General features: G+C 43.2%; 1 protein-coding gene across 2 annotated transcripts; it reads left to right on the top strand.

Moving 5' to 3' along the window:
- The first annotated feature begins 33,602 nt into the window (after positions 1 to 33,602).
- Positions 33,603 to 109,564, top strand: DEG8 (Trypsin family protein with PDZ domain-containing protein). Of its 2 annotated transcripts, XM_086823228.1 has the most exons (14): positions 33,603 to 33,850; positions 49,451 to 49,572; positions 49,797 to 49,879; positions 50,161 to 50,259; positions 58,310 to 58,376; positions 77,011 to 77,086; positions 91,042 to 91,108; positions 91,250 to 91,467; positions 91,744 to 91,811; positions 104,572 to 104,651; positions 108,280 to 108,366; positions 108,574 to 108,681; positions 108,916 to 109,063; positions 109,323 to 109,564. In XM_086823228.1, exons 1-13 carry the CDS (start codon positions 33,708 to 33,710, stop codon positions 109,045 to 109,047), a joined length of 1,350 nt encoding a protein of 449 aa, XP_086679354.1. In that variant the 5' UTR covers positions 33,603 to 33,707; the 3' UTR covers positions 109,048 to 109,063; positions 109,323 to 109,564. The 2 variants fall into 2 exon arrangements, with proteins under 2 accessions (XP_086679354.1, XP_086679352.1); XM_086823226.1 differs by having other exon boundaries at positions 108,916 to 109,564.
- Positions 109,565 to 111,168: the final 1,604 nt, after the last annotated feature.

Here is a 111,168-nt window from a genome sequence, read left to right as displayed (position 1 = left end):
GGTTGCAGTTGAAGGCGGTGAAGGCAGTCTCCATCGTAAATGTTTAGATTATTCATGGTTTCTTGAATTAAGCGCGTCCCTGAAAAGCTAACCGTGCCACTCTAAAGTATGTATGCATTTCCAAGTGAATCCCATTTCACCACTCTTTTCCTATTTCTCATGGGCACACGGTGGAGGAGCTGACCACAATTTGTGCCCACTTCAAAAAGATTCACCAGTTAAAAAAAACACAAAATAATATAATACTATTCAGATTTATCAGCTAGACATGACATACCCTTATGACCCTAAATTCAAGGTTTGTCAATGGCTCACAAAGCAAACTCATCGGCAAGCCCTAAACTACCAAAATATGGCTCATGGAGAAATCCCATGTACTTAAATAATGCATGTGCCTTATGACAAAAGTCAAACGGTAGTGTCTGTACCTCCCTAGCAAGAGGTATTGGGTTGAAATCTAGCTTAGTGGCTTCTTAAATTCAAGACAAGAGGCTAGCAATGTTAAAAAAAAGGCACGACACCTTCATGGGAAGAAACATACCTATAGAGGCAACATCAAATTCAATAGCCATAGTTGTGTTTGGAGGCATGTTGGTAATAGAAGTTGCATGCTTTGAGACTTTTCATAGACTACCTTGCTCTCGTGTTCTACTCCATTTTGCTCTTCACTATTCAGACCAAGAGCCGTGGAGATGATTCTCCACCTTGGTGAGTTACTGAATTTCTTTACTTCTCTAGCTTCTTTGTGTTTCATTTTTAATCGATACAGGCCATTGTTTCAATTTTCTAGAAGCCTTGGCTTTATTCTTCAGAAATTAAGCTTAATTTTTCTTGTTGTAGTTGTTTATTAATGATATAAACTTTGTGGAAGCCACCTTGCAATGCGGTTTTTATCTTTCTTAAGAGATCAATGTGCTTGGAAATCAATGTTGATGGCCCTCATCCCTCACGGAAGCTTTAAAAACATGTAAGCATCAATAAAAAATTGGTGGGTATTCTACAATCCTACTTTTTTTTTTTTTTTGGTTTCACACAACAAAAAAGATCAAGTGATAAAATCTTTCATACCTCAGCTTGCTTGTGTCCAAATCGGCCTGAACAGTAAAAGATGAGACTTTCACTCCATGCCTCTTCTAATGGCATTGTCCCTGGCATCCAAGATGACTGCATCATCCACTAAGTAATCAGCTTCTAACAAGACCTTGTGGATAAAGAAGCATCAATTTTGTAGGAAATGTATCCTGATATTTGTCACCAATTGGCTGCACTAAGCTGATCTTTAGGCGCCAATTCTGCATTTGACAGCTCCATGAATATTATTAAGGTAACTAGCAAGTAAGCAAAGGTCCATGTGGTATTATTAGAAAATTAAAGAAGCTGCATTACTGTCAATGCCTCCTTAAATGTAAGTCCTTCCCATTTATAACAGCAAGTGCATCTCTGTGCTTTTGAAACATACACTGTCCATCTGTAACAACAAATTATTCTTTGTGCTTCACTTGTACACATATCATTTGATTATTTGTTTTCAATTCTTTATGATTTCCTTCAACCTGAACACAGGAGGATCCTTGCCTTTTCCTACATATTCATACATGTACACCTCTCCTTAAAGATAACCATTCAAGAGACATCATATTATAAACATTCCAATCATTGGTTTCATTGTTTTGTTGCTAAGGATAAGATAAACTTGATTATATCCATCTTTACCATTGATGCATCATTATTTGTTTTATTTCAGTTTGTAAATCAATTTACGTGTGTTTTAGCTTGTAAATTAATCTACATGTGTGATGGCCTTCTTGCCTTTCAGTAGCTCCCACAAGCTTTCTGGAGTGGGTTTTTTTTTTTTGGCAAGGCATGGAGCTGCTCTTCATTTATTGCTTTTTTTCACTTCACATCTTGTGTTGCAGTTATATAGGAAAAAGATTCTTCTACCTACAATAATGCTAAAAGTAAAGCATAATTAGTTGATTTAATAGATGGACTACCTTATTGATGTATGCAAGGCTTTGGGGGTACTCTCTTGTTCTTGGAGATTATCTTGAAGTGGCCTTCATTTTTTGAATTGAATGTTGTCATGAATCAATATGTCTTCTTTATGATCAATTGCACCTTCTTCTCTTTCTTCCCATGTTGTGGGCATCTATTGAGTGTGCTAATTTAACTCTCTTTTTTTTCTTCTTCTTGAAAATCCCCTTTCGGGGATGCAATGCAAGCATTGCACCACTCACACACACCACGGATGTCAGGGTTTGAACCCGGGTCCAAACCTGGGTCCATTCATTTGGGTAGGCTAGAATGGCCCGAGCTAGACCACTCGGGCTGGAGCCAAGTGGTCTAACTCCCGCTACTTGAACCCTATTTTCATTCTACATTCTCATAAACATCATCTTTAAAACACCTGATTCTTTTGTAGCCGGATTATACATCCTATAAAATTTCCTTTGTCCACAGTAGCTAATAAACAAACATTTTCTTGCTTTAAATCAAGCTTTTGGCAACATGAATAAAGATTTGTGAACGCTTCACAAAGAGTGAGTCCTCTTTGTGAATGCTGTGGAAGGGTAAGGATATGAAAACTACTTTTGATTCCATTTACATCACAAAAAGCATGAAATTAAGGTGTAAAATACTCACCAGTGTCTAATTCTCATGTTTGTTTAGTTCTCAATCATTGTTTTAAACTTATGAAAAGTGCCAAGTACAAAATATTTTTGCTTCAAAAAATAAATCCATGTATGCCTTGTGTAGTGTATTTGTATTCTTGAAGAGTTGGGCCTTGAGTTGGTCCCTATACATACATCTATGTGAATAAGATTCAATGTATTTTTAGATCTTGTTATTGCATGATCAAAACTTTTTCCTTGACTATTTTTTTCTCATACAACTTTGTTACAACAAACAAAGGAGGCAAATTACAAGCCATATGCATCTTTCTTAATGATATTAGTAGATTGAAGTAAGCACCTCATTGATTTGCATTTACAGAGTGAATTTTGCATGACCATATTTTTTTTATGTATTTTTTTAATATAAAAAGCACCTCTTTGTGATGTGCATTTATAATGAGTGTAAGTTTAGAAGTGACATAGTCAATCCAAATGGCTTACCTTCCATGATTCTCTCATTGATGATCATATACCCTTATCTTTTCTTGAATTAAACATTTCCCTAATGTAACTTAGAGGTTTTTTGAGTGGCCTATCAATTATTGGGAGATCAATGGTAAGTAAGGACAACACTCTGGGCTAAAAAATTGAAAGATAAGGGTGTGGTGTATAGATTGTGTTGGTCTCTTAAGAGAAAATCTCATGATGCTAGTCTTTCTTGTGAGCATCATTTATGCTAGCTTTTAATTGCTTATTCTTCTCTCCTTCTTTCTTAATTTGTAAGAACCATTTCTCCTTGTGCTTAGTTGTACTCCAAGAAACACAAGAAGAGATGCAATAGAAGATTTCTCTACCATTAACATTCACAAGAATTTTCACAATCCCACTCTCTTACCTACTAGCACTTTCTCACTAGCACATCTTCTCATCTTGTCTCAAGCTCAATTCTCTCTTATCTTCCTAGTTCCTCTCCCTTTTCATGAGCGAAAGTTCCACTCAACTCTAGTTGTATATTTCAACTAAGGGCTCCCTTGAAGCGAAACCTATAAAGCAAGAGCTCACATGAGAGCTAAAGGACTTAAAAGTACCATAAAAACCAAAAAATAAAAGAGAGCAAAAGATCCTAGCTAGACCAAACCCATCAAATGGTCCCATCAAACAACATAATGCTTCCCTACTATGAAGGCTAGAGTCCTTTAGATCTAGCTCAAGCAAGGAGCTTTGGGAAGAAATGAGCTAATTTAAAGAAGACGTGAGTGGAGGAACAATGGAACCCCTAGAAACAAGAGCGGCCACGATCCTTTGAGCCGCTAATTTAAAGAAGACGTGAGTGGAGGAACAATGGAACCCCTAGAAACAAGAGCGGCCACGATCCTTTGAGCCGCTAATTTTCCAGCAGGCTCAGTGATTATAGCACCACAAACTTTATGAAATGGGTATAAAACGACCCTATCTTTAGGTGAAGCTCCAAGAGAAGGAGTGCGAGTAGGACCAAGAACCTCAAGGTTTACTCTAATCGTAAGTGTTGAGAACACTACACTATTCCTCATCATGGCGTCCTCAACCCCGAGTTAGGTTTTGTCCCAAACTGGCCATGGCCAAGTAGCCTAATAACCACAATTTATAGTAATCAAGATATGTATCTTTTGTAGTACTATTAGGGATAAGTAATCCACAAACTAGGGATATGTCTCTTTTGTAGTACTAGTAGGGATGAGCAATCCACAAACTAGGAATCACAAGCGCATAATGAAAGCAAGAGTCCCACCTTTAAGGAGCCCATTATTGAAGATTCTTCACCATGGAGCCTAGTTCCAATTTCTCTTTGTTTAGACAAGAAACATGGAAATGTAAAGAACCAATTTACAGGGACTACGGCTAAGTGTTTTCAATCTCACAAGGGCAATCACCTAATGTGTCTTCAACCACTGCAAAAGAATACAACCTCAAAGCTAGGCAAGCATAGGACTAGTATCACTAGAAACCACACAACCAACCTATAGGCTTAGGATTTGGCAAAATAAGGCCAATCCACATCTTAAAGATGATGACCAAATTTGATGGATCTCAAGATCCCATTTAGTACCCAGAGAAGTTCAATGACATTTAGTTCAATGCCGTTTGAAATAGGAAGGGGTAGCCATAAATGGAGCACTTAGAGGCTAAAAATTAGGATGTGAAAGACATTTAGTTCAATGGCATTTAAAATGGGAAGGGGTTTGCCACAAATATAGCACCTAAATGCTCAAAATTAGGCATATACAATACATACTTATTAGGATGGTGTTGGGGGATTACCACAAATATAGCACCCAGAGGCTCAAAACTAGGCAAAACAAGGCTGTTCCTCCACATCTCAAGGATGATGACCAAGTTTGATGGAGCTAGAGATCCATTTCGTACACCTGAGAAAGTTGATCATGTTTATGAATCCATGGGAAGGATTGATGATCCCACCAAGACATACTTATTAGGATGGTGTTGGGGGATTACCACAAATATAGCACCCAGAGGCTCAAAACTAGGCAAAACAAGGCTATTCCTCCACATCTCAAGGATGATGACCAAGTTTGATGGAGCTAGAGATCCCATTTCGTACACCTGAGAAGTTTGATCACGTTTATGAATCCATGGGAAGGATTGATGATCCCACCAAGATTTATTAGTGGTTTACACACTAAACCCACTTGAAAGGGTAAACTATGAGGTCTTGAGACATACCTTTATTATGACATTCTCATCGGTGGAGCTAGATGGATCCCCATAGCTTAAATCTGTAACCTCAAGTAAGAGGAAGGAGAGACCACACGTGTCTACATTGCCCAAACTAAGTATCTCCATATGAGATGCAATAAACTCAGAAATAATAAAAAACTCTTGAAAATTTTAACAAAAATCCTACCCTAACACATAATAAACCCTTACCTACTTCTTAAAATGGCAAATTTGCAGTGCAGAGGTGAGGGAGGAATGAGAAAGAGGTGAGAGAGGTAAGAGAGAGAAATAGTAAGGCGCGAAAGAAAACCCTGTTAAAACAAAAAATCAAGAGGAAAGCATCTTGAGGTTTTTATTTTCGTACCATTGGTATCAACATAAAAAAAAGCATCATTATAGACATCGATAATATTTTTTAAATTGTCGGTATAATCGGTCGGTACCCAATAGTTATATGTTAGCAAAACTATATAAACATTGAGTGTCCATTAATAAGGTCTAGACAATAGTAATATTATGCTTCATTCCCAACACTAAAACCATGATACAATCCATTGTTGTACCAAGGAAACCCAGTAGGGTGGACTCCGACACCATTGCTAGTGCATGCAAACTATGATATGCCTGATTTTCTACAGCAAAAAAATAATGTTGTGGTCATTACTAGTGCCATACAAACCATGATACAACCCATTATTGTACTAAGAAAACTTGGTAGGTTAGACTCTTACACCATAACCCATGCTCTTGACACTAAGCTAGTCACTAGTCCTACTAACTATAACAAATGCTCCTCGACCCGCTCATAGTCTAGTGCCTGTTCATCATTAGAACCCCTTAATGAGAGGATTGTATAGGCCAAGAAGCCATACCCACTACCAGTCTTACCACCCCAACTGGTTCTTCTGGCAAACCATAACAACATAACTTGGTGACTTTGCAAGCAGTAATATGATTCATATGGACATCCAGAATAGCCTCTAGCCATTGAGACTATGCCTCTTTGTTTGAAGCTATGGAGTAACAAATAGAAAGAGAATTTTATATCATGTCATGCAGGCTACCTCTTGAATGTTTCCATTACAAGGGCTATAAGATTCCTCCCCCAGCCCCTCAAGATGTCCAGTTTCTCTCCCTGTAATAATCAATCCCCTTTTTAGAATAATAACAGATCTTGTTTCTATCTGTTTTGGCCCCTAGAGAGAGAAAATATTCTAGAGAGAGATAATTCAGTTTCTAGATATCTTTGGATGGAAAGATATCCCTTATTATTAAAATTGTTACCCCTGAAATAGAAATTCAAAAAGAACTTTCCAGTGTGCAATTGGAATAAATTGAAAATAGGTAAAAAGGACCTTAATCTGAGGGTCCAGATTTTTTGAAAATTTTAGATTAAGGTTCCTATGGACCAATAAGATTAATCCTAATCTAGGGAGGAGATAAATTGAAGAATAAAAAAAAGATCCCTCAAAAATGAGTAAATACTCACATAAGATGAAGAGTTGACCAAGAACAAGGTTTATTAGTTAAAAAAGAAGAGATATTTAGAGGAAATGATGCATTTTTGACACCTCAGTAGTGTGGGGAATCTCCCTCATGAAGGAGGCGTCTATTTCACATGTGTGGATTAGTTTTAAACTCACAAATAATGAGATATTTTCATCTCTCCTCTCTCCTGTTTCAACTAGATCCAAAAAGTAAGCTAAACTGACCTAAAAATGGTCAAAAAGTGACCAAACTGATCTGGAAAATTCTAGAATCAGTTAGCTTGGTTAGAGGCTCACTTTTTCCTATAAATAGAAGCCTCCCTCCTTGTAAAAGCTTAATAGTGTTTATGCAGTGTTACTCTACTCCTCCCCAGAGTCAAATACATTGAGTTCACTTGATAGTTCAATTGTTTTTGACTAAATCCTCTCCAAAAGAATTGGTGGCCACTCTTGCTGCAAACAAGAGTAGAACCCTCAATCCCTCAAGCCAAAGGAAAGCTTACAAACTCCATGTAAGCTTAATTCTTACGTATTATGAATTTTAAATCTATGGTTTTCTTGAATTTTATGCTTTGAAAATGTTTGAATTAAAATCTGATGCTATGCCTTGATGGAAAGGCCACCCCCTTCTCTTCTTTACAATCCAGTTCTTCTTATTCCTAGAAAGTTTAATTAAATGATTGATTAAACTCTTTTCATTTTTTACTCTCTTAGTTTTTGAAAAATAGAGTAGATTAGAGATATTAGAATTCAAATTGGATTAATTCAAGTCATAAATTGAATGTTAAAATTGAGAAATGGTCAACCATACAAAAAAGGAGGTTATGGTAAAATTTTCTTATATTTTGTGGAACTAAAGTTTATCATTAGGTTATTCTAAAAGAGTAATTCCTTCCGTTGTGCATTCATAAAGGAATTTATTTTTATTTCAAAAGAGTTATTCTCATTAATTTTGATTTTATGCATAGAAAGACGCATAAAGGAATTTATTTTTTATTTCAAAAGAGTTATTCTCATTAATTTTGATTTTATGCATAGAAAGATGCATAAAGGAATTTATTTTTATTTCAAAAGTTATTCTCATTAAGTTTGATTTTATGCATAGAAAGATGCATAAAGGAATTTATTTTTTATATCAAAAGTTTTATTCTCATTAAAATTGAATTTATGCATAGAAAGATGCATAAAGGATTTATTTTTCTTCCAAAAGTGTTATTTTCATTAAAGCTGATTTTATGCATAGAAAGACGCATAAAGGATTTATTTTTATTCCAAAAGCGTTAATTTAATTAAAATTGATTTTATGCATAGAAAGATGCATAAAGGATTTATTTTTATTTTAAAAGTGTTATTTTTCTTAAAATTAAATTTATGTATAAATAGATGCATAAAAGTATTTTGTTAAAAGTGTTATTCCCACTGAAGTTGATTTTATGGATAAATAGATGTGTAAAGAATCTTTATATCAAAAATTAGAATTCTCTTAAATTCTATGTTTACACGAATGTGATGAGAAGATGTGATGGGAATCAGATAGATGTGAATAAATGAATGGATGGATGTGATATGAATATAAGTGATGAGAATGTGATGTGGATAGATGTGATGAGATGTGATGAGAATCAAATAGATGCGAATGAATGGGTGGATGGATGTGATATGAATAGAAGTGATGAGAATGTGATGTGGATAGATGTGATGAGATGCGATGTGAATTAGATAAATGTGAATGAATGGATGAGATGTGATGTCATGTGAATCAGAATGTAAATAAATGATATGGATGTGAGTGAATGTATGTAATGATAATGAATGTGAATGTGTATTTGAGAGGAATGGATGTGAATGAGTATGTGAAAGAATGGATAAGGACGTGTATGAGAAGAATGGATGTGAATGTGTATGTGAAGAATGGATGTGAATGAGTATGTGAAAGAATGGATGTGGATGTATGTGAAAGAATGGATATAGATGTGTATGTGAAAGAATGTGATGTGATGTGACATGAATATATGTGGATGTGAAGTGAGATATGAATGTATGGATAGATATGAGTAGTCGTACATGTGACCGATTGGATGGATGTGGATGAATGAGATGAGATGTGTATGAATGAGATATGATGTGGATAGAAGTGATGTGATATAATGGTGATGAGAATGAATGTGATGGATGAGAATGAATGTGATGAATATGAATGAATGTGATGTGATGGGATGTGAATCGGAATAGATGTGAATGAATGAGTTGTGAGGTAAAATGAATGGATGAGTTGTGAGTGAATGTAATGGATGAGATTTGAATGAATGTGATGTGATGAGATATGGGTAGATGCGAGTGGATGAGATTTGATGAGAGGATAAATTGAGGAAAGATGTGATGAGATGAAAATGATGTGATTGGATGAGAATAGGAATACTTGTGAAATGGTTGTGGAATTAAATAATGTGGTTGATGTGGAACATTGTGGAAAGACGAGAGTTCGTTATAGAAACTGTATTTATGACTTGTTTTTTAATGAATGTTTTATGTCAAGAATGCTGGGGAAGCATTTTGACCGTCTTGTGAATGAGGTTGTGGAGACCTAATCTAATAAGTTGTAACAGCTGATGACGGAGAGTCAATGGAGGACGTCTCGCGTAGCAAGGTCGGCCGAGGTCTTGACTAACCTCGGTTCGATTAAAATAGTGAGCTTTCGGTACGGTGGATGAGGGACCAAGGAAGCGGCCTATGAGTGAAGCGCTAGGTCACCTGCGAAGGATCCTAGAGGGTGCTGACATACGGTGCTTGGGCTCTGGGTCACCGCGATGACGATACCCACACGTGCGTCGTGGAAGATATTGGAACAAGGAGTAAGAGTTGTTTTCTGAATTCGGGCATGAATCTGGTTGATTGACCTTGCTGGTCCTCAAAGGATGAGTGCATGGCCCTTTTATATGGATCCGTTGTTTGATCTTGCTGATCTTCAACGGAGTTTCCATTTTGATATGTGAATATATTGCCGGTTACTATGAGCTAGGAACTATCGAAAAGGCCCCTGAGTGGACAGGTGGCGAGCGTTCTGGTTGCCAATGATGCCATAGGTACACCGATGAAGGAATGATTGGAAATAAGGATTTAACCGGAGATTTTGAGGATTAGAATCAGTGACTCAATGGTTTCATAAAATGATTATTTTTAAAGATAGCTGATTCTGTGAAAAAGGCAATTTCATATTGGGTGTATAAGTGGTGTGACTATTTTTAAGTTTGCATGAATATCCGGTTAGGGGGCCTGGGAACTCTTTTCCTCCCTGGTACCCGGGACAAAACCTAACCAAATTCCTAATTCGATCCCATGATTGAAGTGGTTGGGCAGTTGCCTAACCCATGGGACTGGATGGGGTTAGGCTGGACTGATGGATCCCTAAATTGAGACTCAATTATGTTATGGTACGATAGATGAAGTAAATCCCGGACAAAAATTGTTCTATGGAAAAGAATCAATGCATGTGCCTCTCAATGAGGAAAAAAGCATTGGTCTCTATGATCCAAGTGTAATCTTTTCCCTGATCTGACTATGGGACTTATGGGTTTGGTCAGATCAGTTTTGTTAAATAAGGCTTTTGATTACGTTAGAGAAAAGTTATCGTGGAGGAATCGCCCGTGCTTTTCGAGCAAGGGAAGTTTTTTTCGGGTTCGATTTTGGAAGAACCGATGGATTAGTCTTTTGTCCAGATATCCGTGGACGAGGCCCCGAGTGTGGGACCCTGCCCCGCACAAGAAGTGCTACTTCCACTGCTAGCACCCCTGAATTCGTTGCGCGGTGGGGAGAGGGATCTTACAACTAGTATCAGAGCAAATTTGGCTAATGTGGATCAACCAAGAAGCCAAAAATGTCAAAAATTTATGAAGAAGCAGTAAAAGGTTGTAATTGTGATAAAATTCATACAAATTGTTATTCAGACTGAAATTCATAAATTGATAATTGGGTCTTCAGATGGAAGTACTGCAATTATATGGAATCCTTGACTTGCTTGAGGCCTAGATATGATGGTATTTACCTTATAGTTCCAAAAGGACCGTATATACCGAGGGTATAACTGTAGCTCTTTACTGGTAGTATATATACGAGTAAATCTAAGATCTTGAAATTATAAGCTAAAATGCTATCCAGATGATGAATTCGAATGTGGTTGATATGATTTAAAAATTCTGATTGAGAACTGATGAGTTGAATTGGATGCTAATTGAAAAATGATGATTCGTGAATTTTTGGTTGAAAAGCGATAAACTGAGCAAAACCACAATGAGGATGAATGGGACGAGTCCCTCTGTTGATGTTCGTTACTAGAATAACGATAATGACTTTAGCAAATCACTATGAGATTAGTGGATTATGCTGACAGATTGCTACTGTTAACTATCTTTATCCCATGATTCTGTGGGGAGCCGACCTATCTAAAGAACCCCAGAATCAGATGAATCAAAAATTTGGATTTTAATCATAAATAAAGAGACTTAACAAGATTTTTTGTATTGATAAGAACATGGATCGAGGTCGTCGTGGTAGAAATGATAACCCCCAACTCGATGAGGAAGAGATCGACTTGGATGTTCGTAAAACTCTTCATAGTTCACAGCCTGGGCCTTTCAAGGGTGAAGGGAAAAACTTGGGTGAAGCTGTGGAGAAGTGGATCGAAGCAATGGAAGAGTACTTTGATGTCAGTGGCGGGTACAATGAGAAGAGCAAAATGGCTCTTGCAAGGCTGAAGATAGTAGAAACAGCCAGAGTGGCATGGAGAAACCACTACGAGACAAACCGTCTGGATTGGAATACCTAGACATGGAATGATCTCAAAATTTACCTAAGGACGAGGTTCTATCCTCCCGGCTTTTTGGAAACAAACATTGACATCTCAGTGTGGGGAATTCCCCTCATGAAGGAGGCGCCTATTTCACATGTGTGGATGAGTTTTAAACTCACAAATAATGAGATATTTTCATCTCTCCTCTCTCCTGTTTCAACTAGATCCAAAAAGTAAGCTAAATTGACCTAAAAATGGTCAAAAAGTGACCAAACTGATTTGGAAAATTCTAGAATCAGTTTGCTTGGTTAGAGGCTCATTTTTCCTATAAATAGAAGCCTCCCTTCTTGTAAAAGGTTAATAGTGTTTATGCACTGTTACTCTACTCCTCCCCAGAGTCATTGAGTTCACTTGATAATTCAATTGTTTTTGACTAAATCCTCTCCAAAAGAACTGGTGACCACTCTTGCTGCAAACAAGAGTAGAACCCTCAATTCCTCAAGCCAAAGCAAAGCTTACAAGCTCCATGTAAGCTTAATTCTTACTTATTGTGAATTATAAATCTATGGTTTTCTTAAATTTTATGCTTTGAAAATATTTGAATTAAAATCTGATGCTATACCTTGATGGAAAGGCCACCCCCTTCTTTTCTTTACAATCGAGCCTTTCTTAATCCTAGAAAGGCCACCAACCCTTCTTAATCCTAGAAAGTTTATTTAAATGATTGATTAAACTCTTTTCATTGTTTACTCTCTTAATTTTTAGAAAATAGAGTAGATTAGAGATATTAGAATTCAAATTAGATTAATTCAAGTCATAAATTGAATGTTAAAATTGAGAAATGGTCACCCATACAAAGGAGGTTATGGCAAATTTTCTTAAATTTTGTGGAACTAAAGTTTATCATTAGGTTATTCTAAAAGAGTAATTCCTTCCGTTTGTGCATTCATAAAGGAATTTATTATTATTTCAAAAGAGTTATTCTCATTAATTTTGATTTTATGCATAGAAAGATGCATAAAGGAATTTATTTTTATTTCAAAAGAGTTATTCCATTAATTTTGATTTTATGCATAGAAAGATGCATAAAGGAATTTATTTTTATTTCAAAAGAGTTATTCTCACTAATTTTGATTTTATGCATAGAAAGATCCATAAAGGAATTTATTTTTATTTCAAAAGAGATATTCTCATTAATTTTGATTTTATGCATAGAAAGATGCATAAAGGAATTTATTTTTATATCAAAAGTTTTATTCTCATTAAAATTGATTTTATGCATAGAAAGATGCATAAAGGATTTATTTTTATTCCAAAAGTGTTAATTTCATCAAAATTGATTTTATGCATAGAAAGATGCATAAAGGATTTATTTTTATTTTAAAAGTGTTATTTTTCTTAAAATTGAATTTATGTATAAATAGATGCATAAAAGGATTTTGTTAAAAGTGTTATTCCCACTGAAGTTGATTTTATAAGATAAATAGATGCGTAAAGAATCTTTATATCAAAAATTAGAATTCTCTTAAATTCTATGTTTAAACGAATGTGATGAGAGTAGATGTGATGGAAATCAGATAGATGTGAATGAATGGATGGATGGATGTGATATGAATATAAGTGATGAGAATGTGATGTGGATAGATGTGATGAGATGTGATGAGAATGTGATGTGGATAGATGTGATGAGATGTGATGAGAATGTGATGTGGATAGATGTGATGAGAATCAGATAGATGCGAATGAATGGGTGGATGGATGTGATATGAATAGAAGTGATGAGAATGTGATGTGGATAGATGTGATGAGATGCGATGTGAATCAGATAAATGTGAATGAATGGATGAGATGTGATGTCATGTGAATCAGAATGTAAATGAATGATATGGATGTGAGTGAATGTATATAATGATAATGAATGTGAATGTGTATGTGAGAGGAATGGATGTGAATGAGTATGTGAAAGAATGGATAAGGATGTGTATGAGAAGAATGGATGTGAATGTGTATGTGAAGAATGGATGTGAATGTGTATGTGAAGAATGGATGTGAATGAGTATGTGAAAGAATGGATGTGGATGTATGTGAAAGAACAGATATAGATGTGTATGTGAAAGAATGTGATGTGATGTGACATGAATATATGTGGATGTGAAGTGATAGATATGATTGTATGGATAGATATGAGTAGTACATGTGAACGATTGGATGGATGTGGATGAGATGTGGATGAATGAGATGAGATGTGTATGAATGAGATATGATGTGGATAGAAGTGATGTGATATAATGGTGATGAGAATGAATGTGATGGATATGAATGAATGTGATGTGATGGGATGTGAATCGAGATAGATGTGAATGAATGAGTTGTGAGGTAAAATGAATGGATGAGTTGTGAGTGAATGTGATGTGGTCTGAATGGATGAGATGTGAATGAATGTGATGTGATGAGATGTGGATATGGGTAGATGCGAGTGGATGAGATCTGATGATGAGGATAAATTGAGGAAATATGTGATGTGAGTGGATGAGATCTGATGATGAGGATAAATTGAGGAAATATGTGATGAGATGAAAATGATGTGATTAGATGAGAATGATGTGATTGGATGAAAATGATGTGATTGGATGAGAATAGGAATACTTGTGAAACAATTGTGGAATTAAATAATGTGGTTGATGTGGAACAATGTGGAAAGACGAGAGTTCGTTATAGAAACTGTATTTATGACCTGTTTTTTAATGAATGTTTTATGTCAAGAATGCTGGGGAAGCATTTTGACTGTCTTGTGAATGAGGTCGTGGAGACCTAATCTAATAAGTTGCAACAGCTGAGGACGGAGAGTCAATGGAGGACGTCTCGCGTAGCAAGGTCGGCCGAGGTCTTGACCAACCTCTGTTCGATTAAAATGGTGAGCTTTCGGTACGGTGGATGAGGGACCAAGGAAGCGACCTATGAGTAAATCGCTAGAGGGTGCTGAGACCAGACGGTGCTCGGGCTCTGGGTCATCGACGATACCCACACGTGCATCGTGGAAGATATTGGAACAAGGAGTAAGAGTTGTTTTCTGAATTCGAGCATGGATTTGGTTGATTGACCTTGCTGGTCCTCAACGGATGAGTCCATGGGGCCCTTTTATATGGATTCGTTGGTTGATCTTGCTGATCTTCAACGGAGTTTCCATTTTGATATGTGAATATATTGCCAGTTACTATAAGCTAGGAACTATCGAAAAGGACCCTGAGTGGCCAGGTAGTGAGCAATCTGGTTGCCAATGATGCCATAGGTACATCGATGAAGGAATGATTGGAAATAAGGATTTAACCGGAGATTTTGAGGATTAGGATCAGTGACTCAATGGTTTCATTAAATGATTGTTTTTAAAGATAGCTGATTCTATGTGAAAAAGGCAATTTCATATTGGGTGTGTAAGTGGTGTGACTATTTTTAAGTTTGCATGAATATCCGGTTAGGGGACCTGGGAACTCTTTTCCTCCCTGTACCCGGGACAAAACCTAACCAAATTCCTAATTGGATCCCATCACTACAGTGGTTGGGTTGTTAGCTAACCCATGGGGCTAGATGGGGTTAGGCTGGACTGATGGATCCCATCACCACAGTGGTTGGGCGGTTAGCTAACCCATAGGACTGGATGGGGTTAGGCTGGACTGATGGATCCCTAAATTGAGACTCAATTTTGTTATGGTACGATAGATGAAGTAAATCCCCGACAAAAATTGTTAGAAAAGAATCAACGTTTGTGCCTCTCAATGAGGAAAAAAGCATTGGTCTCTATGATCCAAGTGCAATCTTTTCCCTGATGATCTGACTATGGGACTTACGGGTTCGATCAGATCAGTTCTGTTAGATAAGGCTTTTGACTACGTTAGAGAAAAGTTATCCTCCTGGAGGAATCGCTCGTGCGGGTCCCACACTCGAGACCTCACCCACGGATATCCGGACAAAAGACTAATCCATCAGTTCTTCCAAAACCGAACCCTGCCCCATGCAAGAAGTGCTACTTTCGCTGCTAGCACCCCTGAATTCGTTGCGTGGTGGGGAGAGGGATCTTACAACTAGTATCAGAGCAAATTTGGCTAATGTGGATCAACCGAGAAGCCAAAAATGTCAAAATTTTATGAAGAAGCAATAAAAGGTTGTAATTGTGTGATAAAATTCATACAAATTGTTATTCACACTGAAATTCATAAATTGATAATTGGGTCTTCAGATGGAAGTACTGCAATTATATGGAATCCTTGACTTGCTTGAGGCCTAGATATGCTGGTATTTACCCAAAAGGACCGTGACTACTCGTATATACCGAGGGTATAACTGTAGCTCTTTACTGGCAGTGTATATACGAGTAAATCTAAGATCTTGAAATTATAAGCTAAAATGCTATCCAGATGATTAATTCAAATGTGGTTGATATGATTTAAAAATTCTGATTAAGAAGAACTGATGAGTTGAATTGGATTCTGATTGAAAAATGATGATTCCTGAATTTTTGGTTGAAAAGCGATAAACTAAGCAAAACCACAATGAGGATGAATGGGATGAGTCCCTGTGTTGATGTTCGTAACTAGAATAACGATAATGACTTCAGCAAATCACTATGAGATTAGTGGTTTATGCTGACAGATTGCTACTATTAACTCAGTGAATCAAGTTAAGGGATGACAAATTAAAAATCTATAAAATTGAAATCCCCCATGGAGTACTGTTCAGTTGGAAATTTCGGTCTAATAGACCATTATTGTGTTAAAGATATGAATGATATGTTCTGAATGAATTGTTATCTGATAATGCGAGTATCTTCATCCCATGATTCTGTGGGGAGCTGACCTATCTAAAGAACCCCAGAATCAGATGAATCAAAAATCGGATTTGAATCATAAATAAAGGGACTTAGCAAGATTTTTTGTATTGATAGGAACATGAATCGAGGTCGTCGTGGTAGAAATGATAACCCCCAACTCGATGAGGAAGAGCTCGACTTGGATGTTCATAAAACTCTTCATAGTTTGCAGCTTGGGCCTTTCAAGGGTGAAGGGGAAAACTTGGGTGAAGCTGTGGAGAAGTGGATCAAAGCAATGGAAGAGTACTTTGATGTCACACCGGGTACAATGAGAAGAGCAAAATGGCTCTTGCAAGGCTGAAGATAGTAGAAACAGCCAGAGTGGCATGGAGAAACCACTGCAAACCGTCTGGATCGGAATACCCAGACATGGAATGATCTCAAAATTTACCTAAGGACGAGGTTCAGTCCTCCCACGGCTTTTTGGAAACAAAGATGAATGAATTCTTAGAGCTAACCCAGGGGAGCAGAACTATTGAAGTATATCACCAAGCGTTCACTCTCCTCCTCAAATACTCACCACCACCACTGAATGAAGAATAGCTGATGGCCAGGTTCATTCGGGGACTGAACGAACCTTTGAATATTTTGGTGAAGAACACCAAGCTAGTTTCCATGGCCGAAGCAGTGCGGATGGCGAAGGATTTCTCCAAGGCCTTTGATGTCAAGGTCCCACCAAAGCCAACACCATCACCTTTCAAAAGGTTTTTAGTTCCATAAGGTGATTCCAACCTTCCACCGCCTAAGAGATATCAGGGTCAAGCCTAGGATATGGAAAGTTTTAGAATGGAAGAAATGTCCTTTTCTCGAAATTCAATCCCCTGGAATTCAACTTCAGAAGTTCCACCCTTGAACAAGGGAGTGAAATGCTATAACTATCAAGGATTTGGACATCGTAGTATGGATTGTCCAACTTCTTTTGGATCAAGGTTTTTAGGGTAGGGAAATCAGGGATTTGTTGGTAACGTTGATGTTTATTTTATTCTTTATTTAAAGCCTGGAAAATGGCCACCATCACCCTTTCCCCTAGCTTTCAGCATTCTCGATCAGCTGCACCTCGGCTTACCAAAACACGACCATTGCAGTCGGTGCCATGCTCTGCCGATCATCATCACATGCTTGCTAAAAATGGAGTGCCATCTTTGTATCCAGAATCAGCCCAGATTGACCAACCATCATCACATTCGGGGTTCTCGGCATACTTTCACGTGAAAGAGCTCGTAAAAGAACATAAAACGACCCACTCTGTACAACTGCCAGGGCATTCAGGGCAAAGCTTTTTCACACGCCATGCATTCCATATGTACACAAGTTCAAAACACCTCTCAAATTTTTGCCTGACAACGCTATGGGAGGTGACCATGCATGAAAATACACATACAAGAGGCTATATACAAAAGCCAAAAAACAAACATATAGCCCGGATCCAAGTGTGGAAATGAAGATCGTGGTGGTAACATAGAAGGTGTAGAGGCTTCCCAGATCGAATGGAAAGCCAAAAAGTTGTACGATCAAGGACATAGATCTCATGCCACCCAGGTTGAAAAGGTAGGTCATATCTCCCCACACCACGAGTGTGCGGCCACCTAGATCAAAACGGGAAGAGGAATGGAGAAGACCACTATCACACAAGAAACGCATACTTTTGCCACACCAGACATGTAGAAGGGAAAGTGAGAGCAAACAGTCTACATGAAGTATTCCAATGGTTCTACAGAAATTATGAATAAAAAGAGAATTGGAGCACATGAGGCCTTATAGAGCACATCGAGCAGCACAAAAAGCAAAAAGGAAAAAAGCATACAAAGGGTCAAATGCTACACAAAAACACTCAGAGTGGCGATCACAGAAAGTGTGCATCAATCAACGTTGGGTAGACCGCACAGAATGAAGTTGCTCTTTTGAAATTTTTTTAGATGTTGAAATAGCAAGAGGAAGTATGTACAAGCCTTTTTGTATCCGGATGGAGATAATACTAAGGAAGCTCATCATCATCTTTTTCCTTGTCTATAACACAATTCTATTAACAAGACATGTTTATTATAAAAGACCGTAACAACGCGACGAGGGTAGTCTTGTGTTGAAAGAGAACCCATATCACGTTGTTGTGGTTGCTCACAAAAATCATGTTTATCACATAATGATACGAAAAATTCATGTTTAGTACCTCATGTTTGCATTCACTTTTACAACTAAGGAATTTGATCATCATTTGTCTATGTCTATAAGATGGTGTTATTAAAAATACATGTTTATTACAAAAGAGCACAACAACGTAACAAGGGGTAATCTTGTCTTAAAAGATAAACCATATCGCGTTGTTATGGTCGTTCACAAAAATCTTGTTTAGTGCATGATGATACGAAAAAAACATGTTTAGTACCTCATGTTTGCATTCACTTCATTTTGTCCTTGTCTATAACACGGTGCTATTAACAAGACATGTTTATTACAAAAGACCACAACAGTGCGACAGGGGGTAATCCTGTGTTGAAATATGACCCGTATCTTGTTGTTATGGTCATTTACAAAAATCGTGTTTAGTACATGATGATACGCAAAAATCATGTTTAGTACCTCATGTTCTAAGGTGTAGCATCGGTATATCTCACTTTTTTCCATCGAGAGGGTTATTTACTTAGTTGAAGAAATGACCATAACAACGCAATGAGAGCTATTTCTTCACATATGACAAGCTCCCTTTGCGTTGTTATGTTCGTTTCTATTATGTCATTTTTACCAATAAATTCTTCACATTGTTCAACTTTGGTGCTCATTGATGGCTTCTTTGCTGATGCTATTAGTTTTTGGACAAATATATGTGGCCCTAGCAATTTCGCAATTATGGAGGAGGAAGATGAAACTGTTGCTGAGATACCTGAAGTCAGGCTGTTTGACTTTATCTACAAAGTCAAACATCACCATCACCAACCAGAGACTTTAAAAATGTTCAACGTCAAGTTTGTTCTTGTAAATGTGCTGAGGTCCCTTGATTCCCAGCTTGCTCCTCAGCACCTTGATTTCATAAATGTTACTTGTGCTGGTCAAGTGGAATTTGAAGATGTTCCGTTCGTTCATTCCCTTGACCTGAGTGGACCAAGGAAGTCACACGAAAGGTTAGATGCTTTCTTAGCAGGTTTCCGTCCAGTGCTCTTTGCAACAACAAGCGAAAATGCCCACTCCACAAAAGAAAATGCAGCTTTGTTTACTTTTATGAGGGATTCATTGTCTACCTCCATCTGCAAACTGGATGAGAACTTTGAGGATTTGCCTGGACCTCAAGGTGAGGGTGGTATTCTCCAAGATGGAGCTCGGGAAGCTCCAAAAATAGAGGATGATATTGATTGGGAGAGGAGGAGAGGAGGGAGGCCTAGAATGTGGACATAGAGGCTCTTCACTATGTGACACCATCATTCCTGTCAAGTAGGACACACACCATCATGAGAGGACGAGGATGTTGGGGATGTGCCCTTGTCAATTTTACCCTCGTTTTCGATTGAAGGTAGGCATTATGTCCTCTTGACAAACATACAGGATCTATTCAATTTGCAGCAAGAGTACTGCCTTGCCATCATTGCCAAGCATCTCGACAAATATGAAGGGTGCATTTGTCAAGCATGGAGATGACAAATACCTCCAAATAGATAGAAAACCCAAGGAAAGGGAGTTCTTGTCTGTGGGGCAGATACCCTTTGTCAAATTTTTCAAGATGCGGCTGCTTATTACGAGTCCACTATGCCCTCCGAAGATGAGTTTAGGGCTATCCAGGAGAGGTTGAACATTTCTCATATGAGAATGGATGCTACAACATTGAGTTGCACAGTTGACAACACAAGTGTCAATCTATGGAAACTAGACATTGTTGTTGGTGATGAAAATCAAAAGGTACGCATTGCTAGTAGCTCTATTGATTTATAGCGATTCAATTTGGCAAGTTCTAATCATTTCTAAAATTTTATCTTCCAATTGTATGTGGAGTTGGATCCGTTTATCCTTTGTGCCTCTAGAGCCCGTCATGATGTAGGATTGGGAAAGGACTCCTCGCTGGCTGAAGTCTCTCCAGATATCCCTAGGTGCTAGTCTACCATTCAAGGTTCTCAAAGGAGAACGTTACTTCTATGCTTAATGTATTGAAGGTTCTTTCAAGATATCTAGGGGGATACCCAATGAGGTGGAACACAGACAAAGCTTTTCTTTTGGATAAGGAATTTGCTCTGAGGACCTTTGGACAAGGCCCCAAATACCTTTTTTTAAGAAGTAATTATTATTTAGCCTATGCATTGGCTTGTGGGGTGAAGGATCCCATGATGCTTCCCCCCTATGGAAAAAAAGAGCTTCTCCGTTTTCGGCAACTCATTTCAGGAGCCCTCCCTCAACCAACTACAAAAGAGCCCCTCTTCCCACTGTAGAAGAGCTTGCTCCCCCCACTGTTGAAGAGTTGCCTTCCTCCTCAAAAAATAGACCTTTGGACAAGGCCCCAAATACCTTTTTTTAAGAAGTAATTATTATTTAGCCTATGCATTGGCTTGTGGGGTGAAGGATCCCATGATGCTTTCCCCCTATGGAAAAAAAGAGCTTCTCCGTTTTCGGCAACTCGTTTTAGGAGCGCTCCCTCAACCAACTATACAAAAGAGCCCCTCCCCCCACTGTAGAAGAGCTTGCTCCCCCACTGTTGAAGAGTTGCCTTCCTCCTCAGAAAACAGAAGGCTTGATGTATAAATGTGATCATAATAAATCCTATATTTTTTCAATGTGTTGTACTCAAGGTCTCACTTTAGTTTTTCTTTTTCTTACATTGAGATATTTATGCAATCAAATTTAGCGTATCTCTTCCAATTTACGACAATTCATAATTCACATATCACTATATACACATAAAAATTTTGTTACAAACTTTCCATCAAGGAGGAGTGATGAGCACATTGTGTAAGACAACTATGACCTTGAATTATAAACAGCTACGTTGCCTAGATAACCATTCGAGAAGGGCAGCACAATAGCCACAACGCTTCGCTTTTTGTGATAGATAGCTCGAACTTGGCACCGTAGTCCATGTCTCTTCCTGTATTAAAAAAAGTATGGTTAATTTTTGACAAAATCTCCATTGAATATACTTCAAATGACAAAACAATTATGGACACAAAACAGCCACAACAACACGATGTGGGTCAAAAGTCCATGTAGAATGTCCCATATCGGGTTGTTGTGGTTGTTTACCAAAACATAAGATTTTGCATTCAAACGTAAGACAAGACAAACATAGTTTTAATGGTGTGATAAGGCGCTACAAAGTGCATTTTTCCTTGACCCCCAAAATGACCACAACAACATGATACGAGGTATACTTGCTGGTAGAATGACCTAGTATCGCGTTGTGGTGGTGGTTTTGGGGGATGGAAAGGAATTCCCTTCTTGCATTTTTCTTTAACACCAAGACAACCACCACAACAACGCGATACGAGACATACTTACCGGTAGAATGCCCTCCCCTCGCGTTGTTGTGGTCATTTAGGCAAGTTCCAATTTGTTTCATCAGATGACCATAACAACGCGATATGGGATAAAACCCAACTCCTAACGACCAATATCATGTTGTTGTGGTCATTTAGCTCTTGAAGTGTATGTTCCAATTTGTTTAAACGTCATTCAACAAACGACCCACAACACGATATGACATAGAACCCAACTCCCAGCAGACCAATATCGCGTTATTGTTGTCTTCTTTGTTTAAAGTGTGTCTTGCAATTTTGTCTCGTTGCCCTCAAAGTTTGTCTTGCAATTTCTAGTAATTGTTTTTAAATGCACTCAAAGTCAAAACACCATAAAATAATAATAATCAAGGTCACTTACATGTTAGTGTCACCTGTTTGTCGTGTAGGTCTTTACAATATATGTGTTACTCACATCTCGATGACACCTCTATAGTAAAATTTTTTTTTTTAGGAATTTTCACATTATGCATTTTGAGAGTATTGGATTATTTACCTACTTGTTGCCTACTCGGTTTTTTTTTCAAAATGCCGTTTAAAATCCCCGTATGTAAGTAGATTTTTGTAAATTTTTCTCAAAATCTTGGTTTTTTAAAAAACCCTCCTAATGATTGCACATAGTAGGCTTACATATTTTAAGTGACCCCAGGAGGTCCAATTGAGGTAGCTTTGCTTCATCATCTCTATGTTTCTGGGAAGACGACGAGCCCTACAATTGAATCTATGGTCTTAATAGCATCCCTAGTTGATGACATGTTAATAGTGAATACTAAATCCCCTTATGTAAGTAGATTTTTGTAAATTTTTCTCAAAATCTTGGTTTTTAAAAAAACCCTCCTAATGATTGCACATAGTAGGCTTACATATTTTAAGTGAGCCCAGGAGGTCCAATTGAGGTAGCTTTGCTTCATCATCTCTATGTTTTTGGGAAGACGACGAGCCCTACAATTGAATCTGTGGTCTTAATAGCATCCCTAGTTGATGACATGTTAATAGTGGCCAAGAGATTGCTTAGCCTTGTGATTAAGAATGACATCCACCCTAAAACATTTGGTAGAATCTCCAATCTTTAAATTCTAGAAATCAGTTGGTCTTGGTTAGAGCCTCCCTCTCCTATAAATAGAACCTGAGCCCTTTGTTAAAAAATAGGAGAATTATACTATGCCAGAATTATGCTAAAATAATGATAATTTTTACTATTCTCTAAAATTCTCTCCAAATTGAAGAAATTGAAGCTTCCCTCCTTCTTCAATCTCCAGTGGTGGCTCCATCAGCATACCAAACCAATTGATTGGTTGGGGGCCTCTACCGTGATCAAAGAATCAAGCAATTTGTAAGATAAAATGTGAATTTTGATCTTTTTCCATAATTTCTCAATGTTTCTCTCTTCTCAACCCCTCTCAAGCTTGAGAAGCTTAATTGGAATGGCTTTTTAATGCTATTGAAGTTAATTGATGAATGGAAGTAAGAAAATACATAAATTCCCATGTATGCTTAATTTTTATGGTTTTTATGATTTCTGTCTTCTCTAAAATGAATATAATGTTATGCCTCATTGAAAAAAGGCAATCCCCTCTCTTCTTTAGTAAATCCAACCATTCTTTATCCTAGATGAATGATTAATGGATAAAATCGAGTTTTTCATAATGTTTCTCTTAAATAAGTAGAAAATGTTTACATTAGAATGATTTAAATACTCTTGGTGAAATTCTAATTAATTTTAGAGAGTTAAAAATTGAAAAATGGTCAGTCATACAAAGAAGGTTATGGCGAAATTTTTCTAAAATTATGAAAAATAAGTTTTACTTTTTTTAATTCAAAAAGAGTAATTCCCATCGTATATGTTTTCTTAAAGTGTTAATTTTTATCATAAGTATAAGAAAATGCATACTAAAAATATTTTATTAAAAAAGTGTTACTTTCTTTAGAATTAAATTCTATGCATAGAAGGAAGCATAATGAAATTATTATTTTGATTATAAAAGAGTGATTTTCATCATAAATGATTTGTATGCATAAACATATGCATAAAAGATATTTTTTTATATGAAAAGTGTGATTTTCATCATAAATGATTTTATGGATAAATTAGATGCATAAAAGTAATGCTTTCATATTAAAAGAGTGATTTTCATCGATAATTTATATGCATAAACATATGCATAAAAGATATTTTTTTATATTAAAAGTGTGATTTTCATCATAAATGATTTTATGCATAAATTAGATGCATAAAAGAAATTCTTTATATTAAAAGAGTGATTTTCATCATAAATGATTTGTATGCATAAACATGTGCATAAAAGATATTTTTTTATATTAAAAGTGTGATTTTCATCATAAATGATTTTTATGCATAAATGGATGCATAAAAGAAATTCTTTAATATTAAAAGAGTGATTTTCATCATAAATGATTTGTATACATAAACATATGCATAAAAGATATTTTTTAATATATATTAAAAGCGTGATTTTCATCATAAAGGGATTTTATGCATAAATTAGATGCATAAGAGAAATTCTTTTATTCTAAAAGTGTAATTCCTACTAAATTAGATTTATGCATGGAAAGATACATAAAGAATTTATTTTAATCCAAAAGTGTTATTCTCATCAATTTTGATTTTATGCATAGAATGATGCATAAAGAAATTTTTAGTTCAAAAGAGTTATTTTCATCAATTTTGATTTTATGCATAGGAAGATGCATAAAAGATTGATTTGTGATTCAAAAGTGTCATTCTCATTTAAAATGAATTTATGCATAGGAAGATGCATAAAAAATTGATTTTTATTTTGAAAGTGTTATTCTCATCAGAATGGAATTTATGCATAGTAAAATGCATAAAAGGTTTATTTTTAATTTGAAAGTGTTATTTTCTTTAAAATTGAATTGATGCCTAAATAGATGCATAAAAGAATTTTTTTTAAAGTGTTATTCCTACTAAAGTTATCTTTATGCCTTATTAGATGCGTAAAGAATCTTTATATCAAAAATTAGAATTCTCTTACATTCTATAAATAGATGTGATGAGATGTGATAGGAATTAGATAGATGTATGAATGTGGGTGTGGATGTATGAATATGAATGGGGATGTGGACGTATGAATGTGGATGTGAAAATGGATGTATGGATGTAGATATGGATGTGGATGTATGAATGTGGATGTAGATGTAGATGTATGAATGTGGATGTGGATGTATGGATGTGGATATGGATGTGTATGTATGAATGCGGATGTGGAAGTGGATGTATGAATGTGGATATGAAAATGGATATATGGACGCATGAATGTAGATGTGGATGTGGATGTATGAATGTGGACGTGGATATGGATGTATGAATGTAGATGTGGATGTGAATGTATGAATGTAGATGTGGATGTGGATATATGAATGTGAATGTGGGTACGGATGTATGAATGTGGATGTGAAAATGGATGTATGGATGTAGATATGAATGTGGATGTGGATGTGGATGTATGAATGTGGATGTGAAAATGGATGTATGGATATAGATACGGATGTGGATGTATGAATGTGGATGTGGATGTGGATGTATGGATGTATGGATGTGGATGTGAATGTATGAATGTGGATGTGGATGTGGATGTATGGATATATGGATGTGGATGTGGATGTAAAAATGGATGTATGGATGTAGATATAGATGTGGATGTATGGATGTAGATGTGGATGTGGATGTATGGATGTGGATGTGGATGTGGATGTATGAATGTGGATGTGGATGAGGATGTATGGAAGTATGGATGTGGATGTGGATGTGGATGTATGAATGTGGATGTGAAAATGGATGTATGGATGTAGATATGGATGTGGATGTGGATGTGGATGTATGAATGTGGATGTGGATGTGGATGTGGATGTATGGATGTATGGATGTGGATGTGGATGTATGAATGTAGATGTGAAAATGGATGTATGAATGTATGGATGTGGATGTGGATGTGGATGTATGAATGTGGATGTGAAAATGGATGTATGGATGTAGATGTGAATGTGGATGTACGAATGTGGATGTGTGTATGGAATAATGAATGCGAATATGTATGTGAATGGATATGAAGTCGATATGAGCAAATGGATGAGATGAGATGTCATGTGAATCAGAATGTGAATGAATAATATAAGATGTGAACGAATGAGATGTAATGAGAAATGGATGTGATGAGACGTAATGTAAATTAAGAAAGATAGGAATGGATGCTATGTGAAGTGAATGAATCTGATGTGATGGGGATGGAAAATGATGTATTTGGTCAAGAATGGATACACATATGATTTGGAATTGGGTTAAGTAATATGGATTGATGTGGAACAATCTAGAAAGACGTGAGTTCATTATAGAAACTGTATTTGTGAACTGTTTGTAAATGACTGTTTTATGTCAAGAATGCTGGGGAAGCATTTTGACTGTCTTGAGAATGTGGTCGTGGAGACCTACCTGATAAAGTTGCAACAGCTGATGGAGAGTCAACGGAGGACGTCTCGCGTAGCAAGGTCGGCCGAGGTCTTGACCAGTTCATTCACGATATAAGCTCAAAATATGTGAAAAGTTAGAGGTGATGATTAGTCTCGCTTGCACATAAAATAAATATCCATCAAATAAATCCATAAATTCCAATATAATGCAAATAATTCCAACATTCATCCCTGGTGAAAAAGCAACTATCCTCAGTTGCTAAATGTGTAATAACTTAAAGTCGGTACCTTTGCATATTTAAACAACTATGTGCAATACCTCAGTTTGGTGACCTTTGCACGAAAGAAAATAGCAAATTCAAAATATCCATCACAGAAATCCACAATATCAAAACCTCGTGCAATACCTCAATTCGGTGACCTTTGCACAGAAAAATAACCCGTGTGATACCTTAAATCGGTGACCTTCACACATACCAATGCAAATACCAAAAGAAACTCACAACCATGTGATACCTCAAATCAGTGACCTTCACACGATCACACCGTCTCAATACCAAATGTAAAATTCATTGTAATTGTTTATGAAAGGAGTCGATCAGGGCAGAGTGTGTAGCAAGGGCATGGTTTAGAATACACTGAGATTCTTCTACAGGATGATTCTTGTACTTAACTAAATATCTGACATAAACATTGCCATTGCCATTGCCATTGCGAGTTGTAGTTTGCTCATGATCAAGAATTGCTTCAGGAACTAAAATTTATGTATCAGCCTCTAGGAGAGATGGATCATCATAAATGGGGGTAGAAGGTGGTGTACCTTTAAAGGGTCTAAGTAGACTAATGTGAAAGGAATTATGAATATTTCAATGGTCAGGAAGGAACAAACAATAAGCATTGTCATTGATCTTAGCAGTTACTCGAAAAGGCCCATAAAATCGTGAAGATAATTTAAAAGCTCGATGTTTCTCAACAGACTTTAGTCTGCGCTTTTCTATGCGAAGCCAAACTAAATCATTTTCTTCAAAAGTATTTGTTCTTCTATGCTTGTTAGCATGTTTAGTGTAAACTTGTTGAGTTTTAAGAATAGACTCACGAGCTTCAACCAAAATTCAGTTATGAGCCACGGTAAAATCATCGATCGGCCGCCGCTGGAACTTCATGAGAAAGTTTAGTAATTGGAGTTGGAAGGTTTTACCATAGACAATCTCAAAAGGAGCTTTGCCAATGGTTGTATGAGGTGTGTTATTATATACAAATTGTAAAAGATGTAAATACTGATCCCAATTTGCAGGAGATGAGATAGTGTAAGACCTCAAAAGATCTAAAATAGTGATGTTTGTGGCCTCAATTTTTCCATTACTTTCTGGATAATATGCAGAACTAGAATCAATCTTTGTGCTTAAGTTTGAAATCAATGCCATCCAAAAATGATTACAAAATTGAGAATCACGATCTGAAATAATGACTTTAGGTAATCCATGATTTGTGAAGACAGTTTTGATAAACAATTGTGCAGCATGTGAAGCATTCAATGTTTTACGACGTGCAATGAAATAAGCTTGCTTACTAAACCTATCCACAATTGTCCATATCATATCATTTTGAGTAGGTAAACCAGTTATAAAGTCCATAGAAATTTCTTCCCATGGTGCCCGCAAGCGGGAATAGGTAAAGGCATGAGTAACCCATACTGTTTCCCTTGGCATCTTTTAACTCGTTTACATAATATCACACATCCCGATACAAAAGAAGCAACATCGTGTTTTAATTATGGCCAGTAAAAATATTCTTCTATGGTGCGAAGAGTCATGAGAATGCCACGATGACCAACATATGGGGGATGACGCATCTCTTCAAGAATAAAAGATCTATAAGGAAGTGTAATGCATAAAAACTTCTGAAAGAAAATGAAACCATCATTATATGCATAATCATGAAGAGGCAACCAATTATTAGTTTCTAACGTGATTTTAGTCTATCAAATGTTTTTTGTTGGCTTTCACCCCATCGAAAAACTAGACCTTTCTTAAGCAACATTGTCAAAAGAAGTGCTATCAATGAGAAATTACAAACAAACTTCCTATAAAAACCAGCCAAACCAAGAAAAGATCTAACTTCTTTAACACATGTTGGAGTAGGCCAAGTCTGAATGACTTTTAGCTTTTTTGGATCAACCTTGATACCTTCACCTGAAACAATGTGGCCTAAGTACTCAGTTTCATCTTGGAAAAAGAGACTTTTATCCGGATTACATAAAGTTGATTTTCTTTAAGAAGATTAAACACTAATGCAAAATGCTCTTCATGTTCGGCATGATTCTTACTAAAGACAAGCAAATCATCAAGAAAACAATGACGCAATTCTGATGGTCAAGAAATATACGATTCATCGTGCATTCAAAAGTAGCAAGTGCATTGGTTAGACCGAAAGGCATAACCAAAAATTCATAATGACCAGTTTGAGTACGAAAAGCAATTTTATAAATGTCAGAACTAGTCATTCGAACTTGATGATATCCAGATTTCAAATCAATTTTACTAAAGACATATGCACCTTTACGCTTATCTAGCAAATCATCAACACAAGGGATGGGATATCTATTCTTAATTGTGACCTTACTGAGAGCTATATAGTCAATACACATGCGGTAAGTCTTATTTTTCTTTTCAACAAGAAGAAAAGGTGCACCAAAAGGAAAACTACTAGGTCGAATAAGTTTCTTGTCTAATAATTCTCTAATTTGGCGTTCTATTTATTTTTGTTGAAGAGGATTTGTACTGAAGGATGAGTCTCCAAATGCAACCTACGAACTGCTTTTTCAGAAATAAAATCATGCGTACTACCATCATCATGCAAAATAGTGATATCATTTCCATCCTTTCATAAACGAAGCAAAGAGTGAGGAGTGATTGAAGTACCTGCTGATTCGCTTTGCGTACCCACTGCTTCATTGTTGAGTTTTTTCTTCAATCCAATCTAGAGCCATATCACCATCACCATCGTAGTATGTGTCATCTTCGATATTGTGAAGTTGTGCTACTTGAGTAGGACGAAAGGTACACTTGTCGGCTTGATGTCCCACTCGATGACACTTGAAGCATGTAGCCACATTATTCCCCTACTAACGAGGTTGGGTAGGGCGAGGAGTGGGTGCATTACTATTGTGACTAGAATTGGGTTTGGGGTGTACATTTGCTTGGGTTGGTAGTATCAAAATTGTTCTTTACATCTGAATTAGAAAAAGTGTGTACATTACAACTACCATTACCATTATTACCATTCCATGGACGCCATTGTTGTGATGAAGGAGATTGATAAAATTGAGGGCATTAAAAAGATATCTAAAACCTTGATTTCCCATGAAAGAAGATTGTCGATTGGGTGGAGAAGTATACTGACCACTGCGAGGTAATTGACGAGGCAAACCTTTCTTACGCTCGTAATCATAAGCAAGAGAGATTGCATCATCAAGAGAAGTTGGCTTGAACATGTATCATCCGCTTGAATGGTTGTCTCAAGACCATCTTCATACTTTTGTTGGAGTGACTCTTCAGGAACATCCTCGAGCATACGAAGCATAAGAAGTGATTGCCAAAATCTCTCCATGTAGTATTGAGAGAAATGTATCACGATCTATCATGCGGAGAAGATTCCATGCTCGACAAGTGTTAAAATGGAATTGTGGAGGAAGAAAAGCATACTTGAATTTGTCTTGGAATTGATCCCAAGTGAGAGGCTTGGTAGGGCCCATGCAAAGTGCGTTCCACCACAAAGAAGCTCAATCACTCAAATGATTAGTAGCACACTTTATTTTATCTTCCTCGGAGAATTGTTCACCAACAAAATAATCATCAAATTGAGTCACCTAGGAAAGAACTAGATGACCATCCTTTTTACCATCAAATTTGCACGACGTGGCTAATCTTGGAGTCCTTGTGAGTTCGTTGCAAGTCGAAAACAGATTTAAGAATCTTACTTAAGCAATCATCTTTGGGAGGCATGACATCAGGAGATTCCTCATGACCACCTTAGCGTTAAGAAATACAAAAAGGGGACAGATGGATAGCCTACAATAACCAGAGAAAACCAGGAAGATATTTGTTTAGGTTAGCCAAAGAGAGAGGGAGTAAGGAATTGTAAGGAAAAATCAAGGATGAGAATGGACAAGAGAGAGGGGAATCCATTAGATTTCTTTGAAGTGGGTAAACTTCTTGGGTGTTACTTTGTCTTAAAGAAGATGCCTCTAAGGCAAGGTTCTAAGCAAAAACCAAACTGCTAGATATGGTCGATAAAAGCTTTGAAGCTGACACGGCTAGATGGGGACATTAAGATTGAGGAATGCTTGGAGACCCTTAAGAAACTAGGCAAGGAGAAATCCCCAAGGTGGGATTGGCTTTCAATTGAGTTTTTTATAGCCTTCTAGGACTCTTTGAAAGACTGGATTTGGGCTACATGTAAGAAGGCCTTCTCGAGAGGGGAGATGAATAATGACTTGAGAGAAGGAATGGTAAAGCTAATCTCCAAACAACCTGCTTTGTAATCAATTCAACCATTGGAGACCCATTACACTACTCTCCTTGTTGCAAGAGGTGATCTTTGACAAACAACATGGATTCATCAAGGGCACGTCCATCTATGATTATATCTTTACAGTAATGATAGGTAAGGATGTAGCCCAGAGGACAGATTAGGAATGCATGATCTTCAAACTGGATTTAGAGAAAGCTTATGATAGAATACATTGGTCATTTGTGGCAAGAGTGATGGAGAAATTAGGCTTCAGTAAAAGGATTGCTACTTGCATATACACTCTTACAGTAGGCTGGAGCATCCTCTAAGTTGCTATTAAATGGGAGGCTCGTTGGGGGATTTGAGATTAGAAGGTCTGTGAGACAAGGCTATCCTTTGGCCCCCTTGTTGTTTGTTGTGTCTTCTAATCCCTTATTAATAGCCTTAGAAGATAATGATGAAAAAGGGTCAATATCAGGGTTGAAACTTAAAAGTGGGGAACAACAGATTATTCAATGCTTTGCTGATGATTCCCTATTTTTTTTTAAAAGCTGACAATGAGAATGTGAGGAATGCCCTACAAATAGTGCAACTCTTTGCTAAAGCCTCTTGTTCCAAGTGTAAAATTCATAAATCCAAGTGTAACATTCATAAATCTAGAATCGTTAGCTTGACTGAAGAGGACAATTTTGATATGGAAAGAAATATGGGGCTGTGAAGTCATACAAAAAGGAATGATCATTAGACATCTAGGAGTGCCTTTGGGGTGGGGGTGAATAACAAGGACTCGACAAACTGGGCATTGAAAGATTATGTAACAAACTTAGGAAATGTGAAGAAATTAGAGTGTCATTCCATGACATGATAGCTATTGTGAATACAGTTCTCAATGCTCATATCTTGTTTCTCTGCTCTGTGATAGATTTTAAGAAGTGCCATTGGAAAGGATTATAGCCTCTATTAGAGACTTCTTGTGGAGGAATGGTAATAATGGTAAGAAGGTTTTTGCCTAGTTGGCTTGGGACAAAATTACCCTTCCAAAGAATCTCGGAGGGCTAGGCATACTGCAATATGCCTACTCATGCCAAGGCCAAAGTGATAATTCCCATATTTCTTCAACAAAAAAGGCTTAAGACTAAGATGCTTAGAGAGGTGATAGAAGATATAGAAGTAAAACTTAAAGGCAAGTGGACGGGGTTGGATTGGAAGGAAAAACCGTTCTCTTATGCTCCCTTGAAAATGGTGAATTCCTTTTGTAAATTTCTATGCTTATACTAGAAAGAGATGATGGGCCTGATTAACTTGAATGGATGTACGAGTGTCTGGAAACTATTCTTTAAGTTTGAACATTTGGTGGACCCATAAATTTAAGCCCCCTTTATCCTATCTTGACATAAGAGCCTCTAGGAGATTGAATAATAGTAGAGGATTAAGGAGATTAAGCGATCTTTCGGACTCTTGTTAGGTATGCTAGAAGGAGTTATATTAATCTGAGAGGTAATTCATACTGTGGATCAGAGAGAGGTGCAAGTGCTAAACTTTGTGGTCTTCCACAGCCTTCAATGAAGCCTTCTGGCTTCAGGACTGGACTTGGTTCAATGGGGTTAGATTGGATAGAATTACTACCAAAGCACTATATGATGAGATAAGTAAAAGTGAAGTGAATGTGAAATATTGTAACAAAATCTGGAAAGTCAATTGGGGCTTGAGCATCTGGAGGAAGAGGTGGAATTAGATCTAGAATTCACTGATCCTAGTGAAAGCCCAAACCTTTCTTTGGAGAATATGCTCGCTGGCTCTACCTCTAGGATGTAAACTGCTGCAAAGGAACTTCAATGTTGGGATATGTCCTAGATGAAAATCAGCCTATTAAAGAGGGAAAACATGCCTTTTGGGATTGTCCTGCCACCAATAAGGGGGCTTTGGGGGAGAATAGGTAAATGGGTAGAAGATAAATTGGGGGTGAAAGTAGTTAAGGAGGCAGAGGAAGTAGATCTAATATTTTGTATTATAAGATACTGCTGTTTATGGGAGATTTGGGGCTCTAAATTCTTTGATATTCAATAAAGGGACTGCTCAAATGATAGAGTTGATGTGCAAATGTGTGCGTATGTCTACTATGTTAATAAGATGAATAATTCTATATATGCTGAGGAAATTTAGGCTTTACACACATGGATTAGGTGATTCCGGCCTTGATTTAAAACCCTTTGGAGACAAGGCCTTTGGTGAAGATTTGGTCAAAGGGAGAGTATTTTGAAGAACAGACTCCCAAAGGGAGAGTATTTTGAAGAACAGACTCCCAAAGGGTTTACCTTTGAAGTCTTATTGATTTGCTTGTATGCAGTTGGGATTTCATATTTCTTGGGGGATGTCCTCTTTTGTCTGGGAAGATGAGAAGTGGGAACTGGTTTTATGATCTTCTCAATAGGGAGTGGGACTAGAAGAAATATATAAGTGGCTGAAAGTGCTCTGTAAAAAGTTGGTATAAACTTGTAGATTTTAATATAAATATATTATTGATAAAAAAAAAGATCCCATGATGATTGACCAAAAGAAGCTTTGATTAAAAAAAAAAAAAACCTATGCCTCAATATCTTGTGATAGGCAAGACCAAAAAGCTTACCAATGTTGGCCATTCGAGTGGAAGCAATATAGTCTCCCAAACTAGACGTGTGGGTTTGAAGCGTGCGAACCCCAACCAAAACTTCTATAAGGTCCTTTAGCCGTTATTTAGTCTGGTTGAGTTCAAACAAATAAAAATGTAGAGATAAACACGACGTGTACGTAGGAATGGCAAGCATAAGTTTGCCTCTACCACATACTGTACCATCTGGTAGAATTTGCTCTGGCAAAAGAAAGAGAAGATTGAAGGGACCTATTTGCAACAAATCTGAGGCTTCTGCGTTGAACCATTTGCTCCATTTCACTCCATGGTAAGCTAGGCTTACTTGCTCACACATGCAGGGTCTCAGGGCTTTTACAGAGTTCAAGGATTGATCAAAACCTTTATCCCCTTTCTTGGGTTTATCTTAATCCCTATGTCAGGTTATATCCCAAGATTTTTTCAGCTAGACAAGCCATGCAGTTTTATTTTTTATTTATTTTTTGGTTTATGAAGAAGGTTTTAATGCTTGCATTTCTCTTTCAAAAGATTTCTCTTGTCAAGATCAAGCTCTTAAAAAAAGTCTCAAGTCCCACAAAGAGGTACCAACCTGTCAAAATATTTCCTTCTCAAGGCAGAGGACACACACAGGACGAACCCCACAAGTGAGCTGATCTGCAGGTTGGAGTAAATACCCTGCATCATGGGTTACAGAACCATTCACCAGAGCTGTCCCTGCCCTAGAGATGATGAAGATTGAGGAGCTGGATTTGCATGCTGTTGTCATCGCTGAAAAGCCTTGGATGAATGCCTGGCAGGTCATTGATGACACCCAATATGTGAGTGTCGCAGATCACCATAGTGTCCACTTGCACGGTACACACAACAGCATGTGACACCCCTCTCAAAGGGAAATGGTTGTCTTCCATGGGTTTTGAACCCACCATCTGTCCATTGAGAGTTGTGGGCTCTAAGCACTAGGCTGGACGGGTTGGAGCCATTATAATCAGCCTTCTTTTCTAATCTTCGGATCCTTTAACCCAAGATTAGATCAAGTAACCATATGGTTAGCATCAGGTATGTAACATACTTCCCCTCTTCAAACATTTCCACATTGGCAATGGGTCTAGGAAGACTGCCAAAATAGCAAACTGACTCCATCACAACAAGTTATTGGGATGATTCCAAAAAACATTCTCTCCCAATCCCCTTGAGTCTATTTTCATGGAAAATTGGGTCAACTTGAATTCATTGAGACAATTTGAGTTATTAGCAATCATAGTACCTAGAGGATACATCTACGCAATAATATGGGTAACATACTTCCCTATATGGAAGATCAATGGAAAATCTGATCCAAAGATACCTTGGAGTAACATGCATCTAGCATTGCTACCAAGAAGTGATCGATTGTCTCTAGTCCTCTAACCCAAGATTAGATCAACTAAACCTATGGTTAGCAAATAACATAGTTCTTCTCTCTAGATATTTCCACCCCTGAAAATAGGTAGATTGCCAAACTAGCAGTTACAACAAATTATCGAGATGATTTCAAAACCCATCATCCCTCAATCCCCTTGAGTCCATTCTCATGGAAAACTGAATCAACTTGAATTCACAAGGCAATTCTAGTTACAAGGAATCATAGTACCTAGAGGATGCATGCACATACTAATATATGTAACATACTTTTCTAAGGGAACATTAATGGCAAAACAGACCCAAAGGTCCCTGAGAGAAACATGCATTTAGCACTGCTAACAAGAAGCGATTGATTGTCTTTGGTTACCAATCAGAGCTAATTCAAATTGTGGTCACGACTACATCAAATAATAAACTCATGGTAAAAGCATTGTGATCTACTGGGCCTGGCTAACCCTCCACTAGTTAACATGTCACTATATAACCATTGTCATATGCCTCTTTGATTCTACCAAATCATAAGTCTGTGAACTAGAGAGATTACCCCCGCCTTCTTCTGCCTGTGCTTTCTTCAGCTACCCCCACCTTCTGCTGCCTCCGCCCCCTCCTCTGTCACCGCCCTGCCCTGCCCTTGCTTCCCGTGTCTCTGCTCCCCATCTGCTCCTGCATCTGTTGCTCCCGCCTCTACCCCCCACCGTCTGCTCCCCTGCTTCCTCCCCTGCCTTTTTCCTCTGCCTCTGCCTCTGCCTCTACTGCCCCTGCCTTGTCCCCTGCCTCCGCCCCTGCCTCTGCCTCTGCCTCCTTCCTTGCCTTGCTTCCGCCCCCCGTTGCTTCCTCTTCCTCACCCTCATCCGCCTCTTCCTCCCTCCGCCACCTTTTTCCTTTAGTAGCCATTGTCGATTAGCTTAATGGCTTCTGCCACAGCCAGTCTTTCATCACCCCCATAGGCCGGGAGAATCATGAATTTTTCGCAAGACAAGCTCACCTCTCTTTAGCACGACATTGACATTGAGGTCGAGACCACCCTTATGGCGAGGGGTTATGGCTCCCACCCCTCTCGCTTGTAGGCCTGTGAATGGCTTCTAGCAGCTCTCCCTTCGGAGCTGATTGTGCACTTCCAGGATACACGTTTGCTTGGTCGAGGCTTCTTCTAGGTGGACTTTCTTTCTCTGGAAGCTATTTCTCAAGTGTTGGCTGGCAACCTTTTTCCTCTTGGCCCTGGGAGGATTTTCTTCTTTTGGTACCAAGTGGGTTTTCATCCAGTGGTGGAGAATCAACGCCTTACCCCGTCTCATTGTGGTTCCTTGTTGGTCTTATTGGAATCTCTTAGCTTCCATAGAGGCATCCTTTGGCCAGGTTTTAGAGGTACCGGCCCTTCCTGTCTCTCCTGCCTTAGCTTCCCCGGTGGCTGTTACCGCCACTTTTGATGATGTACCCCGGGTCTTTGATGGTGTACCCCGGGTCTTTGTGCTTGTTCCTGATCCATTGATTACTGACGACCATATCATGCTTCAGAGACCTGACGGTTCTCATTTCCACCAGAGGATGGAGATTGCAGGCAGACTTGACCAGTGTCGGATTTGTCGTCGAGATAGGGCCACATTGCTAGAGATTGTCCTAGTTCGAGAGGCCACACTAGAAGGCGGTGTGGTCCTACCTAGCAGATGCCTTTTGCAGTTGCCCAGACTCCAGTTGCCCCTATGTTCCAATAGACCACATAGTGTTGGGTTGTGGTTAGAGATGGCAGGCGCCCTCGGACCCCCGTACCTGCCCCTTTACTCGCACCCCTAGTGGAGCACTCCAACCCTTATGCAGCTCTTGCCTCAGAGGACGTGGATCCTTTTTTGGAGGATAAGGCTCTGCAGGCACAAGATTTGGATCCCTCGCAAGAGGATGTTGCATTACAGTTACATGATGATTGCACCCTCGAGGATGATGTTGTGCAATCGCATTGTCATGGTACCTCTCCAATTTTGAGGACTAGCCTTGGCTTTTCCTCGGAGTGGGAAATCGTTAGATTTTTCCTCCCTTACCTATGCGAGACGTACCTCCGTTCTAAAGGGGGTCCTTCGTGGACCACGAGATTTGGTCATTCCTACTTTGAGTCCTTACGAGGATTGTCTCATGGAACATTCAGGGTCTTGGGGGTTTTTTTCTGCGCCGGCCGAAACAAATTGTCAAAACTGAGCTTCATAGTGCAAGTACAGGTGGACCTATGGATGTATTACTCTTGCAAGAGCATAAACTGGATGCTAACCAATGTGGGAGATCAAGCTTCTCTCGGGACGCCTTTTGGTCGCCAGCTATTGGTACCAAGCATAAACTGGATGCTAGCCAATGTGGGAGATCAAGCAAGCTTCTCTCGGGACACCTTTTGGTCGCCAGCTACTGGTACCAAAGGTGGTGTATGTACTTCTGTTTTAGCTTTGGTCTTGCCTTGCATCATTGGACATGGTTCTTTTCCTCTAGTCCTAGAGGCATCATGATGCTTCTCAGTGGTTGAGATCACCGTACATATTGGGGTGACTCTATTCTATTTCGGTTTATAGCCGTGATTGTTGTATATTTGTTTCATACTTAATAGAAGTCTCTTTCTTAGACGAAGAAAAAAAGTTTGTGGACTCCAGGCTGTCTCTCTGAGAATGCATATGTGGGTACCCTGTTCCAAATCAACACCCGGCACTGAAACTATATCTCCACAGCAAATCAAATCTATCTGAGTAACCAATGGATCTCAATCAGTATCCGGTCTTTGATTTTGGGTCCTATTCAAAATGCTGCGTGCATCATGTTTCAACATGAACTGAATCCTTGTACCCAACTATTTCACACAATCACTCAAAGAATATAATGATCACTCGTGAAACATAAATGTATCACCTTATTAATCTCGAGTCAAAATCGCATGCGACGAGACTATCAAGTCCTTTCTTGTGACACACCTACGAATATGCAGATGTAATGCAACTTCTAGATTCTGAGTACGAGTGGATTCCTTGCAACATTATTGCTTACATCCATAATAAGGATCCCCTCTTCACATCAAATTACATGTATTGATGTGCCCAAACCTTTATTGGAACCTATTACTACAAGTACCTTAGTGAAGATCTTAAATTTTTGCTAGTCTAGTTGTAAGTGCTAGCCTTCATCATGATTGAGTCTGCCCTTCACCTCCGAAGAAGTGATAGAAACTCAGCTCATTGGTCTCTGTACAAAAATTGTGTCCTCTTGGTTGGGATAAATTTTTATATATGTAAACCTACACCTACTCTGGGGCGCTGATGACGCGAGTAGGGATGTCGTAGCACCTAGTCCATGCTATGCATGATGAAGTTGATGATCTTATACTTCATGATTGGACAATCTTTGAGGTAAAGTTCACACGTTTTGTATTCTTGTCTTTACTTGTTTTGTTTTAATGAATTAGTCATTTAAAGTTTGTTTTTGCTAATTAATTATTAAAAATTTATTTAGCTTGTTTGTTAGAAATTCTTTTGTTATGGTTCAATAAAGAATTTGTTTGTGTGTATGTGGGTGTGTGTGATTTAGTTATGTATGATCGTGATGGCAAAGGTGGTGAAGGTGAGGTGATGTAGATGGGTTGATCATCTCCCAAAGTAGGATCTCGAACGGGACTCTCCACTGAGTAAGAAGTCCCATTCCCTCTGTGGTCGAGATCGGAGTTCGGAGAATCAACTTTTGGTGGGAGCGCGGGTAGACGATCCATGCTGTGTGCTCTCGAGGTCTTCAATCCCTTTGCTCAGGATAGCTCTAATACCATGTGAGGGCAAAAGGACAAAAGGATCAGATGTACGAGAGATCAGAGCAAAACAACACATCATGAAATAGGTGAGTGAGTCTATATATAAAGGTGAGTGAACATATGTACAAGAGCCCTTTGATGTGAGGTGAGACTGAGTAGAAAGAAGACCAATGCAATAGCAAAGATGATGTTGGAGCTGAAGCATGGTCGATGACGAAGGGTCGCGTCTATGTGAGGCAAAGAACTCCGAGAGGTGGTCGGGTTGAAGGCTCCGTGACCTACAGGTTTTTGCATGTACAAAATTTCAAATATATATTGAATAAAATATGTAAAAATAACACTAAATGCATAGAATACATGGAAACATCAATTCGAAGCCTATAGTCTTTGAATCACAAATAACAAAAGCCATATAATCATACATCATCAATGTCAAATGATCATGATTCAAAGACCATGGTCCACTGTCCATGATCCATAATCTAAATTCCATGCCACAAAAAAGAAACCATACATGACACTACATAGGTTATAACTTATAAGTTTGAAGTGTTCATGTCACATGAATCATGATGAATCAACAGTCATGGCCCAATGCCCATAAACTATACAAAATAAATCATAATAAGTCCTCAATCTCATTGCCCTCATCATCGTTAGACTCAGATTCACTCAGATTCACTGTGAGAATCTGAATCGGATGTGGAGGAAGACTCAGCTGCTGCACTGGTACTAGCACCTGCTGCAGATGAATGTGCACGAATAACACGTGTAGGTGCTGTGATCTCCTCATATAGCATGGCATAAATGTCACGCTCCTCTCGAGGAATCTCTGGGACTTCTTTCACTTTCTCAATATCGATTTTATCGATCGACATTGACTTGGCGAGGCTTGATGGGATTGCCTACCTACTCAATTAGGCGGAGGTTGCAACAATGACAAAATACGAACCGCTCTAATTGAACGGTGGACAATCGATTCCTCTTCTTTGTGTGGAAGAGGGCCCAAGTGCTCCAATTCCTCTCGCAAGGACCTGCGCTACAATCCTGTGATAGGACTCAAATGGCAAGGGATTTCTGTCATAATTTATTGAACAAAAGAAGTTGAAGCCCTTGTTAGTAATAAGTATATTACAAGTGGATTCTTATGCAAGACTCAAGAGTCAAGCATCAAGACTCACCAAGTGAGGAGTGCTGATGCCATATTTCTCCCACCATGACACTGGATGTAGCTGTGTCTCTCGCATTTTGGCTGTCATTGAACCAAATGTAAAGCTACCATTTCGCAAAATAAGTAGCTCATCCTTCAGCTGCCTTAGCTGGTCCACACCCCTCCTGTGTATCTCTGGATGTACTGCTGCCATCCATCCTCAAGCTTCTCATTATTGTATTGCTCCTCATTTCTCTAAAGAGGATGCAATATGTGAGCAACTCCATGGATTGGTCTATGAAACCAATCCCATTGTGTGCTCCACACGGCTTGGATGTCCTTAACCCTAAAAAAACAGCCATGAAATGTATAATGTCATAAACCTGATATTATACAAGATTGAAGAATCAAAGAGAGACTAAGAGTGCATGCATAATGCAGCATACCTCTCTGCTGATAAGACAGTGCAGCGGTTCAAAGCTTCAACTGGTACAAGAGTCCAAGCGTGCTACCCTCCATGTCCGTGATGCGAAGAACACTATAAATAGGCTGAAGGGCCTTTATGAGAGCTTCAGCCTCCTGCCACCAAGTGTCCCTCATGACAACGGGTACAAACGCAATGGCCTTGGGATTGTCACGATCATCCCAAGCCGTCCACTCCCTGGAAACCATTGTGCGTAGGAGTCCATGGTGGACTCTCACGATCCTCTCAACCATAATGAATGTGTATGCAAATCTAGTGGTAGAAGGTTTGAGAAGCTCTAAGTTGCTGTGTGCCTGATACATAGCAAGCACCTTCGACCTCTTTGTCACAAACTTTACCATCATGCGGGAGGTCTCGAAGATGCATGACACCCAACCTATCTTTGCCACATCGTCGATGAGGAGATCCAAGCTATGAGCAGTACAGAATGGTAGGAAACTCCTCCTCAAGCATCCTTCCCATCATGGAGACGCAATTTGAACCATTATCAATGATCACCTTTACTAAATTCTGAGGCCCAATCTCCATGACAGCCTCTCGGATGTGTCACCAAATGTACTCACCTATCACAACTGTGCCTGCTATGGATGCATCTATGGCACGCTAGAACATTGTGTCCTTGCATGATGAGACGAGGGTGTTATAAACATTCCTCTTTATGACATTTGACCATCCATCGCATAGAGGAGTGTATCCATATTTTTTTCAAGTTTGCTTGAGAGGCTCTACCTCCATCTCCACAGCTTGTCTCTCCCTTTTGAGCTCCTGTGTGCGCAAGGCCGCATACGAGGGCCCCTCCCACTCACATCCTATGTGGCTGATTGCCCTCATGGACTTTTTCCATCGTGCGGTGCGCACGATATTGAAAGACAAAGCACATTGTATGAAGAGCTTTGTCAGCTCTTGTGTGGCTTCTTGCTTTGCCTGCATCTGTAGACTGGCTTTGATACTCCCTTTTTGCAAGGCCTTGCCAAATGGGGATGGGAGTCCTTTGTGCCCATGGTGCAAGCTACCTTTTGTAACCTTCTGTTACCTTTTGTAACCTTCTGTTTCTTGGATACACTTTTACTACCTGTAAAATTGAGACATCCACATCTTCCTCCTCATCTTCATCACTCTCCTTTTTTGTAGGCCCAGGTACAAGACCAATAAGATTGTAAATGCTGGAAACTAATGTTTATTGTTGAAAATTGAGCACGAGGGAAGCCCGTAGGTGCTGTACAATGGTAAGAAGCAGAAACAACTACTAATGACCTCAACAAGATGCAAAAGAATGAGATGAAATGGGGGAAAGGGGGTTCAGCCCTTATATACTCCCCTAGAGTGCTGGTTGGCCAGTTGTAGTAGGCCCACAACATACCAAAAATGCTAAAAAAATCCCTATGCTGAATAATATCTGCTAAAATATGCCAATGTAGGGTCTCATAAAATGACTAGTACAAGCATGAAAAGGTGATGTAGACCCTCTCGAGATGATATAATCCAACACCTCCAGAGGGACGGTCCAATACCAACACGCTAAAGTAACACCCAAAGTAGCTCTCGGAAGTGGTTTGGTGAAGAGAATAGCCACATTGTCCTTGGTAGAACAATAGGCCAGTCAAAGAAGTCCCAACTCGATCCAGTTGCGTACAAAATGATAATGCACTTCAATATGCTTGAATCGTCCCCGTATCACAGTATTCTGAGCTAGAGCAATAGCACTCTGAGAATTTGCATAGCACAAATGCTCCAGAACAAAGTGCCTGAGTGGAGGAAAGAAGGTAGGATTTATACTCAGCCTCGGTGGAAGAAGCAGAAATAGTCCTTTGCTTTTGTGACTTCCAAGAAACCAATCCAGAACCAAGCATGAAGCAATATCCATATGTAGACCTCCAAGTATCAATACAGGTTGCCCAATTAGAATATGTGAAGCCAACCAAATCAGCACCACTGGAGCAGGTGATGCCATAATCTGAAGTACCTTGAAGATAATGAAGAACTCTCAAAGCTTCTTGCCAATGAGACCTTCGAGTGACTGATGAGAACTGGCTAAGGACACTCATAGCATAGGAGATGTCTGGACGGGTGTTGGCAAGGTAAAGCAATGAGCCAACAATCTGTCGGTACTCTGTGGAATCCGCCAAGGGTGTATCATCCTCCTTGGCATTGGGATCATCCGCCAAGGGTGTATCATCCTCCTTGGATAACTTGGCATTGGGATCCATGGGACGAGAGAGGTGAACGATCTAACAACCCATAAAGTAAGAGTAGCCTCTTCACATACTTTGCTGAGAAATGAAGATACAGTCATCTTTTTGCCAAACCTCTAGCCCAAGAAAATAATGTAGAAGGCCAAGATTAGTCATCTCAAATGTCTCTGAAAGCTTGGACTGAACCTATGTGACCAACCTAGTATTTGAGCCAGAAAGGATGAGGTCATCAACATACAGAACAATGACACAAATATCTCCATCAGAATATTCCTCTCAATAGAGGCTATCTCTGCTTCCATGGCTTGCCACCACTGCGGCTGTGAAAGAGCCTCCTCGGGACTCTCAGGCTCATGATCTCTTGGAGAGAACTCATGAGAGCATAATTCACTATGATGAGATGTGGAAGCCCGAGATGAATGGCGAGGTCCAGGGGTGGTGGACCGTGGTAGAGATCTAGTTATGGAGCTGTGCATCAGTGAGACCAGAATCTCTAAAGAGTTGCTGAACCAACTGAGGTAGGCCAACCTTCCTCTCAAAACGTGAAGAAGAAGATCCAGTTGCAGTAGAGGACTCATCCGATGCTGTTGGAAGTGGTGATGAAGTAAGCACTGGTGAGGGTACTCCCAGAGTCAAAGCAGGGCTCGAAGAGGGACTGGGAGTTGCAGAAGCTGGTGCAACATGAACGGGTGGCTGTAAAGTAGCAGCTGGCACCGGGGTTACAGCAGGGGGAGGAGGAGGAGGAGCTCGATGTGGAAGAGGTACAAGATCACTAGCATCTGCCGGGAACGGATCATCCAGAAAGTCGGAAGATGCTTCAGGTGGAGAGGAATCAATGCCAAACAAGCTCTCATCAAACCAAGCATCATGGGAAATGATAATGTCATCAACCTCCGGATCCCAAAAGCGGTACTCTTTGGATCTCAGACTGTAGCCTTTGAAGATCATCCTCTTTGACCTCGGTGTGAGAGTGATCCTTTTCTTATCTGGGACATGCACATAAGCAACACAACCGAAAACACGTAGATGAGAAACAGAAGGCTTGTGTCCTGTAAACACAACTGAAAACACGTAGATGAGAAACAGAAGGCTTGTGTCCTGTAAAAGCCTCCTTCGGAGTCATCCCCTCAACCGCTTTTGTGAGAGAGTGGTTAATGAGATAAACTGAGGTAGCCACAGCTTCACCCCAGAAAGTAGGAGGGAGACCTGCATGATGCAACAAAGCACGAGCCATCTGTTTGACGGTCTGGTTCTTTCGTTCCACAACTCCATTCTGCTGAGGAGTGTAAGGAATTGTAGTCTGTTAGTGAATGCCCTCGAAGCAAGGAAGTCATCAAATGGTACAAACTCACCACCATTATCAGTCCGGAGGAATGAAACTCTACCCCTGTACTGGTTTTCCACCATCGCGATCCAAGTCCTGAAACTGGCAAAAGCATCTGACTTGCAAGCCAGAAAACATACCCAGACTTTGCGAGTGAAATCATCCACAAGAAGAAGAAAATATCGAGCCCCTCCAAGAGACTTAACCTCCATAGGTCTTGCAAGATTTGCATGTATAAGATCCAGTCTTCGGGTTTCTCGATGAGTGGCCTCCTCTAGAAATGCATCTTGATGATGCTTGCCCATCATGTAGGATGCGTAGATGTGTGAGAGAGACCTGAGCTGAGGTAGTCCGCTGACAACTTGCTTAGAATGGAACTTCTGTAAGGCAGTGATGGGTACATGACCGAAGCGAGAAAACCACTAAGAAGTATCTGCCTTAGAAACCAAAGCCATCAAGGGGGAGAAAAGCTGATGAATATGGGAATCAGTGTGAGGGATCTGGGAAGAAAAATTGGTGATCTTGCAGAGACCCCCATCATGGACTCCATTCGCAACAACCGAGAGAGTCTTCCTGTTGATTACTTCGATGACCTCATCATCAAAGTACACACCAAGTCCCTTCTGAGAAGCTTTGTGTACTGAAAATAGATTTTTGGAAATCCGTGGTGCATGAAGAACATCATGTAAGGTGGTAGAGGAACCCAAAGAAACATTACCAACACCGGTGACAGGTAGCGAAGAGTTGTCGCCGATACTAACCGAAGAAGAGAGAGTCTGGTAGTCCTCCAAGGTATGGGCCTGATTGGTCATGTGGGCAGAAGCACCACTATCACTTACCCATTCCACTGCTTCAGGTGTGTCACTAACCTCTTTAGGAGAAGTCATATCTATCTTTGGTGTTGTCCTTGTCAGATGCTTTAGAAGCATCTTGGGCTTTATACTTGGCTTTGGCTGCTCGAGAATCATCGACGAGCAACCCTGTGACTATAGAGTGACATGGGACGGGAATGGGAACGGGAAGATGCTGCCGGCGTAGAATTTGATGTTGACAATGAGGGAAAGCAGCTCGGAAAACAGGGGAAACTTTATCAAAAGAGTTGCATAGATGTCGACGTGAGATTTGGGGCAATAAAAAAAGTCAAAAATTTTACTTGGAAAAAAGGCATTTTCTACATGGAAACGTTTCCACGTTCCTTCCATGTAGGAAACACATTTCCTAACTACTATGATCCATGCACAAGCGGCTTCTTCTTCATGCTCAATACACAATAGAGAGATGACCTAATCTACCATGTATTACTAACATGAAGTATATACAATGCTGAATAGAGATACTCAATGGTAGCACTGCTCTTGAGCTTTCAATGACTCAATGATGATGGACTCAATGATGATGGTAGCACTGCTCTTGAGCTTTCAATGACTCAATGGTAGCACTGCTCTTGAGCTTTCAATGACTTAATGATGATGGACTCATCAATGAATGAATATGGCTAAGGCCTAGACTCCTATTTATACTGTCTAGTGTTGGTGAGTTGGCTACCAACTATTCTAACCCTAATAATAATGTCCTACTAAATGTGTCCACACAATAACCCAATAACTGGGTTGCTCATTGGGCGCTTGGATAATATTATATTGATATGGCACAATAGCCCTTACCAACACATGAATCTGGCCTCGTACTTGACTTGTGAGGTGGCCAATGGGTAGATGCATATACATAGGTAGAAAACGCTACTCTATTTGACTCCTCCGTCCACAAACTGGCCAGCCTATAGCACCCCCTTGGAGGCACCCTTCTGTTGCATTTTGCTGGTGTGGATAGCCACCAAGTGTGTGTTGTCTGGTAGCCTGAAAAGGGCTGCATTTTTGCTAAATCTGGCCGTCTATTGTGTGCTGTCTTGTAGCCAAAATAGGGCTATCCTTTCCCAGATCTGGCCTCCCTTATGCTCTCCAAGATCTGGCCTTTGAGTGCCCACCACTGGACTCCCTTGATGTGCCTCAGGCCGGCTTGCTTGCTTGCTTTGTTTTCCCTCCACTAGACTCCCTTGATGTGCCTTCTTCCACCCATGTCTATCTGCATTTGAAGCACCAACAGGCCGCCTTGCTTGCTTGCTTTGTTCGCCCTCTACTTGGTGCATTTGGCCCTCTTTCTGCCCTTTGATTGAGCACCTCTTGCACACACAAGTGCCATCTGGTACCAAATTTGCAAAACATAGCCTTGATGAAAAAAAACGCCAACCTGAGTGAAAACGCTAAAGATGATGGGGTTCTTTGCAATGGATCTCCACACCCTTATAAGAGAAAAAATGTTGCATCCTTTCTTCCGTCAAAACCTAATGCTCTAATAGCAATGTAACATGGGTGCTTGTTGCGGACTACAGAGAGACTTAAACCCATGCAGAAAATGCTTTCCCAGAATAGGGCTATCCTTTCCCAGATCTTGTAGCCAAAATAGGGCTATCCTTTCCCAGATCTGGCCTCCCTTATGCTCTCCAAGATCTGGCCGTTGAGTGCCCACCACTGGACTCCCTTGTCTGTCTGCATTTGAAGCACCAACAGGCCGCCTTGCTTACTTGCTTTGTTCGCCCTCTACTTGGTGCATTTGGCCCTCTTTCTTGCCCTTTGATTGAGCGCCTCTTGCACACACAAGTGCCATTTGGTACCAAGTTTGCAAAACGTAGCCTTGAGGAAAAAAAACGCCAAATTGAGTGAAAATGCTAAAGATGATGGGGTTCTTTGCAATGGATCTCCACGCCCTTATAAGAGAAAAAACGTTGCATCCTTTCTTCCGTCAAAACCTAATGCTCTAATAGCAATGTAACATGGGTGCTTGTTGCGGGCTACAGAGAGACTTAAACCCATGGAGAAAATGCTTTTTCTTCATGCTCAGTACACAGTAGAGAGAGATGACCTAATCTACTATGTATTACTAACATGAAGGATGCACAATGCTGAATAGAGACACTCACAAGTAGCACTGCTCCTGAGCTCTCGATGACTCAATGATGACTGCCTGATCGATGAATGAATATGGCTAAGGCCTAGACTCCTATTTACAATGTCTAATGTTGGTGAGTTGGCTACCAACCCTACCAACCCCAATAACTTTGTCCACACTGGGTTGCTCATTGGGCAATTAGACAATATTACAATGATCCGGCACAAAAGTCCTTACAAACACATGAATCTGGCCACGTACTTGACCTCTGAGGTGGCCAACCCCAACCACAAAAAACTTTTGCACAACCTCAAAGGCCAACATGTGATACCACTTTTACATACGGTGTAGTGGGAGTCTTCTTATCGTGGTTAGGTGAGCGTTAATTGCTAATTATGGAAAAACAAATAGGAGAAAGAAAGAAATAAAGAAAGTTATATTTAACGTCTTCAAAAGACCCAAGGCATCTATGAGACCAAAAGTGATACAATAATGTCCATTTAATCTCAGCATGGGAGTGTTGAGATTGGCAATGCCAAATTGGTTGGGGATAAGAGGTGAGTGATCAAATTGATTGGAGAGATTTTATGCACACACCCAAGTTTACATTGAGGAGGGGTGTTGAAATGTGCAATGTAAAATGAATGGGTTATTTGGTTGAGTGTGTGAAAGCACTCTAGAGGTGCAAGATATTGTGGCAAGATAAGAATGCCACATGTAATATTGAATGGTGTGTGAGTGTTGACCAAAAAAGTGGAAAAGGAGTTGCCACATGGATGATGATGTGTAAAGTGGGATAAGGCTAGAAGGCCTATATCATTGTATGGTTCATTTGTGATATGCAATATAATTGATTGTTGAGTGTGCAATCTCCCTCTCTCTCTCATGGAGTTTTTAGTGTGGTTTAATCCACCTTAATTATGTTGCTTAATCATTATCTATCACCATGATCAATCTCATTTTAGGATTAAAAGGCACGTATACGTACAGGCCTCATGAGCAAGTCTGCATCTAAACGCTGGCCGACTCGAGAAAAGAGGACAAATAATTTAATAAATTGATTTTTTCCCTTTTTGCTTGGGTGTCTTTTACGAGATGGGCACTACCCTTTTTCGCTTTGGTCAATGGGCACCCAATGGGTGCACAAGGGGGCTGCCCACAGCATTGTCCACGTTCCCATAAAGTTTCCATGGCCATTCATTTAGCAATTTGAGTCTACTTGTGCGAATGCCTTTTTTCCATCCAAGGCTAGTGGTGGCGTTGGATGGCTTTCGCATAGGAAGACTCTCAAATTCCTAAATGACTTGGTTGGTATTCGGAGCGCCCCCGACCATGGGTCTAGTAAGTGTCCGGAACGCATGTACAACATTACAACTTGCAAGTTGGCTACATGTGATCGCACGGGACTTGCACATAGTTGACTTGACCCTAGACCTAGACGGTGCCTGGTGACATGTCCCTGGACAAGGGCTCACAACATGAACAGTGCCCATCAAAATGGTGTCTTGAGTGTATTGGTTGATGTAGCATGGTCACGTGGCACCCTAGTACAGTAGATGCACGTGATGTGTGGCCACTTCCTACGAGGCAAAGTGTAAAGAGTCCATGGGGCGTGTTCTAAGGTTCTCAACTAGCTTGAATTTAGGGCTGAAGCTTGAGCAACAAGCAAGGAAAACTTTGTAATTTATGTTAGAGCTTGAAGAAAAATTTAAAACTATAGTTTCCAAAAACTTGAAAATTCACACGAAGTCATGAGCTTCTCTAGATTCATCAACTTGCCCTTATAGTTTCCACAAGCAAAACAACTCTGGAACATGAAGACTCGCTAACAATCCTAGACTATAGAGGTTGTGCCTATATCTTAGGAAGTATAAAGAGAATTTCATAACTGTAGTTTGGTGAAAATTCACGCAAAGACATGACCTTATCCACATTCATCAGCTTGTGCTTAATAGTTTCTATAAGCCAAAAAATCTCTAGAACTAGGAGCAGGAATCTAATGAAGGCAGGTGATCAATTCTAGAGGTTGTGTCTATATCTTAAGGAGTGCTAAGAAGAAGGGCTTCTAAAAAGCTAGCGACTTTGAGTTAAAATTACATGACATGAAGTACAAGAATTGGAAGACACCTTTTCGGGGTTAAGATGTGATTTCCAAAGCATAGGCCTTTCAAGAAGTTGTTTCAGTCTTCCAATCCGTGGACCTTCAATCTGTTAGGTAAATTGGCTCTCCACGGGTTCTATAGGAAAACTACAAAAATGATCACCAAGCACATAGCCCAGTTGTCAGAGTGTTTGAATTCCATGCCGAGGTCTCGAGTTCAAACCCTGCTAACCGCTTGAGGTGGTGCCTTGTAAAGATCGGGTAGGTGAGTTGTGATTTCTAATTCGGCAAAAAAAAGAAACTAGGTTTAGTGATGGTTGCAAATAAAGGTTCACATGCTCAGGCAAAGAGTTTCTTCTATGAACCTTTTTTAGTTCTTGAACGTGCTTTTGAAATTTAGCATGATGAACATAAAGTGCAGAATGGTTATGTGTATTAAATGAAGCGTGAATCATTTGCATAATGTATAAGGCTTCAAGGAAAGGTGCTTATTTTTAAGACTTTGTAGACTATGAAATCACTGTTTGGTGTTGGATTTTATCACAGCCACGATATTGGTGAGGTCAAAGGGGGAAACTTGGATGATCTGCGAATCTTAACAGTCAGTCGCAGAGTTTTTGCAGGATTGGGCGGCCTTTGTGGACTTTCAGCTTTTGGATACCCATCAGGTTGGGGTTCAAGTCTGTGTATATGTGCATGCATCTTTGTGTGTGCGTTTACGCACGCACCCCTTGAACTAGCCTCTCCACCTAAACCCTTTCATGGTGGATATGCATTTTGATAGTTACAAAATATTAGACAGGAATCAATCAGGTGAAATTACTGCAAAAAAATATCCTTTGGAGCTTGTGTGCCAGACTAAAAAAGTTATCTATGTCTTCGTATGTGTCAGCTAGTGCACTTGGTGATTCAACAGTAACTTTGCAAGATGTTACTCCTTCAGTTGTACCTCCAAGTGCGCTTCCACCCAATGAGGTAATCTGGGCTGTTTCTGGAGTGTGTTTCAATGATTGACTGTAATAGACAAGGTTCATTTCTTTAGAAAATTGGTGAGATCCATCTTTCTCAAGAGAGGGTGAGTGGGTGGGTCAGGAGCGCGGGGGGGGGGGGGGGGGGGGGGGGGGGGGGGAGGTGGAAGGTGGGACTGGGTTTCATATTAGGGACTGGCCAAAAACCCTTCATTTTATTGGGATCATTTGATGCTGGAGCTAATCACTTATACTTTTCTTTTTTTGGGTTGTGGCTCATGGTGGCAGGAGCGGCTTGTCACACTCTTTGAGAGAACTACGTATTCAGTTGTAAATATATATGATGTGACTTTGCGTCCTCAAGCAACTCTAACAGGGTTTGTGGAGGTATGGATTTGATAAAGCAACCATGCCCAGCTTGCTTCACCTTTCCATGTTTTCCTATAGAGTTAAGTCAACTTGTTTTGCTGCGTCTATGTGCATCTGTGCTTATTTGTGTGTGCCCATGTTTGTGTACATGGCATATCCTACTACAATCATATTTTTTTGGCATTTCCATGGTTATATTTTGTCCGTCTGCATATAAAAGTTGGTGTCTTGCTAAATGCCACTAAACATGGGTGTGATGATCAGCATAGTTCAGTGTGTTGGCTCAAGAGCTATGGCGGTGTGTGCGCAAGAGAGCCATGGCTAGAGAGAGAAGGAAGAGAGAGAGTACAAGATAAGACACAGTAGCTTGGGCACAAAGTACACTGCTTGATTGATTGATTGATTTGTGAGTACATTGGTGCCGCTTTTATGGGTTGCAAGTACAACTTCTTCTTTGACCATATTAAATGAGGTGTGACATCAGTGCTTACCTCAAGGGAAGATTCCTAGGCTAAGAGACTGCGCAAAAAAGTTTCATTACCTTCTTTGCTTTCCAGTCCCCCCTCAGCTGATTCACCACTCAACCAACACCTCTCATGTTGTGGTAATAGAATCCCGAGTAAACCTAGACAGAGTATAGCAACTAATCTTTGTCACCCCCCCTTACTCCTGGCTAGGATTTACGAAATCTCAGAGTTTGGAACATACAAAATAAAGGGAAAAATATACATTTTGGGGGACGACCCGGGCAGAGGACCCTTATTGACTCAAACACACACAGCTAAAACATAAAAATGTGGAAGTTGAAGGGACTTCCTATGCATGATGTTTGCCGATGTAGATCCTCTGTCAGCGATGCCAAGCAGTGTACGCTTGGCTTGTCATTTTAGGCTTGAGGGCTAGGGGAGAGCACCCGAGGGACTCTCAATGTGTCGGTGGAGGCTTCAATTGAGTGCCAATGCCTCAATTTCTCAGAAAGCCCCAAATGTGAGAGTATGCAAGTACCCTTAATTATCTAATTTTGGCTTTAATTTTGGAAACCTCCAAATTAGGTATTTGCAGGGCCCTCAATTAGGGGTTAATGGGTAATTTTTCGAAAACCCCCAAATATTATGACAGCTGTAGCATCTAATTAGACAATTTTGGAAAAAAATTAGGAAAGCCCCAAAATGCTGCAAACCCTAATTTCTCGTCGTCGCAGGTACAGTCAACAGGCTGATGATGTTGATGTTTGTGGTGCTGAGTTGTAGATCTGGTGAGTGGTGCATACGAATGCTGATGTGGCTTAGAGGATGCCATGAAACCTTTCTAGTCGGTGCTAATGGTGATACCAATGTTGGCTTAGCCAGAACGTTGAGAGGCAGAGGCTCACGTGGCAGGTGCAGTGCAGCAGGGCAGGGCAGGGCACATGCTGTGAAGAAGAGGCAGGCAGTGGCGTCGCTTGAGAGATTCTTGCTGATAATGGCGGATAGAAGTGTCAGTTGCGTTGCAGGACGTCGTGGGCGTCTATAGGCGATTGAGCATTTGTGGAAGCACTCATAGAGGCGATGGTAGTTTGATGGTGAGCTTGCAGCTGAGTGTGAACAGAGCCGGGGCAAGGATAAAGGCCTTGATACCAATGTTGGCTCAAAAGCTATGGCGGGTGTGTGCGCAAGAGAGCCATGGCTAGAGAGAGAAGGAAGAGAGAGAGTACAAGATAAGACAGAGTAGCTTGGGCACAAAGTACACTGCTTGATTGATTATTTGATTTATGAGTACATTGGTGCCACTTTTATGGGCTGAAAGTACAATCTCTTCTTTGACCTTATTAAATGAGGTGTGACATCACTGCTTACCTCAAGGGAAGATTCCTAGGCTAAGAGACTGTTCCCACACTTAACTCTGATTTCCCAACACAATGCACAATTGTTTCTACTTATGGATGGGGAGAGAGAGTGTGTGCGTGTGTGCGGGCCCGCCCACATGCCTTTGCATGCATGCACGCCTGTGTGCCTGGAGATGTGTGCATGCTCACGTAATTTTGATGCACTGACAAGGTACATCAGTTGTAACTGCTCTGAAGGATCCCTCATAAGAAGAAAGGAAAAAATCCAAAGGGGATGGAGGGGTGTCTCCCCATGGCTGGTTTCTCATGTGATTTTATATATTGAAAGGGCACATTAGCCATAACAAAACAAGAGAGGAGAACCCCTCATTTTGATGCACTGACAAGGTACATCATCTGTAACTAATTTGAAGAATCCCTCATAAGAAGAAAGGAAAAAATCCAAAGGGATGAAGGGGTGTCTCCCCATGGCTGGTTTCTCGTGTAATTTTAATACATTGAAAGGGCACATTAGCCATAACAAAACAAGAGAGGAGAACCCCTCATATGAGGAAAGGAAAAAGTCCAAAGGGATGGAGGGATACATTGAAAGGGCACATTAGCCATAACAAAACAAGAGAGGAGAACCCCACATATGAGGAAAGGAAAAAGTCCAAAGGGATGGGAGGGAAGGAGAAGCTGGTGTCTCTCTCCATGGAGGGAGATAGAACTGTTTGAAGGGCCTTTCTTACAGAAGGCAAGATCATTGCATACTTTAGGTACGGTGCACTCAGTACGCATCCTGAATGAGATAAGTACTTTAAGTATTTTCACTTTTTATTCTTTTCAAAGATTAAAAAATGTAAAACATAAAAAGGAAAAATTGAATAAATTACGAAATTTGGGGAATTGAGAGAGAAATTGAAGAAACTGGTGAGAATTGGGGGGAATTGCAAGGACTTGGAAAAATTAGGGGAGATTAAGGGAATTGAAAGAAATTGGAAGAATTGGTCAAAATTAAGAGACTTTGGGAAAATGGGAGAAACTTGGGAAAAGTAGGGGAATTGAGAGAAATTGGGTATGGGTGACTCTAGAAAATCGGGAGAAATTGGAAAAAATAGAAGAAATTAGGGAGAATTAAAAAGAATTGGAAGAAATTAGGAGAGAATTGGAAGAAATTGGGAGAAGTGGGAGAAATTGAGGGATATTGGAAGAATTGGGGGAAGGTATGGGTGACTCTAGAAAATTGGGAGAAATTGGAAAAAATGGAAGAAATTGAAGAGAATCGAAAGAAATTAGGAGAGAATTGGAAGAAATTGGGAGAAATTGAGGGACATTGGAAGAATTGGGGGAAATTGGAGGGACTTGGATAAAATTGGAGGAAATTGGGGGAATTGGTGAAACTATGTTTTTTTAAAAAAATGGGAGAAATGTTCTGTTTTTGGAAGAATTGGGGCGGAATTGACAACGGACACAATACAATGTATGGGTTGCTAGAAGAAAGGGACAAAATTTTTTAAATCTTTAACCCAAACATGGAAAAAAAGGAGAATTCATTTTCTGTACTACCTGTATGGAATGGACTGTACAGATTGCACGAGTACGGAATTCAACTGTGAGAGAAAAGGAGAATACATTTTTTTGTACTACCTGTACGGAATGTACTATGCAGATTGTACTAGTATGGAATTCAACTGTGATGCAAATGAAAGCTCCTTAGAAGGGCATATCCTACTAGTACTACAATCACAAAAACTTGATTTTTTTTGCAGATGTTTCTTTAATTCCCTAGGGTAAAGGGGACATGTTAGTGTGACAGCTAAGTGAGCTTGCAATGAGGGGCCAAAGGTAGTATTTTGTATGCATACTTTGATACTGCGTGTTCACAATAGTATGGACAAATTGGAGTTAGCTTTGCTTCTATTAATAATGTGTATAAGAATCAAAATTCTATGTCCCAATTTAGTGACCACTAGGATGGATTTGCGCCTTAGCTTCATGTTAGGGACGTGTATTCAAGCAATCTGAAATCAAAAATGTTTTACATTTGGTGCTTCATGTTCACTAACTTGAATCAATGCATGCATTGAATGGGGGTAGTTGTGAAAGCATATGGGGGATCGTCACTTTATTGGCCCCCTTACCTTGAAGACAAGTGAGAAGGCTTGTGAAATCTTGCAATGCTTAAGCTGGGAAAAAAAATTTCCACCTACTATGATAAAAGTCTGCAGAGGATGTTGATATGATTAATTTGCTCCTTTTTGCTGAGGTGGATATGGGGGCATTAAGGCTGGCTGGAAAGATTGAAAGAGGAGTTATTTTGAATCTTAATCCAAGGGATCATGTAACACCACTTAGTGTTGGTGCTAGTGAGTTATATTTTCGAGGCAAGTGCAATCCTTGGTAACCCAAATTGTATGAAGGTAGGCAACTGTCTAGAAGATTGCGTCAACCTCAAGGGGTGAAGCTCCAAACTCTTGGTGGCTTGATCCTTTTGAGCCTGGAGAACATCTTAATCTACAACCACTTAATTGTGGTCCAATCCCTTTGGTCAAAGTCAGCCCCAAGAAAGGTGCCTAATACATAGTTGTTGTGTGGACCATGGAGTTGAACAAAGCTTCTTTGTTTGTGGAGTCTTAAGTGCGATTGGCAACAATTTCTCTTTGATTGTTTAAGGAAATTATATCCTTTCTACTTGAGGTATTAGCCAAGGGCAATTTGAAATTAAGTAAGAACCTCTTTGGCTATACCTTTGAGTGTCTCCTTGCTTGGCTGCTGCTTCTCACAGAAGGTTATGATTGCACCCTCCATTCGATTGCATTCAGATTCCCACGAGGCTCTCTAACCTCGTAGACTTCGATGGGGCCGCCCCCCCCACGGCTCTCCCCACCCCCACCTGCTACTCCAACTCTCCCCACTGCAGCTCCCTTTGATCCGGCTTCTTTGGAATCCCCTCCTCTCCCCCCTTCCGCCTCTTTGGAGCATTCCCGCCGCTCTCCGGGAGGCCTAACCTGGAGTGGAGGTAGCCGCCTAGCTCCAAGTTAGGCACGCCCGGAGCTCAGCGGCCGATGCATCACTTCATGGAGCCGGTAGAGATGACCATCACTTCCTCTTTGGTGTGGGCTCTCCTTCTAGAGTCTCCAGGTGGCCTCCCCAAGGCCAGTTCACTACAGCTTCTTTTGATGCCTTTTCGTCGAAGGAGCTGGTATTTTCGGGGAGATGGTGACTCCCATTCGTATATGTGCGGTGCTGCATCACTCCAGACCTTCCACCCTCGAGCTTGCCACACAAAAGTCCCATCAATTGAACCAAAAATCAGTTACTAGGCCAGAACCATGATTTTGCAGGGTTTGTAGGTTTGCACCCGACAAATGTCACGAGCAGGGGATTCTTTGGGTGTTAAGTCTTTGACCAGCAGACGGACTGCTGATGCATGCATTGGCGGCGCACACACGTGGAGAAGACAAACAAGAGGTGCTGGTGTCGAGGGCGGGAGCTATTGACGGTGAGGGTGCGGAAGGTAGGGGCAGTGTGATGCTACAGGCGGCAGGCTTGTGAGCTGCAGATGGGTAGCGGCTGACAAGACGCCAGCGTCTAGAATGGTGAAGGTGAGGACGGCAGTAGCTAGCGACGGCTTGGTATGGGATTGGCGCTACGCGATTGGTTGGAAGACAGAACGGCGACGGGTTGCTGGCCGATTCAGGTACGGCAACGGAGGTGGCGGTTGCCGGATAGAGTCAGCGACAGAATGCACAGGTGTTGGAGTTGACACAAAATTCTCACTAATCCGTCCACCATGAACGCTTCTTGTGATGAGAGCGCCGCCGAGGGGCTGGGCGGTGGTGGAGCCCTCTTCACTTGTGCCGCCCAGTCTGGAGGCGAAAAGGGGCTGAGAAACGCCCGCGGGCGGCGGGAAGAGGTGGTTGAAGGTGGCCGTGACGGGGCGACGGAGTAGTAGCGTGATGGAGGCGCAGTCGGCGACGACGGCGACGGAAGTGCACAGGCGCGGACATGAAGTTTGCAAGCAAGGCAACCTCGCTCTGATACCTCTGTCAGGGTTAGGGTTCCGTAGATAGAGACACACACAGAGAACGAACAACAGCAAGAACACGAGAGAGATGGTGATTGATGCTGAGAGAGAGAGAGAGAGAGAGAGAGAGAGAGCATAGAATGTATGGACCATAATATCAGCAGCAAGAACACGAGAGAGATTGTGATTGATGTTCACACAAAGAGAGAGAGCATAGAATGTATGGAGCTTGGGGGTTTATTCCATAATATCAGCAACAAGAACACGAGAGAGATGGTGATTGATGCTCACACAAAGAGAGATAGCATAGAATGTATGGAGCTTGGGGGTTTATTCCATAATATCAAAATACAATAAATGTGGTGTCCTTTCACACCAAATAACAAGGGGAAAAGTGCCCTTGGTTTACCCCATGTTCACATGTGGCACTACTCATAGCATATATGCCAATAGGGAGAGGACGGGCTTCTAGTCTCCTTATTTCATTGACACACGTTCAGTCAAGACTCAACACTTAGTGGCTCTGGACCACATAGCTGGCATCACCTAGCCACGCTATCCATTTGTACCAATAGGATAAGAAGGCATAACATGTACGGCACCAACTGCATTCCAAGGGACCTTCTGGAGGTTTAATCCAGACGTTCAGTCAAGACAACACTTTAGTGGCTCTGGACCACATAGCTGGCAGCACCTAGCCATGCTATCCATTTGTACCAATAGGATACGAAGGCATAACATGTCCGGCACCAACTGCATTCCAAGGGACCTTCTGGAGGTTTAATCCAGACGGCCAAAGTGCCAACCACACTTTGGAAAGACAACCACCAGCAGAACATGCATACAGACTTAGCTAAGTGAGCATAATAACATTCCATAAATGCAGCACAACATACACTAGAGTAGACTCTTGCATTGCATTCTAGATAGTACATGTTGAGCTCAAGGCAAAAATGAATACAACAATACATAAGTTCCTCGCAATCCTCCTATGCCATTCACACAAGGCTGCTTCTACTGTCCATTGTGTCAAAACCAACCCCCGTGTAGCATTGGTTCCACTAATGATGATTCAGTTTCTGGCCAAGAACAGTTGGCACTCAATGCTTAAATTTCCTATTTTTTCTAGGATTAGGAGCCTTTTTAGGCATTGACCAGCCTTTTTATGGGATTTTTTATATGTGCTGTCCATTGACCTGGGCGACAGTAGTCGGGTAGTGGTAGGGGCAATTCCATGAGCCTATAAATAGCAAGGGTCAGTTTAGTCAGTATTCATTTGATCCCAAGCCTTGTGGGACAGGTCATAGGCATAGAAGATTCCTTTTGGAGGCCATGTTGGCTAGGATCTATGTACATCTTGATACATGTATATAGAAAATACTGTTTCAAACAATATCTCTCTTCTCTTCTCTATGTTCATCTTTGCGTTTTTGCATGGTTCTTAATACAGGAAGTTCTTCCGCATGCTATATAGACTTTCCCTATTTAACATTAAGCTCAGGGTAAGGTTGCTTCACATGTTCCAGTGCCGTGTTACAAAAGATAAGTGCTCGTTCGAGTGGGTAAGATGGCAAAGTGTCTTATGGTAGGTCAGGCAAGTGAAACCATGTTAACCTACAAAGTGGTTAATAGTCTAATTAGTTCTCAATGGTGCACAAAGGTAATAAGCTTGAGGTCATAGTCAATTTTCTAGAGCCTCCATTATGAGAGAAAAAAGTGAGGCCCTCTTGACTTGGCCATTTTGAGAGGCTAGATTGTCCCAGAGTTAGTTAAAACCTGTCTATATGAAGTGATAATGCAATCTAGTTGCATGGACTTCAACATTGTTAACAGCAACGAAAACTGTTCATTGTTAATGCTGTTTATGATTACCACAGACTTCATTAGTTTCAGGAGCTGTACAGGCAAGATTTAAATGCCATCAACCAAAATTATCATTTTGTAGATTTTTTCTTGTAGTACTCAATAAAGAACTATGTTTAGCTAAATTAGCACACAAAAGAGCTGTTGGTTTCCCTTTGCAAAACATGTTGTGTATAATATTATATATCGACCAAGTTACATAAACAGAGCAAAATGCTCAAGGCAGCTTATGATGAAAAATTTTCTTTTGTTTCATGTGGTCAAATTCTTGTTTGATCAAGAAGTTAATTTTTGTAGATTGAAAATATCACAATCAATTCTTGAAGGTATATTATTTTTTATGTATGTCTTTTTTTAAATATGAATTCAAGGTTCCGGAGGGAAATGGATCAGGAATAATTTGGGATGAGAGTGGGCATGTTGTGACCAATTATCATGGTATGTTTTTTTTTTTTTTTTTTGGAGATGAGATTAATTTTAATGGATAAATGGCTTTCCTTAATGATGGTGTCTAAAATTTGGGTTTGCTTACAAGTGAAAAGAAAAGTGCATGTGTGCTTGCACTTATTCTCAGCAGCTAGATGTGGCGTATAATTGGTTGATACTAGCTTACATGATAGATCTCTTGAAAAAAAAACTTACAAGATGTTAATATAATCTCATTTTATTCAGAGAGCCACATTCCCTACGCCAGATCTTTGAGGCAGCAGACCAGCGCATACTGGGGAGATACATTCTAGACATACAGCGCCACAGAGAGACATTATTACAGGCTCAAACAGCTCCAGAGGGGGGGCGACAGACACAGATTACTACATTTTTTCAGAGATCCATCCCCCTCCCAGCCCCTACACGGCAGGGAATTACTCTCCAGAGAGCAGAGACACTTAGAGCCCGCAGGAGACAGAGGACACCTGGCTTTCGGACACCACGCCTATACCAGAGAGAGATGACAGAGATCAGAGCTCAGTTTCACAGAGAGGGTGCGGAGCGACTGGCTCGCTTCAGAGCACACCCAGGCATGTTCTTCAGGGAGCTGTGGACACCCCCTTCACTGATGTATACCATTTTATACCCCCAGTATGGTACAGGATGGAGCTAGCTAGGTTGCATATCATGATTGTATACTCCATGCATATAGCTTTGCATTCTCCTAGTAGTAGAGCTCCATCCCCTGCACACCCAGATTCAGCTTTTTTGTTCAGTACTTTTTCATTTTGTTGGGATGACAGAGGATACCCCATACAGGTACTCCGATTTGTCTCATAGGCCGAGTTCGGTCTTTTGGAAGATGTTAATAAAATCTTTCTTTCTCTCTCTCTCTCTCTCTCTCTCTCTCTCTCTCTCTCTCTCTCTCTCTCTCTCTCTCTCTCTCTCTCTCTCTCTCTCTCTCTCTCTCTCTCTCTCTCTCTCTCTCTCTCTCTTCGCGCCCCTGCTCACTTCGCTACTGTTCGCCGCCTTCTATTTGCTTCGCTGTTCGCCACCCGCAACTCTCCTGCCTTCGCTTCGCTACTGTCCGCCTTCTGTTCGTGCCTCTGTGCGTAGCCGCCGCCTTCGCCCTTGCTCGCCGCCCTCTCTCCCACCTGGGCTGGCTCGTTATGCTGGCCCGTCTGCTTGTCTGCTAGCCCCTCCGCCTCCCTTTTCCCACCCACCCTTCCTCAGGCCCCCAAGGCAGCAACATAACTCTCTCTCTCTCTCTCTCCTCCTTGCTTGTGGGAAGCGCTGTAGAGTAAGCTTGAGGAATGGCTCTAAGTCTCCAAGAGAAGCTCGAGGCCCTCGAGACGGCAATGAAGGCACTAATCAAGGAGAACAAGAAGACATCCGATTCCAACCTCAATGAGGTGGAGAACAAACTACACTGGCACATCATGGCCCTCGAAGCACGGGTCACGGACCTTGAACAAGAGAACACAGCACTCAAGGAGGAGGTGAGTGCATTGAAAGTGGAACTGGTAGCCGTCAAGAACAGCGAGAAGGAAGAAGGGGAGATCAATGACAACACTCTCACGGCCATCAAAGAAGAGATCTCCAAGGAGATCACAAAGGACATGGAGGGAAAACTCGAAGCCAAGCAGTCAGGATAGGTTGAGGTGGTGAAGAAGAACATCCATAAAGAAGTGAGGGAGGAGACTCAAAGGGAAGAACACCAAATCATTCACACCGAGGAGGAGAAGATGAGGCATGCCCGCCGCCTCAACATTCGATTCACAGGTATAGCCGAGACACCCGACTCCACTCCCGAGAAAGATGGACAACTTCTATGCATGAAGCTCGGCTATAGGGAAGAGGACCCTCTCCCCTTCACCAAAGCATGGAGAGCCAGGAAAGAGTCAACACGCAAGCGAGCCCTCATCCTACAGTTTGCAGGAGAGACGGAGAGGGTCACCTTCATGAGAAAGAGGGTGATTTTGCGAGGGTTACAAGGAGATCCCATCTATTTGGATGACGACCTTACAAGGATGCAGATAGAACACATGAAAACATGCATGCCGAGAGTCCTACAGGCCCGAAAAGAGGGCAAGAGAGCATTCTATCGCGATGGCCGTGTCATCATTGATGGCAAGGCCACCGATTAGCGCCAGGCGGCCTATGGGACATCTGATATTGAGGATCCAGATTCACAGATACACATAGCAGTTTGGAACTGCAATGGAGCACTTTGGACACATCCTGGCAGGATGGAGGATGTCATGGAGGGACGGGACATCATACTACTTATAGAGACGCACGAGAGCCCAGAGAGGGGGCTACCCAAAGTAGAGGGCTATCAGTGGGAGTTTACATACAGGGGGACCACACGGCAGAGCACATCGAGAGGATCTGGAGGTATAGCGGTACTCTTCAAGCGAGAGCTACAGGAGTGCCTACAGGTGGTTGCACGTGACTAGGAGGCTAGATACATGTGGATTAGACTGCAGCTCTCAGCAGATAGGGTGTTATACATTGCTCTATGCTACTTCTCTCCTAGAGGATCGAGATATGCCATGACAGCAGAGGATGAGAGTAGAGGCGAGGAGGAGGACACAGGGCCATTGGGAGAGTCACCATATGCAGCCCTTTCAAATGAGATCATACACTACTCCAACCTGGGGGAAGTCCTTATGGGGGACTTCAATGCACGGACACAGAGCCGACAGTGTGACATTTATGATTTCAAGCACCCCGAGGTGATGCACACACTAGAGGTGGAGGACACGAGAGCTTGTAGGGTGTCAGAGGACATGGGGCCGGATAACACCAGATATGATCATCACTTACTTGAGCTGGGAGCGCGACACCATCTCGTTATTTATAACGGGATGAGACAGTGGCAGGATTCAGGAGCACTGACATGCTTTCCACGATCGGGGGAGGGGGGGGGGTAGCACAGTAGTGGACTACATCATGGGGTCCATGGAGACCACATAGGCAGTGACATCTTTCACCATCCCCCCTTGTCCTATTGGTGCGGATCACACGTACCTCTTACTGTCACTGGCGAGCTCCACACCAGCACCCACACGGCCCACACAGGCATCGCATACAACTTTCTACTTCACCCATGACTTGGCAGACATATATGAGCATCATGTATATGACGGGCTATTCCAGATGAATCCCCTGTCACCTCTAGACACACTCACCACCCAGCTGTCATCTCTACTACATACGGCCGCCACCCGTAGCTTCCCCCATCATACACACATTGCACACACAGATAGATCTGGGAGCATGCCTGAGAATCGGTGGTATGATGATGAGTGCAGAGAGCTATATAGACACCTCCGTGCCCAGAGAGCACTGGGGACCATTACACAGAGACAGGCGAGCCGACAGATGAGGATCCTCACACGCCGTAAGAGGTGTGCATATGAGGAGGCACAGTACTGGGATATATACCACCTACTCTCATGAGCAGAGATGCAGCCACTGCATGGCGCAGGATGAGAGAGCCTTGCCCTCGTACCCCGATTGAGGATCCACACACATGGCACACATATGCAAAGAGCCTCTACCATATCCCTCAGCAGCCGCCCATACCACAGCCACAGGAATCCCGCCCTACCACCTCTACTTTCTTTACCGCCTCGATGGTAGAGAGAGCTATCCGCCGGTTACAGCATGGGAGATTGGCTGACCACACAGGTATACAGAGTGAGCATCTTATTTATGCAGCTGACACACTGGGACCCTTTGTTGCTCACCTCTTTAATAGGGCACTAGTGGAGGGCCTACTAGGTGAGTGGACTATGCACACCATCGTGCCTCTCCACAAAGCGGGAGACATGCTAGACCCCAGCAACTATAGGACTATCATGATTGGTCATACATTGGCCAAAATTTATGGCGCAGTGCTTGAGGCAGAGTTGAGCTCATATGCAGAGAAGGAGGGATTGCGAGCACCAGGGCAGGCTGGATTCCGACGAGCTTTCTCCACTATTGACCATATATTCACTCTGAGATATCTGATTGACTAGGCTAGGGCGCGGGAGAAGAGATTATACTGTTGCTTTGTGGATTTCCGCAAAGCATTTGACATGGTGCCATGAGAGAGACTCTTCCAGCACCTACCGTCATTGGGGATCCCATTAGAGATGGTTTGGGGCATCTATGCTTTATATGAGCAGGTCTTCGGGCGCATACGATGCCCCGGGGGGCTATTGCTAGCACCATAGGTCTGAAGCAAGGATGCCCACTCTCTCCTACACTATTTGGGCTATACATCGATGAGGTGGCTGACTTCATTGGTCACGGTGGTGGGGACGGGGTAGACATCTCAGGTACCACAGTCCACATTATGCTATATGCAGATGATATTATTCTGGTCTTTGAGTCGCGGATAGGACTACAGCACCATCTCCATGCACTCGATGACTTCTGCACATAGAGGGGGCTTACAGTGAACCTTGGGAAAACCAAGACCATGATTTTCCACACCTCAGGGCTGGTTCGGTCGACCACAGGCCATCTTCACACTAGCAGGAGGACAGGTAGAGGTGGTAGACTCATATGTGTACCTGGGGATTACATTTACGACTCCGCCAAGAAGATTTACTTTGGCACAGGCAGCCAGGGATAGACTCACATGAGGGTATGCAGCTCTGGCCATGCTAGAGAGACAGTGTCACCAGGCACACTTCCAGGATCCCTGCACGAAGGGGTGGTTGTTTGACACACTTGTCACCCCTGCTTTGATGTATGCTGCAGCAGCAGTATGGGCACCTGGGCTCGCCACCTCCACATGGTCTTAGATAGAGAGGCTTGAGATTCTCATGCTCTCACGGATGATCCGCAGCAAACCTTCCGTCCCACATGACATTGTCCGGACGGAGTTTGCTGCACCTCCTATGCTAGTAGAGGCCCTCTTCTAGACGATCTGCTTCATATAGAGGATTAGAGATATGCCATTAGATCGACTCTCACATAGAGCTTTTGAGGCGTCCAGGCAGCTCGCAGAGAGTGGAGATAGGAGATCATGGTATTCACAGATGATACAGTGGCTCACTCAGCATGGTCTTGACATAGATCACCTGCCACCTTTCAAGTATGATATACATGCACCACACATCCAGCTCTCTCACAGTGAGAGAACAGAGTCCTTCGGCAGGATTTATGGCAGCGATACACTCAAGAGACTTGGATTACACCAGTCAGCCTCTACCGCCGAAGATGCTATACTACAGAGATCAGTTTATGCGTATCTCAGCGGATGGATTCATACATAGACCTGGATACATGGATGTGTACATGCCTCACAGTGCCCGAGTGGTGATTGGCCAACTCAGAGTGTCATCACACCAGCTTGAGATTGAGGCAGGTAGGGCTGCACGGATCCCCACAGCAGAGAGGATATGCAGACTATGCCAGGAGGAGGTTGAGAGTGAGGAACATTATGTATGCAGATGCAGAGCATATAGTGTCATTAGAGAGAGATACACCACCGTCTTCAGTGGACATCCCTCACTCCGCCAGATCATGGAGTCCGCAGACCAACGTAGATTTGGCCAGTTCTTGTTAGAGACAGCGCCATAGAGACACTGCTACGGACTCATACCACAGGGAGAGGTGGGCGACAGCTCCAGCTCACTGATTTCTTCTAGAGATCTATCCCAGTGCCTATCCTGACACAGGAGGAGGTTACACTTCAGCGCGCTACGGACCTCCGAGCCAGACAGAGATCGAGAGCACCAGGCTACCAGACTCCCAGACTACATCAGAGGGAGATCACAGAGATACGGGCTCGACATCAGCACCATATCTAGGAGCGGCTAGCTCACTTACACTCACACCCGGAGATCATGCTCCGAGGTATTTTTGCCTCGCCATCGCCTATGTATCACATATTACACCCCCATTATGGTACTGGTTGGAGCTAGACAGATCTGCATTGCATTCTTGTATACCGTGCGCATATAGGCTGCATATTGAGCCTCTAGCAGTAGTGCTCCATCCATCACACCCCGTGTCATGACCCTGTGAAAGTGGAACAGCATAAGTGTGAGCATGGTGGTTGGTGAGCAAGATAAATGCCAGATAAATTTTTAAAGATGCATACTTGGGTGTCCGGACAAAAGTAATGTGTGAACAGCCCCAAGTGTGAAAGGGAACCAAGGTTTTTAACTTTCTAAGGTTAACAAATCTTGGGTGGCCCTACTAGGATATTTATGGAGAGAGGGCTACTCCACTTTTGGAGTACACGCCTCCCTCTCCATCTCTCTCTCTCTCTCTCTCTCTCTCTCTCTCTCTCTCTCTCTCTCTCGCTTTTTGGAGAAGGGGTCGACTGGCTGTGTGGAGAATAGGGTGGAACTGGTCGCCTGCAGGAAGCCGTACACACGTGTGCTGGAGGTACAGTTCTGTACGCACAGCCGGCATCACATAGTCGTACACGTGTGCTGCAGGTACTATCTGGCTGTGCTGCGTGGAGAGAGACAGGCCGGCGCATCACACAAGCGGGTACATCTGTCCAGCTGTGCAGGCAGCGCATCAGTCAGGCAGCTTCTGCAGGTACAGTTCTGTACGGGCGGGTACAGGCGGGTACAGTCCGGTCCAGTCCAGCAGTTCAGGCGGTGCATCAGTCAGGCGGCTGTTGGGTGAATAGTACAGACAGGTACACACGTGTGCTGCAAGTACAAATCTGTACGGATAGGTGCACACGTGTGCTGCAGAGTTGCTGACACAAGCGGTTGCAAGTACAGACTGGTACGGTCAATCCATCAGGTGCAGAACTACGCATAACAGTTGGTAAACTCTGAACATATCTTTGTCTCTTTCTTTCCACTGGCTTATGTCTGCTACAGAGTTGTTTCTTCTGGCCTTTGTGAGAGGAGGGGTATGGCAGTTTGATGGGTGGAAACAGAGTTGGACAGTGGATTTGTACTTGGGCTGAGCTTGAAGCCATGAACATGGAACAGCCAGATGCGTGCTCAAGGCTGCCCTGTTGTATTGTCTTGGTTGATTAGAGGAGACCACAGTGTGTTGCTTTCATGGGACACAGATCTGTATGTGAATCCTCTATGCTAAGAGGTCTTGAGGACTGCTAGATTGGACATGCAGGTTTACTTTCCTTGAGTGGTTTTGTTGTACTCAGTTAAACTTTTTATTGAATTTGAATAAAGAAATACCGAAAGGGGCGCCAAGCTTTGGGGCCAACAGGTGTCGTTTTCCTTTTTGTTCTGGAGCATTCTAGCTCCTGTTCATTTGTTATTTGTTTGGGCTACAATTGGATAGGTGACTGCTAGTCTACCGCACTTTGGTTTCTACCAGAGGCCGGTTTCAAGGTTCCGATGCCGGGACCCATCATCAACTTTTTTAAGGGGGTGAGTTTGTGGTTGTCTCGAGGAAAGCCATTGCTGAAAAATTCAGCAATATGTTAGATACAGAAGATAAATATTTTTATGATGAAGAGGAAGAGCAAGAGGCCTCTCTTGAGAGAAATGAATCTGAGGATATTCTTGCAGGAGAACAGGTTGCAGAAGATGCACAATATGAGGATGTAACACAGCCAGAAGACATGCCTAGTAAAGAGGAAGATGATGCTCAGTTTAAAAATCGTTTGGCAGGGGTAATGGATGTGTTTATGCAGCTCACTCAGAGTGAGAAGTTTGCTGAATTTATGAGATCCTGTTCTGAGCCTGGAAAGAAGAAGAAGAAAGTGCGTTCTAAGAACCCACCTTTGGGCAATAGCGGTGCCTTCCCACAGGATCCTTCTTTTGGACAGTTTCCGAACATGCAAAACACTTTTGGTGCAAACTCACAGAGTTCCTTTTTCGGACAGCCACCTATTCCACAGCAGTCTATGCATCCAGGCTATTTTGGTGGTGGCTCTTTTTTCCAATCCATGACTAGGGGTTATCCTCAGGGAGGCATGGGTATGCCAGGGAATTTTGGAGCTAGTTTTCACCCTGGTATGCAAGGGAATATGTATGGTGGTATGCAGTCCGGAATGCAAGGAAACATGTTTGGGGGCATGCAGCCCGGAATGCAAGGAAACATGTATGGGGACATGCAGCCCGGTATGCATAGTGGTATGTTTGGAAACATGGCCGGAATGTATGGAATGCCAGGTGTGGGAAGTGGCAATGTTGACCCTATGATGGGCATGAATGCCGGGGGTAGCAATCTTGTGAAGCCACTTCCTTACGATAATCTAACGCCTATGGGTAATGCGAAGGATTATAAGGAAGGGGGAGCTGCAGTGAATTTTGACACGTTCAGTGGGGCCAAAGATAAGCTAAAGACACTTACCTTTTTACAGCAGTTTGATGTTGCTTTTTCTGGTGGAAATTACACGGAATCCTCTAAGGTGAGAAAAGCTGCGACTTTTCAGTGGTGGTCCACTCTTCTTTTACAGGGCATAGCACCATCTAATTGGATACAGTTTAAACAGGTGTTCTCTTTCGTATGGCTCACATCTACTTTTGAGGTGGATGTAATGACAGCATGGCACAAGTTGGATGCATCTAAGTGTGAAAATCTTGAGGATTATAATAAGAAGTTTTGGGAAGCTTTACTCACAGTTACTTCCTATCGTGCAGTGCCTTTGTCTGAGCAGGTGGAGAAGTATTGTTGTGGGCTGCCCAAGGAAGTGCGTGACTATTGCATAAAGACTCGAGTAACAAACTTGTCGCAGATGATAGAGAATGCTATGACGGCAAACACGTTACTCACTGGAGTCTCATCTGGATTTAAAGGAAGTAAAAGCTCAAGCAAGAAATCTGAAAAGTCAGGGCATGCTTCGCGTGATGCAAAAGGGTCTACAGAGAAGCGGTATAAGAAGTTACCAATGCCCAAGAGAACTCTTGAGGAGAGACAGGCTTTGATGGATGCTCGGAAGTGCTTTTACTGTAGAGAGGAGGGACATATGTCTATTAACTGTCCCAAGCTTAAGTCCCAAAAGGACTCTGACACTAAAGGGGAGCCCAAGTCTAAGAAATCAAAACCTTCTGCAGGGTTAGTTCTTGATCTTGTTGGGGAACAGCCAGGTGGTGAAGAGACTGAGTTGTGCAAGGCATGGGGCAAAGTGAGAGATCAAAATGCCTTGATTTTCTTTGACATAGGTGCTAGAGCCAACTTTATTTCACCAAATTTGGCTGGCCGATTGGGGATCCGCGCAGAGGAGATGGGGCCTTTGTATGAGGCTAATATGGCTTGTCCTGGGTATGCATGCAGAACCGATGTGATGTTTTGTTGGGTATGCCATGGTGCCATAGAGTACATGCGGTGGTGGATACATACAACAGGAAGATTACTTTGACTCATAGAGGAAAAAAGCATATTTTGGATGTAAAGCTTAAAGGGGAATCTGTTCCTATTGTATCAGCTTCGGCAATTTCATTAGTAATGAAAAAGCATCTTTCCGCCGCGTACTTAATTTTTGTAAAGGATGCAAAAGATGATGAGTCTAATCTAATTTGTCTATGTTAGATAAAGACAGGACTGATTTCTTACGTGAGTTCCAAGATTGTTTTTCCGAGTCATTGCCAGGAGAACTTCCTCTGGAAAGGCCATAAGATCATGCTATTGATCTAATTCCGGGGAGTACTCCACCAAATAGACCGTCGTACCGTGTTAGTGCAGCCCAATAAGAAGAAATTATGAGTCAGGTACATTAGTTGTTGAATAAAGGGTTGATCCAGCCTAGCTCATCACCCTTTTGCTCGCCTGTGCTCTTAGTACAAAAGAAAGATGGTTCTTGGCGCATGTGTATAGATTACAGGGCGCTAAACAAGAATACCATCAAGAATTGATTCCCTATTCTGAGGATCGATGACATATTGGAGCCGCTTACAGGGCTCAACAGTCTTTAGTTGGATAGACTTGAAAAGCGTGTATCATCAGATACGCATTAGACCCGAGGATGTGCACAAGATAGCATTTCGGACCACTTTTGGGCTATATGAGTTCTTAGTTATGCCCTTTGGTTTGACAAATGCTCTTGCCACATTTAACAGGATGATGGACAGGATTTTCCGGCCTCATAGAGCGTTTGTGGACACATTCTTTGATGATATGATTGTGCATTCACACACAGAGGAGGAGCATAGGAAGCATTTGGCCATTGTGTTTGAAGAACTCCGGAAGCATAGGCTGGTCATTAATGGGAAGAAGAGTGAGTTCTTCTTGGAAGAGATTCACTTCTTGGGACATATTGTGTCTAAGCATGGAGTCCGTATGGATCCTTCGATTCTTCGAAAGTGGAAGCAATTCTCAGTTGGCCAGATTTGAGGACCGTGCATCATGTACGCAGTTTTTTGGGATTGTGTTCCTATTACAGGCGGTACATACGATATTTTGCTAAGATTGCTTCGCCCCTTCATGCCTTAACAAAGAAGGCAACTCCGTTTAGATGGGCTGATTAGGAAATTGCAGCCTTTAAAAAGCTTAAAGAAAAGCTTACTTCCGATCCCGTATTGGTATTACCGGATCTCCGAAAGGCTTTTGTTGTCCGGTGTGATGTATTTGGAAACAGCATTGGGGCAGTTCTCATGCAGGAAGAACATGTGATAGCATATGAGAGTCGTATATCGCAGAATGCCGAGAAGCATTTGCAGGTTTATGAGAAAGAGATGTTGGCTGTAATTCATGCTCTTTCTACATGGAAACACTATTTGCTTGGGGCTGATTTCACTGTGCAGACAGATCATCAGACTTTTCGTTATTTCCTCACGCAAACTAAACTTTCTGAGAAGCATATACGATGGGCTAACTTTTTGTCTATGTTTCACTTTCAGATTGTTCATGTGGAAGGCAAAAAGAATGTTGTGGTAGATGCATTGTCACGCAAACCACCAATGTCACTTGCTTATCATCATGAGCTTGATGAGATGAAAGAGCAGTATGCCCATGATGAGGATTTTGGAAGGCTCTATGATCAGATGTCTGAGGGTCAGCGGCATGATACGACTCAAGGTTATGATTGAAAGTCATGCTCCATCGTATGCAGGTCATAGAGGTATTGACGCCACGGTAAAAGCAGTTGAGACTTTTCTTTTATTGGCCGACCTTGAGAAGAGATGTTGATGCTTTTGTTAGGCAATGTATCGTATGTCAGAAGGTGAAGTTTGACCGTCAAAAGACACCAGGGTTACTTCAGCCTTTACCTATTCTAGATAGACCATGGGAGAGCATTGCCATGGATTTTATATTTGATCTTCCAAGGACACAAACGGGGAATGATGGCATTTGGACTATCATATGCAGGTTCAATAAGCAGGCTCATTTCATTCCCGTGGGTAAGACGATCAAAGTTGATCATATGGTGAAGTTGTTCATGGCGAACATCTTCAAGGATCAAGTTGTTCATGGCGAATATCTTCAAGGATCATAGCTTGCCTTCGTCTCTCATTAGTGACCGTGATCCACGGATGACGAGTTTATTCTGGAGAGGGTTGTTTGACAACATGGGTACAACTCTCAAGTTTTCATCTTCGTTTCATCCACAAACAGATGGTCAATCGGAAGAGGCTAATTCTACAGTGTTAGATCTTCTTAAGTGTCAGAGCACAAGCAACCAAATCACTGGAGGATTCATAATGCATTTCATGTGAGTCTACTTAGACCTTTCCATGGGGATGTACGTGAGGATGTATCAGATGAGGCTCGGTCGGAAGTTGAGGAACTTGATAAGGTTCTTATTCCAGAGCAGATACTTTCACATAAGGAAAGAAAGGTACGAGGTAAAGTTTCCCATCGCTATCTTGTGAAGTTCAAGAACTATTCACCAATGGATGCGAAGTGGATGGAGGAAGGTGACTTAACAGATTCACCTCAGGTTTTGCAGCTTTATCTCGATGCCTTTGAGTTGGAGCCGGCTCATTCAGGTTCAGCAGAGAGTCTGGAGCATTACCTGATGCTCAAGAGGGGGGTAGCACCTCCAGTCCCTTGATACAGACAGGCTCAGATGACATCTAGAGGTCGCTTGGTGCAGCTTTTGTCTCACCCGAAGGTACTGATGGCTGACAGTACATCTGTTTATGGGACTTCTATGATATATGTGTACTAGTCACATTGGATGTTGTGGTTGTGTGTTAACAGTGGTATACAACTTGGACTACTACTACACCATTGGTTTGCAATGAATGTTGCTACATATGCATGGCTTAGAGAGATTGGGACACTGATCTTGCCATATTGTACTTTTCACTTTGGATATTTTGCTGTATCACCAGATTGCAATTGAGGACGCTTGCCATTTTTCAAGAGGGGGGTATGTCATGACCCTATGAAAGTGGAACAGCATAAGTGTGAGCATGGTGGTTGGTGAGCAAGATAAATGCCAGATAAATTTTTAAAGATGCATACTTGGGTGTTCGGACAAAAGTAATATGTGTGAACAGCCCCAAGTGTGAAAGGGGACCAAGGTTTTTAACTTTCTAAGGTTAACAAATCTTGGATGGCCCTACTAGGATATTTATGGAGAGAGGTTACTCCACTTTTGGAGTACACGCCTCCCTCTCCATCTCTCTCTCTCTCTCTCTCTTGCTTTTTGGAGAAGAAGGAGTCGACTGGCTAGGTGGAACTGGTCGCCTGCAGGAAGCCGTACACGTGTGCTGCAGGTACAGTTTTGTACGGATAGCCGGCGCATCACACAGTCGTACACGTGTGCTGCAGGTACTATCTGGTTGCGCTGCGTGGAGAGAGACTGGCCGGCGCATCACACAGGCGGGTACATCTGTCCAGCTGTGCAGGCAGCGCATCAGTTAGGCGGCTGCAGGTACAGTTTTGTACGGGCAAGTACAGGTGGGTACAGTCCGATCCAATCCAGCAGTTCAGGCGGTGCATCAGTCAGGCGGCTGCTGGGTGAATAGTACAGACAGGTACACACGTGTGTTGCAAGTACAAATCTGTACGGACAGGTGCACACGGTGTGCTGTAGAGTTGCTGACACAGGTGGCTGCAAGTACAGACTGGTACGGTCAATCCATCCGGTGCAGAACTGCACATAACAGTTGGTAAACTCTGAACATATCTTTCTCTCTTTCTTTCCACTGGCTTATGTCTGCTCTACAGAGTTGTTTCTTTTGGCCCTTTGTGAGAGGAGGGGTATGGCAGTTTGATGGGTGGAAACAGAGTTGGACAGTGGATTTGTACTTGGGCTGAGTTTAAAGCCATGAACATGGAACAGCCAGATGCATGCTCAAGGCTGCCCTGTTGTATTGTCTTGGTTGATTAGAGGAGACCACAGTGTGTTGCTTTCATGGGACACAGATCTGTATGTGAATCCTCTATGCTAAGAGGTCTTGAGGGCTGCCAGATTGGACATGCAGGTTTACTTTCCTTGAGTGGCTCTGTTGTACTCAATTAAACTTTCCATTGAATTTGAATAAAGAAATACCGAAAGGGGCGCCAAGCTTTGGGGCCAACAGGTGTCGTTTTTCTTTTTGTTCTGGAGCATTCTAGCTCCTGTTCATTTGTTATTTGTCTGGACTACAATTGGATAGGTGACTGCTAGTCTACCGCACTTTGGTTTCTACCAGAGGCCGGTTTCTTCCCCCTACTAGCTCAGTACTTTCATAGTTTATTTCATGTTCATTTTGTCCTTTTTTTTCTGGACATCCAGAAGACACTGACAGTTGTACATTGATTTGTCTCATAGGTTGAGTTCGGCCTCTAGTAGACGTTAATACAGCTTTCTTTCTCTCTCTCTCTATCACTTTCTGATCACATTGACCCTCTCTTAAAAAAAAAAAGAAAAAAAAAGAAAGAGACTTCTATTAAGTATGAGAAAAACATACAACAATCAATCACAGCTATAAGCTGGAAAAGAATAGAATCACCCCAATATGTAAGGTGATTTCAACCACTGAGGAGCATCATGATGCCATGTAAGACGTGTGGTACTAAAGGAAAAGAAAATGCCATGGTCCCATTCCCACATAAATATCACACGCTTCGCCTGTGGAAAACGAGAGGGCTCCTGAATGCGAGCCCAAGTAGCCATAAGAGTATGGATGATATCACCCCATATAGTACTAATGCACTGAGACCCAAAAATCTGGACGCCCTCAATAGCCTCCGTGTATCTAGCTCTTCAGATTTGCCATGTTGTAATACTGACAATAATCTCCCAACTGGTGTCAATCCTGTGTCTAGGGGGTGTATAATCAGAGTGAGGAACATCCAGTCACCATAACCATAGCCATAGCCATGGGTGAGTCTGGCAACAATACCCTCTGCTGCCCATCCCTCCCAAGAAACCTGCAATCCCTTTTCCTGCTACACTACAACTGCTAGCCGAGGCCCCGACTCCTTGTGCAGCAGTAGCATCCTTGAAGGTGGAGCATTTCGTTGCAATCTTTCTCCGTCGTGCCCATGAGCTCGAGGAGGAAGGTAACTGCAGGTAGGGCTACCATGTGAACAGGGCTGCTTGCCTGATGCAGATGAAACCTGTGCAATGCAAGGGGTGCAGGTCCTGGCATTGTTAGCAGATCTGTAGCTGATGCTAGACAGCAAACTGGTTTGCTGAGTTCTGATGTCCACAAAGTACCTTTGAACTTTGTCCTCCAGTGTCTGAAAAAAAAAAAAGCTTCCTTCAGTGTATTTTTCAAGGGAGAATACCTCTATGAATGAAAATAGCAGAATCTGTACCATTGCCCTTGTAAAAAAGCTGCGGATCGGACTGGGAGCGCCAAGCAACTGCTCCCCAAGTCACATGCATGGCTCGGCTACTCAATTTGCCCATAAGTTGGGCTACAGAACCCCAAATCTGCTGTGCAGTGCTGCATCCCCATAAACAATGTTGTACGGTCTCAGAATCTGCCGCACACCTAGGACAAGAAGGTGCTACACCGAAAACTGATCTCCACTGATTGGTGGGGAGACCACCATGTAAGAATAACCAAAAGAAATGAGAGATCTGGCTCCTTCGTATGAGCGCCAAAGTCTATGCCAATATCTGCACTGTATCACTGGAGAAATATCATAGCTCTCCCAATGAGGCCTGAGAGTAGGGATCCTATGTATCTATCGAGTGAGGAGAAGCCTGGCATTTTGGACAGTGAAACTGAAAAAAGGAAGGCTTTTCAAAGGATCGAAGGCATCAATCCACTCCCACTCTCCTGGATCCCACTGAAGATATCTGATAGGACTACCACCATATAACCACAAACACCAAGAGCCATGAGTCACTATCTGAGGAGAAGGGTCAATGAACCAGTGCTTCCCCGAGCGACCAACAATCCTCACTGGACTAACCCTAGTATCTGGGATGATCTCCTCCATACTACATCTCCTGAGTCCTCATCTCCCACCAGGCATGATAGAGTAAATGAGGCAATCTGTATCCTCCTGGCCAAGGAGAGCAATGACTTGCAGAGGTGTGCCTATCCTCGAAAAAACTCCCGGCCAACTCGGATGATAGTCTCCGTGAAAGGTCCCAGAAAGCCACTCATGCGGAATAGCTGCATCAATCTGATCAATACGAATGCCAGAGCCCCTAAGGTGTTGAATGGATGCAGCTCTCCGATCCTCCGCAACAATCTCTGCCATGAATGGAGAGTATAAACCTCTCCCAAGACGCTCTTTCAAGAGGATGCACCAAGCCCTCATGTCCACCTCTTTTATCCGTTGGCATCTCAACCATGCTAAAATCCCCACCAATAATCCAATGGTCGGCAAGAGGCATCAATGTAGTGAGAGATTTCCAAAAGGCAATCCTCACACCCCTATGGTTAGGAGCATAGAGCTTGAGAATACCAATGTAGTGAGAGATTTCCAAAAGGCAATCCTCACACCCTGCATAAGAAGGATCCACTGCGCTCTCGCACGCAAAATGACACCATGTCCAATGATGCAAGGCAAGATCAAAGCTGAAACAGAGATACAAACACCATCCTTGGTACCAACAACCGGTGGCCAAAAGGTGTGTCCCGAGAGAAGCTTGCCTAATCTCCCACACTGACTAGCATCCAGTTTATGCTCTTGCAAGAGCAATACATCCATAGGTCCACCTATGGGTCTTTACAATTTGTTTCTGCCGATGCGGAAAAAAACCCCCAAGACCTTGAATGTTCCAAGAGACAATCCTCAGAGAAGGAACGACCAGATCTCATGGTCGACGAAGGACCCCCTTAAGAGGCGGAACTACGTCTCGCATAGGTAAGGGAGGAAAAATCTGACGATGTAAACCTTACCTCTCTCTCCCACTCCGGGGAAAAGCCAGGGCTAGTCCTCAGAACTGGAGAGGTGCCATGACAATGCGAATGCGCAACATCATCCTCAAGGGTACAATCATCCTGTAACTGTAATGTAGCATCCTCCTGTGAGGGATCCAGATCATGTGCCTGCAAGGCCTCATCCTCCAAAGAAGGATCAACATCCTGTGAGGCAAAAGTTGGATAGGGGTTAGGGTGTTCCACAAGGGGTGTGGGTGAAGGGGCAGGTATGAGGGTTCGAGGGTGCCTGCCATCCCTAACCACAACCCAACGCTGTGTGGTCTGCTGTGTCAAAGGAGCAGCTGGAGTCTCGGCATCTGCAGAAGGCCTCTGATGGGCAAGACCACACCGCCTCCTAACATGGCCCCTCGATCTGGGACAATCTCTAGCAATGTGACCCTGTCGCGACGACAAATCCAACACTGGTCAGGTCTGCCTGCAATCTCCATCCTCTGGCGGAAATGAGATCTGTTAGGTCTCTGAAGCATAACATGACCATCAGTAATCGATGGATCAGGAACAAGCTCAAGGACCTGGGGTACACCATCAAGAGTGGCGGTAATGGCCACGGAAGCTGAGGCGGGAGAGCTCGGAAGGATTGGTACCGCTAGAACCTAGCCAAAGGATGCGCCTATGGAAGCTAAAAGCTTCCAAATAGGACCGAGGAAGAGCAAGGAACCGTAGTGAGACCGGGGTAAGGCGATGATCCTCCACCACTGGATCAAAGCCCACCTGGTATTGAAAGAAGAAAATCTTCCTAGGACCAAGAGGGAAGGGGCTGCCAGCCAAAGCCTGAGAAGTAGCTTCTGAGGAATGAAAGTCCACCTGGAAGAAGCCTCGACCAAGCAAACGAGTATCTTGAAAGTGCACAATCAGCTCCGAAGGGAGAGCTGCTAGAAGCCATTCACGGGCCTGCGAACGAGAGGGGTGGGAACCACAAACTCTCGCAACAAGGGTGGTCTGGACCTCAAGGTCAATGTCGTGCTGAAGAGAGGTGAGCTCGTCTTGTGAAAAATAGATGATTCTCCCGGCCAGTGGGGGTGACGAGAGATTGGCTGCGGCAGAAGAAGCTATAAAACCAATCAAGAAAAGTGGGCGGCCGACTTGAATCTAGATAAAATTGCTGCTGAAAAAGAGGCAGGTGCAAAGTGAATCTAGATAAAATTGCTGCTGAAAAAGAGGCAGCAGAAGAAGCTATAAAACCAATCAAGAAAAGTGGGCGGCTGACTTGAATCTAGATAAAATTGCTGCTGAAAAAGAGGCGGGTGCAAAGTGAATCTAGATAAAATTGCTGCTGAAAAAGAGGCGGCAGAAGAAGCTATAAAACCAATCAAGAAAAGTGGGCGGCCGACTTGAATTTAGATAAAATTGCTGCTGAAAAAGAGGGGGACAGAGGCGGGAGCTGAAGGGCGGGAGCAGCTGGGGTAGCAAGGGCAATGGGGCAGGCGGGGGCAGCAGAGGGGCTGGTGGGGGCAGCAGATGGGGAGGCGGGGGCAGCAAAAGGGGCTGGCGGATGCTGAAGAAAGGCAGGCGGGGGCAACAAAAGGGGCTGGCGGGGGCTGAAGAAAGGCAAGCGAGGGCAGCAGAGGGGCAGGCGGGGGGTTGCAGATGGGCAGGCAGGGGCCACAGAGGGCAGGCGGGGAGCAGCAGAGGAGCAGGCGGGGGCAGAAGAGGGACAGGCGGGGGCAGCAGCGCAAGTTCACCTTCACGACTTTTCCATTGACCCTCTCTTCAATTGATATACCAAAGCTATTTTTTCCTTTTTTCTTTTTCATTTTTTTGACATCTGGTTGTTCATGGATCATATGTACTCTTTCTTAGTCTCATAGACCCTTTAGGTCTTTTTTAGATGTTTAATACAAGCTCTCTCTCTCTCTCTCTCTCTCTCTCTCTCTCTCTCTCTCTTTGTGCACAGTTTTTTCTCTCTGCGGTTGATTATTCATCATGGATACATTGTACTTCATTTGGTCTCGTAGAACCTTGAGGTCTTTTGTAGATGTTAATAGAACTTTCTTTCTTTCTCATCACCTAGACCCTCTCTTTAATTGGCCTCAATAAAAGTTCTCTAGGGCTTAAAACCCAAGAAGTGCATTTTTGGAGCTAGTCACATCAACAACATGGCATACACCTCTATGCATTGTTGTGTGTACATCTTTGTTTATGTTCCAACTTGAGCATGCACACCCAAAAAACAAAAAGAAATGCATACGACCCACATCACATACTTGGCTGTTCTTGTTCGAAATTTCAGGTGTATATAGGTTTTTTAAATGTAAAAAGCTGAGCTAAACTCGAGCAGGTTTTTGACTATGCTCTTCTCATGGCATTTTCTAGCTGTTTCAAAGAATTGTGTGAGAATGTGCTTTATTTTGTCATGTTGTAGATTTGAATACTAGTACATTTTCTTTGTTTTTTATGGCCCTCTATTATATCTGTTGCAGTTATTGGCAGTGCTCTATCTAAAAGCCTTGGTCCTGGCCAACTGGTTGCACGGGTAACACTCCTCACGTCAGACGGGTATGTGTTACATTCATTTCTTAGAAAAATGAAGGAAAGGGGCATGGTTTTTGTTGAAGAAGATAGTAAGAATCACTGGATTTATTTGCTTTTGTTTGATTCCAAGCAGTGGGGGTGTGTGGCAAAGGCAGTAAGATTTGACACATTCAATGGTCTTAGGAACCTGGCATGCTATGCCAGGTTGTGAATTTGTTGACCATCTACTCCTAAGGAGTCCGTAGTTTGAGGAGCCCACGGGGGCACGACAAGTGTCTTTGGGACTGATTTGATAGTGTTTTAGCCAGAAGGCAAGCCCCAGAAAGTCATTCGGAGTTCTCATAGTGAATGGCAGGATTGTTTTCCATGGCCCAGGTAGTGAAATCCCAAGCAATTGTTTTCCATTATAGCGATGAGTGTCTTACACCAAATCTGTTGTGATGGCAAACAACTTCACTGGATCTTGAGCATAGTGTCTTGTTTTAACAGTGGGGAGTTAAGTACCCAATGTAGTGGGTTGTTGACCATCTCCCACAAAGAGTCCCTAGGATGAGAGGAATGTCAAGAGGCTATGGGGGAGTGACAAGTGTCTCTGAACTGATACCTTAATGTTCTAGCTAGAGGGCAGCCCTGGTTGCCAAGCACCTGGTACTGGGCCACAGCGAGCAAGAAGCCAGAAGAAGGGTGTGCCTGGCAATGGCTCAAGGAATTTGTGAATTTGTCAAAATTGTCAAAGTAGATGAAGAGGGCTGTGGAATAGGTTTTGATGAAGGCTTCTCTAGGCATGGAAGAGGCTGACTGCAAATTTGAATGATCAAGAGTTGGGTTCTTTCACATTTGCATCCATAATGATGTATCTATGAATCTCTACGCATGTACCTCCCAACTTGGTGGGTGCAATGCTCCATCTGAAGTTTGGAAGGTACTTCCAAGAGTATATAGAGTACCAATGCTGAGATAGACCTATGTGAGGTCACAATTTCCAGGTTGTAAAGGTGTACTGAATACTCTTTCTTCTTTCCTTAATTGAAACTCCAGTTTTTGTGCATGGACTTGATACCGCACCCACTTGTGAGGTTGGTCACCAACATTGTGATGAAGTTGAAAAGCTTTGCACTCCTTGATCCGGTGCCACGTATACATAATCATTCTTTGCAGCCACCTAAAGAGCAAAGTTAGAGGCCGTATATGGACAGTTTGGAGCAGTTTTGACAGCCCTGTAGGTGCGGGCAAGTTTTGGGCACAATATGAACACATTTATGACATTTTTGATGTCTTTATATGGGTTGAAAAGGGCTGACTTGAATACGACTTGCTATCACAATCCCTATATTAAGGTAGGTCAAGGTTCAATTATAAGAATTCAGAGACAGGGATACAGAGCCAAGACCAGGGCATGCATTCACAACATTTGGACCAACCAAGTACAATTCTAAATCAGCGTTTTCCATTAAGTCACAGAGGAGGATAGTAACCTAAAGTTTATGCATAACATTCATGGCTTAGATCCTATTTTGGATCTTTGCCAATCATTGTAATTACTCATTCAGTTAGTAACTGTTAACATACAGAAGGAGTAGGGTAGGTAAAGAGTCTCGCTCTTTTTTTTTTTCGTGAAATGGTGTTTTATATTATATGTAAAAATTTACATCAGCCACATGGCTCACACAAAACCTATGGCCCCAAAAAAACCCCCCACAAAAGATCCTCTAAAGGATCATGACCATGCCTACCACACTTTTGGCTCTCTCTCTCTCTCTCATGTCTATGTGAGCTTCTCCATCCTGCACCTAACCCTAATGTGCAGGTTTGTGTGTGTGTGTGAGTCCAACACCAACAATTGGTATCAGAGCCCCCTCTGGAAGTTCAATCCTGGCCGACCAGATTTCCAGCACTGCAGTCGCCTATGAATTTCCGTCGGCCAGATCCGTTGACTGTGAGTTTCCGTCGGCTAGATCCGTCACATGTGGATTTCCGTCTGCTGCCGTCCGTCTCCTCCTAGCGCCACCTCAGCCGGCGGCACTAGTGGCTAGAGGTCCGCCGTTGCCCGTTCTGCCCAGCCTCTTCAGCGGTGCTACTGCGCAGACCTCTGCCGCCGCCGCTTTCTGCCTCCTGGTCCCGACGGAGTTAGTGCGGGGACCTCCGCCTCCTCCTCGCCCAGTGGCTGCGTCCTTTGCAGCCGACTGTGCACGCAGAGATCTTCGACCGTCGGCTGCGACAGCCCCGCACACGCTACGGCTACGCCTCCACGCCCCCGTCTCCCACATCGAGCTCTATCCAAGCGTTCAGCTTCGTCGAGGCGTTCCGCTCCCAGCAGCATGCAGCTCAGCCAGGAGTTCAATTCTGTACAGCGTGCAGCTTACGCGCCGCCACGTGCAGTTCCCTGTCCGGCCTCGATTCCATCCCGTCGCCAGCTTGTACCTGCTCGCCTGACACCCTCGCGCCTACAACTCCTCCGCTTGCACATCCGTAATACGTGCAGGTACTTTTATTTCAAAAAATTAAAAAAATTTAAAAAAAAACTTTGCAGGCATTCTGGTGCAGGTTCAGCAACTTTTGGGGGTTTGCCGAAATTCCCCTCTGGATAGAAACTTGCAGGAGGTAGAATGGAAGAAGAGTACCTGTTGGAGAGTTGCCCAAATCAATTTGCAGACATTTTGATACAGTGTTCGGATACCTTGGGGGGTTTCTCAATTTGATGACAAATTGGACAAATTGAACATGCTGCTTTGCTTAGAATTTTGGGGTTTTTCAGATTGAGGTCAAAATCAGCAAATTGAGCCTCTTTCAATTGCAAAAATTTGGGGCTTTTGTAAAAATTGGGCAATTGACTGCACATTGAAGCAATTGTAGTGCATAAAAATTAGGGCTTTTGAGATTGGAGCATGTAATTGGGCATTACAGCTGTGATTTGTCGCATATGTATACACATTGTGTGTAATTGGACAATTTGGTGCAGGTTTACACTTGCTTCAGTTTGCAGACAAACATTTGCCAAGGACATTTGGTTGCCTGGCAGTGCACATTGGTGCTTGGTTTGCTTGCAGGTATATTTTGTTGACATGGCTCAAAATGCTACAGATGTAGATGTAGTGTCCAGGCTTATGGCATTAGTGACATTTGCCCTTCTTTCTGGGCTTGTTTGCATCCCCTTTGTCAGACTTTTCACCACCAGAAGAGGGCTGTCCATGACCAGCCTTGCTAGACTGTTGTCCCCCATGCTTAAAGCTCTTTGCTTTACCCTTATCCTTGGCTGTAAATGCCTTGTCTCCACCACGGTTGCTCGATAAGTTTGCTCTTTTTTGCTCTTCCTACAAGAGTAAACCCACTAGCTCTTCAAAAGTGACGGATCACCACCTCCTCGCATAGAGAGGTTGAGAGAGGTGTGAAAGCCCAAGTAGGAAGGTGGTAAAGAATGAAGAGTGTTAGTGACCAACTGTCTGTCTCAGATAACCTCATCAATGTTAAGCAATTGTTCCTGCAAATCTTTCACTTTGGTGAGATGATCTGCCATGGAGTCACCCTCATCCATAGAAAGAAGATCCAATTGCCTCTTCAAGTAGGCAACTCTTGCCTCGTTGCGTACCTGATACATTGCTTCCAATGTGTCCCATGCAAGCTTCGATGTCTTGCAAGAACGAATGTGCGGAATAATAGTCCTTTTCACTGAAAGGGCTATCAATGACATGGCATGTGCATCCCTAGAGTCCCATCTCTTCTGCTCTTGTGTGGGAGCAGGTTCTACTTCAAGAGCTCTTTGAGCACCTCCCCTTTGAGGCGTGGTTGGCTGTATGGTAAGTGGGCGTGTGTTGTCACCACACACGATGCCCCAAAGCCCTTTGGCTACCAGCAAATAACGGATCATGAAACTCCAGAGGGAGTAGTTAGATCCATCCAACTTGTCCTCCTGGGTGAGCACACCATAAGTGAATGTAGTAAGCGGATTGCAAAAGAGAAAAGGAAAGAAGCAGGCAATGCAGTAGCAGACTCTTCTGATGACAAAGCACAGCAATCAGCTAATGTAATTTAGGAAGTGTATACTTTTTTGGTCACATACACTAGTGGCACACCAAGTGCTTTAGACAATGATATGTCTTGCATTGCATCTGACAGACAGGATGTATCATGGTATTTTGATAGTGGTGCTTGGAGCCACATCACTTCATGCAAAGATGTATTTTAGCACTTGGTTTATGCTTCAAATGGCCGCACTGTATCATGTGCAGATCATACCACATATCCAGTAAAGGGAATTGGCAATGTCATACTTATTGCAGCCAATGGTGCCAATATATGTATGAAAAATGTATTGTATGTTCCACGGATAAAGAAAAATCTGCTCTCCGTCTCAGCCATAAACGACCAAGGTTCAAAGGTTGAATTTGAAGATGGAAAGTGTTTAGTAAAAGACCTATCAAAGAGTTATGAAATAGTCACTTCTGGAACATGATACAAAGTCTTGTATAAGCTGGACAGCTATGACAAGCGTACTTATGATGCAAATATAGTGGCTGCCCACACTCCTTCTATGCATGATGCAGAGCTATGGCATGCTCGTTTTGGGCATGTAATTTTTCAGAGTTTGATGCTTTTGCAGAAGCATCATATGGTTGATGATATGCCGCCTCTTGAGTCTCCACCAAGACATGTATGTGAGGGGTGTATTTTGGGAAAGATGCAACGAAAACCATTCCCCAAAGATGGAGCTGTTAGAGCTGAAAATAAATTACAGCTCATACATAGTGATGTATGTGGTCCAATGCGGACACCATCCATAGGGGGGCATCTTTACTTTGTCACATTCATTGATGACTACTCCAGGTTTGCTTGGGTTTACCCTTTGAAAGCAAAAGAAGAGGTGTTTACATTCTTTCGACACTTTGTAGCAATGGCTGAAAATATGTGTGGATGTATAAGTCCAAACACTCCTCTCAGATAGAGGTGGAGAATACATGTCAAATGCAAATAGATCTCTCATGGAGATGGCCAGATGCATGGTGAAAGCACAAAAGTTGCCTCACAATTTTTGGATGGAAGCTATAATGTGTGCAACTCATGTGTTGGACAGGTGTCCAACAAAAGCTTTGAAAACCATAACACCATTTGAGGCTTGGTATAGCCGAAAGCCAACAATGGATTATATGTGTACATTTGGGTGTTGGCATATGCACATGTGCCAGAACAACTCCGAACAAAGCTAGATGACAAAGCAATGAAATGCTTTTGTGGGCTACAACAATGAGAGCAAAGGATACCGTCTTTATAATCCAACAACATGAAGGATTTTTGTCAGTAGAGATGTGGTATTTGCTGAAAATTCAGAACAGCCCATGTACAGCTTGTATAAAAGTAATGATACAGGCATACAAGACATGTTTGATGGACTATTATCCATTGCAATTAGGGGGGATTCAGATCAGCCAGCCCCTACACAAGAAAATCCTCATGTAGAACATGTGGAACAGCCAGCCATTCAGGTCCCTTCTATGGAAGAAGTGGAAGATATTGTCAGGGAAGAGCAAACAGCCATAGACACAGCCAAGTCAGTGTTAAGATGGTTGCTGAAAACTTTGCAAGAAAGCAAACTTGCAGCTCCACTCACAGGTAGAACAAGTGCTAGTTCCAGCGATGCATTGAATATACATCGTGGGGAGTCTGCATTAGCCATGGGTGGTCTCTTTGATTCAGAAGAGCCTTCTTCTTATGAAGAAGCACATGAGAATGAGCATTGGGTGCAAGCTATGCAAGCTGAAATCTCTTTCATCATGAAAAACAATTCTTGGGATCTTGTGGAATTGCCTAAAGGCAAGCATGTCATTGGAACAAAGTGGGTGTACAAAGTCAAAAGGAAGTCTGATGGTACTATTGACAAGTACAAAGCAAGACTTGTGGCTAAAGGCTACTCCCCAAAAAAGGGAATAGATTATGAGGAGACTTTTGCTCCTACTTCGAGAATGACCACAATAAGATCAGTGATTGCATTGGTTGCACATAAAGGATGGAAAGTGCATGAACTGGACATCAAAACTGCATTCTTAAATGGGGATTTACAGGAGGAAGTATATGTAAATCAGTCCATTGGTTTTGTAGTTCCTGGTGAGGAACATAAAGTATGCAGGTTACACAAAGCATTGTATGGGTTAAAGCAAGCTCCAAGAGCTTGGTATGATAAAATACATGCTCATCTAACCAACCAAGGTTATGTGAATAGTCCAGCTGAAAGCACATTGTATGTGAAGAAAACCGGTGCCAATATTCTCATAGTCATCTTGTATGTAGATGACATGCTCATTACAGGTACTAGCAAAGCACAAATTTCAGATTTCAAAGCTGATTTGAAATCTGAATTTGATATGTCAGATTTGGGGCCTTTACACTACTACCTCGGCATACAGTTTATGCATACAGATGATGGCATTGTTATGCAGCAAACTAAGTACATAAAAAGTTTGCTAAAAAGGTTTCACATGGATGAATGTAAGCCCATTTCTTTTCCAGTAGAACCAAGTGTACGACTTACTATGCATGATATTGGAGAGCCTTTTGAGGCTGGCATTTACAGCCAGGCAGTGGGATGTCTCATTTACTTGTGTAACACGAGGCGAGACATATCTTTTGGGGTGTCTTTGTTGAGCAAATTCATGCACAGCCCAGGCACAAAGCATTGGCAAGCAGTCAAACGAATTTTTCATTATCTTCAAGGTACCCTGGATCTTGGTTTGTTCTATCCCAGGGGGGGCAGCTTGCAGCTTTATGCAACAGTGATTCAGATTGGGCTGGTGATTATGATACCAGGCAATCCACTAGTGGGAATTGTTTTTTTCTTGGCAGTTAATGCATATCTTGGTTGAGTAAAAAGCAACCCACTGTTGCGACATCTACTTGTGAGGCTGAGTACAGGGCAATCTTCACAGCTACAGTAGATTGTGTATGGTTGAGGAGATTATTGGCCGATCTTCGTGAGTGTCAGTAGACACCCACCACCATTCTCACTGATAGCCAGAGTGCTATGGTTGTGGCACGAAATCCAGTATTTCATGCACGTACCAAGCACATTGAGATTCATTATCACTATGTCAGAGAGAGGTTACATGCAGGGGAGATCAGTTTATCTTATTGCCCTACAGAGGATAATGTTGCAGATCTATTCACAAAGGCTTTACCTCGAGAAAAGTTTGAAGCTTTCCGCAAAGCTTTGGACTTACTCTCATACAGAGAGTGATCTGCTACCTTGTACAGGTTCACACTTCCACCACAGGGGGGGGATTTGTAGGCATATGCTCACTTCTGGTAGTGCTATGTGTGAACAGGGCTTAACCAAGGGCACTTTTTCCCATGTGGTTTTTCCCCTTGGATATCAAGTGTGAAAGGACACTCTACGTATAATATTTTGTACTTCTATATTATATGGATGTGACACACATGCAAGGGTTGACTTGCATTTTGTGGCTACCACACTTTTGGTTCTCTCTCTCTCATTTCTGTGTGAGCTTTTCTATCTTGCACGTAACCCTAATGTGCAAGTTTGTGTGTGTGTGAGTCCAACACCAACACCTCTTTCAGCAACCAGATCTCAGTTGTTCCCTTCATCAGATGAAAGCATAGCAATTAGCAAAACTTTCTTTATTATTCAAAGCAAGCTGATTGAAAACAATTAGTGCTCAGCTGGGCAACTGTGAGTGGACCTGAACCACGGACATGCCACCTACCCTATAGCTGGCTTATTATTGATGAGCTGAGAAACGGTCATCCTAATCAGTAGGGGTAGGGTTTAGGAGAGTTTATCAGCACTTTAATCCGTAAAGGAGTAGATCTGGCTGTGAGTATTAGGCAGGACACCCAAAAGGGGAAAAAAAGGGCTATGCACCAAAACAAGTGCCTACATTTTGGAGGTCTATAAATAAAACCCCGCTCCCTCATTCGACACATCTACAAGTCTTTTGAAGGTCTATTTATAGAATCTCTCTCTATTGATTCTACACAGCCACAAGTCTTTTGGAGCTGCCTGTCAGTCCCTCAGCCCCTTGGTCAGCAGATTTTGGCTACAGATCCCTGCCTAGAACCAGGCCAAAACCTGCAGTAAAGGTGGACATCTATAGGACCTTAAATGTACATGAATAGTTGGAGGAGCAGTTGATTCAGCCCACTCCAGTCCCTCAGCGCCTGGGTCAGCAGATTTTGGCTTACAGAACCCTGCCTAGAACCAGGCCAAAACCTGCAGTAAACATCTATAGGGCATTTAACGCACATCTATAGTTGGAGGAACAGAGAAGACATGCTTCTGTGTTTGTTGCTTGGTTGTGCATAGAGAGTCTTTGTTTTTGCAGTTTACTTTTGCATTGCATATCATTCTCTTTTTGTAAAGCAAATATTTGGTAGGTACTAGGGGGGAATGCCCCGGTTTAATCATGGGAGCCCAGGATGGGCACAAGCCAGCGATGGGAGCTCATCAACAGCTTAGCATCTTAGCAGATCTAGTGTGCTTGCTGCAGTGAGACCATTGATGGAGTGACTTCCCCACCTGTGGAGATCATCCGAGCCATAGGGGTGGATCTCATTCACACCCTGAGAGGGTGCTTGCAGCGCTTGACCGGTGTGCCAGAGCACATGCAACAGAGGCGAGAGGCGTTCCTTTGCGCTTGGATCCCGGACCTTTCCTATCCAAGGAGGACTGAGGAGTTTCTTGGCATTATAGGGCCCCCGTGTGGCTTCCCCCCCCTCCCCCTTTGATGTAACCTCCTGCTCCCCCTTTAATGTCTTTGTATATATAGACTACATTTTTGCAGTGTTTGTACTCTGCCACTCTGGCAAGCTTTTTCTTTAACTAACGAAAGGATAAAAGGTACCAGGGGGGGGAAGGAAAGGTGACATGGTGGTTTTTTTAGGGGGGACAATGCACCCTGGCTATTGAGACCAGTGTGATGTGTGGATGATGTGGTATCTAATGGCTATTTGTAATGAATCACAGCATCAATTCCTTGTTTAATAGCAATTATGTGTGTGATTATCGTAGAGGTGCAGGGCACCGGAAAAACAACTGCCAGATTTTCCTACGGCATCAGCAAGAATTACAGGGTCAGTTGGGAGAATCCACAGAAATCAGCTAACCAAGTGTAAACGTGGTACAGCTGGAAGAAGAAAAGCCGGAGGTAATGACAGTGGCTAGGTCACAAAAGGCGGAGGCGTTAGCTCCAAAAAAGCCGGAAGATAAGAAAAGTAAAGCGGTCTCATGGGAAGACCAGGCAACAGTGACAACTGAGGCCACGAGGATGGTGCAGCTCAAGCTACATCAGGAAAAGGCAATAAGAGAAATGCTGAGCAGACCAAAGTGAGGCTGCTACCAAGAACAAAGGAAGGAGATTGGAATGCTGGAGTACTTTACAGGGCTAGGGTAGTTTACTGCTGATGATTTTTAAGATGTGTACTTTGGAAATCGGATTTGCACTCAGCATTTTGTACATGAGAACTTTAATGTGGACATACAAATATGAGCAAGTGTGCGAGTACATGTTTTCATACTTGTGTTATGTGCATGGATACTCATTTGTGTACATGTGCATGTGTGTTTGCATGATTGAATTGTGTCATAGTTTTGGGACATGGAGAAATGGAGACTGCATTTTCTAAGTGGAAGAAACTGGGAAACACCATGTGAGCAAGGGGGGTACACGCTGGGGAGAAGAAAGGAGAGGACGAGAGAGGAAGATGGAAAGAAATGGAAGAGGGAAGGAAGGAAGAAGAGAAAAACTGCGAGTCATTCTTTTTTTCCGGAAACGTGACTTCTATTATATATGAAAAAAATTTATAAGAAGGGAGATTTCAGACCAAGCAAGGGGGAAATCTCAACCAATCGGGTGCCTTGTGCTGCCAACAAGGTCCCATATGAGAGAGTGAAAAAATGCCATGACTCCATTCTCTCATGAATTGGCCACGTTTTCTCTGTGCAGCCCTTGAAGATCCCCGAATCCATAATATACAAAAAAGAAAAGCCGAGTTTGAGACTGAGAGTTGGAGCTCGCACCATATGCGTGTGCACCTGCCCACTCCTCTATGCCTCTCTGCCCTCCTCCTCTCCATAGCCTCCACCGCATTCCTCTTTTTAGTCTTCCCCCCACCCCCCCCTTGTGCTGTCTGCATGCCACTTATCCTCCCTCCTGTCTTCCCATCTAGGTGTTTGTCACTCACGGGGTTCCACTCAAGCAGCGGGTCCTTCTGTGGCGATATCTGGTGGGGGCCCTCCTAGTGGATGTCCTTCTGGCTGCCCGACGTATTGTCTCCTCGGTTTGCCCTACTTGTTCGCATCCGCGTGAGACGGTCCTATGTCTTCTCTGGGCTTGTCCTACCGCTCGAGATTTCTTGGCTCGTTTGACAACTCTTCTCCACAATTTCTGAGCATTTCCTTTTGCAGGCACTTTTGGCTATTTGGTAGATATCCCTCTACCCCCAATTATGCTCTCTTTCTTTCGTGGTGCCGTTATTTGGCATTATGGAGTTTATACCATGCCCATAGCACTTAGTTGTTTGGGCACACTTCAGTGGATGTCTTCGCCTTTTTCAAATTCTCCTTGCTCCAGTCTCTCCAAGATGCACACTTTCTTGGAGACCTGGAGACCTTTCCACGGCCGAGTTGGATGTGTTTTATCGTTTCTAGTTTTCTGTAGTAGCTGCTTCATGTTGGGGCAGCTATGAATGTACATTGCATTTATAATGAAACAGTGGTTTTCACAAAAAAAAGTGTGTGTGTGTGTGTGTATGTATTTATTTATGTATGTATACATATGTATATATACATGCATACACATAGTGACATACATTTCGAAGGTTTCGAATGGATGAATCCAGTGCAACGAAGGGCAAGCTTTGGGTCATTAGAAGGTAGTTCTCTAAGCGTTTTTTAGTGGGATAGGAGAATCATTAGTTTAGGGTATGTATGTAGCCAAGTGGAGTTACATAGGGACATGATTTTCTTTCAGTTTTGATGTTTTTTAGACCAAGGGGAGTTAACTGCACATGGACATGATTTTCCCTTGCAATTGCCTATTGGCAAGTTCCAGGGGCGTCTTTGGACCAAGAGGGCAACGTCAAAAAACCTCAAAAACCTAAAAATCAAAAAGAAGAAGAAAGAAAATGAAACCTGAAATTTGGGCAAAACTGTCGTACTGTATAGAGTTTCGAGGGTTTTTGGAACTGTTTCAAAGTTTCAAGGTTTTGAGGTTTCAAAAGTTAGAAATGGGTGTTTTTGTGACTATGATCCAAGATCAAGTCATTCCATACAATGGGCTGCCTGTAAGCCTCTTCAATTGACTGCGGAGGAATATGAACCAAGAAGCTCCTTATGCAATCCCAAGCTCACAGAAGAGACCTCACCAAGGGCGAAGAAGGTGGGCGGTGCTTTGCATCCAAGAAGATAAAACATGGGCTGTCAATCCAATCACCTCCCCTGATCGGAATGCACCTTGTAATCTGCTGCATAAGGAAGTCCTTTCAAGGCTCAGTGTCAGGAAGAAATCCTCCGACTTCCAGCTTACAAAGTAAAGCCTTACATTGTACCTCTGGGTCAATGATGTTCAATCCTCCCCCTTGCGTAGGCATAATAATGGTGTCCCAAGCCACTCCCACGGTGGTGTGTACAGTGCCATCTAATCTTGACCAAAGGAAGTTCCAGATGAGCTACCGAAGTTGACCAATGCATCCCTTATGAAAAACCCAGCACGACATGACAAACCAAGCAGTTGCTATAGCAAGGCTCTAGAGACCAAATCAAGCTTCTTGCTACTCGAATGCTGATGCTCATGAGCACATGAGCGAACTGTTGTGTAGGCGAGATGTCAATGCCAACTTGACAACCAAGGTATCTGGTAGTGCATCCTCTCTCAATCCAAGTAAACTCCATATCCAAACCCCAATTTGTCTGTGGAGAGTTATAATCCATAATCCCGCAGATTTGTGACAATTAATGGAGGTGCATGCTGCAAAACAAAACATCTCCAATGTAGTGCGAAAAGCACACAAGCATGCCTACTAAGCCTCCAAAAACATAGTAGTATCATCTGCTAACTCAGAGTCCGGTAACTCCTCTGTGCACACTGCAATGGGGCATGCTGCTTGAGGCGCGAAACCCTTGGGGTAACTCTATCTCCAATGTAGTGTGAAAAGCACACAAGCATGCCTACTAAGCCTCCAAAAACATAGTAGTATCATCTGCTAACACAGAGTCCGGTAACTCCTCTGTGCACAGTGCAATGGGGCATGCTGCTTGAGGCGCAAAACCCTTGGGATAACTCTAAGAAACTTGCTCATAGTCTCTGCTACTATAAGGTAAAGTAGTGGAGCTAAGGGGCATCCTTGCCTCATGGAACGGGAGATTTGAAAACGCTCACCACACCCCCCGTACGCTAAAATTGTGGAGTGGGTCTCCCTATACATGCAAGAGATCCCTCTGATCCACTCTTGGGAGAAACCCATATGTGCCGTTGTGCCTTCCTAGAAAAACCAATCCACTCTGTCATAAGCTTTTTCAAAGTCTAGTAAAAGAATGGCAAGGGGTTGGTGGCTAGATTTCCACATGACTTGTCATGGTGAGTAGAGATGCCAAAAATTTGGAAAAACCAGGTATGTAGAGACGGGGGATGACACGGCTCATCCAATTACTCACATTGGGAATGTGCCATTGGCTCTGGAGGATGGCAAGATGAGGCACTTGGCCAATGGCTGATGTATTGCATGTGCCTAACATAACAAAGAATTTGGTTTCTTTTGGGTAGATGGTTGGGTAGGGTTTGTAGGTATGCTTTAATCCTGAGGGCTTCTATGTTGAGGACTTTAACAACAAATGTCGTTTGGTTACAAAGGGAAAAGGAGAGGGCAAAATGTTTACTTTGGATGTAAGCATGCAATGTTTGCAGAAGGTGCAAGTGTTGTGGCCGATATAGATATCCGACACAAATTTATTGGTCATGTAAATGAGTAGCGATTGAAGTCTACCTATGCAGAATTCAGAAATTGTTACAGGTTTGTCAAAGTTTAAGGTGGATGGAATGCACAAAGTATGTGAAGCATGTCAGTTTGGAAATGATAGCGAAGAGGATAGGGGCAAAAGAGGAGACCAAGCAATGCGGGCAACAGCGGAAAGTGGGGTCAACAGGAAGCCGGGGTAGCACGGAAGCGGGAAGGAGGCGAGGGCAGCTAAGTAGCCCCGGGGGGGTGGGGGGGTGTGTGTGCAGCAGGAAGGCAGGGGCAGCAGAGTCTGGGTGGCAACGGGGGCAGCAGAGGCGGGGGCAGTTAATCGGCAGGGGGCGGGCAGTGAAGGAACAGGGTTCGCAGCGCTTAGGTACAGGGAGCTCGAGAGCAGATTGTCTGATGACACCTTAGCCTTTTTTGTTTTTTTTTTGTTTACAGAAGTTGAAGTGACATAAATGTGAGTCATTTGACATACACCAGTGAAGGAACAGGGTTTGCAGCGCTCAGGTACGGGGAGCTCAAGAGCAGATTGTCTGATGGCACCTTAGCCTTTTTGTTTTTTTTTGTTTACAGAAGTTTGAAGTGACATAAATGTGAGTCATTTGACCTACACACCACTTGAAAATGGGGGTGCAGAGGGGAAATGCCATGTTTTGTTGCGGCAACGGCCAAAATGTCAGGGGAAAGGGCTGAAATGAGCCGTTTATGCATGGGAAATAGCTGAAACGGATGAAATCTGTGTCGGATCCAGGTACCCCCCACAATGGATGTTTTGGTGGGGAGACCTCCTGTTTTTGCAGTCTCCTGTAACTGTGATTTGTGTATACTGTGATTACTGTATGCACTCGAAGTCAAACATGATTGGATAGTTATGGGTCTAGGAAGGACCAGAGAACTGTAGTATGAATGATCTTAAAGGAAATTTTTAAACTTGAAAGAGTTATCTGGATCTGAATCCCAACAAAGTGGTACCACACATTGTTGGGAACTAAGTGTTCTTCCTCCTTTCACCATTTCAGGAAGCGAAGAAACTATGAAGCTACCTTAGTTGGGGCAGACAAGACTAAAGACCTTGCAGTTTTGAAAGTAAGGTTTTATCTTATTCTGATGATCTGGATGAATATATGTGGTACATAAGTACTTCAAAGTAACATATAATGTTTAAAAGGTTTTACTTGAAAGGCATGCACCCAAACATTCTTGCTTGTTGGTTTTCCTGTGACACAGGTAAATGCACCAACTGAGCTCCTTCAGCCCGTCTTGGTAGGACAATCGTCAAAGCTCAAAGTTGGACAAAGATGCCTTGCAATAGGAAATCCATTCGGTTTTGATCATACATTGACGGTAGGTGTTGTAAGTGGGCTGAACAGAGATATATACAGCCAAACAGGTGTTGTGATTGAGGGGGGCATTCAGACAGATGCTGCTATCAATCCTGGAAACAGGTTTTTCTCTTTCTTAGGGCTGTTCTTTTACACAAGACCAGTAAAAAAAAAGTAAAATAGCTCGAGCGCTTGAGATAAAAGGTTTTATGAATGCGTACTCTTGATGACATTATTTTAAAGAGATCCTTCTATCAGTTATAAAGTCTGCCAAAAGGCATGGAAGGCCGAAATTCACAATAAAGGGTTTTATAGATACCCTTTGAATGCATGCTATATAGTGTTTTTGAATAAAGGAAACAAGACTTTGCTGAACTCTTTAAGTTCCTGGCTCTACAGTGGTGGCCCTTTGCTAGACTCTGGAGGGAAACTAATTGGCATCAATACAGCAATATTTACTCGAACAGGTATGCATATCTCATGGTTTTTTTTCTTTCACAAGAGAGTATGCTCGAGCATCACAAGATGATGGTTGAGTATTATGCCATTGAAGACATTAGCCAGAAAAGTAATGCCGCCCTGCGGCCCCCCCCCCCCCCCCCCGCGGTCTCCTTCTTCTTCTTCTTCTTCTTCTTCCCAAAGGAGTCTGCAGAATTTTTTACTGCTCTACTTTTGTCAATCTGGAATACTTCAGACCAGGTCATAAAATTAGCGACATTGGGGTACTTCAGATAGTCAGAGTCACTTAAGTGAGCAGCATCAAGTTTACATGGTGATGATGGGCTGCTTGGGAGATTGGGCGGGTATAATTAGTGCCAAACCTGCTGCCACAGTTTCTGTACTGTACACGCTAGGGTTTTCCGTGTCTTTGTAGGACCTAGTCTAGGTTGCTGTCAAGCTGAAAATCCGATTCTAATAGAGGGAGAAGATAATTTGCATGAGAGAAGGTGAAGGGTCACCCTTTCCTTTCCATGCGTAGTCACACATTAGTTAGGCACATTATTAAGAAACTAAGGCTATCTCAAATCAAGGTACTATGACATTGAACGCCATGTCTACCCCTCTTACATGTACTAAATCTTAACCCCCCTTTGTGCCCCTAGGGAAGGATCTGTAAGTCATCAACCTTCCCAACCTCATAGTTCACTCAAACAACTGGGTTTGTAGCTGCTTGAACACCCTGGCAACTAGCATCATCATGATCATGTTGTTACTCATGTGAGTAGAGTGCAAGTAATAGCATTGGGAGGGGGGACAACCTCTCCCATCCAGGATTATCTAACATAGGGGAGTCTTGAGTGCTGAGAGGCTCGCCATGTCCACTACTCATGGGGGGCATCCTTGTGTCACTGAAGAATCTCCCTAGTCTGAAGCTGCCGCATGGAAGGCTGCTGTGGACCACAGGCCCGTGGATGTGGCGTGCACTGCAGCTACCAAAAACCATCCTCTTTCTTACCTATCTGTAGATGTGGGGAATCTCCAGAGATTCGCTGAGGCGATCGAGATCTTTTAATTGTCATGGAAATCTCATCATGGAATACTCGCTATGTATTTGTAAACCCCTATCAGGGCTCCGACGAGTCTCTGTATTGAAAATGACATCCGTGCCTATGAGAGTCTTGCTCAAACCTCCTGGATCTGACCACAGGGTGCCATTGCAGTTTCATACTGCTAACCTTTGGTGTTTGGTCTCATAGATCCCGTGCCCCTATTTGGGGCAATGCTAAGTGATAATGATCCGACCATCTCTGTACAGTGTCCACGTGTTGCGGGCCTCATGAATGCCACCATCGCTTCCTGCCGGTGTGCCAGTTGAGCCGGGGTGAGATCATTCCCTATGTAAACTTGTGTGTCCTTGAGGGCAGCCGGCCTATCCAAGGTCTGTTTGCTGGTGACATCGGGGAAGTTGAATGACAAGGGGCCGAACTCATGTCATGTTCTTCCCTGCTCTCATGTATCGCTTCTCGCCGGTGTGCCAGCTGAGCTGGGGTAAGATCATCCCCCCTATGTAAACTTGTGTGCCCTTGAGGGCAGCCCGCCTATCCAATGTGGTCTGTCTGCTACTGGCATCGGGGAAGCTGATGATAAGGGGATGTTCTGATGTCGTGTCCTTCCCTGCTCTCATGTATCTGTGAAAGGGGGGCGGGGTGTCCGCGTATGCCCAGCTTTTGGCAGAGTGCCAAAGCATCTGCCCTGGGGGAAGTTCCCACCTGTAGCCCGTGTACCCGCACATGAAGGGACCAGGCTTTCCTGTGTTTTTCCTCCTCTAGGGTCTTATGTATAATGTTTTGTGGGGTTTCTGTCTCTTCACTACCTCACCCAATCTTTTTTAGAAGAATGCATCTCTTCCCTTAGCTTGTCATTTGCAGCCCATAGCTTCTCCATATCTGTCCTCAAATCCTCACGTGAATTCAGCCCCCCTTCTTCCGTGGCGTGGTCTTTAACAGTGGCCTTCAGGGCCTCCATCTCTGCCCTAAGTTCCCCTATCAGTGGGGCAGGTTCCAGGGTTGCCTGGTCCGCTTTGAAGTCCTGGATTTCCTCCACCTTCAACTCAGCTTTGCTTCCAGCTCTGCATTTTTGCATGTAAAGAAAGAAAGATATATTAAGTGTCTACTAAAGACACAATGGGCCTATGAGACCAAAGTGATACAATAATGTCCATGGCATATCTCATCATGGAATGGAAAATAAAGAGAGAGAGAGAGAGAGAGAGAGAGAGAGAGAGAGAGAGAGAAAGAAAGATTTTATTAACGTCTTCCAAAAGACCGAACTCGGCCTATGAGACAAATCAGTGTACCTGTGTGGGGTATCCTCTGTCATCCCAACAAAATGAAAAGTAATGAACTAAAAAGATGAATCTGTGGCTCTCTCGCTCAAAAAGAATAGACCGACGAGATCGGGTGACGACGTGCTGAAGGGAAAGCTGTGAAATGGCGAATCCTGTGAGCTGCACTGCTGAAGTGACGACGTGCTGAAGTGACGTGAACCTGCGCTGCTGCCCCCTCCTGCCCTCTGTTGCCTCCGCCCGTCTCTTTGCTGCTCCCGCCTGCCTCTGCTGCCTTTGCCTGCCCATCTGCTGCCTTTGCACCCCCCTTCACCTGCCCAACTTCTGCCCTTCGCTAGCTTTTCAGTCCCCGCGTGCCCTTCAGCTACCCCCGCTAGCCCCTCTGCTGCCCTCCGCCTGCCCCTTTTGCTGCCCCCGCCAGCCCCCCTTTTGCTGCCCCGCCTTGCCCTTCAGCTGCCCCCCGCCTGCCTTCATCTGCCCCCTTTTGCTGCCCCCCGCCAGCCCCCCTTTTGCTGCCCCACCTCCCCCTTTGCTGCCTGCCCCCTGCCTTCATCAGTCCCCGCCTGCCCCTTTGCTGCCCCCGCCTGCCCCTTTGCCCTTGCTTCCCCAGCTGCTCCCCGCCTTTGCCCCCCTTCCTCTGCTCCCGTTTTCCCAGCAGCTATTTTATCTGGATTCAAGTCGGCGCCCACTTTTCTTGATTGGTCTTTTGGCTTTTTTTTGCTGCAGCCAATCTCTCATCACCCCCACTGACCGGGAGAATCATCAATTTTTCACAAGACGAGCTCACCTCTCTTCAGCACGACATTGACCTTGAGGTCCAGACTACCCTTGTTGCGAGAGTTTATGGTTCCCACCCTTCTCGTTCACAAGCCCGTGAATGGCTTCTAGCAGCTCTCCCTTCGGAGCTGATTGTGCACTTTCAGGATACTCGTTTACTTGGTCGAGGCTTCTTCCTCCAGGTGGACTTTCATTCTTCAGAAGCTACTTCTCAGGCTTTGGCTAGCAGCCCCTTTCCTCTTGGTCCTAGGAAGATTTTCTTCTTTCAGTACCAGGTGGGCTTTGATCGAGTGGTGGAGGATCAGCGCCTTACCTAGAGGTACCAATCCTCCCGAGCTCTCCCGCCTTAGCTTCTGCGGCCGTTACCGCCACTCTTGATGGTGTGCCCCGGGTCCTTGTGCTTGTTCCTGATCCATTGATTACTGATGATCATGTTATGCTTCAGAGACCTGACGGATCTCATTTCCGCCAGAGGATGGAGATTGCAGGCAGACCTGACCAGTGTCGGATTTGTCGTCGACAGGGTCACATTGCTAGAGATTGTCCTAGATCGAGGGGCCATGCTAGGAGGCGGTGTGGTCCTGTCCATCAGAGGCCTTCTGGAGATGCCGAGACTCCAGCTGCTCCTTTGACACAGCAGAACACACAGCGTTGGGTTGTGGTTAGGGATGGCAGGCACCCTCGAACCCCCGTACCTGCCCCTTCACCCACACTCCCTGTGTGCACCCTAATCCCTATGCAGCTCTTGCCTCACAAGATGTTGATCCTTTTTTGGAGGATGAGGCCTTGCAAGCACATGATTTGGATCCATCACAAGAGGATGCTGCATTACAGTTACAGGATGATTGCACCCTTGAGGATGATGTTGCACATTCGCATTGTCATGGTACCTCTCCAATTCTGAGGACTCTTTTCCCCGGAGTGGGAGAGAGAGGTAAGGTTTACATCGTCAGATTTTCCCTCCCTTACCTATGCGAGACGTACTTCCGCCTCTAAAGGGGTTCCTTCGTCGAGCACGAGATCTGGTCGTTCCTACTTTGAGTCTTTATGAGGATTGTCTCTTGGAACATTCAGGGTCTTGGGGGTTTTTTTCTGCGTCGACGGAAACAAATTGTAAAACCCCAGCTTCATTGTGCAGTCACAGGTGGACCTATGGATATATTGCTCTTGCAAGAGCATAAACTGGATGCTAGTCAGTGTGGGAGATCAGGCAAGCTTCTCTCGGGACACACCTTTTGGTCACTGGCTGTTGGTACCAAGAGTGGTGTTTGTATCTCTGTTTCGGCTTTGATCTTGCCTTGCATCATTGGACATGGTGTCATTTTGCCTGCGAGAGCGTAGTGGATCCTTCTTATGCAAGGTACTACATGCATTGGTATTCTCAATCTCTATGCTCCTAACCATAGAGGTGAGAGGATTGCCTTTTGGAAATCTCCCACTACATAGAAGCCTCTTGCCGACCATTGGATTATTGGTGGGGATTTTAACATGGTTGAGATGACAACGGATAAAAGAGGTGGACATGAGGGCTTGGTGCATCCTCTTGAAAGAGCGTCTTGGGAGAGGTTTATACTCTTCATTCATGGTATAGATTGTTGGCATGAGGATGACATTTTGAGGAGTCCATCCACTCTTCTTTATTCATGGTCTAACAGGGGAAGAGATGTAGGATGTATCTATGCACGGTTAGACAGATTTTATGTGGATGATTGGGTGCTTTTAGAGGTGGACATACTTTGATTGCTACAGGCACCTCCAAATCGGATCATTGCCTAGTGGTTTTATGTATTAGAGATCCGATTTGCCATGGATCAGCACCCCATGTACGCATTCTTGATCATTTGTTTTCAGATGCAGAAGTATCGCGTCGTATGCTTGATATTTGGAGATCTCATGACTTCGTACAGGCCTCTCAAAGCCTGGCCTCTGCTCTCTGTGATATTAGTGACTTTTATCACACATGTGCCCTCTCTAAAAGGCAAGAGGCCTTGGACTTAGAAAGGGCTATTAGACGTAGATTGGCTGCCTTGCAGAAAGAGCACGAGAAACATCCTCATGCTCAATGGGTTGCAGATTCTTTATGTACTATTAGAGCAGAACTTCATCACTCTCTTGAGCAGCGCACAAAGTATCGTTTCCATGCCTAGGAATCCTTTTGGACATAATAGATGGGTGGCAGATGTAACAAACATTTCTTTGCTTCTCACGGCCCATCTCATGCCAGAGATAGTGTCAGGCAGTTGCAGGCTTCACATGGCACTCTTCACTCAGATTCTCTCATGGTTAGACAGATTGCCACCGATTTCTATTGCCAGCTTCTTAGTGCTGAGCCGCATTCTGGTATGAGACACAGGGCACAGAGGAAGGTTTGGAATGCATTGCCACATTTGATCACCGAGGAGATGTGTGCCGCTCTGGATGCCCCTTTTTGTATGCAGGAGTTCAGCCATGCTCTTCATGCCTTACCTCATGGTAAGTGTCCAGGGGAGGATGGCCTCTCCCTTGTTTTTTTCACTACTTTTTGGGATGAGATTGGGGCTGAGATAACATCGGCTTTGCAGGAGATGTGGGACACAGGTTCTATGCCTTCTTCTCTCACTGAGGGGCTTTCTTATCTTATTCCTAAGAGCGGGGATAAGACATTGATTGGCCAATGGAGACCTATCACCTTACTTGGGACTGCCTATAAGATTCTTGCTAAGGCAGTGAGCATCAGATTGCAGCCAATTTTGCAGGTTGTTATTCATGATACCCAGAATGGATTCTTACACGGCAGGACCATCTTTGATAACATTTTCTCGTTTTGGGAGGCCGTCGAATGGGCTAAAGCGAGCAATCAGCCCTTAGCCATTCTGCTCTTGGATTTTGAGAAGGCCTATGATAGAGTAGATTGGGACTTTCTTGAGGGTACTCTTAGTCATATGGGCTTCTCTCAGAGATGGATCAAGGGAGTTTCATGCATGTATCGTGATGCCCACAGTAGAGTTCTTGCTTGCGGTGATAGAGGAGAGCGGTTTCAGATTTCTCGCTCAGTACGACAGGGCTGCCCATTAGTCCCTTTATTATATATCATAGTTACAGAGGCCATGAGCATCCTTCTCCGCTCCACTGCTGGTGTTTCAAGATCGAGGTTGCCTCTTCGTAGTCATGAGGAGTTGGTTGACTCTGAGTTAGCTGATGACACAGCCCTGTTTTTGGAGGGTAGCACTAGAGGAGTTGCTTATGTTCCTTCCGGGTAGCACTAGAGGAGTTCTGTTTGGCAGCAGGGGCACTCATTAATTGGCACAAATCTGTTGGTTTTTGGGTTAGTGATTCACCGAGAGTTGATTGGGGTGCAGAGCTTGGTTTTACTTGGATCAGCAGAGGATGTACTGCTAGATATTTGGGATGCCAAGTTGGGATTGATATTTCTCGTACACAGCAGTTTGCTTCGGTACTTATGAGTATCCGGAAGAAGCTCCTCCATTGGAGCTCCAGGAGATTAGATTTAGCCTCCAGAGCTTTGGTGGCTAATCAGGTTTTGCTTGCCTTAGCTTGGTTTATTGCCTCTTGTTGGTGCTTCTCTCGTGTGTGCATTGGCCAATAGAAGTCTCTTTCTGAAAAAAAAAGAAGAAGCTGAATCTGGGTGTGCAATAAGTACAATGAGTGGGGGAGGGGATGGAGCTCTACTACTAGGAGAATGCAAAGCTATATGCATGGAGTATACAATCATGATATGCAACCTAGCTAGCTCCATCTTGTACCATACTGGGGGTATAAAATGGTATACATCAATGAAGGGGGTGTCCACAGGGGTGTCCACAGCTCCCTGAAGAACATGCCTGGGTCTGCTCTGAAGCGAGCCAGTCGCTCCACACCCTCTCTGTGAAACTGAGCTCTGATCTTTGTCATCTCTCTCTGGTATAGGCGTGGTGTCCGAAAGCCAGGTGTCCTTTGTCTCCTGCGGGCTCCGAGTGTCTCTGCTCTCTGGAGAGTAATTCCTTGCTGTGTAGGGGCTGGGAGTGGAGTGGATCTCTGAAAAAATGTAGTAATATGTCTGTCGTCCCCCCTCAGGAGCTGTTTGAGCCTGTAATGATGTCTCTCTGTGATGCTGTATGTCTAGAATAAATCTCCCCAGTATGCACTGGTCTGCTACCTCAAAGATCTGGCGTAGGGAATGTGGCTCTCTGAATAAAATGGGATATCTCTCTCTGATGGCTGTATATGCTCTGCATTTGCATACATAATGCTCCTCACTCTCCACCTTCTCTCTGCACAATCTGCATACCCTCTCCTCTCGGGGGATCCGTGCTGCTCTGCCAGTCTCGATCTCCAATCGATGTGATGAGACTCTAAGCTGACCAATAGCTACTCGGGAGCCGTGTGGTAAAAAGCCCTCCATGTATCTAGGCCTCTCTAGAAATCCATCGTCAGTGATACTCATGAAGTGATCTCTGTGGTACAGCATCTTCGATGGAAGAGGCTGGGTAGGCGATATCCATGTCTCTTGTGTATAGAGCTGCCATAGGTCCTGTCTCAATACTCTGTTCCTCTCACTATGAGAGAGACGGATATGTGGTGCATCCCTGTCATACTAGAATGGTGGTAGATGATCCATGTCTAGGCCATGCTGTGAGAACCAATGTGTGACCTGTGCATACCATGATCCTCTGTCTCCTACCTCAGCCAGCTGTCTTGATGCCTCAAAAGCTCTGTATGACAATCTGTCCTGTGGCATCTCTCTGAATCTATCTAGCAGGCATATAGTCTGGAATATGGCCTCTACCATCATAGGAGGCGCAGCAAACTCTGCTCTGATAATGTCATGAGGTACTGACGGTTGGTTGCGTATCATGCGTGTCATCATGAGGGCGTGTGGTCTCTCTATCTGTGTCCACCAATGGGTAGCAAGGCCTGGCGCCCATACCGTTGCTCCATACAACATCAGTGCCGGTGTGACTAATGTGTCAAATAGCCACCCCTTCGTCCGGGGCTCCTGAAAATGCGCCTGGTGGCACTGTCTCTCTAGCATAGCCAATGCTGCATATCCCCGTGTCAATCTAGCTCTGGCTGCTGAACCCATGGTGAAGCGCGTGGCTGCTGCAAAGAAGGTAACCCCTAGGTACACGTATGATGTCACCACCTCCACCTGGCGTCCTGCGAGAGTGAATGTCAGCTGACTCTTGCTCTGTCTCGATGTATGAAAGACCATAACCTTGGTTTTCCCAAGGTTCACAGTAAGACCCCTCTGTGTGCAGAAATCATCGAGTGCATGTAGATGTTGTTGTAGACCTCCTGGAGACTCAAACACTAATACAATATCATCAGCATAAAGCATAATATGTACTGAGGTACCTGCTAGATCAACTCCATCTCCGCCTCCCTGTGTAATGAACTCAACCACCTCATCAATGTATAACCCAAATAGCATGGGGGAAAGTGGTCATCCTTGCTTCACACCAATGGTGCTAGCAATAGTCTCGGACATACCTCCTGGGCATCTGACTACTCAAAAACGTGCTCATATAATGCATAGATGCCCCGTGTCATATCTGCTGGTATGCCAAGAGACTGCAGGTGCTGAAAGAGCCTCTCTCGTGGTACTGTGTCAAATGCCTTGCGGAAATCCACAAAGCAACAATAGAGCTTTCTCTTCCTCCTTCTGGCATGATCAATCATACATCTCAAAGTGAATACATGGTTAGTGGTAGAGAAAGCTCTCCTGAAGCCTGCCTGCCCTGATGAGCGTAAACCTGCTCGCTCAGCATATAAGCTAAGCTCTTGCTCCAACACTGCACCATAGAGTTTGGCCAACACGTGGCCAACCATAACCGTCCTGTAGTTGCTCGGATCGAGCATATCCCTTGTTTTGTGGATCGGCACAATGGTGTGCATCGTCCACTCTGCAGGCAAACCCTCTGCTAGTGCCTTGTTAAACAGGTGTGCAAGAAAAAGAGCCAAAGAATCTACTGCATATATGAGATGCTCACCCTGTAGGCCCATGGTCGGCGGCCCGTCCATGCTGTAGGCGGCGGATAGCTTCCTTTACCATCGAGTGGGTAAAGAAGCTAGCTGTGGTAGGTCGAGGCTCCTGTGGCTGAGGTATACGTGGCTGTTGTGGGGCGTGGTATAGGCCCTCTACATATGTGTGCCATGTCTGTGGGTCTGCAATGGGTGTCGGTGTCCGGGGCTCTTTGAAGTGCCGCCATGAGATAGGGCTATCTCTACTCATGAAGAAATGGAAGATCTCTAGCTCCTGTATCTCTGCGAAGGCCCGCCTTTTGCGGCGAGTAAGACACCTCATCTCTCTCCTCGATTCCTGCTCTGTGATGGCTCCCAAGGCTCTCTGTATGCGGAGCCGTGAGTATAGGGCTCTGCACTCGTCATCATACCATATGTTCTGGGGCATAGTCCCAGATCTCGTAGGCTCTCCTAAGTGGACACGATGTGGGAAGCTCTGTAATCCAATTGTGTGTAGGAGTGATGCCAGCTGGGTTGTAATGGTATCCATAGGTGCTAGGGGATCCATGAGTAGGAACCCATCCTCTACTCTGCCAGTGTATATGTCTGCCATGTCATGTGTGAAGTAGATGGTAGTGTGTGGCGTCGGTATGTGGGGGGCTGGTGATACTGGTGATCCGGCTAGTGAAAATGCCAAGTATGTATGATCTGCCCCATAGGACGAGGTGGGATGGAGAATGAGGTGACAAGCTGTGATGCCTCCAAAGACCCCATAATGTAGTCTACCACCGTGCCTCCGGTCCATGTATGACCGCATGTCAGCCCTCCTGATCCCGGCCACTGTAGCATCCCGTTATAAATAACGAGACGATGCCTGGCTCCCCAACTCTAGTAAGTGGTCCCCATAATGTCCTTTGTTTGGTCCAGTGTCCTCTGATGCCCGACTAGCCCCTATCTCTTGTGGATCCACAGGGTGGAGGATCTCCATGTCATCATAGTCATACACCCACACTGTCTGCTCTGTGTGTGGGCATTGAAGTCACCCGTAAGAAATACTTCCCCTAGTGTAGAACAATGCATAATCTCCTCTGACAGACAAGTGTATGGCGAGGCTCCTGTCTCCTCCTGTGGCATGTCCTCTGTAATGACATAGGAGGATCCTGATGGAGGAAAGTAACATAGGTCTATGTATATAACCCTGTCCTGAGAGAGCTGTAAGCTGATCCACATGTATCTGGCCTCTGGATCCTGTGCTACCACTCTCAGTCTCCCCTGTAGCTCTCGTCTGAATAGAACTGCTACTCCCCCCTACCCTCTCGAGGTACCCTGGCGTGTGGTCCTCCTGTATGCTGACTCCCACTGGAATCCCTCTACTCCAGGTAGCCCTCTCTCTAGGCTCTAATGTGTCTCTGTCAGAAGTATGATGTCTCTCCTTACCATAACATACTCCAGTCGTCCAGGCTGCATCCATAGTGAACCATTACAGTTCCATACTGCCATGTGTATCTCTGTCAGTGGCCTGGTCTGTGTCCCATAGGCCCCAAACTGCTATTCCATCGGCCGGCCATCAATGATGACCCGACCATCTTGATAGAAGGCCTTCTTGCCTTCTCTCCTCGCGTGTAAGACTCGTGGCATGCAAGCTCTCCTATGCTCTAGCTGCATCCTCGTGAGATCATCATCCAAGAAAATAGGAGCTCCCTCTAAGCCTCGTAGTATGACCCTCTTCCTCATGAAGGTGACCCTCTCCATCTCCCCTGCAAACTGTAGGATGAGGGCTCGCTTGCGTGTTGAGTCTTTCCCAACTCTCCATGCTTTGGAGAAGGGAAGAGGGTCCTCTTCCCTGTAGCCTAGCTTCATGCATAGAAGTTGTCCGTCTTTCTCGGGAGTGGAGTTGGGTGGCTCGACTATACCTGTGACTCGAATGTTGAGGCGGCGGGCCTGCCTCATCTTCTCCTCCTCAATGGTGGTGTGAATGATTTGGTGTTCTTCCCTTTGAGTCTCCTCCCTCACTTCTTTACGGATGTTCTTCTTCACCACCTCAATCCATCCTGACTGCTTGGCTTCGAGTTTTTCCTCCATGTCCTTTGTGATCTCCTTGGAGATCTCTGCTTTGATGGCCGTGAGAGTGTTTTCATTGATCTCCCCTTCTTCCTTCTCGATGTTCTTGACGGCTACCAGTTTCACTTTCAATGCACTCACCTCCTCCTTGAGTGCTATGTTCTCTTGTTCAAGGTCAATGACCCGTGCTTCGAGGGCCATGATGTGCCGGTGTAGTTTGTTCTCCACCTCATTGAGGTTGGAATCGGATGTCTTCTTGTTCTCCTTGATTAGTGCCTTCATTGCCATCTCGGTGAGAGTGTTTTCATTGATCTCCCCTTCTTCCTTCTCGGTGTTCTTGACGGCTACCAGTTCCACTTTCAATGCACTCACCTCCTCCTTGAGTGCTATGTTCTCTTGTTCAAGGTCAGTGACCCGTGCTTCGAGGGCCATGATGTGCCGGTGTAGTTTGTTCTCCACCTCATTGAGGTTGGAATCGGATGTCTTCTTGTTCTCCTTGATTAGTGCCTTCATTGCCATCTCGGTGAGAGTGTTTTCATTGATCTCCCCTTCTTCCTTCTCGGTGTTCTTGACGGCTACCAGTTCCACTTTCAATGCACTCACCTCCTCCTTGAGTGCTATGTTCTCTTGTTCAAGGTCAGTGACCCGTGCTTCGAGGGCCATGATGTGCCGGTGTAGTTTGTTCTCCACCTCATTGAGGTTGGAATCGGATGTCTTCTTGTTCTCCTTGATTAGTGCCTTCATCTCGAGGGCCTCGAGTTTCTCTTGGAGACTCGGGGCCATTCCTCGAGATTACTTTGCTGCCCTTCCCACAGGCAGGGAGGAGAGAGAGAGAGAGAGAGAGAGAGAGAGTTTTGTTGCTGCCTTGGGGGCGAAGGGTGGGTGGGAGAAGGGGGTTGGAAAAAGCGGGCGGAGCGGCTGGCGGACAGGCAGACGGGCCAGCATAACGATCCAGCCCAGGCGGGAGAGAGGGCGGCGAGCAAGGGCGAAGGCGGGGAAAGTGGGCCACAGGGCCTACCGGACAGGCAGACGGGCCAGCATAGGGCCAGCGGGCAGCGAGGCGGAGGGGCTAGTGGGCGGCAGTAGCGAACAGCGGGCGGCGAACAGAGAGACGGAAAGAGAGAGATGGCGGGGTGTGCTGGGCACAACAGGCGAGGCGAAACAGGGGGTGATGGGCAGCGGGTGCACAGGGAGAGAGATATTAAGTGTCTACTAAAGAAAGGGCGGGTGGGGGGAAGGGAAGCAAACGGAAAATGGGGCGAACAGAATGTGGAGCGAACAGGGGGCGACTAGAAGCGAGGGGCGAATAGAAGCGAAGCGAACAGGGGGGGGACCAGAAGCGAGGGGCGAGCGAGAGCGAGAGCACGAGAGCGAGAGAGAGAGAGAGAGAGAGAGAGAGAGAGAGAGGAGAGGAGGCGAGGGGCTGGCGGGCAGGAGGAGGGCGGGGCGTGGGGCTGGCGGGAGGCAAGGGGCTGGAGAGAGAGAGAGAGAGAGAGAGAGAGAGAGAGATTTGTCATTAATTGTATTATCTCCTAACATCTGTGCTCCAAGAGGTTTGCCATTATTTGTATTAAGCCCTAACATCTGTGCTCCGAGAGATTTGTCATTAATGTATTAGGTCCTAACCTCTGTGCTTGTATATAATGTCTTGTGATAAATTTCAGGAACTTCTGCTGGAGTAGGATTTGCAATTCCTGCTGATATAGTGTCGAAAGTTGCATCACAGTTGATTTCCTTTGGCAAAGTGGGTCCAATTTCTTTTTCTAATGTGTGTGGAAATTATGTTAGAAATGTTTCAGGGTTTGGTTTTGGATATGTCATGACAAAAATGGTTATTAGTTGCTGCTAGCTTAATTTTTTCTTTGGATCTGTATGTTTGCTATGACTATATGATTTTTACCTGGTTGCACAGAAGTGTCAATGGCATTCAATCCCATGTGATTTTAGTTTGATTTCTGCATCACCTCTATTTCTCTACTCTAGCCATGACACTTACTCAACGAGCATTGCACATAAATCCTGAAAAGAAAGAGGTGGATTTCTTTGCTGAGTGTTCAATGAAGTGGCTAGACCATCAAACCTTGTGGGCAACTCCCCCCCCCCCCCCCCCCCCCCCCCCCCCCCCCCCCCAGCGCGAGAAAAAGATCCTTCTAGTATTTAAAAAATAACAACAACCCAAGGACTTGATGTACATGCTCAGAACCCTCAAAGGAGGCAAAATACAAATGGCAGAGGGTTGTTCTCTCCATGGACCTTGGGGGCAACTTACTCAAGCACTTGCTTGCTAACTCGTTGGTTGTCATCATGATCCGAATTGTCGCCATTTGATCTCGTAGATCCTTGATCCTTGTGATGAAAGTCTTTGTTGTTTCTCCCTCCACTACTCCAAGGCAAGTTGATTCTCAAGGTTTTGATTTCTTATATGATTTGATGTCTCATACTGGCTCCTTATAACCTATCAAGCTTCTCTCGCCGTGGTGACATGCTGAATCAGTTTCACAACAAAGTGATTGATGTGCCAAATCATTGGCATAAGAGAGTGAGTGATGTTGGTGACGATGGCACGCAAAGTATCTGCTTCCCTTCTCTTCCATGCCAAAACAAGAGTTGGATCCAGCGGAATTGTTCGCATTGAATCACGTGGATCTGATGTTGCAAGCCACATCATGTCGACCTCAATAGCGGCTTCCCACAACTAGTACAAAGTTATAATTGCCTTGAACTTGAACTTCCAGATAGTGTAGTTGGTGCCATCCAACTTTCCTTCGCCAAACAGTGGGGTCAAGCCCTTGTGGCTGTGTTTCTTGCAGCTTAACTGTAGCAAAGCCTTGTTTAGAGCCTCAGCTCCGATACCATGTAAGAAATCAAACAGAGCGGGATCTTTACACAACAAGACTGAGAGCAGTTGATATGGAGAAAAAAATACAAACCTGATGATACAAACGATGGTCGCTTCCTTTCCACCGGTGTGCTTTGGTAGAGGAGCGATGATAGTGATTTGGAAAGATGCTAAGACAAAAGGTTGTTGTATGCTAGAGAACAAGGGTGCTCGAAAGCTAGGAAGGTAAGATAAGTGAATGAATGGATGGATGATGAAGTTACTTAATGGGGTCTATATATAGTGCCCATGAGGTTGTTAGAAGCTTTCAGGTCCATCTAGGTCGAGAAGCTTCTAGGTCCTTCTAGGTCTAGAAGATTCTAGGTTTATCTTAGTCTAGAAGCTTCTAGGCTCATCTAGGTCCCTAAAAAGGCCCCACATCACTACGACAGTGTCCAAGACACTCCAAATCTATAGTGCAGTTTGATTAATCATATGAACCTACACTTGCATGTAGTCTTATTTGGCATGATGCCAAATCCTGTGCCAGGTGAGTTTGGGTGGCCGGACGCATGGTAAAGGGCAGACCAGTAAAACTGATCCCCAGATATACATATGATTTGAACAGCTCAACCTCGTCTCCTCTATATGTGAAAGTATGTTTGGCTACAACCTGGTATGAGATGTTAAAAAGAGTAATCTTGGTCTTCTAAAAAATCATAGTGAGGTCCCTATCATCACAGAAGTCTTGCAATCCATTGAGGTGTCACTGTAAATCCTTGGCTGAGTTCAAGATGAGGACGATGTCATCTGCATAAGAGAGAGTGGGTATTATCGTTTGTGGTGGCCGTGAGCCCATGCCACCCAACCAGTGAATGTATAGCCTAAAGAGCTGCAAAGATAGTGGGAAGTTGTTTTAGACCCGTATAGTGCTGCTGATCTCTCTAGAAAGGCCCTCTGATGCCCGAAGAGCTGCAAAGATAGTGGGAAGCCATGTTAGACCCCTATAGTGTCTGATGCCCGAACCCTGCCAGTCACGTACTCGTATACTGCCATTTCCCCAAATCATCTCAGGTGGGACGTGGAGCTCATGTAAACAGTCAAGGAGTCATGATCTTGGAACAGAGTCAAAGGCCTTGGAGAGTTCACGAATCACAACACAACAATACACCCGTTGCCAATGTGTTCTAGCCTCCTCAATCATGGCGCTGAGGGTGAAGATACCATCTAATGTTGATCACAGAAGCCTTGCAATGCATCCAGGTTCACAATGCAACAGTACACCTGTTGCCAATGTGTCCTAGCCTCCTCAATCATGGCCTTGAGGGTAAAGATAGGATCTAATGCCAAATAATTGCTCCTAAACAGTGTTTTTCCCTGGTGCTCTCTTTCTATGTCTCTCTAACAAAAAGCCACCACTACTGCCCCATAGATCTTGGCCAAGGTATAGCCAATCATGATGGTCCGATAGTTATTGGGTCCCATGGAGTCTCCCGCCTTATGGATGGGAACAAGGGTGGTTTTGGTCCTGGAGTTCACACAGAGCCCTATTGAAGATCAGCGTAAGATAGGGGCCAGGGTGGTGGATCCATGTGCGAAGTGCTCCACCATTATGCATGTTCAATAGGGCTTTGGTGACATTTGTAGTAGTGAATAGGCTAGCTGAGGCAGGGCGAGGGATGTGTTATAAGTTAGGTGAGGGCTGATTTGGGATGTTGTTTAAGTGGCGTGTGGGTCTCCTAAATGAGAGGGTATGTGATGGGTGTGGTGTCTTCTTTTCCGCCATGCATTTGAGGTGTCTGACACTCAGAAAAAGTTGGTTAAATTCTGACTTGTGCTTTTGCCTATCAATTGAAAACGTTGGTTTAATCCTGATTATCATCATGCATAAGACCAACACTGAAGGCCGTTGCATAGATGATTAAAAAGAGACGATGCACACTTGTTTCAACTGCACAAAATATTTGCTATGCATTTTGTACGATTTCTTTGTCTGAACTGCATTTGCGTGCAACTACAGTTTTCAGTGGGACGTGCTGGCAGTGTTGAGCTCCTTAGGACAAGGGGGGATTAAGCATCATCCCCATCTTGATAAGCCTCTACTAACGCACCTGCAAGATTGAAGGGTGGGCGTGGCCTAGACTCATGCACTCCATAGCAAGGTTGCATGTCCCCTACTACCATAGAGTGGATCTCTCTTCTGATCAACTGCAATGTCTGCCCTCTTCTCCCCAGGTTGAACAGTAGTAAAAAATGACTCAACGGAGCATCGTAAGGATCTCTGAGACTTCCTCTCTGAACTTGTAAAGGTAGAGCCTGGGACAAACTTTACTTTTACAGAGGGGCTCCCAATTCAACATTTAGTCATGCTCAAGGCCTCTCTCTCTCTCTCTCTCTCTCTCTCTCTCTCTCACATTTAATAATGTAGCATGAACATCATGTTTTGGATCAGTCTCCACAAACAAGAGTAAATCACAGAACGAATAAATATCCTATAAAAGAGTAATATTATGGATTAATTTTTTGACCAGGATTGAGGGTTCATGATCTGCAGGTAAGGCGACCAAGCTTGAATGTTCAGTTGGCACCTGATCTTGTCGCAAGGCAGCTTAATGTTAAAACTGGAGCCCTCGTTCTTACGGTAAGCTTTGGATTCTACTGTATTTTGGTTAACTTTTTTGTAGGGGAGGCCCTGCAGAGAGAGAGAGAGGGGGGGGGGGATATTTAGCAAAGATTAAGGTGTCAATTAATTTACTATAGTTAGGTTTAATCAAGTCATAGGCAAATTGTGATATGGGATCTTCATTGTTTCTTGTAGATAGAAGTGTAACACTTTGATCGTCTACAGGTAGCTGAAAGGGGTGCAGGAGCAAAGGCAGGTCTAAACCCCACAAGGAGAGGGCTTGCTGGGAACATTGTTCTTGGTGACATTATTGTTGGCGTAAATGGCATGCCTGTAAGAAAAAATGCAAATTCTAAAAATAGAAAGACATCTGTTTCTACAACCCCCATGTCTACTACTAGGACTTATGCCACATGATTACTAAGGCCTTAGCACCAATAGTTAAAGTGGAAGGCAAAACTGTGTCCACCTTAAAGTTTTCCACAGTTGAAGACATTGACTTAGTAGTTGTCAAGGTTGATTCCATATTTTGCTGTTTTGTTTTTTGTTGTGTTGGGGGGGACTCAGGTTAACAATTCTGCAGAGTTTACTAGGGTCTTGGAAACTTTCGATGTTGGGGATAAAGTCAAGCTGCGACTACAACGAAATGATGATATCATGGAGTTATCTGTGGCATTGGAAGAAAATATGATGATGTAGCTTCATCCCTGTGGAGGTGAGCTTCTAAGGGGGGAAGTGAGTCATGTAAGGTGTAACATGGTTAGCAGTTGGCACTTGGAAAGTTAGTTACTAATCCCACTTGTGAATGGGCAATACATATTTAACAAAGTGTATAGCCTTCACATGAGGATTTACCTGGAGAAGTTTTTAAAAGATCATTTGTATCATTGTACAAAACAATTCCATTCAATGTATCAAATGTTGTCATTGTGCCAAATAAAATGGAAATCTAAATATTCATGGTGATGCAGCAGACCCACATCTGAGAGCAAACATTATATCTACATTATAGTGGAGAAGAGAAAAGGGTCTTGTGCCCGTAGCGCCTACCACTTATGTAAGTTTGATTCTAGAGGTGAGGGTCACTTTCTTGTGTGGATTATGAAGCTAAAAACAATTAGTATTGGATTTAGTGAATTGTTGAATAGACTGAGTTTATTTGGTTATAAATCATACTAGTATATTCGTGTTGGAATATGAATCATATTCGTGGGTTCATGTTGTTAACCATGAAATTGAGCACAAAGGGTTGCCCTACAAGTACAAGCCGGCAAAACATACAACAACACATCACCACTTATGTAATGAATGTGAACGTTTTTTGTAGTTGATGAGGTTCTTGGGTGACGGTTTGTGTAAGCCTAAAGGCTTGGTGATGTGTAGCACGGGGGTACACAATATGGCTATAGGAAATATGAGTATAGAAATGCCATATATTATAGGCTTTCCATGGGTGTGGTGGGCACAAATTGAACCCATCACCTTTTAGTTCTTGACGATCTCCCTTAACCAACCCACCATAATGCCCTACATTATATACTAAAAAAAGTTAATAGAAGAAAACCAACTCCCATGCTCAAGCTCTCCAATTCCAACGAGAGTGTGTAAGAAAGGCACCCATAGAAGGGTGTGATAACACCATGTGAGATGCTCATGGGACAATCGTCCCATAATCCTTTCTCCTCCAAAAACTCATATGGCAAAATGTTTGATACATTCTGTAGAGAAGATCTGATCGGCTTGGTTCACTAAACAAAAGGCTGCTTGCATGCTGTGACACCTAAGGCAATACTATGTAGAACTTAAGAAGGGGGGTAAAATGCACTTCCAAAGGAGATTGCTTTTGTTGGCTATCCAATCTCCTTACATAGTGGTTATGAGCAAGCTTGTATCAACACTAGTACCCTTCATATCGTTGGCATCCAAGAATGTAGAGGGTAGTAGAGATCCAACAAGAGAGACCTCAAAGGGCACTGATTGCAGAGCTTCTCAAGCTTTTCGAGCTCATGATAAAGCGTTGTTGATGATCACATCACAATTCTAAATTATTTCAAATTGGTCTTTTTGGTGTTTTGACGAGGACGACATTGAGGTTGTTTATGAGGAGCAAAGTGGGGAAGCTTGAAGGAGGATGAAGAGGAGCCACCTTGGGTGGTATAAGAGAAACCATATCATGTTACAAGAGAATAAGTGCATACCCGTGTCTACAACTGAACAAAGAAATTTTGTAGTTTCAAAGAAGTTAAATACATTGGGGATCAACTACTCATCGCATAGTTGCGTGCATGGCTCTCTGGATATAATTGTCGTGGTCACCACCACTCCCTCTTGTTTAAGCCACTCCCAACATTCGGCTTCAGTATGTCGTCTATGATAACTATTCTCTCTTTCTCTTGGAATGCAACAAACTGTCATTTCTTACAATTACGAACATGTAGCATATGAGATTAAATGTAAAGAAAACATGACACATATTTAGCAATGTATAAGGGTCCATATGTATTTGAATATGAGTTATATAACAGTCTACGGATTTGATCCATATTTTGGGGCACCATACTTTTCCAATTGCGAATGGTGCGTCACTTTTCATAGGTAAAGTCTCTGTCTCCCTATTTCCCCCAGAGTTTGAAGGCATTCTTGTATGTTTGATTTACCACTTGGTGGAAGCTATAGTAGAACCTTATCACAAGTTAATAACCACCATCATCACGCAAGGAATAATAAATATTACCACCCCTAAGCTCGTCGTCATCACGTCTCGGTGAAGGCGACCACCCACTTGATCCAAAACAACCAAAGCACCCTTCCGCACACCAC

Source organism: Cibotium barometz, chromosome 29 (genome assembly GCF_041138505.1).
Source record: "Cibotium barometz isolate CiBa-2024 chromosome 29, ASM4113850v1, whole genome shotgun sequence".
Lineage (NCBI taxonomy): Eukaryota > Viridiplantae > Streptophyta > Polypodiopsida > Cyatheales > Cibotiaceae > Cibotium > Cibotium barometz.
The sequence above is the reverse complement of the archived record's forward strand: the minus strand, read 5'-3'. Positions and strand labels throughout refer to the sequence as shown.

Bases quoted from the DNA above. Each gene is read 5' to 3' on its own strand.
- DEG8 (XM_086823228.1), top strand. From the start codon at position 33,708: ATGGCAAGCATAAGTTTGCCTCTACCACATACTGTACCATCTGGTAGA. The intron at 49,880-50,160 runs GTAATCTGGGCT...TCATGGTGGCAG, and splicing joins GTGCGCTTCCACCCAATGAG to GAGCGGCTTGTCACACTCTT. The intron at 77,087-91,041 runs GTATGTGTTACA...TCACCATTTCAG, and splicing joins ACACTCCTCACGTCAGACGG to GAAGCGAAGAAACTATGAAG.